This window comes from Engystomops pustulosus, chromosome 8, assembly GCF_040894005.1.
Source record: "Engystomops pustulosus chromosome 8, aEngPut4.maternal, whole genome shotgun sequence".
In the NCBI taxonomy this organism is placed as follows: domain Eukaryota; kingdom Metazoa; phylum Chordata; class Amphibia; order Anura; family Leptodactylidae; genus Engystomops; species Engystomops pustulosus.
The window spans coordinates 45,427,823-45,530,866 of NC_092418.1; the positions used below are offsets into that span (position 1 = coordinate 45,427,823).

The 103,044-nt window shown below is 41.7% G+C and overlaps 4 protein-coding genes across 8 annotated transcripts; 2 read left to right on the plus strand and 2 right to left on the minus strand.

Annotated features, from left to right (window-relative positions):
* The first annotated feature begins 2,491 nt into the window (after positions 1 to 2,491).
* On the plus strand, positions 2,492 to 5,176 carry LOC140076228 (hemoglobin subunit alpha-5-like). The gene is made up of 3 exons (XM_072122743.1): positions 2,492 to 2,626; positions 3,599 to 3,803; positions 5,048 to 5,176. The coding sequence occupies exons 1-3, from the start codon at positions 2,532 to 2,534 to the stop codon at positions 5,174 to 5,176; spliced, it is 429 nt and encodes a 142-aa protein (XP_071978844.1). The 5' UTR covers positions 2,492 to 2,531.
* Positions 5,177 to 12,349: 7,173 nt separating this feature from the next.
* On the minus strand, positions 12,350 to 15,452 carry LOC140075208 (hemoglobin subunit alpha-B-like). Its single transcript, XM_072120802.1, has 3 exons — positions 15,291 to 15,452; positions 13,698 to 13,902; positions 12,350 to 12,569 (listed from the first exon to the last, which is right to left on the minus strand). Exons 1-3 carry the CDS (start codon positions 15,383 to 15,385, stop codon positions 12,441 to 12,443), a joined length of 429 nt encoding a protein of 142 aa, XP_071976903.1. The 5' UTR covers positions 15,386 to 15,452; the 3' UTR covers positions 12,350 to 12,440.
* Positions 15,453 to 18,162: 2,710 nt separating this feature from the next.
* NPRL3 (NPR3 like, GATOR1 complex subunit) lies at positions 18,163 to 64,779 on the plus strand. 4 transcript variants are annotated; one of them, XM_072120804.1, is made up of 15 exons: positions 18,163 to 18,313; positions 19,273 to 19,402; positions 21,876 to 21,945; positions 23,575 to 23,613; positions 26,986 to 27,115; positions 29,378 to 29,452; positions 32,347 to 32,500; positions 33,577 to 33,658; positions 37,411 to 37,548; positions 41,120 to 41,276; positions 41,416 to 41,522; positions 47,428 to 47,557; positions 50,393 to 50,582; positions 51,439 to 51,634; positions 64,535 to 64,779. In XM_072120804.1, the coding sequence occupies exons 2-15, from the start codon at positions 19,285 to 19,287 to the stop codon at positions 64,698 to 64,700; spliced, it is 1,752 nt and encodes a 583-aa protein (XP_071976905.1). In that variant the 5' UTR covers positions 18,163 to 18,313; positions 19,273 to 19,284; the 3' UTR covers positions 64,701 to 64,779. The 4 variants fall into 4 exon arrangements, 3 of the variants coding, with proteins under 3 accessions (XP_071976905.1, XP_071976907.1, XP_071976906.1); XM_072120805.1 differs by lacking the exon at positions 18,163 to 18,313 and adding an exon at positions 18,576 to 18,594; XM_072120806.1 differs by lacking the exon at positions 23,575 to 23,613.
* Positions 64,780 to 69,396: 4,617 nt separating this feature from the next.
* MPG (N-methylpurine DNA glycosylase) lies at positions 69,397 to 74,292 on the minus strand. Of its 2 annotated transcripts, none has more exons than XM_072120808.1 (4): positions 74,209 to 74,292; positions 71,976 to 72,162; positions 70,949 to 71,051; positions 69,397 to 70,172 (listed from the first exon to the last, which is right to left on the minus strand). In XM_072120808.1, exons 1-4 carry the CDS (start codon positions 74,226 to 74,228, stop codon positions 69,805 to 69,807), a joined length of 678 nt encoding a protein of 225 aa, XP_071976909.1. In that variant the 5' UTR covers positions 74,229 to 74,292; the 3' UTR covers positions 69,397 to 69,804. The 2 variants fall into 2 exon arrangements, with proteins under 2 accessions (XP_071976909.1, XP_071976908.1); XM_072120807.1 differs by having other exon boundaries at positions 70,847 to 71,051.
* Positions 74,293 to 103,044: the final 28,752 nt, after the last annotated feature.

Here is a 103,044-nt window from a genome sequence, read left to right on the forward strand (position 1 = left end):
CTGCCTCCCCTTGCCGACACAAGAGCCCTTGTCATTTTATTCTTTCAAGGTTTATTTTATGGCTCTGCTACCATTGATACTCTCTACATCAATTGTATTACACATCCTGGACATTAGGTTGAATAATATATTGTATATATATTGGGTTATTTTACATCGCAGAATATTTTTTATTCTAATAAAACACTTTGCTATTTGAAAATCTGTTTGGGTATTATGCCGTATTATACATATTGCTATACATTAATAGAAAACGCTCCTTTCATATAACACAATACACATGAATAAGATGCCATGGTCCAGTCTATTTAATTACATTTCCCTATCTGATAAAACATAAAATGAAATAATAAAACTAATCCATAGGGAAAACAACATTGTTCATTAAACTAGTCATAAACTACAAATCATGGACCACAATTTTAGACAGGAGCATAAATAACATATCTTTATTGTCTGTAAAGAGTGTTGCACCTTACATGACAGGATCAATCATATGGTTACCACGGGTTAACGGGTTAATCGGGTTAAAGGGGATTTCCAGGTTTCTGATATTGATGACCATGATCATTGCTATCAAAGAGGTTTTATTTGGAATATTCAATGCAATAAATAGTTGTAAGGGCCACTTCCCATCTGCGTTCAGGTTTCCGTTTAAAATGGATAAATGATTTCCCAATGATTTCCATAAACTGTTTTACAGACCTTTTGTTATTTGAGCGGATAGGTGGAATAAAAGAAACGGATGGCTATAAAATAATGAAAAACAGAAACTAACACTTTTAAACACATCTGTTAAAGCTATCCGTTAAACAACCGATACTGACATTGTTATTGTGTCCTTCCGGAAACTACAATCAGCTTTTATTTAAAAAATGTAAACGGCAAAATGGAAGCCAATACACAGACAGGAACTGTGCAGTTTGCCTGTGTACAGGCGGCCCCCTACTTAAGGACACCCGACTTACAGACAACCCATAGTTACAGACGGACCCCTATGCCCACTGTGACTTCTGGTGAAGCTCTCTGGATGCTTTACTATAGTCCCAGACTGCAATGATCAGCTGTAAGATGTCTGTAATGAAGCTTTATTGATAATTCTTGGTCCAATTACACCAAAAATTTTGAAGCTCCAATTGTCACTGGGACAAAAGAAAAAAAATTGTCTAGAACTTCCATTATAAAATATACAGTTTCGACTTACATACAAATTCAACTTAAGAACAAACCTCCAGACCCTATCTTGTATGTAACCCGGGGACTGCCTGTATAGTGCAGATTCAGGATTTCAGGCGTCCATTCTACATAAATCTGACGGCCTTTGCACTGCCCCGACAGAGTGCACCACTTTTTTGGTGCACCTTTAACATGGAATGTGCGACACAATTCTGTCAGACTTTGCATGATAAATGTGGCGCATGGTCCGACTGAGCACCGGAATGTCTCCTTTGGTGCAGAAATTTGTGTCGCAATGTGGTGCAGACACTTCTTTAATACCTGTACAAGCAGTTTAAACCTAAAACTGGCGCATGTCCCTTTATAAATGTGCTCCAATGTGACACATGTATCATTTGATTTCCTTTGCAACTTTTTAAAGTCGGCTGAAGTCGGTATACTTTAGTAGTGCTATGTAGTTTTCTAAATTTGCCATTGTGATACATGTCTGTTCTATTCTTTGTCTCTGATTTGTGGGTTTTTGGTGACTTTTTAGATGCATGTATTGAAGCATGGGGTCAGTTGTACTTCATTTTGCACCTAAAAAAATCACAAAACAAAGAAAACATCTGTCTTGGAAAGATACATTTAGGAACACTGCAACAGACAGAACCACCGGCTCAAGACCCTGGCATAGTCGCCAAAATGCACCTAAAAAATCCCAAATTAAAAAAAACTGCAAAAAGAGGAAAAAACTGATTAAAATAAAGATACATGTTCTCCACAGAGGGATATGTATCTTTACTTTGACTTTGTTTTCTTTTTTCACATTTAAAAAAATTTTTTTGGGAGTATTTGCACATTTTTTGCGCCTATGCTGGTGTGTGTGTCTGTTTGTCTGTTGCAGTCTTACTAATGTATCTTTGCAAAACAGATGTTTTCTTTGATATGCATTTTCTTTACCCCCCTATATTAGAGACTGTATAGGCACAAATCGAAATACAACTTCTATACATGTCTATAAATGCACCTAAAATGTCACCAAAAGACCAAGAAAAACATGTTCTTATGTATATCAGACATAAATACATAAGAATACACAAGATTGCCAACAGGTGACAAGAGACTTTGAAAAGAGGCAGCAGAGATATGATAGATGTGCCCCAATAAATGAATGGTCAATTATTTGGCCAAAACAGCATTTTTTTGAACAAGGTAATCAAAAAAGTGTGTGTGGGTGTATCTCCTAAGTGACCAATAGTTGCGGACAAGCAAACTTTTAGCTGACCATTTTCTATAAAATCCAAGTCAGTGGAGACACAGCACAAACCTCTCATATCCTATCCTGCACCTAACTGCAACTAAACACAAGCAAGATGACTTTCTCTGATGCTGAGAAGGCGGCCATTGTGTCCATCTTGGGCAAAGTCTCCGGAAATGTCAACGCTCTTGGTGCTGAAGCTTTGGAAAGGTAATAATCATTAATTTATCTTTTTTGTAATTATAGTTTTATATTTCTACTGTACAATCAAAGGTTTTGGCTTGCAAGTTTCTATATTGCACTGGTTGTTTATTGAGCTATATATTTCAGTTTTCATTAACATACCAAAGTATATACTTATATACCAAAAGTTCACAGGTTTGGTTTTTGATGTTCAAACCCGGAGTGAAGTGAATAAAAGAGGAGTAAAAGCTTCTCTCAATGATATGTTCTCACCCATTATGATCCACCCATTCTTTTGGCTTAAAAAAACTGAAAAAAAATCGGAAAAACTGAACCTGCGCTCACACGTGCCGTTAATGCATGCGTTTTAAAATGAAACAGCTGAAAAGAGATTTGCCTAATTAAATTTCTGTTAACATTTTCAACCAACATTTGCAACAAAACGCAACTGTTAACGTGTCCATTAACATCGGTCTCAACTGTTGTGTTTTGGAAACGCAAATGTTAACAGGAAATTTATTAGGCAAGGTTGCCCAGATAGTCATAGTATATAGTAGTGGAGGGATGAGGTTTGTAATATAATGATGTGGGAATACAGAGCCCATAAGTGTGGAGAACAGAGGTATATATGGGGATATAGGGAGTGATAGTAGGGGATATAGGGAGTGGACAGAGGTTAATTGGAATTTAGGCAAAAAGGAGTCTATTGTATATCTGTGGTTTATAGTATAAATTGAAACGGCTTCTCCTTTGTTACTACAAACCAAATATCATTTTAATTATTTAGAAACAAGTGAGTTATAATAATTGTTGAACATAAAAGGCCCCTTGATAGAAGTGTCAAAGCTGAGTGCCTAGAACCATGTGAGTTGTTTATAATAGATTTGTATATGGGACACTTGATCCAAATTACCACTTAAATGCAAGAGACAAGCTGAAATGTATACAAAAACATAATAAAAAACATTGTTCTGCTATAATATTTATCTTCATTTTAAGGCTGTTCCTGAGCTTCCCCCAGACCAAGACTTACTTCAAACACTTTGACCTGAAACACGGTTCCAGTGATCTCCAGAATCACGGCGCAAAAGTCCTGGGTGCTATTGTAGAGGCTTCCAAACATCTGGACAACTTGGAGGAATCCCTTTCCAAACTGAGTGACCTGCATGCATACAACCTGAGGGTGGACCCAGGAAACTTCAAGGTAAGAGTTCGAAATATTTTAAAGTAAATAAGTCATTGCATCATTTTTTTTTTTTGTTTAAAGGAAATTAACCATTAAAATCAAGTATGATAAACCAGGGCCACTTACTCATAGACCCAGGCACCGTAACTGTGGTAATCAACTGTTAAAATTATACTAATGAGCCTTAAGTGCTACTGGAGCAGTTTCCAGAGCCTTTCTGATGTTATCTCACTGCAGCAGAGGAAGTTTTACCACACTCCTTGCAAAATGTAACAGTCTTTGAATCTGCAGCATGGAGAGGCTCTGGGAGCCACCCCAGTAGTCTATCACGCTCAGTAGCCTAATTTGTAAAGTTGATTTTAGAAGGAAGGAGGCCATGGATAACAAGTATAAGAATATTACCACAGTCACAATGCCTGGATCTATGAGTAAATGTCTGTGGCTTATCATGTTTAATTTTGACGGTAGATTTACTTTAACCCCTTACCGACATGTGACGTAATAGTACGTCACATGTCGGGTCCTGGTACATGGAGAGGGCTTGCGGGCCGGTAAGCCATCACACAGCTCTGTACATGGAAAAATAAAAAAGTTACAGATTTTTGAATGTGGGGAGTGAAAAATGAAAACGCAAAATCAAAAAAAGGGCCGCGGCGGGAAGGGGTTAAAAGTTTTCTCTGGAGGCAGGACAACTGTTTTTCAACGCCCACACTTCCCATTTGACAAAGAAAAAGAGTTGAATGCAACTTGCCCCTCATTTTTCAAAAAGGAAGAAATATGTAGACAGAATCTTGTGAAATTGTGATTCAACTGCTGTTGGAAATGTCAGGGTTTTTAAGGCTGACCTGTTAAGGAAGGCAGTTCTGTATTGTTGACACAGCATAAATGCATTTTAAATGTTACTCCAAATATAGTAGCCTCACTACTATATTTCCAAAAATGTAGTGACAAGACTTTTGTAAAAATCATGAAAAATTAAGCCCAAAAGAAAAATAAATCTTGCACAAACATATAAAACTTAGAAATGTGCAAAGTAAGAAAAAAGCCAAACATGCCATGTAATCATTGGCATTCATATCATCTTGTCCAACCTACCGGTATTGTATAGGCAATTAACAGTTAATGAAGCTTTGACTGTTTCATGTATTACTTCTACTTTTTTTCATAACCTCATAAATAAATATCATTATGTGAATCTGAACATGAATCTCTGCATCCTATAAGTAAGTGCCTTTAACAGTGATCCTATCTTTCTGTTACAGATGCTGTCTCACTGCATCCTGGTCACCCTGGCATCTCACCTACCTGCTGACTTTGATGCCAGCGCTCAGGCTGCTTTGGACAAGTTCCTTGCAGCAGTATCTCACCATCTCATCTCCAAATACAGATAAATTGATCAATTTAGCTACTTTTATTGCCAATAGGTCAAAATAAATAGTTTTATTCCAATGCTTGTCTTGTATTTTCTATTTACCCGAACATTCTTTACTCAATCGACCATTGTACTGCGTTGTACATTATAGAATCAGACGCAGATTGACTGTTTTAGTAGACTGTTGTAAAGCGTATCACTAACTGCTTTAACAGAGCAGTGGAAACTCACAAAGAAGGCAGTAAAAAAATAGAGAAAAAAACAAAAAATAAAAGAATTATACATCTACACTCACCGGCCACTTTATTAGGTACACCTGTCCAACTGCTCGTTAACACTTAATTTCTAATCAGCCAATCACATGGCGGCAACTCAGTGCATTTAGGCATGTAGACATGGTCAAGACAATCTCCTGCAGTTCAAACCGAGCATCAGTATGGGGAAGAAAGGTGATTTGAGTGCCTTTGAACGTGGCATGGTTGTTGGTGCCAGAAGGGCTGGGCTGAGTATTTCAGAAACTGCTGATCTACTGGGATTTTCACGCACAACCATCTCTAGGGTTTACAGAGAATGGTCCAAAAAAGAAAAAACATCCAGTGAGTGGCAGTTCTGTGGGCGGAAATGCCTTGTTGATGCCAGAGGTCAGAGGAGAATGGGCAGACTGGTTCGAGCTGATAGAAAGGCAACAGTGACTCAAATCGCCACCCGTTACAACCAAGGTAGGCAGAAGAGCATCTCTGAACGCACAGTACGTCGAACTTTGAGGCAGATGGGTTACAGCAGCAGAAGACCACACCGGGTGCCACTCCTTTCAGCTAAGAACAGGAAACTGAGGCTACAATTTGCACAAGCGCATCGAAATTGGACAGTAGAAGATTGGAAAAATGTTGCCTGGTCTGATGAGTCTCGATTTCTGCTGCGACATTCGGATGGTAGGGTCAGAATTTGGTGTCAACAACATGAAAGCATGGATCCATCCTGCCTTGTATCAACGGTTCAGGCTGGTGGTGGTGGTGTCATGGTGTGGGGAATATTTTCTTGGCACTCTTTGGGCCCCTTGGTACCAATTGAGCATCGTTGCAACGCCACAGCCTACCTGAGTATTGTTGCTGACCATGTCCATCCCTTTATGACCACAATGTACCCAACATCTGATGGCTACTTTCAGCAGGATAATGCGCCATGTCATAAAGCTGGAATCATCTCAGACTGGTTTCTTGAACATGACAATGAGTTCACTGTACTCAAATGGCCTCCACAGTCACCAGATCTCAATCCAATAGAGCATCTTTGGGATGTGGTGGAACGGGAGATTCGCATCATGGATGTGCAGCCGACAAATCTGCGGCAACTGTGTGATGCCATCATGTCAATATGGACCAAAATCTCTGAGGAATGCTTCCAGCACCTTGTTGAATCTATGCCACGAAGAATTGAGGCAGTTCTGAAGGCAAAAGGGGGTGCAACCCGTTACTAGCATGGTGTACCTAATAAAGTGGCCGGTGAGTGTATATCCAGTAATCTTAATGGGACAGAATTACTTACCCGATCCATTCACGATCCAGCGGCGTGCTCTCTGCGCTGGATTCGGGTCCGGCCGGGATTTATTAAGGTAGTTCCTCCGACGTCCACCAGGTGGCGCTGCTGCGCTGAAGTTCCCTGGAACACACTGGAATACACCGAGCCGGGCTGAGTGAAGGTAAGTGCAAGCTCCGCAACAGATTTTTTTTTTAAATGCGGCGGTTTTTCCGAATCCGTCGGGTTTTCGTTCGATTTCCGTCGCGTGCATGCCAGCGCCGATGCGCCACAATCCGATCGCGTGCGCCAAAATCCTGGGGCAATCCAGGGAGAATGGGGGAAATCGGAAATATTCGGGTAACACGTCGGGAAAACGCGAATCGGGGCCTTAGTAAATGACCCCCAATGTCTTGAAGCACCAGGATTTACCTTGTAGGTCTTGGTGTGTTTGCAGTTATGTGAAGAGGGTGCAAGGGATGAGCCCTCTTTATATACACCTGCGACCGGTGTTGGTACAGGTGGCAGGTGTTAACCATTTAAATGGTTAGTGTGTACACCACCATCTTGGGCAATGTCATCGGGGCGTGTCAATAAGTTCTGTGATTGCCACAAGTCTATGTGAGACTCCCAGGCCTGTCATTTAGCGCAATCTATAACAGTGTGTTGGTGGCACAATGTTACACAGCTTCCCTATATGTTGCAATACTGTAGCATTGCAGTATATGAAAGAAGCCATCAAAACTCTATGGGGTCTAAAAATATAGTAAAAAAAAAAAGTTAAAAAAAAAATTAATAAAAGCCTTAAATTTTAAATCGCTACCCTTTTCCCAGCAATGTCCTAAAATACCCAATTTATCAGTCAAACCCATAATAGAAAATAGCGCCCAAATGTCTGGACACTTTATAACTTTTGAATTAAAAAAAGTGATCAAAACGTGATACAGTCTCCAAAATGGCAGCATTACACCTTACATGGGTCCGTAGGGAGTAATGACAAAAAACATTTATTTTTTACAAAAGGTTTTCATATTTTAAAACCTAATACAACCCATATAAATTTGGTATCTCAGGAATTTGCTTCCTGCTTCCCAGTACAGGACATGGAACATAAAATACTAACCCAAGGAAGATCTGTACACGGAAAAATAGAAAAGCTATGGATTTTTAAAAACTAGAAGTTTAAAATGGAAATGTAAAAACCGTAAACGGCATGGCCCTTAAGGGGTTTTCCCATCTCAGGTGCTAAATCAGGTTCCCCCACACAAAAACTATTACTATGAGCCACTGAAAGAGGCCGTATGATATTAAGATAGATTTGCTCTAAATTACATGATTTTGAAACAGATTTTTAAAAAGTAGCCTACTTTAGAATGATACATTATTTACAACCTTGCATGTTATATATATATATATATATATATATATATATATATATATATATATATATATATATATATATTTTTTTTTTCCATGTTATAGCATTATTAGTTATCAATTGTATTAAAATTCATGTTTGACACCCCACCATGGACACCGTCAATTGTGTTAACTATTTAAATGTCTAAATAGCTACGGCAGTGTGCGCATACCATGTCCGGGGGGTAACCAAATCCGAACCTTGCAGTTTGGGTTCACTCATCACTAATCATTATTTTCTTAAATCTTTAGGTGGAAAGTGCATTCATTGTCAGCTATTGCAATTGTTCCCACTTCAGCATCAGAAAAGTCATATTTCAGGTGTTTGGTTGGAGAGGAAAACCCAATATGCCTTTGCTGGGAGGATGATTTCACATAATTGGTCATTTCCATGCAATAAATTTACTTTAATAATTATTTATTATTTTATTATAGCGAAACCATTAATTTCAGGGTGCTGTATTATCAATAAGGGGTTCACATACATTATTAACACAAGAACAAATGCAAGTACAAAATTCAGAAACTACAGAGATCTGAAACAAATGGAGGGAGGACCGTGCCTGTGAGGGATCACAATCTATATGGGAGGGTAATCATTCAAGTAAGATTCTTCCAATGGACATTATATTTGAAAACTATTTAAGGACCTATGTAATTGTAGATGGTGTACATAGTGGTCCATTAAGTTACAAAACAGTCTGAACTAGAGGTTTTAGGAAACCAAAACAGCGTCCTTGGTTTTATGAACTTTCCAAACAGCGGTGTATCTTGACATATGCCAAGAATTGGCCCAATTTAGCTCAGCTCTGCTCAAAAACATAAAAACATAGCTCAAAGTAAAAGTCCAAGTCAGCTCTACTTACCACGACAATGCCTTAGAGCATAAAGTAAAAGTAGATCATGACTAAGGCTGAATAGCCGAAACGCGTTGATCGTTTACTTCTTCACTGTAATGTACCCCACGCACTGATGCACCAATAAAGTATATTTTAGACCGTTGGAGACTTTGCGCTGGAAATCTTTCTTAAATGAAACAGGGCTCAGTGCACTTCCTGGTCAGCCACTATTCTGGATAGTATCCTGAAAAACTACATGGACAGGGCCAGGCAAACTACTCCTCACAGCACGATGGGGAGCAACACTACCTTCGCATCACTCTGCTGAACCCAGAGGAGATCATGGATGCAGAATAATTTGAATTATTCACAGGACAGATTGCTTGACCCTGCCAAAGTGGTTGCCACCCATATCAACCAAAATGAAATTCTACTATTAGTTGTTCCTCCCATGTACACTCACCGGCCACTTTATTAGGTACACCTGTCCAACTGCTCGTTAACACTTAATTTCTAATCAGCCAATCACATGGCGGCAACTCAGTGCATTTAGGCATGTCGACATGGTCAAGACAATCTCCTGCAGTTCAAACCGAGCATCAGTATGGGGAAGAAAGGTGATTTGAGTGCCTTTGAACGTGGCATGGTTGTTGGTGCCAGAAGGGCTGGGCTGAGTATTTCAGAAACTGCTGATCTACTGGGATTTTCACGCACAACCATCTCTAGGGTTTACAGAGAATGGTCCGAAAAAGAAAAAACATCCAGTGAGCGGCAGTTCTGTGGGCGGAAATGCCTTGTTGATGCCAGAAGTCAGAGGAGAATGGGCTTACTGGTTCGAGCTGATAGAAAGGCAACAGTGACTCAAATCGGCACCCGTTACAACCAAAGTAGGCAGAAGAGCATCTCTGAACGCACAGTACGTCGAACTTTGAGGCAGATGGACTACAGCAGCAGAAGACCACACCAGGTGTCACTCCTTTCAGCTAAGAACAGGAAACTGAGGTTACAATTTGCACAAGCTCATCGAACAGTAGAACAGTAGAAGATTGGAAAAACGTTGCCTGGTCTGATGAGTCTCGATTTCTGCTGCGACATTCGGATGGTAGGGTCAGAATTTGGCGTCAACAACATGAAAGCATGGATCCATCCTGCCTTGTATCAACGGTTCAGGCTGGTGGTGGTGGTGTCATGGTGTGGGGAATATTTTCTTGGCACTCTTTGGGCCCCTTGGTACCAATTGAGCATCGTTGCAACGCCACAGCCTACCTGAGTATTGTTGCTGACCATGTCCATCCCTTTATGACCACAATGTACCCAACATCTGATGGCTACTTTCAGCAGGATAATGCGCCATGTCATAAAGCTGGAATCATCTCAGACTGGTTTCTTGAACATGACAATGAGTTCACTGTACTCAAATGGCCTCCACAGTCACCAGATCTCAATCCAATAGAGCATCTTTGGGATGTGGTGGAACGGGAGATTCGCATCATGGATGTGCAGCCGACAAATCTGCGGCAACTGTGTGATGCCATCATGTCAATATGGACCAAAATCTCTGAGGAATGCTTCCAGCTCCTTGTTGAATCTATGCCACGAAGAATTGAGGCAGTTCTGAAGGCAAAAGGGGGTCCAACCCGTCACTAGCATGGTGTACCTAATAAAGTGGCCGGTGAGTGTATATCTCTTTAATGTTGCCCTAGTAGTTTACCATGTGATGTAATTGCTGTCAGTCGCCACCAGGGTACACCTGGATTCTGTTTTCCACTTATAACCCCAAACTAATATTCCTGATTTTATCAATCTACTTTAATAAAGATTATATTGTTCATTTTGTAAATTTAGAGGTATATCCGATTTTTTGGGGATTTAATAAGAGTCTCTCTTAGGTTGCCACTTTTTTGACACCGACACAAATCTTTTGTATATCCAGCCTTAGACCATCTTTCAACTGGCATGTTCATGCCCTAAATAGGTATTGCATGATAGTATAATGCCAGAACACCAGATTCTGGGGCAGTGTTTTGTCGGACTGTGTATACCTGTGTGAAGGGGGAGCCTAATATCTGGAGCCTAATACACACATGATAGGAATACTTGGAACATTTAGGGATTCCCTAACCACTATTTAAGTATATGTATTGCATTTTTTACCCAAATTTTGTGATCTTTATCTAATGATTTGTGACAGTGCACTTTTTTTTATTCAATAAGAAAAACATTATAAGCCTTATTATTAAATTTATATATATTTTTTCACCATTGTAAAGATATTAGAATATGAAATGCCCTAAGGAAATTATGGTGAATATTTTAGAGATTGAGTGCCCAAACTACAACCAAACCCTACTTATTTGGAAATTCATGCAGTATCTTATCTCCAAAAAGGAAGAACACTGGGCCCAAAGCTCCAATGATAACCTGAACATACCTCTTTCCTTCTCCTGTAGACCTGGGCAGTACTTTGAAATAGTGCTGAGGGTGACACGTCCTGGGCTGTCTGAGACTGCTGGAGGAGGCCTTGAGTCCTGTCTGGCAAACTCCGTGATGGGGTTACATCATGAGTGCCCACAGAGAGGGCTCGGAGTGCCACTTCTGGCACTCATGCCTGCCATAGGTACACCACCACTGCCCTAGGGGTTGTCCCAAGTGTTTAAGTTTCCCCCTATCCTGTGGGAATGGGATCCCTGTTCTGTGGATAGCTCGTGGTCCTTGTTCTGGTGAGGGTCCAAACATTCTGTGGATAGGGGTTAACTTAAATATTTGGGACAACCCCTTTAAGGTCTGACATCAAGCACCCCACCAATTAACTACATTTTGCACTTAATTATTTAACGATAACTGTAGCGTGAGGGTACAGTCACAATTTCAGTTTTTCAGATGCGGTTTTTGTTGCCCAAACCTGGAATTAAGTAAAAGTAGGAGGAGTGGGAACAGCACTTCTTAATGACAAGTCCTCACCCATTATGATCCACACCTGCTTTTGGCTTCAAAAACGGCATCTGAAAAACTGAACATGTGACCGCACTCTCATACGCAGGAGCCCTGACAGTGACAAGTTAGACCCGGCATGTCACTTGTCTTACAGTGTTTATGTAACTTGCTGCGTTTATTGGAGGCAACAAGTGTGTATCAGTGGTCAATAACTGCTCTGAAGACTGTGATTGTAGACTGTATTATATTTTTAGGACTGCTACACAATATTTCTCAGCTTGTAAAAGTCATGCTTTCAATGGCTTCTACTACTTTTTGAGATTTTTTGTCTCAGGAGATACTTATTTATCTCAATAAGTCTCAAAAGGTATTAGAAGAGCCCAGACAAAGTGGTGATAGTCCCTTCCATGACTGACACTACAAGTTCCCGGTTGGAACCCACAAGCAATTTTAGCATATTTTAATTTAAGAAAACAGCAATAACGTTTAATAGTCATTCAGAATTTATTGTAACATCAGACCCTTTTGATGATTTGCCATCAAGGTTTTATTGATGATTGATATTTATCCTCTTCTTCATCTGTACTTGGAGCACAGAGTGACAGAGACGGAAGCCAGGAACTTATCCCATGCAGAATGGGCAGCTGGGGTGAAGTCTTCTGGGAAGTGAATGGCCAGGACAACCAAGATGTTGTGACACAGAAGCTAAAAGAAAAAAACATAATTTAATATCTGAGTGAAAACAGAAAGCCAATATTTCTGCACCTTAACCCTGGAAATTGATGCAACCCCAAATACTATATATGTTTGTGACAAACATTCAATATATACATGACTTATTGTTGCAATATAGGGTCATAGACCCCAAGTAATCCTGAGATGGCCTTGCAGTGTGTATTGGATCAAAAGGGTTAACAACTATATTGATGCTAATCATTATCATGGGAGCCTGACTATCAGAATGCCTGATGATTAAATGGGCCACAGTGCATTTCATTTACAGCTTACCATTCTTACCCTGCACTGTTAGTAGTGGCTGTGCCTGGTATGGAAACTAAGTGGATCTCAGTTCCATCAGAAAAGTGTTGAGCTGTAATACCAGGCACACTGGGTGGACCTGGTAACACTAAAGGTGACACAATGTCAAAAGTCAAACTTACATAGATGTGATACTAGCATCTGAAAGTTTACCCTACAACTGTGCCTTCAGTCTCTTTTCACTTGATAAAGGAGTCACAGTTGACTCTGAAACGCATTGTATTCCTGAGATATCAAATAAAATGTCTTTTTAAACTAAACCACCTGATCGTATGAGTACCCGTGTGCGGCAATTGTGAAAACCCCTCCTGGCAACCATGTTTCGCCGACCAATGTCCGAAGGCAGCACCTGGAGGCATGTATACCAGCATTAAAACACCAAAAATAGAGTTGTGCCTAATCTAGCACAACTATATCTGGTGAGCCTCACTTCAATCTCCTTCTGAGCACCCATATTGCTTACTGGAATAATACTATGGGCGCTATCTGGTCGCCCCTATAGTTCTAATACTGGCATCCTATCCTAAGGACCATCGAAAAATGATCAAGATGATCAATTTTTAATAAGAAACATTTTAAAATTCTACTGGGTCCAGATAGTATTTCTAGTAGTTATGTTGTTACCAACCTAAAGTGCTCAATGCTTATAGAAACGGAAGACACATAACACTGATGGTGTATTATTGTGCACTAGGATTAGTAGTGGCTTCTTCTCATCAGCACTGAACACATTAGGATAGTATGACTCAACTTTTTACAAAAGTTTCACACTGATAATGTAAAATAAAATCTCACATCAAAGTTTCCGGGATCCACTCTCAGTTTGAAGGCATGAAGTTCACTCAACTGGCTGAAAGCTGAATCCAAGTCATCCAGATGTTTGGTTGCTACGCCGACAGCATTAAGGATCTTGCCCCCCTGACGCTTCAGATCAGCAGATCCAGCCTCCAGGTTGAACTTGCTGAAGTAGGTCTTAGTTGCAGGGCAACTCTTGAAAAGTCTGTAAAATACAATTAACTGTTTGGTCAACTACGTGGCTGCTTGAAGGTTCAGGCACTTTACCTCATGTTTTTTGTAATGTGTGTGTAAGTGTAAGTGGCAGGATATTAGGTAATTTACCAATATACATCTATTAATAATTCTGCTCTGCTTTCTTGATAAGTAAAGTGAAGACTTGTGTCCATTATCTCATCAGCCAGAGATTCCTGTCCATAAAATGTCCACAGATGGGGGTTCATGTGATCTCTATCTGTCCATGAGCAATCATCCTGCCAGGACATTGATATTATATTCATAAATACTATCATAAAGCCCTGGGAGGGTGATTGTTCATGGACAGATAGATATCTCATGACCCTCCATCTGCGGCCATTTTATGGACAGGAAGGTCTGGCTGATAAGGTAACAGACAGGAGGTTTCACTTTACATATCCATAGGGTAAATTATTGGTAAATCACCTAAGATCCTGCCCCCCCACACTTACAAATACATTACAAAACTTTATGTAAAGTGGCCAACCCCTTTAATAAATCATACATATTGTACCAAGACTGATATGGAAAATGGGGCATTGTAAGCACTAATATCCGACTGTTCTAGATACAACAATGGTATAAGCCGTGAGGGGAGTCTTCTGGTCTCCTAGAAATCTCCAGTTTTAGCCACAAATGCCAATGTTTAACATCTTCATTTTTTTTCTATTGGTGCAACAATAATCTCTGTTGTATAACAAGAATAAAACATCATTTTCTCACAAGAACAGTGCAAAACTTTCCTGGCAAGTATATAAAGTAATCTTCACAATGCTGATTGATGCCCTACCCGTAATCTCTCTATATATGAAGAATGTGCATCTTTCATAAAAAAAACAATACAAGAGTGAAGTAATTGGGCGATAACGATTAGAGGCTAAACTTACTCAGCCGCAAAAACGTATTGCCTCATTTATTCACTCTTCTGCTCGCCATGGCTAACAAGGGACAAGTGTACACTAATAAATAACAATGCCATATTTCAGCAACTCTCAGCATAATCAATGTCTGATATTAATGAAGTAGAAATAATGAATGTCTTTGCAATATGTCAAGTAAAAAATATAAGTTTTGGCTGTCAAATGCACATAATTAGGAATTTTTTCATCAATTTTTTTTCACATTATGCCTTGACTAACAAAGTTTTCCAACAAGAATGCTATAAATTTACATGTGCAGGAAGCAAGGATAGGCCACAAATATTTCTGCCACCTTAAATAACGTATAGAAAACAATTTTTGGATATATATACATATATGAATACACTAAAAATCTCTTTGATATATGACTGCTTTCTATGTGTAAACATGCTGTGTATTTTTTATAAAATTTGAAAACCACAAATCAAAAGCCCACCTGTCAAAGACCTCAGCTCCAAGAGCCTCAGCTTGGCCACAAGCCTTTCCCCAGATATGAGCAATATCCTCCCTCTCTTTAGCGTTGAAAGGCATCTTTCCTGGATCCCGTGGGTGCGGTGACTATAAAAATCTGAATGTTACTGATATCCTAATTTCTTGGGGTTTAAATATATATGGGCAGGCCCCTATGTGTTATTATAGGTTAATCAAGGTCACCGCCCAATTTTTGTTAACAGCTGCTTATCAAATGTTCTTAAAAATTACGCGATGTGCTAATGATATGATAAAATTTCATTTCCAATTTAAAATGTATTCTAACTGCTATTATTAATCAGCAAAAATGATGAAGTAAACTCACCATCCTTAAGGCTTATAAAGCTGTATTAATTTCATTCATTTTCTTTTAAATCTTTTTCACTTTTTAATTTACTTCATTCTAATAATTCTTTATTTATAAAGCGCACACAGATTACGCAGCGCTGCACAGTTCACCAAATCGGTCCCTGTCCCCAATGGGGCTCATAATCTAATCAACCTACCAGTATGTTTTGGAATGTGGGAGGAAACCGGAGGACCCGCTGGAAACCCAGGGAAACACGGAGAGAACATACAAACTCTTTGCAGATGTTGACCATGGAACTTAAACCCAGGTCCTCAGCGCTGCAAGGCTGTAATGCTAACCACTAAAGGCAACATGCTGCCCATATATTATTATGTATTATATCAAGGAGGAGATTGTACCTGAAATGTCCCCAAAAAAAGTACTGCAAAGAGCAGCCGCTATAGTAGCAGCAAAGAAAAGACCCAACATACTCAGTTTGGACCTTGAACCTGGTAAAATATTGTCCCTTACATATAAACAGGTCAAAAATGGCTTCATGTTTTCCTCTAGTCCAAGGCTTAATTTACACAAACGTATATCCGCCGGCCCATAGTCAGGTGAACATACGTCCAGCACCATGGAGAGGCGGAGGGGATCCCTACCCTCTTCATAGAAATGCTGTACACGCAGGGAAAGATAGGTACGGGGCCACACATGGGTGCACACTGTGCAGCCATTGCTGTCTATGGGGGATGTATGTAGAGCCGGAAGTTTTGGGCCGTACATACATCCCCCATCCCCTCTGTATCCTCCTTCCCACAGCCTGCACCCCTATATCCTCTCCTTTACACAGCCTCTATTCCCATGTATCTTCCTTCCCACATCCTGCACCCCTATATCCTCTCCTTTACAGTCTCTATTCCCATGTATCCTCCTTCCCACATCCTGAACCCCTATATCTTCTCCTTTACAGTCTCTATTCCCATGTATCTTCCTTCCCACAGCCTGCACCCCTATATCCTCTCCTTTACAGTCTCTATTCCCATGTATCTTCCTTCCCACATCCTGCACCCCTATATCCTCTCCTTTACAGTCTCTATTCCCATGTATCTTCCTTCCCACATCCTGCACCCCTATATCCTCTCCTTTACAGTCTCTATTCCCATGTATCTTCCTTCCCACAGCCTGCACCCCTATATCCTCTCCTTTACAGTCTCTATTCCCATGTATCTTCCTTCCCACATCCTGCACCCCTATATCCTCTCCTTTACAGTCTCTATTCCCATGTATCTTCCTTCCCACATCCTGCACCCCTATATCCTCTCCTTTACAGTCTCTATTCCCATGTATCTTCCTTCCCACATCCTGCACCCCTATATCCTCTCCTTTACAGTCTCTATTCCCATGTATCTTCCTTCCCACAGCCTGCACCCCTATATCCTCTCCTTTACAGTCTCTATTCCCATGTATCTTCCTTCCCACAGCCTGCACCCCTATATCCTCTCCTTTACAGTCTCTATTCCCATGTATCCTCCTTCCCACATCCTGCACCCCTATATCCTCTCCTTTACAGTCTCTATTCCCATGTATCTTCCTTCCCACAGCCTGCACCCCTATATCCTCTCCTTTATTCTTTACACAGCCTCTATTCCCATGTATCCTCCTCCTCACATCCTGCACCCCTATATCCTCTCCTTTACACAGCCTCTATTCCCATGTATCCTCCTCCTCACATCCTGCACCCCTATACACTCTCCTTTACATATCCTCCATTCCCATGTTTCCTCCTTCTCACTGCCTGCACCCCTATATCCTCTCCTTTAGTCTCCATTCCCATGTACCTTCCTTCCCACAGACTGCACCCCTATATATTCTTCTTTACACAGTCTCTATTCCCATGTATCCTCCTCCTCACAGCCTGCACCCTTATATCCTCTCATTTACAGTCTCTATTCCCATGTATCCTCCTTCCCACATCCTGCACCCCTATATCCTCTCCTTTACAGTCTCTATTCCCATGTATCTTCCTTCCCACAGCCTGCACCCCTATATCTTCTCCTTTACAGTCTCTATTCCCATGCATCCTCCTTACCACATCCTGCACCCCTATATCCTCTCCTATACAGTCTCTATTCCCATGTATCCTCCTTCCCACAGCCTGCACCCCTATATCTTCTCCTTTACACACCCTCCATTCCCATGTATCTTCCTTCCCACATCCTGCACCCCTATATCTTCTCCTTTACACAGCCTCTATTCCCATGTATCCTCCTCACATCCTGCACCCCTATCTCTTCTCCTTTACACATCGTCCATTCCCATGTATCTTCCTTTCCACATCCTGCACCCCTATATCCTCTCCTTTAGTCTCTATTCCCATGTATCTTCCTTCCCACAGACTGAACCCCTATATCCTCTCCTTTACACAGCCTCCATTCCTATACCCCCCTCCCCTCTTCCTGTATACGCTACACTTCCCTGTTAACCCTTCGTTCTCCCCCTCCTCTCCCATCCCCCAGTCTCCGCACAGAGTACACACAGCAGCCTCTTCCTGTATACACTGCAAATGCTGCATGCTCGGGCTTTGCCCCTCCCTGCTACAGATTTTGGTCACGTGCTGATGACGTCACGTAAGGTCCTGTAGTCCACTAGGAAATAGCGTCCACCGTCGCCTGGAGGCTCTGAGGAGGAGGCTGCCGGTAATATCGTGTGTACACAGTATATAGGGCGAGGAGACATCTCCGCCTTCCAGCATGTTATGTGTCTCCGTGTACTACTTATCACAATACCGCACTGTGTGTACAGGCACATAACTGCATCCAATCACTGACCTGCACTGTGTGTGTGTGATATACACCCCCCCCCCCCCCGGGTAATAATAAGAAGTGATAAAAAAACACTTTCAAATGGATAATAAAACACAAAGTGTTGGTTCAGACCCGCAGTTACACTCCAACCAGTGGAAACCGTCAGTAAGCTTGTGGGTGACAGACTTGGCTTAGTGTTGCCATCAGTTTCCACTTTTTTTTTTAGTTGCTATGAGCTATTTATACATAAATACTGTGTGTCCTTTTTATTGCTATTTTAGAATATTAAAGCTGTTGTCTGGGATCATGGAGATCACACTGCCATACATAGAACAGTGGCAGTTCTGTGCACTGCACCTCCGGGCCCTGATTTTCTTTTAACCCCTCTGAGCTGGCCTTAGGCCAAGTGACACTGCATGTGATATAACTGGCCTGATTTCAGACAGACATGGACAACCCCTTTAAATGGTTATTCTAGTATTTCTCTTGACTTGGGTTATTGCAGTTTTCATGTGGATTTTCTGTCACTTCAGTCCTCTATAATCTTGCATAATGTCTTGAAGGAACCTCCATCAATACAAAATTTGTTTACAGATTTTCACTTGTACATAGGCTTTCAAGTTAAAAAATCACCCCAAAAAATCCATTTAACTGCGGCAGAAAAGTGACATGCTGATTCATTTATTTTTACAATTTCCTAGTGGAACAAAACTATTTTGGTCGTTATTTGGCAAAACCTAATTACTGAAATGCTTCTGTATTATGTAATAAGAATATTATTGCCATAAGTAAATTTGTGATGAATCATATGCAGTTATCTTATTGTGTACTAATGAAGTCCCTGTTTTTAGGCTTCGGAGAGGATGGGTGAAAACACCAGCCCTATAAGTGTAATCCTGGTGAGTTCGGGAAGTAGAGGGAATAAGCTGCTCTTCCGATACCCCTTCCAGAGAACTCCAGAGACACAATCATTACAGACAAGTAAGTAAATAGAATCCGACACCATCAAAATCAGGCATGATAAACCATCAACACTTACTTGTAGATCCAGGCACTGTGACTGTGATCATTTTCTTATATTTGTTATCCATGGCCTTCTTCCTTCTAAAAGCAACTTTTAGAATTATGCTAATGAGCCAAAAGGTCTCTGAGTGGTGTTTCCAAAGCCCCTCTGTGCTGCAGCTTCATAGGCTGTTACACTGTCCAGAAGCATTGTGTGCTGAAACGTCTTCTGTGAGATTACAGCAGGCAGAGGGAGTGGGGAAGTTCTGAGGGAGCAGAGGGGAAGGGGAGACAGTGTAACAGCATGCTAAACTAAAGCATGGCGGGACATGGGTAATGCAACCCAGAGCTCTTCTTGCTCATTAGCATAATTCTAAAAGATTATTTTAGAAGGAAAAAGGCCATGGGTAACATTACCTTAGTCATGGTGCCTGGATCTATGATTAAGTGCTCCATGCAATACTATAGTAGTGCTGGATTCCATTCACTGTCTATGAGTGCTTGAGATAGCCCACCGCTATGCTCCAGGTCCTCAACTCCAGGTCCTCAAAAAGAATTTAAATGGAGTGGCAGGATGCATAGTCGACCTGCCGCTCCATTCATCAGTGAGGTCAAGACCTCTGTTCGTATCCCTTATTTTATATAGAGGGGAAAACAATATAAAATGTACCCTTGATAGCTCTTGGTTTAACACTTGTTTGGCAGCTATTCCTCCTATACTAGTGTTTTCATTGGAGAGAGAAAAGAAAAATAGAGATGGTGCATGTGACGTACAATAGATAAATACAAAAGCCTGGGAGCAGAGTGGAAGATGCACAAGAGATGCAATTTCTCACCGCAGTCATGAAAGAGAGACAAAGAGACAAAAGGAGTTCTCTCCTAGTGCAATACACAATAAAACTGGTATAAAAGAAATTTTTTTTTTTGTCCAATGGAACTCTCACCCGGTGTGGTGAATATATCAGCATAAATGAATTAGGTCACACGTATCCAGCAGCTTGTCTTAAACAATGCCCCGTCCTCTGTGTTCCAGGGTTACTGGGGGAAGGTGTTTAAACGCCAAACTCCAACTGATGCTCTACGTACCACGTTGGGGTAAGCGCTCACAAGGATACTCTGGACTCCCGATATATATTAATATTATCGGATTTTATTGTTAAAAACTTTGTCGTGACGCTTTTCAGTCTGGTACTCGGACCTCCATCAGGCAATTCATATACCCATATGAATTGCCTGATGAAGGTCCGAGTAATCAATATATATCGGGAGTCCGGAGTACCCCGAGTGGTACGTGGAGCATCAGTTGGTGTTTGACAATAGATAAATGTCACTCCCATACTTTTTAAAGGGTTCAGAGTTGTGCAGCTTGGTGTAAAAGGACAATCGCAACACATCATGCGTTTTCAATAAAATCCACCAAGACACCTAATTGTGTCATAATCGTCATGCGGATAGGGGATAATTATGAAATGTGCGAAAACCCCTTTAAAAGAAATATACCACAAGGATTGTAAGCCAAGCACACTTACGGTACATGCTGGGGGGTGTCCCCTCTGGCAGGATCTACTCTTTCGTAGCTTCTTATGCCCTTGATTTTACAAAAAATATGTAAATGAGCCTGAGGGGCTCCAGGCTCCTTAGCTGTTAATGGAGCCCAGAGCCAAAAAAACCGAAAAAAACAAGGGCATAAGAAGCTAAAATGAGAACGGATACTGCAGAGGGAGCAACCCCAGCATGTAAGTGTACCTGGTTTACAATCCTTCATCCTGGAGGTAGATTTCCTTTAACATAGTGCACTGTTTAATGGTCCTACTGTTAGGACAGCTCCGAGCATTCATAGTATCACATTCAGCTTTGAGGCATCTATACTATTCTCTGCCAGTCAGCTGAAATAGAAGCATGTTTATTATAAGGGCAAGCGTTTTGCATGGCACCTAACATTCTATTTCTTTCTAGTTATTAAATTGGGTGATGCACGCAGTTCAGGGTCCTGGTGTGTAGGATCCAAAAGTCCAATATAGAAAGGAAAAGGCCACAGCATGCAACATGGATGCTTTCTATATCTGTGATAATGTTTAGTGAGCACTGTCAAGGAATAATGCAGCTTTGCTATTTAGAAATATGTGGATGGATATTATCTATTAGCCACATAGTCTTATGGACATTGACGACATCCCTATTTATGACGTATCAGTGCTCTGATAACTTTATTGTATGATGGACCATGTACCACAGTCCTATAGTTCTGCTTAGTCTGCTGACAGGGGTTTATGTAAGGAGTCTGCTGACAGGGGTTTATGTAAGGAGACTATTCTTAATGATTCTTTTAAATAAATGCATATTCCTATTTGCTATTACTAGAGGATAACCTTGACTTTACCTTCAGTAAAATTAGAACAATAATACGGTATTGTATTTTCTAAAGACTAATTTTGGACTTATGTTATTTTAGGTAATCCAAGAAGCCGCTATGCTTTAAATAACACTGGAGACAATGCAGAAGATGCTGATGGAGATTCCAAGTATGATGTCAATGTTAACTTTCGGATATATGTACTGTTCAAGGAAACCTACCATCACGGATGAACCTATAAAGGTAGATCCGGTGGCAGGTTCATCTAATGTATCGTAGGATATCCCTCTATGTAACTAATCCTTAAGACCCCTGTAACGTCTATAATCTTTTATTACCCTAATATGCAAATTTTAAAAGAGGATACTGGGGTGTGGAGTAGCAGTAGCTGCGGCTTAGGAGGCGAGACCGGGCAGCCGCCAGCTCTGCATAGACAGTCTATGCAGAGCACAGATGAGTGCTGAAGATGTCTTGGGAGAAGGATCAAAAGAGGCTGCTGGGGTGTGGAGTAGCTGCGCCGTGTAGCTCCAGCTACTCCACACCCCAGTAGCCTCTTACAGAAATTTCCATATTAGGGTAAAAAAGATTATAAAAGTTACGGGGGTTCAAAGGATTAGCCATAAAAAGGACCATCCTACTATACATTAGATGAACTTGCCACTCGATCTACCTTAATAGATAGATTTGTGACGGTAGGTTTCCTTTAAAGTGCTTTTCCAGGATAATGATATTGATGATCTAGTTTTAGGGTAGGCCATCCATATCTGATCATTTTGGGGTCTCACATATTTGAGAAGTAAATGCTACTTCCACTCTTGACAACTTTCCCATTGTACAGTCCTTTTGAAGGCCATAATCTCAGCCTAGACATGTTTAAATTTGTAGTTCTCACTGTTATGGGAGTTGCCATACGATGGTTTTGTTTCCTCTTTTTGTTAGTGCTGCTCACCCCTGCCCCTCTCCATAGGAATACACAGCGCACGGCGCCATATTCCGTAGAAAGATAGGACATGTCTACTGGCTACGGAACGGTATGGTGCCGCATGTGTGCTGAAGTTCCATTGAAGTGTATGAGGGATGTATGGAACAAGAATAAGTCTTTGAGCGTATGGACGCCCAACACATATCATAAGATTTAAAATACATTTCTCCATAAAGGAAAGGGGACTGAGGATCCAGTGTAGTTCAAAATCTGCATATAAACAGCTATTGCAATTCCCAAGAAAGAGTGATCATGGTGTGTTCCTGTGCATTTATTATTAGGATGTTTGCACTTTCCTAACTCTGACTACTCAATATAAATTATTATTTATATATTATATATATTAGCCCCTATGGAGTGAGTAGTCTTGGACAGAAATCTTTAATAATGCTGATCTCTGAGGGAGTCACTAGGTTCATAGTCCAGGGCAATTTCTTGAATGAATAATAACCATTTTTTTTTAAATTCTGCTTTTTGCATGATAAACTATGTTTTCTGGACGGTGAGACAGGGTCTCATAATACATTTATGTCTATGCCGATGCCTAGGTGGGGAGCTACACACAGTCTTTTGAGACTCTTTTTCATCTTTTTATTTCCACTGAAAAAATGTACAAAGCAGTTCCATGTTTAAAAATAAAACTATAAAAATACTTATTTACTGCTCAGTGTAAGCACATATCATGTAATAGGTCTGTGTGTAGTCCACACCTACAAGTTTTATATAATGTGCTGCAGGTCATGTCATGTATGTAGCTGTGCCTTGTGATGTCATGTTTCCCATTTTGTATGTTGATGGCTCCCGTTCCTATTCCAGAGAGCCTTGTCCTCTAACAGATGAGCAGTTGGTTGCAGGGTAAGACTGGATATTCTGAACAATCTGCTATTGTTTAGAATGTGCCTCTTCCTATTGTCACTGGTGTATGTATCACATTATTAATAACTGAATCTATAATATACATATGTATTAATGGACTTGTAATCGTCTAACACTAACACTCTTGACAAAGATCTCTGCTTTACTCCACTTTCACACAATGCATTTTGGAAGAAATGCGTTCCAGTTATATCCCAATACGCATGTGTTTTACCTGAAGCGTTGCAATGTATTTCTAAACGCAACAAAAACACATCCGAAAGGCGTTGTGGGAACTTGGCTTCAATATCACTTGTAGTATTTGAAAGAGGCTTGCAATATACAGAAGGGTTAGGTCCTCTAAACCATTTGGGCATAGAGGAAGATCAGATTAAACTGGTATTCACATCTGTAAACCACACATATGTTGTGGACCCCCCTGACTCCTGTCACACCTAGTGAAGTAAGTGGTTTTGATATCCGTGCAGGGAGGCAAAATTGTAAAGAATGCAGTGACTGTTCTGCCAGGTAGGGTCGCCTCAGCGGTGAGAGACTGTCACAGTCAGTGTCTGTGATAAAAGTTTGATGAGATTCAGAAGCAAGTGAAAAATTATACATCAGGGAATTGAAATTGTATACGTTTATGTCTTTCATCAGGTGAGAGCAAATGGGCTGCTGGGAAATGAAACTTCCTTGTATAAGGAGAAATATAGACTGGCAGTCTAATGACCGCAAATACCATCTTTTTGGTTTCTTTATTAAATTATAGAAAGAAATAAAACATTTTCTGTGATAAATATAAATTAGTAAATTGGCCTATTTTATATGGGGAGCATATAGTGTAGTAGGTTTTCTGTACATTGGATGAGGGACAAATTGGACAGATTAGCCTTGAGTGTTATTATTTTAATGGGAAAACTAAGTAACCCTCTGGCGGACAACATGCAAATTTTATAGATATAATATATATATATATATATATATATATATATATATATATATAGTGTAAATAATAAGAAATACATGTTTCTACAACATTTTCATATTCACACTGATCAATTGAGAGTAATTTTTAATAGTATATCTGAGTACAGACAGTAGATGTGTCACTTTGTCTGAAGAGATAAGCAGCTAGTACTAGCTACACCCTCGGAGACACTCCCAAATATACGCCTCAGCTTTATCTCACTGAAAGCAGCACATCTCGTGTGCGATTGCTGACATCAGCCTATACTCCCTGTCACATACATATAGGGTTATTCTATATTTATTAAAAAAGGGATATGGGTATAATGGGGACATTATATAGGATAAGAAGATGCAACAAATGCATAGAGAGGAGTTTAAAAACTTAACAATGTGTCACATATCACAATATTTCTGTAATGTTTTCTGTGAATGGTTCAGGGCACTTTGCTAGTCATACACATAGGATAGTGGTCCTCCAGCATTAATGTTCATTTGTTAGGGTAGATAGACCTGATGCTTGCCATACGGCTAGTCTTTTAGTTGAATGGTGGATTATTCATGTTGAGTATATGCCAGATCCCGAACATCTCAGACATCTTTTATGGGGTTACAGTCACATGGTATCTTCACTGATTAATAGCTGGAATATTCCTGTATATGGTGTATATGATTACATGCCGGCTCCGATTACATCCACCCATTGCACACTACACATATGAATTTGCAGCAGTATAACCCAACCTTGGTTTGTGATGTCAGACAGAGAGGGGACAGCCGGGGACAGCCAAGGACAGCAGCACCACTCCATTAATATCCAGCGGAAGAACTGGGCCTCAGCCCAAATATTTACCAAGGAAATGGGCAGCACTTTACCAATGTTAATGTAAAAAGTAATGGGTTGCTTTCTTCACTCAGGGCTTACGGAGGTGAATTTATTAATTCCTCATTTTTTTTATTTTTTTTTTGGGGGGGGGGGGGCTGAGGGGGTGCTGTTCTTGATGATATGACTGAAGAGCCTGCACTCCCTGTCCAACCATGAGTTGTAGCTGATATTGACAAAGCGTTCAAGGATTTAATGGCTGTGAACCTGGCCACTGTGGGCACTTACATAGCATAGCCATCAGTTGATTGTGTGAGGTAGGCTCAGCTCCTGACCTGCTCTATATATCCCCTGTTCCTATTTATAAATCTGTGGTAATTGGGGTAATTCTGGTAAAATCCTGACTGAAGAGATGTAGTCTGGGGACTGAAAACATGGCTGCCCTCTTCCGAAACAGTGCCATGGTCAGGAGAGAAGCTGGTTTTTAGAAGGAAGCACCAATGTTTTTTTTTTAACTCCTCTTTAAGTTGTGCCAACTTTGGAATAATCAATAGTAATAGTATCAATAATAAGTCAAAAAACCTCTCATGATAAAGGACACAGTTATTCCACTTTAGATATTTTTGCCTGATGGGTAAAGTGGGTTGACCCCCATTTTTGTGATATGAGGGGATCTCTGAGGTAAAACCTATGCCTATAGCAGTGATGGCAAACCTTTTAGACACAGAGTGCCCAAACTACAAGCAAAACCCACATATTTATCGCAAAGTGCCAAAATGGCAATTTAAGCAGAAAACTTATTGCTCCCTTCTCTGTTGTAGCTTTCAATTGTATCAGTGTCCTGAGAACACCAATATGGTAGAAAGAAGGAGTGATAAATTTAGGTTTCCCCGAATAGGAAGAATTTTCGGACCTGCAGCCGGTGCTACAGTGATAATCCAGACCTGCCCACACCTTCCCACTCCTCCTGTAGTCTCAGGCTGCACTATCGCTTTAAGATAGCACTTAGCGCAACAAGTCCTGGGCTGTCTGGGAATCCATGAAGATTCCTTGCGTTGTCTTTGGTGTCGGCCTGGGTGCCATAGGTTCACCACCACTGGCCTATATGCATACACTTAATGTTTATCCCTAATATTTATACCACAAGTTACAATACAAGTTAGAAACAGGTATCACTACGACAGTAACCGATAGTAATACAGTTTATTAGGTAGTAGCATTATACCTTCACTATGGTAATCTTTAGCGATATCAATGCAGATGAGTCTGAGTATTACAGAACCCCATGGCCCCCTGTGCGGCTACATCTGCCCTTTAACCCTTTATTCCACACAGATGAGTATAGCTTGTGTATTGTGGTACAGTAATTGGCTTTATGATTAACCATCACTCCTTATCTCTTCAGTCTATGTGAATCCTGGCAGAGCATGGAATTAATTCGCATGACGTCTCTATCTGTCACCTCCACTACTGTTTGATCACACTTAATTGCTTTACATTCACTACAATGATATCTCTTGTACTGAGATGAATTCTGCCAACGATCCTTTGTTTTTTTTTGATCTCTTATTATTCTTTAAAAGATTTTCAGACGTCATACTTGCGACCATATTGGCTACAAAATCTGATATGTGCGGTAAGAAGTTTGAGCTGAAGATTGACAATGTGCGTTTTGTTGGACATCCGACTCTACTTCAACATGCCCTATGCCAGGTAATGCTCTTACTCACCATAGGGAGGAGTGGTACCCACAGTGGTGCCAGGCACAGTAAATCACTATAGCTAAGGCTAAGGCTGCATTCACACAACTGTCATGGGGACATATATTTGGCCGCAAGCTTGCACTCATATATATTTGTCCCCATAAATGGCAATAGGCTCCCGGCGGCAGTAGGGTGCCACACACGTGTGTCACCGCACCGTACACGGGGAAAAGCTAGAACATGTTCTATCTTTCTCCGTGTGCACAGCTGTGCATCCCAATGGAGAGGGGAGGAGTGTGCAACGCTCACCACTCACCCCTCCTCCTATTCAGCGCACGACTCGTCCTGGCTACAGGTGAGCATATGTTTGTGTGAATGCAACCTTAGGCTGTATATCATGTAGAATGTGGCCCCATTCATTTCACTGGGAATACGGCCATCCATTTCAGTGGTCGTATTGTGCACCGGACCATTTTCAAGGCATAAAAAAATATATATCATATCCTATTTTTTCATGTATTTCTGTTCCATATGCCCCATAGAAGTCTATGGGAATGTATAAAATACGGGTTGCATAGGGTTGTACACTGTAATCTGCCATAAATAGGTGCAGTATCCAGGGATCTTGGGATTGAGCAAGCTAGTAACATCATTTGCCAAACCACTGTATTTTGTATGGATACAGTGACCTATGTGCACATCCGGATGAAATACATCACATATATACGGATTCATACAGCATGGAGATACATGATTGGAGAAATCATACATTCATGTGAATGCAGCCTAATGTCTCATTTACATGCATATATGAATACGGCAGCGTGCTGGAGTTTTATATAGAATTAATACAGAAGGTTTTACAGAAACCGTATCAGGTGGATTTATAGAAACATGCCCCCCCCACACACACACACACAAATGATTTGTCCATACATCTGTTATGTATGGGTGGCAGTGCATGCGGTCATGTATGGGTGGTAGTGCATGTGGTCAAATTTGGAAGATAATAAATGGAAATGTATTTCCCTGTATACTGCTTCTCATCAGTAAATACCCTGCTATAGAGGTGCCCTATAATGTGACAACGTCCAGCTCCCTGTATAACACCACACAGCAAAGCATTAGTTTTGTCTATTTGTTCCCTTTATTAAAGGACATCTACTACTAGGATGAAACACCATACAAATGAGTCTGAGGTGCTCCAGGGTCCATTAACACTTCTGGAGCCCCTCAGGCTCATTTGCATACATTTTCATTCTGGTGGTAGATGCCCTTTAAACTTTAATTATTATTAGGTACACAGTATGTGCGGTGCTATTCTTACACAACTGTTATAGTTATCTTTGGTCTTTTGAGGTCGACAATGTATGCAGCAATATATGATTGTCAGTGTATGTTGTCACATAAATTGCCATATATATAAGACCACACAGATTTTCGCACATGGCCATATATATTGCCGACCATAAGTGACCAAATATAACTGTAGACTTGTAGAACAGTTTTGTACGTATAGTACCGCACATACTGTGACGTAATGAGACCTAATATTTAAAGTTCAATAGAGTGAATAAAAAGACAAAACTAATGGTTTGCTGTGTGGTGTTATACAGGGAGCTGGACTTTGTCACACTGTAGGCAGCACTACAGCAGGGTATTTATTCATGAGGAGCAGTATATAGGGCAGTGATGGCAAACCTTTTAGAGACCGAGTGCCCAAAGTTCAACAAAGACCCACTTATTTATCGCAAAGTGCCAACACAGAAATGTAATTAGTGATTTATACTCGCTTCTCTGTCACAGCTTTCATTGATACCAGCACCTGAGGACACCAATAAAGCAGAAAATAGTCCCAGGTACAGCTGTCACTTTAAAATAGCTCTGTGCACAACAAGTCCTGGGCTGTCTGGGACTGCAGGAAGATACCTGGAGTCATCTCTGGTGATGGCCTGAGTGCCCACAGAAAGGGCTCTGAGTGCCACCTCTGGCACCAGTGCCATAGGTTCGCCATCACTGATATAGGGAAATACATGTCCATTTATTATCTTCTGTTCCAGGTCTGTGGATTACTCCCTCTGGTGGTAACAAGGTGCGTTACAGTTATGGCTGGAGTGATGATAAAGCAATACTGTATCCTAGTTTATTCTTTGCTGTCACCTCTACAACATTGTCTTAGCATAATGCAGAGTAGCAAGACCCAGATTCTAAGTTCAATAGTTGTCACTGCTGTTCAGGTGACTTTAAAATCTGTGTTTCTATTTCTTTTAAGGTGTCAAAAACCGATCCTTCACCAAAAAGAGAAACGCCCACAATGATCCTCTTTAATGTTGTGTTTGCCTTGCGGGTAAGAGAGAAGTTCTATACGTGAATTTGTAGTAATAAGAGTAAAGACTTAATTTATCTAAAATTGGCTTTTTTCTACTGTCTATTTAGCACTTCATTTCCCACCTATTTCCTATTTTATGCATAAATATATAAAAGAAGATGGGTAGCCCCAGCAAATGCCCCCTAGCACATATTCCCCGGTAGATTGGTAGCCCCAGCACATGCCCCCAGTAGTAGGGTAGCCCAGCACATGCCCCCAGAAGTAGGGTATGCCAAGCATATCCCCCCCCCCTAGTAGATTGGTAACCCCAGCACAATTCCCCAGTAGATTGGTAACCCCCAGCACATTCCCCATGTGGGTGGGTAGCCCCAACACATGCCCCCCCCCCCCAGTACACTTCCCCCCCAGTAGATGGGGAAACCCCACATGCCCCTCAGTAGATAGGCAGCACATGCCCTTTCTCTGGTAGATGGGTAGCCCTAGACTCCCCCCAGACTAACCCCAGCACATGCCCCCCAGTAGGTGGGTAGCCCCATCACATGCCCCCCAGTAGCGTCCACTCCTTTAAGCAACAATGGGAGAGGCACCTGGGTCGCGCGGTAACATCATTGCCTGCGTCCAGTGATCAGCGATGTGTGTGCCTTAGACACATATATTGTGCTGATCGCTATTTGTTAAAGATTTGTGTGCAAGTCTCATCCAAGCAGAAAAAGAGCCACATCTGGCTCCTGAGCCTTTCATTCCCCTCCACTGTTATATTATAAGATTGACTTGCTGTATCCAGAAAACTGAGTCTAGTGGTTAATGCTGTGTCTATGTCACTTTTTGATAATAAGTGATGGAGTTTGAATCTAGGGTTCAGACTCAAAAAATAGTATGATGGGTTTTTAAATTTGTGTCCACTTTTGGATGACGCTTCCATATGTTATTTGGACCTGTTAGCACATGGTCAGACACAGGATCCGTTTGGCAGCACATCACACTGTGCTTTAGTTTTATGTTTATATTTAGTTTTAATGTTAGCTTTTTCTTCTATTGAAGCCTGGACATACGTACTTATACCTCCAGGTCCCTCTACAGAGTAATGGATCATGGTCAGACACTATGGATACCTATTTTATATACTTATAATATATGTATGTGGATATTACTGTACATACAGATGTTATATTAACAAAACATGTTCTTCTGTAGCAGGGATTATTTCATACACTCGGATGTTTCTTACATTCACATATCTGTCTGGGTGAGTTGTTAAGAAGACATTTAGGTGTGTCATCTTGCTCCTGCAGATTCAGTGAGTTTTTTACAATCTATACTGTTCCTCTGGTAAACACCATTAGTCAGCAGTATAAGAGCTGAGACACCCTATGTTGATAAGGCCAAATTAGGACGGTACATATCTTATCTGTATACCTCCTCCCTGCATCCCTCCAAATCAGCCCCTACAGAATCATGACACATCACAAGTGCCGGCTCCAAGGATTGCCGAGTCATGTGCGGACACCCCCAGCGCCCAAGATGATATGTGACCAGGCAAAGAAGAATGGGAAGAGTAATGTGTTACAAGAGAATCGGATCACATTATAAATTACTTTAGTATCAACTTTCAGAAAAAGCAGAGGTCTTCTTGTACTCTGCATCAAGGATAACTTCTAGATACCTATACGATTCTGGGGGATAGGTTAATAACACCTCCACCAATCCCGAGTCTTGCTGAATCTACATTATCAGATGTTTGCATATATCCCATAGACACTCAAACAAAGTGCTCTGCCAGTAATTTTGACCAGACACTTGTGTTTTCGGGATAAGTGGAGGGAAAGGTCACAACAAAGAACTTGGGTAAAATACATATGAGGGTTTTTTAGTTATGAGATGTGATGTATTATCTATTAGCTATGGTGACTAGTGGATGATCCTTTTTGCTTCGCATTAGGGGAAACGGGTATTTGTCATAGCAAATCTGTCCCATTGTTCCCCTAATGTAACCAGTACAATAGTGATTGGTGTCTGCTTATACATCAAAGAAATAACATGTCTGACAAGTATAGCCACAGACATTACTTATAGTTAAATCATATGAGAAGCCTTGCATTGTAAATAGGATTATGCATTTGCTGGTCTTTAATAATAATAATCTTTATTTATATAGCGCCATCTTTCTCTGTACCACTTTACAAATCATAGGGGACATATACATATAAAATAGTACATTACACAGTACAAACAGTCAGGAGGGAGGGCCCTGCTCACAAGAGCTTACAGTCTGAGCGTGAAGGGGTGACATAAGAGGCATAAGAACTTGTATCTTGGTCCAGCCATTCCATAAAGTGAACAGTAAATCAGGGGCTTAACAAGACAAGAGTGGGCCCCATAGCAAAGTTTTAGCTGGGCCCATGGGCCCCCTCTTTCCAAAAACTACCCGGGCCCCATAGCAGCTGCTACGTCTGCTATGGCGGTAGTTAGGCCGCTGAATTTAATACATAAAAATTTTGCTGCTTGAACCAGCCATCATCTTATATACAAAGTCCAAGTTGTGACTGCAGAGAGGACTGGGACTTGGTGTATATTTGGTGTTTGCTGGACAACAGACGGGAGGAGGACACAAGATGGGTTAGTAAAGAGAGTCAACATTTCATACAGTCGTTATGTCTTTATGAACTTTAGAGGCCAACTAGTTCTTCACTGGCATGACCCTCATGATATTATATCCAAATCTGAGCCCTTCCCTACATACTGTGTAAATGACATAAGCAATGGTTTATATGATGGCATCATATCATCTGCAGTCTCTTTACTAAATCACATTCCCTGTTATTTCTATGTGATTGATCCATATAATATCTGGTGTGTGGTTTGTATTATACATCTTTCCAAGTAATGGTTATCTCTTCCATCTTGATCTCTAGGCCAATGTAGATCCTTCAGTCATAAACTGTTTGCACAATCTGTCTAGAAGAATTGCCATTGTGCTGCAACACGAGGAGCGACGCTGCCAGTATCTAACCAGAGAGGCCAAGCTCATCCTGGCAATACAGGACGAAGTGTCTGCAATGTCTGAAAGTAGGTACAAGGAAGGTCTCTGTGTTTAATCGGGACCCAAGTGAGGCAATTATATTAAATCACATATGTGTGTGTTAGTGTGTGTATATATACACACACACAAACACATCTACAGGCATTCCCCGACTCTAGGACACACAACTACCGTCAACCCCTAGTTATAGATGGACCTCTCTGCTGACTATCTGCTGAAGATCTCTGGATGTTACTTTAGTCCTAGGTTGCAATGATCAGCTGTAAGGTGTCTGTAATATAATGTAATGACGATAATCCTTGTTCCCATGACAGCACAAAATTTTAACCTGGGATCGAGGGAGTGTGGAGCTGCGCTCCTGGTCCCAAACAGAACAGCAGAGAAAAAAAGTGCAGGAGGAGAGAAAAGAGGCGTAGCTATCGTGTAATAACGTCAGGCACAGTGGTGACCGTGAGGGAGTAAATCGGGACTTTCACCTTGGTTCAGATGGTATAGGCATGTAATTGTATAGCAAACAACAGCTGCCACTCCTGGAAGACAACGTTCAACGATGACCAGGATCCCGGAACGATGTGGAGATAATGACAATACCCGAGAGACCGGTTAGGAAGGCGCTTATGCATATAGCTGACGCGGAGATCCAAGTGAATAAAGCAATCTCTTTTATTATTAAAAAATAAACGTATACAGAGTGCGACGCGTTTCAGACCCGGACTGGGGCTTTCATCAGACATGGTGTACAGTAAACCATAGCAGTCTTATATCCTACTATATCATCAAAAACCCGGAAGTACGTAAAACCCCAAAGAAACGAATAATTCAAATGTGGTAGAAAGACTTGAAGGCAAATGTATATTAGGGGTGTCATATAAAGAAATAACAAAATAAAGCTATAAAATACACTTAAATATTAAGCAGGGTAGAACTTGGTCTAATGCTTGGCTTCTAATTACACAAAGACATGGGATGAAAGACAATAATGTATAAGGAACACAACGTAGAAGCCATGGCACAAGAGGCCTCTAGCTATATGATATGTGAACATACCAATGTGTGTATCACTTTGGTGGTCAATATTAATCAGACATTTTTGCCTTTACAGCTGAGGAGGGTCCGCAGTCACCTTTCCACCATATATTACCAAAGTGCAAACTAGCAAGAGACTTAAAGGAAGCTTATGACAGGTATGTCTTCTCTTACATATATATATTTTTATGACCAAGCAATATGCTATTGGTGATGCATATTATTTTATAATATAATAAGTGCATTCACTTCCTTATTTTTGTAGGTAAAAAAAAAAATGTGAGTATTCCTTTACAGCTAAAATGGTGTTTGCCAGTAAGTGGCACCACCTAGTGATCAAGATGGAAAATGACATGCTTATGCAAAATACTAAAGCGTAGATTGACAGATAATGACCCCTAAACGAGTGTAACGTCCCTGATCAGCTGATTGTAATGGTGCCTGTTCAACCATCAGCTTCCAACTGACTTCAGTGCTATCACCTGTGCTACAAGATAATAGGTTGGGAGCGCTAGTTGTCTCTCCTCCATCAATTTCATAATAATGTACTAATCATTGGATCATTAAAGGAACACTCCAGTCACAGGCAATTCATGAATTATACCTTGTGCAGGGCCTGTAGGGAGGAGCAGGACTCCAGGTTCTAGCCAGGGTATAGGAGTACAATGAAAATGAGTCGTGCTCCTCCCTTCATCTCCTGCACCATGTATTAATTCAATTAATTAGCTTTGACTGGAGTGAAGGAGTGTCCAGGGGAGCACAGCTCCTGTAATTCCGTGGAGGGTGCAGTCACATGTTGCAGTTAAAACTGCATCACATACAGCTCTGAGGTGGTGTTTGGTGCAGTTTTGTTAATGTAACAGGTACACAGCATTTGTTGAACAAGTGAATGACATTTGTGGAACAGTTTTCCCCTTCAAAATCACCTATTCAGTTCATGTCTTTCACATGTTAAATTAACAAAACGGCACCTAAAACCACCTCAAAGCTGATTGTGATGCAGTTTTAACTGCAAAGTGTAAACACACCCTCAGGGTCAGAGGGAATGCCGGCTATATCTGGGACTCTCCCAGACAATAAAAAAGAGGATTCAATAAGGTTTTTTTTAGTGGAAGGTCAAGTGGTCAGTCCCCCATCTATTAGATTGTTATACCCTAACCCATGAGCATAGGGGGTAAAACTTTACATATGATATTATTTTCTAGTTAACCTCACCACCTAGTGGTAGATTCTCATAACTAAAAACAAAGTTGCACCATGAAATGTTACTTCCCTATAGACCTGTGATGATGAACCAAACTACAACCTAAGTCAACCTGTATAGTGCAAAGTGCCAACATAGCAATTTAAGTAGTAATTTATTTCTCCTAGCTCTGTCACAGTTTTCAATTGCATTGACGTCCCAAGGACAGTATTACAGTATTAAGGATTATTATTATTGAATCATCCATCCAGGGTCCCCTGAACACGAAGAATAGTGGGGTCTGCTGCAGGAGCTCTAAGGATCACCCAGCTGTGTCCAAACCTCCGAACTCCCCTTGTAAAGGATTTGTTTCTTTTAAATGTATGCCACATCCTGGGACTGCAGGGGGAGGTCTTGAGTTCTGTCTGGCGAACTCTGTGCTGGAGTGGGGACCTGGGGGCCCAGAGTGAGGACTCCAAGTGCCATCACTGCTATAAACCCTATGTAAAATCTTGAAAGTAGCCTGTCATGATGAACCTGCAGCATATGATAGAGCAGGAGGAGCTGAACAATTTGAAGTATTACATTGGAAAAAATAGTGCATACTTTGTAGTTAATTCACATAAGCTAATGCTAGGCTTATCCAGAAGCACTCTAAAGCACCCTAAAGTCTCTGGCCTGGGAAGCATATACATGAACGCATAAGGAGAGTAAGGATGTAAATCAGTAATTGCCATAATGTACAATCTGCTCAGCTCTTTCTGCTCTATAACACATTGCCTGCTCAGGACTTGGGGCAAATTTATGATGGTTCGTACACTACCTCAAAATAAAGTGGGAGTGAAGGAAAGTGCATCTGGTGGCAAAACCTGTATAGATGCAGGCCATGGCGCTGGGCAGGGACAACATCATACGCTTGCCTCTATATACAGTCTGCTCAGCTCCTTCTATTTTATAACATGCCGCCTGCAGATAAGACACATAGGAGGACATTTAACTTAAGTTTGGAAACCTATGTCTAGTTTTGGGGATTTTTGTAAGGTTTTGGCCTTGCCTAATTTATCTCAGTGGTTGATAAATGAGGCAGGTGAGTCCTTTGGTTTTTTGAGACTTTAGTCTGATAAGTCTCAGGGTGATGCCACACATGGTGTTTTGAACCCGTTTTGAATCTGTTTTTGGCCCGTTTTTAAACAAAAAGAAAAATCCGACCAAAAACTGGTTCAAAATGGGTTCAAAACGCCATGTGTGGCATCACCCTCAAACGTTTACACAACCCCTTGTCTACACCTGCAGCAAACTTTGCAAAACACTTGTAGAAGTTGCAAATTTTGGAGCAATTGCGCTAAAGAGAGAAGAAAAAGAATGAAACAAAGTTGCAATCTCCCAATTCCTCCTGCTGTATAACATGTTGCCAGTAGATTACTCTGCAAATTTATGGTGACAGGTGTATGGTAAATACTGGGGCACCATTTTTTTTGCTCATTTTGCCTTTTATGCTTTTAAACAGGAATATCATACCATATTTGCCCATTCTGCATGGTCTAGTAGTGTTTTCAAGTGGAATCCAAGCAATTTATGTGAATGGTATTTTGTTATTCACATGCAAGGCAGCAGGGCTGTGCAGTCGCTAAGCCAAATTCCAACTCAGACTTCTCAGTTTGCTGAACTCAGACTCCAACTCCCCCAAAATAGTCGCTAACTCCACAGACCTGTTTGTCTGATCTCTTTAGCGAGCGGTTCTAAGATAAGTACAAGCATTCCTTCCCATAGCCTTTTCCTCTAATCTGTAGCAGAGGAGCTTTACGACTGAGCATGTACATAAAGTGCAGTCACATTCATTTCAACTGTTGCGGCCAGCACTCTGCTGACAGTGAGTCCAATGAGTGCATCTGACCGCTCCAGGGTCCTTTCCCACTGGTGCTGTCTGTGACTCCTGATTCTGGTTCTATGCCCTGATGCAGGACCCAAAGCAGAGCGTCTCCAGGTGCAGGAGAGGACTTGAGTGGTACTTGTCAGCTGTTCTGTACAGCTCCTGGGTCCTCTACCTATTCTGGTGCAGCCCTGCTCCGGGTCTCAATTCTGGGGCATAGAACCAACAGGGGACACAGAGCAAAGCGGCACATGGAGGAGAGAAGAGACTCCAATATGGGGAAGGGAAGGAGAGGATTTATTTTTTTCTGTCTTCTCTGGAGGTCTCCAGTATTAGTTTTCCTCTGCACCTGGGGGGCTCCGGTATTAGTTTTTGTCTGCTCTTGGGGTTTATTAATCACATGCAATCTTTTGGTATAGATTATCCGCTATATTGACAATTGTAATAGTCAAAGGGTTTCCACAACAATGATATCTAGCAATGGGAGATATGGGTGAAGTAAATGTCAACAAGTTGCTTGCCTTGTGAGATGTGAGCCGAGCTTTTCTGGAAGTCTTTAACCTAATTTCCTAATGTAAATCTCCTTCCTAACACATTTCTTAATTCCTTTCCATCACAATTTTATTGCGCCTTTAAAGTAAACCCAAGAAACTTTCTCAAACCAAACTTAGTACATATTGCTAGTAGATGTCAGCAGTCCAGCGTATAGGAAGAAGGGGATGGTAGATGGGAGCGAGACTATTGAACTATCCCACCATATTATAGACTTATAGCTCCATCTAGTGGCCATTGCTTGTCATTACTACACCCTGTTAGATTAAAATGCATCCTACATTTAGTGTCTTTCTCTCTTTCAGCCTCTGTACTACAGGTGTGGTCCGTCTTCATATAAACAACTGGCTGGAAGTGAGCTTTTGCTTACCTCATAAAATTCATTGTGTCGGAGCAAATTTTATTCCTCCGGAGGCAATAGAAAGAAGTCTAAAGTCTATAAGGTAAGATGAGAACATGTGTTAGCGTGTGATCTAGTGCTATGGTCTGTGCACCTGCCATGGAAAAACCCTGAGGCTTTAGGGTGTATTCAGACAATGCAGTTTATGTCTAACCAACTGGGTTCTGGTGACAGCAGGCAGCGCATGTCTTTAGTCTACAGTAAAGGTCTCTTGTTGCTGTATGGGACAGTGAATGCTCAGTAGCAGAGCAGCCCTTTATCCTACAGTATGTCCTTATGGTAGCCGCGCTGCACTCATCAGACCACTGGCTTTCCATGGGACCCAGCTGGATACCTGGAGATCAATCTACAGTCAGTCCAGGGGACATAAAGACTGCTCAGTAATGGAGTCACACAGATTATTATGTTAACATATAGTAGGACACTAGTACTTTGTACTCCTTATTTTACTATTTCACTCTGACCAAACTTGCTTGTGTACAGTGGTCTTTAGGTGTCTATGGGTCTTAGGTTAGTCTGCCTTCATACCTCGTTCATACCTGACTTATCCTTACAACGGAGGCTGCAGAGTATTCCACTGTATGTGCTTACAGAGGGACACATCTACACATCTTGCGGTTCGGTTCTCTAGCACACCTCACCAAACCCCCCACCCCACCCCACCCCACCCCACCCCAGGAATAAGAGTGAACATCAGTAGCAACTAGTCAGAAACCTCCTCTCACTGGAGGCCGGGATAGATGCTATACATGTGACACCTGCCCCCACTCCCGTGGACTCTAGTGGCCTCCACTGAACTCATACTGCTTCTTCCAGTGTGGAAAATGCAGCTTTCCTTGTGTAGGTACTGAATATGTCCAAAAAGGGGTGTGAAATTAGCCTTAATCTGAAGAAGGTGGTTAGTGACATGTGCCCATGTGATGACCCCATGAGTCTAGGTGCTACTGCATATTGAGTCAATGATTGGATCCTTGTCATTAAATTAAATTCCCAGGTTTTCCTCTTCCTGCGTTTCTTGAAGTGACCTTTTAGTACCTCAATATCTCTCCTACCACAGTAAGATAGATATTATCATACAGGTCCAGGTAATTTATGTTGACATCACATGATGTTTTTTTCAGGCTAACACAGCACTACTATATTTTTTTTTTCCTATTTTATTTCCTACATTTTATTTCATTACACAGTGATGCAACAGCTTAAAAGTAGAAAGGTTTCTCTTTTTTGATTCCACATTTTTAGCAGAAGTATAGACTTTTAAAATCCTCCAGATTCCCATCATTCCTCACATACCAAAGTCATCCAGAGTTTCACTATGGTTACAATATTTAGACACTGGAGGGAATTAGCACTTCCAAAGATAAATCAGTTAACCTCTATCTTGCAGAGGTTCCCTTTTATGACAGAGCAAATGGTCTTTGTCTTCTGGTTGTGGTGATTATTCTTATGATCCATAGACTTGTTTACAGTAGGGACTATAAAGAGGAAGCTGCCGTTTCCTGCTCACAGAGGAAGAAAGAGGGGAGGTCATGTGACAGTGCTCTCGGTGTGTAAGTGAGACTAATAGCAGAGCTGAGTGTGTTGCTCTGTGGATCAAAGGTTTCCTACTCAGAATATTGAGGTACAAGATTAGTTCCTCCATCCCAGTCTGTGATTCTACAGAACTTTTTCTGTCTCTCTCTGCATCTTCTGTATCTTTTACTCACTGCACTTTCTGAACAGTGCAAAGTAGCTATTAGTGCTCACATAACAAAGACTATACACTGTAACTGTTTCACTGCTGGTTTCCACTATTTATTACATGCTGCATGCTCATCTATGTAATGAAAGCTGTGGAGTGGTCACTATACATCCTGTGTATATATTGTGAAATGTCCAGTGTATTTACTTGAAGGAATCTCACTGGATTTGCTTCTAAATTACTGAATGAGAGAACACGAGGCACCATGTGAAGTGAGGGAAACCTAAATTTGAATTAGCTTCAGGGCAGATACAGGAATAGGTCCTAGCCCACTTCACTGCTAGTGAGAAATATTTTTGACAAGTATCTTCAGAAAAGAAAATACCATAACTCTGGAAAGAAAAGGGCAAAGAACATAAAATGGGCATTGTTCTGTTTGTTTTTAAAAGTAATATTATGTAGGCCAATTTGGGAAAAAAAATCATTATAACATCAAAGTTCCGCTTTTAAGCTTAACTCTAAAGTTACTTGTCCAAAAATAGCCTTAGCCCTGTCTAACTATACCTATTTCATGCTGCTAAATTCTTACCAACCTGAAATCCATCCTGATATATTTATCAGCCCTTCTTATAAAATCATCTTTAGCTTATCCTGAAGTAGGTGGGCACTTCCCAGTTGTTATATCAGCTAAGGGCACTGAGGTCAGAGCAGCTTCCCTCACTTACCATGAGGCTGAGCTTTCCTCTATACCAGTGGTGGCGAACCTATGGCACGGGTGCCAGAGGCGGCACTCAGAGCTCTTTCTGTGGGCACCCGGGCCATTGCCCCAGCACACCAGACAGGACTCAAAGAATCTTCCTGCAGTTCCAAGCTACTTAAAAGATGCTGCTTTCACTCATACTTTGATACTTACTTCGCTACTTGGCACTGAGGGAGAGGGAGAAGAGGGAGAATTAGACAGGACCGAATTATCTTTCGAGGACCTTCTGCTGGCCCCACGATTCTCTGTATACAGAGGGACACTGGAAAGAAGCTAAAATGATGAAAATTTTCCATCTTTCTACTGTGTTGCCGTCCTCAGGAGGCCAATATGATTGAACAGAGAGTTGTTGAACAGAGAGCAAAAAGTTACTGCTTTAATTTTTGGTTGGCACCTCGGGTTTTGGGTTGCAGTTTGGGCACTAGGTCACTAAAAGGTTCGCCATCACTACTCTATACCACTAGCAGTTCTAGCACACAAATTATTACACACATACACACCTATGCACTGTTACACAACTGAACCTCTAATCTAATACAGTCTTCAACTAAATTCACAAAAATGTATGCCTGCTGAGCATACGTCCGGCACGCTGAAGAGGGGAAGGGTTACCACTCCCCATCCCATACAGATGCACGGCGTACGGCTGTGCACACGGGGAAAGATAGGACATTTCCAGTTATGTGGCATGTTTGTACGGCCGCAAGCTTGTGGCAGAACATACGGCCCCGATATGTTACAGTAAATTTGAAGTACAGTTTTTTAGGTAGAAAACAAGCCCGCATGCACCTGAAAAAATCAGGTAGAAAATCTTAAAAATAAAGCAATTATGGAATTTTAAAGACAAGGAAAACAAAACAAAAAAAAACAACTAAAATGAGTGTAGCCAGAGCAGACGTGACTGTGCAAAGCCTCACCCCCTCACTCTTCTGTGACCTCTCAATCCATAGACTACATCTCCTGTTCCCTACTCTTTCACTCTACGGATCCTTCTTAGCAACCAGAATGCCAAGCTGAAAGGGAGAGGGCTGAGACAGGATGATAGCAGAGGCTTAGCAGAGAAACAGCTGCAATAAGGTAGTGAATGTATATTTGAAAAATGTTCTCTAGTCTACTCTACTCTAGTCTGTGATCATTTAGTGACAAATAGGGAATTCCCCCTTTGTCTTTTAGGCCATATCATGCTCTTCTGCTGCTAAAGGATGAGAAAAATTTACTGAATGAACTTCCTCTGGACTGCTCTCCGGCTTTAGTAAGAATTATCAAGTCTGCAAGCGCTGTAAAGAACCTACAACAGCTAGCTCAGGACGCCGACCTCGCTTTACTACAGGTACTATTGTTTCTGTACTTTTATTAATGTGTTAATGACTATAATGATTACAGGGCTCCCCAGACGTGTAGTGGGTGCCAAATATCAATGCAATGAAATCAATGTTATCCTATAATATTATTTTGTGCTTGTCTTCCAGGTATTTCAGCTTGCTGCACACTTGGTATACTGGGGCAAAGCCATAATCATATATCCACTGTGTGAAAACAATGTCTACATGTTATCTCCAAATGCAAATGTTAGTCTGTAAGTATAGTCTTTGCTTCTTGGTTGCAAATTTGTGTTTTTCTATAATGTTGTAGCATAAGAATTCTAAAGAACCTAGTACAAGAATAATATTTTATCATTTGTGAAGGAGATGGGCTCCATTCACACGTCCATCTTGAGGACGTATAAAATTGCCACACACATGGCACTGTACTGCTCTGTACACGGGGAAAAGATAGAGCATGCTTTTCTGACTCATTAACATAATGTTAAAAGTTGATTTTAGAAAGAAGGAGGCCATGGATAACAAATATAAGATTACCACAGTCATGGTGTCTGAATCTATGAGTAAGTGTCCCTGATTTTGATGGTAGATTGCCTTTAATAGGTTCCTGTTCATATACTGGGAGACATAAGAGGATTTGCCATCGATCTTTGTCAGGTTTTATTGTCTTATTTTAGGCGCAAGTGCTAGGTGTAAGTGCTAGTTCTTTTCAACATAGAACTGAAAATCAATCCATTAGGCTATATTCACACACGCGTATGGGGGATGTATATACGGCCGGCATATATACGTCCCCTATAACCGGCAATGGGCACACAGCACCGTCCGGGAGCGGTGCGGCACCGTACCGTAGCCGGGAGAAAGATAGGACATTCCCTATATTTCCCCTGAATACGGCGGCGTGCACCATATATCGCTGTGGAGAGGGGCGGGGGTGAGCGGCGCTTACCCCCTCCTCCTCTCACGGGCACCGAAGTGTGCCCGCAGTGCTACGGTACAACGGGTTCACGTCAGTGTGAATTTAGCCTTAAATCTACCCTAGAAATTTACTATGTGAGGCAAGTGTGCAGGGCCCAGCAGTGTCAAGCAACTGTTAATTTGCATAAACAGTTTTATATTAACAGCACCGAGAGGCAGGTGTATGTTCTTATCAAACTAACCCCAACCATTACTATACATGAAATTAGTTTACTACTTGCAAAAATAACCATAAATTAAAGAAGCATCTCAACATTCAAAGACCCTCCTTAAGTTTAAATTAAAAATAAATGCTATTTAGATTTTAATTACTATAGTTGAAACCTTAAAAAAACTTTAAAATAATTACAAATAATATTTGGAACCACAAATTTCTTTGGAACTACTTTACATATCGTAACAATTTTTACATTTTTTATGACATGTGAAACTTTAATTTGATGGAATATTTTTATTTATAACATATTCTGTATAGGATTAGCAGACAATTAACAAAATATTTGGAAAAAATGTTTAATCATTAAATATAAAAATGTTTTAATAAGCGGCAACATTGTTTAAACCCTTAAAGTGATAAATATGTACAGTTCAATTCACCACCATTTTCCACATACAGTGGCAGAGGGCCTACCAAAAAAGGTGAGAGTACACAACAACTAGAATGCAGCTTGATAAAAATCAATACTTTAATTCATTACAATAATACATAGAATTAATAAATATTGTCGCATATCACATGGAGAAAAAGTCAAAAGCATAACATAAGGCAATAACTGACTAAAAAGTAGGTGAGCCACCCTAGTATCCACAGCGTGGATCAATAGCTGACTGGTGACCAAGGCATAAATAAAGGGAGGCAATACCAGTTATAAGTTGTCTCCATGATGAAGCTGCGGGGTGAAACGTACGTCACGGTGATCCTGTCCGCTGCGTTTTTCATTATACTGACAGGGAACGCAAGGAATACATAGGATATTATCTTGATTTCTTATCAGTTCTATTGCATGGTTCTATCCCGGTGTGACCTATTTCTAGGAGGTGGTACATCTTATAGACCTCCTGGTTCTCACTCTAATATCTATTTATAATCACATTAAAGTCTTACAATCCGGGTTATTCTGTGTATTATCCCCTTTTATTGCCTCTGTTATTAATTAGGAAGTTTTAGCTCTACATTGCTTACTTATAGCTTGCTCTATTAGGAGATACATTTTTGGAGACAAGTTATAACTGGTATTAGCCAAGAACAAGAGAAAACGGTAGTGGGGCTCCAGCAGAAGAAAAAATGATGCAGTGTATTCCAGGTGGCTTAAAAAGTATATCAAAAAACATTTATTGGTTCCACGTTAAAAAATTCTTGTGCAAAAGGAATAAGCATGGATACATTCAAGACATGACACAAAAACAGACGACAGAGCTTGCGGTAACGCGTTTCGGACTATCAGATCCTAGTCCTTACTCATACCTGGCTCAAATGGCCTGAGACAGGGTTTTAAGTATAACCAAGTGGTAACCCCGGTCAGGTTTCCGGTGAGGTCATGGGTCCCACCCCCTAAGTCAGCTGGACAAGGATAATTACATACAGAGAAAAAGGCCAAATGGGAAAATACATGCAAAGAAATATACAAGAAAAAATATACAAGAAAAAATAATATAATGAATAGACATGAGTAATCCTAGTAGATTAATAAAAATACAGGTCTAGGAACCTGAGAGAGGCGGTGATTGGAAGAAGGCAATGTTCTCTAGGGAAGCCTTCTGGATACTTAACCTAGAAACACGCTCGCCAAAAGGGTTAAACTTCAAACAGGATCTCATGTATTTTTATTAATCTACTAGGATTACTCATGTCTATTCATTATATTATTTTTTCTTGTATATTTTTTCTTGTATATTTCTTTGCATGTATTTTCCCATTTGGTCTTTTTCTCTGTATGTAATTATCCTTGTCCAGCTGACTTAGGGGGTGGGACCCATGACCTCACCGGAAACCTGACCGGGGTTACCACTTGGTTATACTTAAAACCCTGTCTCAGGCCATTTGAGCCAGGTATGAGTAAGGACTAGGATCTGATAGTCCGAAACGCGTTACCGCAAGCTCTGTCGTCTGTTTTTGTGTCATGTCTTGAATGTATCCATGCTTATTCCTTTTGCACAAGAATTTTTTAACGTGGAACCAATAAATGTTTTTTGATATACTTTTTAAGCCACCTGGAATACACTGCATCATTTTTTTCTTCTGCTGGAGCCCCACTACCGTTTTCTCTTGTTCTTGGATCATAGCCTTTCTTGGCGGGACTGATACCGGATCGGACCCCTGGACTCCGTGCACACTGTCGCCTTGAGGTTCTGCAGGTCTGCTGTGGGGTGAGCTGTTTTTTACCATTTATCCCTTTTGTTTATAACTGGTATTGCCTCCCTTTACGTATGCCTTGGTCACCAGTCAGCTATTGATCCACACTGTGGATGCTTGGGTGCTCACCAACTTTTTAGTCAGTTATTGTCGTATGTTATACTTCTGACTTTCTCTCCGTGTGAAATGCTATAACATTTATTAATTCTATGTATTATTGTAATGAATTAAAGTACAGGCGGTCCCCTACTTAAGGACACCCGACTTACAGACAACCCATAGTTACAGACGGACCCCTCTGCCCAGTGTGACCTCTGGTGAAGCTCTCTGGATGCTTTACTATAGTCCCAGACTGCAATGATCAGCTGTAAGGTGTCTGTAATGAAGCTTTATTGATAATCCTTGGTCCAATTACACCAAAAATTTTGAAACTCCAATTGTCACTGGGGCAAAAGAAAAAAAATTGTCTAGAACTTCCATTATAAAATATACAGTTTCGACTTACATACAAATTCAACTTAAGAACAAACCTCCAGACCCTATCTTGTATGTAACCCGGGGACTGCCTGTATTGTTTTTTATCAAGCTGCCATTGTAGTTGTGTATTCTCGCCTTTTTTGGTAGATATTATTAACCCTGTGGTTGAGCCAGTGGGTACAATGTTTAGGTACCATTTTACCCGTTTACAGTGGCAGAGGGTGCATGTACTTGTTGTGTCTTTTGTAGCTCCTTCTGTATTCTACCTTCAGCTGACAGGCTGGGGGGTGCACTGCAAACCATAGTACCTGCTGAACCTTGACACCTAGAAACACAATTCTGGATCCATTGTTCTTTTAGCTTCTTATACCCCAGCTTTTACAAAAATGGTGTTTAAAATTATGCAAATGAGTCTGAGGTGTTAATGGAGCCGAGAGCCCCTCAGGCACATTTGCATAATGTTTTAAAGCCTTTTTTTCTTAAAAATAAGGGTATAGGAAACTTAAAGAAGAGCAGATCCTACCAGAGGGTGAGCACAGCAGTATGTCAGTGTGCTTAGTTACCAATCCTTCATCCTGGTGGTAGATCTCCTTTAAAGCTGCATTCACACTATCGTATGCATATGTCGGCGCGCTGGAGAGGAGGAGGTACTCACCCCTCCTTTCTCCATAGAAAACAGCGCCCCACGGCTGAATATGCTCTATATTTTCTTAGTCTACTGCTTCCGCACCAGCATAGCTGTCATCGGGGTTATACACTCACCGGCCACTTTATTAGGTACACCATGCTAGTAACGGGTTGGACCCCCTTTTGCCTTCAGAACTGCCTCAATTCTTCGTGGCATAGATTCAACAAGGTGCTGGAGGCATTCCTCAGAGATTTTGGTCCATATGGACATGATGGCATCACACAGTTGCCGCAGATTTGTCGGCTGCACATCCATGATGCGAATCTCCCGTTCCACCACATCCCAAAGATGCTCTATTGGATTGAGATCTGGTGACTGTGGAGGCCATTTGAGTACAGTGAACTCATTGTCATGTTCAAGAAACCAGTCTGAGATGATTCCAGCTTTATGACATGGCGCATTATCCTGCTGAAAGTAGCCATCAGATGTTGGGTACATTGTGGTCATAAAGGGATGGACATGGTCAGCAACAATACTCAGGTAGGCTGTGGCGTTGCAACGATGCTCAATTGGTACCAAGGGGCCCAAAGAGTGCCAAGAAAATATTCCCCACACCATGACACCACCACCACCAGCCTGAACCGTTGATACAAGGCAGGATGGATCCATGCTTTCATGTTGTTGTTGCCAAATTCTGACCCTACCATCCAAATGTCGCAGCAGAAATCGAGACTCATCAGACCTGGCAACGTTTTTCCAATCTTCTACTGTCCAATTTCGATGAGCTTGTGCAAATTTTAGCCTCAGTTTCCTGTTCTTAGCTTAAAGGAGTGGCACCCGGTGTGGTCTTCTGCTGCTGTAGCCCATCTGCCTCAAAGTTCAACGTACTGTGCGTTCAGAGATGCTCTTCTGCCTACCTTGGTTGTAACGGGTGGCGATTTGAGTCACTGTTGCCTTTCTATCAGCTCGAACCAGTCTGCCCATTCTCCTCTGACCTCTGGCATCAACAAGGCATTTCCGCCCACAGAACTGCCGCTCACTGGATGTTTTTTCTTTTTCGGACCATTCTCTGTAAACCCTAGAGATGGTTGTGCGTGAAAATCCCAGTAGATCAGCAGTTTCTGAAATACTCAGACCAGCCCTTCTGGCACCAACAACCATGCCACGTTCAAAGGCACTCAAATCACCTTTCTTCCCCATACTGATGCTCGGTTTGAACTGCAGGAGATTGTCTTGACCATGTCTACATGCCTAAATGCACTGAGTTGCACCATGTGATTGGCTGATTAGAAATTAAGTGTTAACGAGCAGTTGGACAGGTGTACCTAATAAAGTGGCCGGTGAGTGTATATAAGGCGGCAAACTGGTCGTGTGATTGGGGCCTAAGAGTCGTATGGATCTGGTCCCTTTTTGACTGATTCGGGTCTAATTTATAGAGGAACTTGTAAATGTAGACCTACAGTAAAACCTCTTCCAAAGACAATCTCTTACAGAAGGCCGCTGTATGATGATTATATATTTGATTTTTAATATTTCATGTATGTGCACATTTGGTAAGAAATGGAACCACTGTAGAGAAATGATAAATTACTATAGTTAAATTTATAGCTGTGGAATAAAGGCTATCCCTCCCAACTCTCCCATACACACAGTATCCGCTTAACCAAAGGCTTGGATTTAGATGATTTTTGTGTTACCATATGATATTGTTTATGTCTTTCAGTTATTCGTCGCTGGCAGAGCAGTTTTCCCATCAGTTTCCTGCACATGACCTTCCATCAGTTCTATCCAAGTTTTCTCTGCCGGTTTCTTTAGCAGAGTTTAAAAACCCATTATCACCACCGGGGCAAGAGGTAAGTGCATCTATGCAATGCTTTATATTATACTTATGTCACACTAAAACACCCTACACACATGTCTATAGCACATACAGTATTTTGATCTATGTTTATATTTATATACACATAAGGCTTGATAGATCATCTTACTGCCCCTTCAATTATTTGTACATTGTTATTAGTTTGCACCATAAATGTCTTTTTTTCTAAACTGTATAATTCCAAGTTTTATAAGCAGCTTTTGGATCCTAATCCACCCATTCATTTAAAAATCTTAGTTGTCCTCTTTTGCACCCGATATAGTTCTGGTCTGACCAGTGATTGCTATAGTTATATATATTGTATTAATAGATCCCATTCATATCATAAACCTTCTCTTTTTAATATTGTTACCTTATAACAATCAAAGAACATTCCAAGCATGTGAGAGGTGGCTGCTTGGTATTCAGACATCCATTACATTCTGTGGATTCTGCAGGTGACGGGACATAATAAACGCACTTAAATGAAATGTATGTGAATACAAAAGGACATTGATGATATTGTTTGTGGTTGCACATCAAGGATAAACCCACACTGCGGGGTCCTGGCTAGGCTACAGGAGTGGGGTTTTGGGAGGTACAACAGTCTTTAGGATTCTTTTCCTTTTGAGAACACCCCTGCATTTCATGTAAAAGTCTTTCATGAGATAGGGACAAAGTGAAACAGTATTTTCAGTATCATATGTCAAATGCCCTTGTCCTTATCATCAGTAGGTGCTTTTGGAAGGGATCCTACCCTATTAAATGTATGAAGAATTTCCAGGCACACAAAGTTGAAATTGAAAAAATTGTTAAGAAAATTAAAATGTTATTGCGGTAATCCAAATTATACCATTTTGGCTAATATAAGCCTTTGTCAAATGCTCTGAAAAGTCAAAACAGAACAAAATTGCAAGGGAGTCTTAATGATCTGACATAATCAGCTGTCATGACACAATAGTTATGCTATTATTATTATTGATCACTATTGTGTCATGACAGCTGATTATGTCAGATCACTAAGACTCCCTTGCAATTTTGTTCTGTTTTAATTTTTCACAGTATTTGACAAAGGCTTATATTAGCCGAAACGTTATACTTTGGATTACCGCAATAACATTTTGTTCTTTAATTTCAGTTTAAACTTTGTGTGCCTAGAAATTCTTCAAGTATTTTCATTATCAACCACCAGATCAAAGAGGGATATGATCCCACAGAAAGACGATCACGCAAAAAAAACACCTGACCAAGGCTAAGATTTTCCTTCCTGACGGCTCAAATATTTAGCAAACAGCATGTTAAAAAAAATTGCTGTTTTTATCTTTATTTTCTGTATGCTCTCATTTATCCAAGAGCAACTATCACTCGTAGCAGTCACAGACACGCTCACTATATCGCTGGTAGACTTATACAAGAGTATAGACAAGTTTTTCTCCTACTTCTGGTTTTATGAACAAGACTAAGGCTACATTCACACACATGTATGGGGGATACGGGCTACATTCACACTCATGTATATACGGCCGATATACGTCCCCCATACACTTCTATGGGCTCAAGGCCCTATACGTGTGGCACCGTACCGCTCCGTAGCCCGGGAAAAGATAGGACATGTCCTATCTTTTCCAGTGATACGGCGCCGTGCGCTGTATCTTCCTATGGAGAGGGGCGGGGGTGAGCAGCACTCATCCCCTGCTCCTCTCCGCGGCGCCGATGTATGCCTGCCATACTACGGTACGGCGGGCATACATCGTGTGAATGTAGCCTAAGCATCCTGAAGGAACTAAACCTACATTGTATCAGGGAGATAACATTAGACAACATGCAGCCTGCCCTGCCGGAGTGTCCAATGTTATATGAGTTCTTACATCCTCCCCTATTGAATGACCAGGGTTTCCATTAAGGAAAAAACCCGTGGAGAACACGGAAAAAGGCATAAAATAAAAGAAGAATTACTTACCCGTTGAAACATTCGACCTACAGCTTTTTGTTTATTGGGTTGCAGCAAACACATAATGCCGCAGCAAATGACTGGACTCAACAGTATATGTTTGAGGCCAATGACTGTCGGCATGTATTTTCAGAATGATGCGAGTTCTACAGGGGTTGTGAAGTGCTGGATTGGTGGGCATCCTTTGCCCCAGCTTTTGAGTTAACCCCTTAAATTCAAGCACATATCCAGATACGTGATAATGTGTCTGTATTTATATATGCTTCCTTTCACAGGAAAAGTTTTTAAAAGCCAGACTTTATATATATGCAGATGTATCTATAAGCACTAGTGTAAATTTACAGTGGGAAATATGCAAATATGTTTTCTATGCTGGGACAAGGTAAACAGTGCCTCTTTTTGCTACCTTGTAAGGAAGTCCCCTTACCATCAAGCATGGCTTTCAAGAAGCCTAATGACATAATGTGGGATTTAAGCCAAACCAGTATATCAGAAGGAAGAGATTCCCAGCTGTAGACAGCACTGTTTCAAAGTGGTTGCATTATGCTTGATGTTAAGGGGGCTGCCTTTTAAAGTAGCAAAAAGAGACATTGTTTTCCTTATTCCACCCTGGAAAACGTATTTCCATATTTCCTAAAATCCCCTAGTAGAGCATAAATGGCTATAAGTCTCCACACATCTACAAGGCGGCCTTAATCGGCAAGCTCTTACTTCCTGACCTCAGTTTACAGTGGACGATGGCCGAATAATAGGCTGCTCCGCTACAGGCGATTTATTTCTTTTATTAGGTAGAGTGATGGAGGCCTCTGGCAGGACTTTTGGTAAGACTATTAAAACATTTTTAGTGTTCCCTGTAATATTAATGTTTTGATTTTGCAGCCTCACCTCATTCAGATGGTCATTTGGATGCTTCAGCGCCAACTTCTAATCCAGATCCACACGTTTGTTTGCCTCCTTGTTCCACCCAAAGAAGATGCTGCTACATCAAAAGAAGAAGATACGCCTTTTGCTGCCAGAGTTGGTGGAAGAAGTTTAAGTACACCAAATGCACTGAGCTTTGGCTCTCCAAGTAATTTCTGCTGTTATTATTATTCTTGTTATTATTAACCTCTTAATGACTGCTGTATCAGGTTTTTTTTTATGGTGACCGTTAAGGTTACTTCTTCTGATGCAATAGTGTGTTTCAGGCTATGTCATCAGGTATTTAGCCCCTTACACGCCACTGTCAAGCATGACCGCAACGTGTAGGTGTGTTCCTCCTGGATCAGGACACTGGCGTGTGCCCTGTGACTGCTGGCTCCTCTGTACGCTGGGTTCTGCCTCCTGGCAGGACCTGGTTGTAACTAACTGAGCATACATATTTGATATTGTCCAGAAAAAGTTCTTTGTCCCAAAATGGAACCACTGAAAAGAACAACCCTTTCACCAAAAATAAGCCAGGAATTGTCAGGTTGTGTCAGATATAAAAAAAGAAAAAAAACAGCTGTGCCCTCCAGACTATGGTTCACTATTGCGCTTCCTGTTACCTCTGGTCACTGCTTATATAATCAGTGGTAACATCAAATGAACATCTGATCTTTGTGCAGGGAGACAGTGTGTCCTCACCGCCATGTGACTGGGTGCCATAGACCTCTATGGGGGGCCAAGATGTGGCCACAAATTTTGTAACACCCCCTATTACAGTTGTGTGCATAAGGCCTAAATATGTGGTCCTTTTGTTAGAATTACAAAGGTTAAAATACAGGCAGCCTGGCATTAACTGATCTACTAGTGGTTTGCTGAGTGTCAAAAATTAGAGTCATTATACATTATATTCAGTTCTGAACGGTTTTGTTCATAATAACAGTTAGTGGTAGATATTTTTATTTCCTACTTGTACTTTGTATTCTTTGTATTGCTGAGTCCCTGTTTGCTTTCCCTAACAGCCAGCAGCGATGATATGACACTTACCAGTCCCAGCATGGACAACTCCAGTGCTGAGCTGCTCCCTGGAGGAGACTCTCCTGTTAATAATAAAAGAGCAACAGAGACTCTACTTGCAAGTCTGTCTCAGAATGAGAGGGAAGCCATTCTTAACGTTCCCGCAGCTCAGAATCAAGAGGACCTCAAAATGTTTGCAAGGTAAGGAAAATGGAGTAGCATGGCAAATGCCAGATTGACATTATAGTAATGACGTGGCTGCTGCATTGAAAGTCCACTTACCATAATTTACTCCTTTAAAGGGAACCTGTTGGGCATACCTAAATTCCCAAACCAAAAGTCCTACCTTTATTACTGTAGTGATTTGCTCTGCATGATTATATTAATATTAAGAGTCAGTAGGTTCTGTGAATTATAAAATGACAACTCTGCATTGTAATCCTATGAATTGAGTCAGGCTGCAATACCCCCAGGAACACTCGACTGACTCAATGTACTGGATTACAATGTAGAATCTGTGTGTGTGTGTGGTGGGGGGCATTTTATAATTCACAGGAGTCACTGATCAATTTCAATATCATCATGCAGAGTGGCTCGCTACAGTAAATAAGGTAGGACCTACAGTTTGGGGGGGGGGGGGGGGGCTACATGTGCCTGACCGGTTCCCTGTAAGTTGATTCTGGGACATAGGGCAGAGGCTAAGCAGAGCAGGCACCTCCTCACTGTTGGGACAGTTTGTTGAAGAATGATTGCTACCCATTGCAGCGATACAGCAAAAAATGGCTGATGACTCTCATTCTGTGTGTCTTTCCCTGAAACTGCATTCTGGAGTGGAAATCGTCTTTATGGCAAAGTATGCCATGCACAGCTCTGTGGGATATACAGGGAGCAATGATACAAGAACTTTCCCTTTAAGAATTCATGCCAGGTAAAGTAGCATACAGGTCAAACATAATTCTGACATTGGGAAATAAATGTACGCCTGCCTGAGGAGGGGCTATTTTTTTCTCAGTATATTCAAAGGGATCTTCCATGATCTTTTTTACATGTGTGAGCACTGATGAATAGGAGGGGCTGCAGCAGGAGATTATGACTCATCCTGCTCTCTCTCTCTCTGTCAGTGAGAGGACTATGAGAGAGAGAGAGGCACAGTGGGTGACACAATTAGGACAGACTGAAGAAATGAGAAACAGGAAGTTGTGTATATATGAAGAGTGCTGCATGGTGAGAACAAGGAAAGGCTGAGGCTCTCAAAAGAGGCAAAGCTACAGGTACATATACATGCAGAGACATGTCTAATGGAAGAGATGTATTGGTAAGTGACCGACCCAATTAACTACTTAAGGCATTTAGGTTTTCAATCTCTTTACCCACTTTTCTAGATGCCATTAAGCATCTTGCTAGATCCTGTATTTGCAGTGCCTATGAATTTCCCTTCTTAAGTGGAATTCAAAGTGATCTTTAACCCCTTCTCAACATTTGATGTAATGCTTCTGGCAACGGCTCCTGAAGCTGGGGGTGCCAATTGTATGTTATGTGTATGCTACACACTGAGCATCTGTATTTCACTGTGTTAGGTGAATCAGAGAATTGCTTGTTCAAGCCAACCTGTAAAACAAAAGAAAAAAAAAACGTTTTAAAACACTTTTTAATAAAAATAATTAATTAAATACAGTTAAAGTCCCCTAAATACAAACATCCCCTATACACATCTAATATAGTAAAAAAACAAAATCACCAAAGAAACCCCACATATTTGGTATCGCCGCGTCCGTAACAATCTTTACAATAACTCAGAAACATTATTGGACCTGTTCTGTGAGCCCAGTAAAACTCAGTAGAACTTGCCAAAAATGTTAATTTCCCCCTCTCACCACGACAGCACCCAACCAGAGAGAGGGATCCGCCCCCAGGGACAGGAAACCCAGACTTCAAATTCTGCGGTACGTCCCACCTCCTCCAGTGGTTTCCTGTCCCTGACGGGGGATCCAGTGAGTCTCGGTGAGGCTCAGGAGTCGCGGTGAAAGGGGGGAATGGGAGTCCCAGGTACCCCCAGGTGGCTGCACAGGTCCCCCGCCGAGACTTACCGGAGGGTGGTCACTCGGCGGCGGTGGAAAGGTGAATGCTGCGAGGTGCAGCGCAGTCTGTGGGTGCGGGCGGACTCCGGCACGCCTCCGATCCGGAGTTGGAGGCGTGCGTGGAAAGGCAGCTGAGCGCAGGCTTCTTCCTCCCGCGGTGGTCTTCTCCAAAATGGCGCCGACTCCACTTCCGGTGAGGACCGGAAGTGACGCGCCGCCCAGCGTCCACATGGGAGATGACGTCAGAGGCGGGAGTTTTAAAAGGAGATCCCACACAGGAGTCCTGTGTGTTGTTTCTAGCACCCACAGCCAGCCACAGGAGTTGCTCCAGTCGTGGATGAAACGGAGCTGTATCCTCACCACTGAATAAGATGAGTTCTAATGAAGGTGGTAGAGAGTCGGTGGACACCGCTACGGTAAAGTTTGAGTAGGGGGATAGTCCGCTGATTGGTGAGTGTGGCCTTACCATGCCTTTAAACTGGTTCTGATGATGTCTTATGTGATTCTTATTTTAGAGGGAAGAATCTCGTAAGGGGAAAGCCACTGTAAAGTCTAAACATCATGCATGTAGAATCTGTGGAGATAATCTGCCTGACTCTTATTTAAAACCTAACTGTGACCAGTGTATTCAGTGCCTGTTAGCACAAGATCAGTCGGACTTGTTTGAATCCATGCGTATGCTAATCCAGCAGGAGGTGCGTACTTCTGTGCAGGAAATAAGGAGATCCCTCAGGTCAGAGAATTCCCCAGGCACTTCCAGGCAGCTTGAAGATTCTGGCCCTAGTTCGGGAGAATCATCTGAGTCAGAAGAGGAGGACAGGTCAGGCAGACCCCTGTTTCCTATCGAGGATATTGATCATCTGGTGAAATTAGTAAGATCAACTATGGAATTAGAAGATGAAAAGGAAGAACGCTCTGTAACAGACATTATGTTCCAGGGTCTAGGAGAAAGGAAGAGAAAGGTTTTTCCCTTCCATGAGAATATTTCCTCCCTTATCCAGGCAGAATGGCGCAAGGCGTACAAAAAGGTTTTTATCCCTAGAGCTATGAAGAGGAAGTATCCCTTTTCTGAGAAGGAGACAGAGATTTGGGACAAGGCACCGAAGGTAGATGTTGCCGTTTCTAAAGTGTCTAGAAAGAGTGCGCTTCCAGTTGAGGATTCAGGTGTGCTTAAAGATCCTATGGATAAAAAAGCAGATGGCTTCTTAAGGCGCTCCTGGGAGGCAGCAGCGGGCGCATTTAAACCCAACGTCGCGGCTACATGCGTCTCTAGGTCTCTTTTTGTTTGGCTTTCCCAGCTGGAGGAGAAGATTAAGGCTGGTGCATCCAGGTCACATCTTATCTCGGAGGTTACCACTGCACAAAAAGCCTCTGCCTTCTTAGCCGATGCCTCGGTGGACGCCTTAAGGTTATCAGCAAGATCAGTGGCCTTATCTAATTCTGCCAGAAGGGCCTTATGGCTGAAGAACTGGACAGGTGACCTTCCATCTAAAAGTCATCTGTGTAGTATTCCCTGTGAGGGGGAATTCTTGTTTGGGTCTGAACTAGACAACATCTTGGAAAAGGCAGCTGACAGGAAGAGAGGTTTTCCTAGTACAAGGCCTCAAGAGAGGAAGTTTTTTCGCCCCTCAAGGCGATTTAGATCTCCTCAGAGATCCGGAGACAAGAAAGAGGGGTGGCGACCCTCTAGGAGGTCTAAGGGATTCATGTTTTCCCGGCCTCAGGATTCCAGTAAACGTCCCGGTCAGCAATGACACCAGGGGTCCTGTGGGGGGAAGGCTCTCCCTGTTCAAGGAGGAGTGGAGCAAGATTACAGGGAGCAAGTGGATTTTGGGGATCATACAAGATGGCCTAAAATTACCTTTTCTATCCCCTCCCCCACAGCGTTTCAAGATAACCTCAGTGGCCGGAAGAGCAGAAAGACAGGCTCTGGAGACCGAAGTAAGATCCTTACTGGGAAAGGAGGTGCTACGGCGGGTGCCACTGCAGGATCGAGGGACAGGATTTTATTCAACCCTGTTCCTTATAAAGAAACCGGACAGCACATTCCGGACCATTATAAATTTAAGACCACTAAACTGCTACCTACAAGTGGAAAAATTCAAGATGGAATCGATAAAGTCAACCGTAAACCTGCTCTTTCAGGATTGTTTTATGGCTTCCATAGACTTAGCGGATGCATACTACCACGTCCCTATTCATCCGGACAGTCAGAGATTCCTGAGAGTGGCGGTGATGATGGACGGCAAGATAGAGCACCTCCAATTCAGAGCTCTACCCTTTGGAGTGGCGATAGCACCGAGAGTTTTCACAAAACTAATATCAGAAGTGGGAGCCTACATACGAAGATATCAGGGCACCTTTGTGCCATATCTAGACGACTTCCTGCTGATCGCAGGTTCGGCAGAGAAGTTGCAGACCTTGATAAGGGTGGTGATGAAGATCCTACATCGCCTGGGCTGGATGATAAATCTGAAGAAGTCCTCCCTTACTCCGGCCAGATCAAAGATATTTCTCGGCATCACATTAGATTCCACTCAGCAGAAATCTTTCCTTCCTCAGGACAAGGTGGTGAAGATTGTAGCCTCGGTGGAGAAGCTGTACAGACAGCCATCCCCTACCATAAGGGAGATTATGAGGACTCTGGGTCTCTTTACAGCGGCAATTCCAGCGGTGCTCTGGGCGATGTATCACGCAAGGCCCTTACAGCTCTTCATGTTGGAAAACTGGAGGGGGGACCAGTCCTCCTTGGACCAGAGGATTACACTTCCCCAACAGATACTGGATTCCCTGAGTTGGTGGCTAAGAGAAGAGAACCTCCAGGCAGGCAGGCCTTGGAGAGAGGAGAACCCCCTATCCATGATTACGGATGCGAGCTCTACGGGTTGGGGAGCCCAGGTCAGGGGCCTCCTATTCCAGGGGTCATGGAACGAGGAATCCAGGAAGAAGTCCTCAAATCACAGAGAACTAGAAGCCATCCTGCAGGCAATCAGACAAGCTCTGTCGATGATTCGGGGGACAGACCTGAAGATTGCCTCGGACAATGTCACAGCGGTGGCGTTCGTGAATCGCCAGGGAGGTACCCGAAGCGGGTCCTTAATGAGCCTCTCGTATCAGATTCTAGAGCTGGCGGAAGCCAATCTAAGATCAATATCGGCAGTACATATAAGGGGCAAGGACAATCTGCAGGCAGACTTCCTAAGCCGTCATCTCTTACGTCAGGGAGAGTGGTCCCTGAATCGGAGGGTGTTCTCCAAGATAACCAGACTCTGGGGTCAACCAGAGGTAGATTTATTCGCCACAAGAAAGAACAGACAGGTCAGGCTCTTCTGCTCCCTAGACCCGAGAGACCGATCTTTAAGTCTGGATGCCTTCTCAATCAAGTGGAACTTCAGCCTAGCCTACGCATTTCCACCCCTGTCTATTCTCCCAAGGGTTCTGAAGAAGATACGACAAGACCAGGCCAGAGTTATTCTTATAGCCCCCTTCTGGCCCAGGAGGGCATGGTTCTCAGTACTGAGAGAGCTTTCGATATCAGACCCTTGGATCCTTCCAGAGAGTCACGATCTCCTCTCCCAGGGCCCAGTATTCCACCCGCAGATTGCGAACCTCCATCTGACGGCCTGGAATTTGAGAGGCGCATCTTGAGGGAAAAAGGCCTCTCGGACAAGGTAATTACAACCCTGCAGAGGAGCAGAAAGGTAGTTACCTCTAAGATCTATTTTAGGGTCTGGAGAGTATTCTCAGATTTTTGTTCTCCAGATAAAGTAGACTTAGCTCATCCAAATATAGCTAAGATATTAGATTTCCTGCAAGCAGGATTAGATAAGGGCCTAAAACCTGCCACCCTTAAAGTTCAGATTTCTGCCCTTAGCTCCCTGTTTGAGTCCCCTTTAGCCTCTCATCCCTGGATATCTCGGTTCATAAAGGCGGCATCTCGTATGACCCCTTTTAGGAGATGTACGGTGCCCCCCTGGGACCTCACTCTGGTATTAAATTATCTGATAAAAGACCCCTTTGAGCCCCTGGAGTCTTGTTCACTAAAATGGTTGACCATTAAAGTCGTATTTTTGGTAGCAATCACTTCCGCCCGTAGGGTTGGAGAGATATCGTCTCTATCTTGTAGAGCGCCTTTTCTCAAGATCTTGGATGACAGGGTAGTTCTGATGACAGACCCGGCCTTTTTACCAAAGGTAGTCTCTAGATTCCATAGATCCCAGGAGATCCGGCTCCCATCCTTCTGCAGTAACCCTTCTACGGATAGGGAAAGGGAGTTTAACAAATTAGACGTTAAAAGGGCCATTGAGCTCTATTTGGATAGGACTAGAGATTGGAGAAAATCTGATAGTCTTTTTGTTCTTTTTGGTGGCAAGAATAGGGGGCAGAAGGCCTCAGCGGTAGTTATAGCTAGATGGATTAGGCAAGCCATTAGTTCCGCTTATGTAGCAGCCGGTCAGCCGATACCAGAAGGTCTAAAAGCCCATTCCACTAGAGCAGTCTCTTCCTCATGGGCAGAATTTAGAGAGGTGTCGGTTAATCAGATTTGTCAGGCTGCCACCTGGTCTTCTCCACACACTTTCTACAGGCACTATAGGCTAAATGTAGCAGGTGCACAGGAACTTTCCTTTGGGCGAAGAGTTCTTTCTTCGGTTATCCCTCCCTAAAGTTTTCATCTATGTTATTCTCTCTGGTTGGGTGCTGTCGTGGTGAGAGGGGGAAACCGGTAATTACTCACCGGTAATTGTGTTTCCTTGAACCACGACAGCACCCTGGTTATTCCCTCCCTTGTAAATTCTTTTCACACTTGGGTGTTCAGTGTTATGTGTGTGTCACAGAGGTGTGAGATTCTCTCATTGAAAGTGATACTGAATGATACGGTGGTCAGAAATAATCAAGAACATTAAGTCCCATACAGTCTCTGTAATCCACTGAAGGAGGTGGGACGTACCGCAGAATTTGAAGTCTGGGTTTCCTGTCCCTGGGGGCGGATCCCTCTCTCTGGTTGGGTGCTGTCGTGGTTCAAGGAAACACAATTACCGGTGAGTAATTACCGGTTTTTCATAAAATCCTTACACAAAAACATAACATGTAAAAAATAAGCACCAAACCAGCTCTGTCAACTAATAAATATTAAAGTTAAGTCTAAGAAAAGATGGGGATACGACAATAAATGAGATTTTCTCTATATTTGTTTTTCTTCAGTAAAATTGTAAAAATATATTAAAAAAACACAATATAAATGAGGTATGTTATCTAGTTATTTATAGAATTAAGATAATATAGATTTTTTTTTTTTTAGTGTACGGTGTACGGACCCAAAAAATACAAGAAGAAAGGAAACCAAAATTTATTATTTTCTTTTCCTACATACATTTAAGAGTTAATAAAATCTGATCAATAAGCTAATGACCAACTAAAATGTAGTATTTGTAAAGTGCATCTAATGTTGCAGAAAATAAGCCCTTATATGTCCAAATTGCCAAAAACATAACAGTTGTATAGCCAATAAAAATGGACGATGCATAATCTGCTCTGAATGGCGCAGCTCCCCCCTCAATGCCCTGGCGTGTGCCCATACAGCAGGTTTTATCCCCTATAAAACAATTAAAGGGTTAACAAACTTCATGAAAGTTGTTTTACATACTTTAAGGGGTGTAGTTCAAAGTTCAAAGCCCCATAACATCTTACAAAAGTGAGAGTATGCATAAAAAAACATGGAGAGATAAAGAAGACATTCGGTTAATGTTAATTATCAAGTTTTTTTGCTTGTATGACTATGTATGGAAAAAGTAGATCATTTTGAATTTCGAAAACCGAGAATGTTTCCAAATTTTCACCAAATATCCGTTTTTATCATAAATAAACGCAAAACATATCACTAAAATTGTTCAACTAACATGAAGTACAATGTGTCACGAGAAAACAATTTCAAAATCACTTGGATATGTTAAAGCTTTTCAGAGTTATAACCATTTATAGTGACACAGGGCAGATTTGAAAAAAATGGACCGTGTCAGGAAGGTGAGAAGTGGCTTTGGCGTTAAGGGGTTAAAATGATCTTTAAAGCAGAACAGTCATAGTTACATAGTCAAAGCTACATTTCAGATGGAAACTGTCAGGCTGAGGATAAGATCTCTATTATCCACAACCCTGTGTAAGTTCTGGGAAGGCTAGCGGCAGAGATGATCTGTGTAGGATCAGCGTGTGACAGTGCATTGTGCGGCGCTGGGTGTAGTCTGTCTCCCTTAATGGAAAGTAAATGTACTAGCAGCAGGAAAAATATGATAATGAAAACAGGTCTGTCAGATAAAACATACTGTAAAAACTGCCGCGGCTAAGTGCAAAGTATTTTCCATTGCAGCTGGGGGACAGTTTGGGTTATTAATATAGTCAGGAACAGATCTCCGTGGTCCCCTACCACATTATAAGGGAGGATAGCCACACGTAGTATATTCCCTTTAGGCTTGCTACAATTTATATAGAATATATTGCAACCTTTATTTATTGGAACTTTTCCTAGCAGCAACAAGCTGCAGGCCTAGAAGTTCTTCTAAAAGTCTTCCCTTCTGTAATATGATCTGTGGGGTCTATGCCCTCTATTCACACCAGTATTGTACATTTAGGGGAAATTTATCAGAGGTGTCTGAGAGCAAAACTGATCTAGTTGCCCATGGCAACCAATCGGAGTTCAGCTCGAATTTTTCCCACAGCTGTTTATAAAATGAAAGCTGATCTCTGATTGGTTTCCATGAGCAACGGGAGCAATTTTACCTCAGACAATTGTGATAAATCTCCCCCTACATATTGATTCATCTTGGGTGAAGCGTCCAGAACATGCTCTCATATACACTCCATCCTACCCCTCTCCACTAGGGTTGTATAAAAGGTCATAATCATGGCCGGCGCCAGCACCCAGCTTATCCGGGCAAGAGGGGCCCACGGCACACACAGGCAAGATAAGAAAACTCAATGACATTGGGATACTTGTCGCTGATGTAATTGAGAGAAGCGCCTCACTCACAGTGTGGCGCGGGTAACGGGGGCGGTGACGCAGACGGCACTCACAGAACATAATAGCATCGGCGCGGCTGATGTATTTCCGTTGCAGAGCATCTATTACTGTGCAGGACGCTGGCCGACGTGACTTCACAATGCCAGCATCCCTTCTGCTCCACAGTAGACGCTGTTCTCACTCTGAAGATGTAGCAGAGTGAGATGCGTGCACTTTGAGGTAAGTTAGCATTTATTAACCTTGGGGGGAATATTAATTAATGGAGCCTGGTGTGTTTGTGTATATTAATTAATGGAGCTTGGGGGGGGGTATATTAATTAATGGAGCCTGGAGGGGGGTGTATATTAATTAATTGAGCCTGGGGGTGGGGGGGGGGGTGTATATTAATTAATGGAGCCTGGAGGGGGGTGTATATTAATTAATTAAGCCTGGGGGGGGTGTATATTAATTAATTAATGAAGCTGGGGGGGGTATATTAATTAATGGAGCCTGGGGGGAGGTTGTATGTTAATGAATTGAGCCTGGGTGGGGGGTTATATTAATTAATGGAGCCTGGTGTATATTAATTAATGGAACCTGGATGGGGGGGTATATTTATTAATAGAGCCGGGGGGTTGTATATAAATTAATGGAGCCTGGGGGGCTGTATATTAATATTGATATCTTACGGTTTTGCATTTTTAATGCCACCACATGAGTTCACTGCTAAGGGGCCCAGTGAGGCACTGTCGCCCAGGGGCCTACTGAAACCTGGAGCCAGCCCTGGTCATGACCCTTTCCCAAAACCTATTATTTTAGCCAATAAAGAGATAATATGCTCTCCTCGTGCCGTGGCTCTGGCATCCCAGTCAGTTGTTACTTTCTGGCAGGTTACAATGACTTGAGGATTATCATTTACCAGAAGCCTTGTCCTGTCATACAGCTAGTAGTATCACCACAAGCACCGCTTTCCTCACTAATGGGGGGTTTATAGGGGAAATAAACCCAAACTGTCTGGATATTTTTAGCTGCAGGATATAACTGTGTTCTGTCAGTTGTGCTAAACATCTGTTAGATCCTAAGGCAATGGAAAATCCCATAAACTAAAACCCTCAATTTGTTTATTATTCAAACAAGCGTGCTCCCCAGAGGATGAGCGCTGGCAGAGGATCCGAAATGAAAAGCTAAGCAGATATTGCCTTTCCCACAACAATGTTTCCACCCAGCAATTATGGAAGTACAATGGTTTGGCTGCTAGAAGTGCTGTAGTAAGCGCAGGAGGAGTGTTTGCAGCTGCACATGAGAGTCCAGGCGCCTCAGTCACGTTACACAAGGCGGCATTGGATTGGTCACCAGAAGCAGTTTATCAGTCTCTTCTTCACCAATGAGATGACATATAGCTGCACGTAAATGACAAAAGAATATATCCCCATTATCTAAGCTGCTGAGTTCCCCATTTTTGGATGTCATTGTTGATGGATTGTCAGTTGACAGCAGAAACCAACGTATCAATGTGGTTTATATGTAGCAAGGGTTTCTAGGTAGAGTCAAGTGACTCCTTAAAGGGGTTGTCCATCTTCAACATATTGCTGCATTTAAATGAATTTATCTTCACTATCCTGTCAGTTTCCCAAATCTGTTATGCTTATGTTGTGGAACTACGTGCTCTGTGACAGCCGCTTATCCCTGGAGCAATCTTAGGCTTGCCCATGGCAGTCACTTTTGACATTTGTGCTTGGTCTAGTGCAGTGATGGCGAACCTATGGCACGGGTGCCAGCGGTGGCACTCGGAGCCCTCTCTATGGGCACTCTTGCCATCATTCCAGGGCAGAATTTGCCAGACAGGACTCAAGGCCTCTTGCAGTCCCAGGCAACCCAGGACCCTAGAAGGAAGCTACAATGATAATCCAAACTTCTTCTCCTTCTTTCTACTATATTGGTGTCCTCAGCTGTCTATACAATTTAATCCTGTGAAAGAGCAGGTAGTAATAAGTTACTGCTTAAATTGTTGGATTGGCACTTTGCGGAACATATGTGGGTTTTGGTTGTAGTTTGGGCACTCAGTGTCTAAAAGGTTTGCCATCACTGGTCTAGTGGGTAGCCTGCCCACAGACCATGCACCTCCATAACAGACATGCTGGAGAAGGACTTGTCCATCATTGCTGCAAGACAGTGTTGATGCATTCGCATTGAACCTCTCCTTTTTGTAACGGATTTTCCCTTGTAAGAAGGAAGGCATCAAAGCAGAATCCTTAGGCCAAAAGTGTTAAAAAAGTTACTCAAAAACAGAGGAGAGGAACTTATCCCTGTCCACCTGAGCTTCAGTCCTGTACTGTGGGCAGGAAGAAGCACTGACCTTGTCACCATTCCATCCAAACTCATTACCTAAAGAAGGAATTGCTCATGAAACGCATTACAGTAGTTTGGATTCTAAAAGGAAATTACCATCAAAATCAAGCATGATAAACCAGGTACAGCTACTCATAGATCCAGGCACAGTGACTGTTGTAATAGTCTTATATTTGTTATTCATGAAGGAAGGACCTCCTTCCTTCTAAAAGCAACTTTTAGTGCTAAATTGCGAGAAAGGCTCTGGGGAACGTTACCAGAGCCCTGCCGTGCTGCAGCTTTACAGGCTGTTACACTGTGCAGCAGCAGCATGTCTGCCCCCCCCCCCCCCAAACACACACACACACACACACTCTTCCCTGTGCCTGCTGCAATTTTATGACAGCAGAAGTTTTAGCACACGGTAGGAGGGAGGAAATGTTAGCATAATTTAAAAAGTTTATTTTAGAAGGAAGGAGGGCCATGGATAACAAATATGAGATGCACAGTGTCTAGTTCTATGTGTAAGTGTCCCTAATTTATACATACTTGATTTTGATGGTTGTTTTTTTTAATCCCTCTATAGGATCTCTAGGAACATTACTTTACTTTTAGTGAAAAACAAACAAGAATGTTTGAACACATATGTCTAGAATAAGATATAAATATAAAAAAACACCGCCATGGAGGTACACAAGCTTATAAATATACCAACTGTAGCTCAATACAGGATGTACAGCGCAAGCTTTAAAAGCTTCTGTGCCTACATATATAGGCATATCTTATTCTAGACATATGTGTTCAAACATCCTTGTTTTTTTTTTTACTATTACTTTTGTACTGTATCATTCAGCAAAATGTGTACAATAAATGTAATAATTGTTATAATACATTGTGAGCTGTATTTTCCATTAATTATGACATGCGTGTAGAATATGTCATAATGGCGTTAAGGTCTCATTCTCACGAACAGAAGAGGCTGCACCATTTGCCGACGCATATTGGTCCTCATTGACGTCTATGGTGCCTGGTCCCGGCGCACCAAGAGTGTGCACTGTGAAATATAGGACAAGTTCTATATTTCGCTGTGTTACGGTGCCGGTCCTACGCTGCTCTATGGAGAGGAGAGGGGTGAGCAGCGCGCATCTCTCCTCCTCTGCAGCGCACTGATGTGAATGTACCCTAAGGATGTATGAAGAGGGCTCACGGGCCCAAGTTTAATTTGTAAGTGTAATTCCAGATAAAATTATTTATCACCATGATAATTTCATTATTAGAATTATGGGATGTCAAGTGAACGAGTATTAAAACCTTTGATAACTCTTGCAGTTAGTCATTATAGCCTGAGGCTACAGGCCAGTACACGTAGAGCTTCACCAGTGCTCACAGGGTCCAGAGAGGTCCGTCTGTACATTGCCTGTATCTTCAATCAGAACGAAGCCTACAATTATTGTCTCCATTATAGCCAAATAAACTTCTACTATTGATTATGATGGATTCCCTTTTGATCACAATAGGGTCGTAGAAATTGCAGGTGTGACCTGTCTAATGATGTCATGTGATGGATACTTTCAGTATGATGGAGCACACAATGCTGTTCACCAGTCTAGTGATTACTCCTGTACAACTGAAGACAGTAATACATCATGGATCCCGGGCAATGATTTATTCAGTGAGTGACCATATTTCTCCCCTTCATCTTAGGCTTTTGCACTATTTCCGAGGTCAACATCATCTAGAAGAAATCATGTACAATGAAAACATGCGCCGATCTCAGCTATTAATGCTGTTTGATAAATTCCGGAGTGTACTGGTAGTGACCAACCACGAAGATCCGGTTATATCTGTCTTTCAGTCCGTTTTTCCATGACTGATTTGCCAAATGCTGCCAGTGTTTTGCTTTTGTACATATTCTATTTTAATTTATTAAAGCACTGGTGTAAAACATGCTCCTAGTGTCTGCCTTATTACACTGTGACCTGTAGAACTGGAGGTATCGTGTATCAGGGGAACTTGTTGGGGGATGTTTACACTCCCATTTGTCTTCTCCGTAGCTCTGGTCCATGAAAGGATCAAATAAATGGAAACTCTCATCGGCTGGGGACACATGGGTCATTAAAGGGAACCTGCCACCTCCAGAAAGTTGCATTAGCAATAAAAAGTACCTTATACATGGATTACCATGCGTACAAAAGCAGTTTGAATGAATTCTGTATGTGTGAACTTGCCTGAAAAAAAATACTTTTATTCCTTCTATGGTAGAGGAGATATCCAGTCAAGCTATACCCTGGTTTTCCATGACCACCCCTCCACCCCTCCTGCGGCTGAGCTGGATATCTCGTTAGCCAAAGAAGGAATAAAAGTATTTTATTCAGCAATATTCATACGTTTTAAGGCTTATGGAGCTTAATGGATGTGACAGGTTCCCTAGGTTACAAAGGGACTGTGGTCACAATATAAACTCCTAATCACTAAATGGTTGTAACTGCATACAATGTAACTCTACACATTAGTCAAAAGAAACCCTCCAAGCCTGCTGAACTTTTTCTTTCAAATCTCTGGCCAGGTGTCATTGTAATTTTCTTACAACTGCAACCTATTTGTGTCAGATGCTATTTTAGTGTATAATGGGGTTTCATATCCTTCAACCCACACAATTTGTATCTGAACTGCATGAAATGAAATACTTTTACTGGGGACCATTGAGTAACTTGCAACAATGTCTCCCCCCTGCTCCCTCAGCACCCCTCCCCCCTTTCCTCCGCCTGATGTAATCACACAGCAGCAGAAGAAGCTCCAGCTTACAGCGGGAAAGGGAAGTGCTCTTTGCACAGTGTAACAGCCTGTGAATCTGCAGCTCAGAGGGGATCTGGTAACATCTTCCGGAGCCCATCAAACTCATTAACAGAATTGTAAAAGTTGATTTTAGAAGGAAGGGGGCCGTGGATAACAAATATAAGAACATTACCACAGTCACGGTGCCTGGATCTAACAGTAAGTGTCTCTGTTTTATCATGCTGGATGGTAGATTTCCTTTAACATGATGAACTTGCTTAATGTTGTTAAATTTTTTTTTTTTTTTTAAACTTGCCACTGGTTTCTGTTTGTTTAGATGGGACCCATAAGCGGAGACCATCAGGGAACAGGATCAGCAGGGCTTCTTTTAATCCATTATTTAAAATTTTCTTGCCTGGTAAATCCCTTAAAGTGTAACCGTCATTCTGAGGAAAAAAAAACTAAAATACATAATTCTGCTCCAGGTGTCCCTGGGAATTATTCCTTAAAGTAACTTTTGGTCCTCATTTAGTACCTTTTTTGGCCCATAGCAACCAGGGTTTCCAGCTCTCAAAAAAACTACAATCAGCAAGATAGAGGGATGGAGCCTGCCTCCTGTCACCTCATCACAAGCGCCTGCTGCTGACCAATGACACCGTATCCATCCATCTCATATTTATCTATCATCTATATAGCTACAGTAACTATCTATCCATCTATCTATCTATCTATCTGTCTATCTATGTACCTACTATCTAAGTAAAACTTCAGCACAGCACATGATCGCATAGCTTGGAGTTTCTTCTCTCCTGCCATTTCCTTGTGTGGGGGGAGGGGGGCTGCAGTTTGTGTCTGTGTGGATTATTTGCTTATACACAAGTGTAGGGAAAGCTGAGGAAAGATGAGAGTTTAGGTGCTTGGTTACTACATTAGTGAGGGCTTCTTCACATGACTGAGTGCTGGGGCAGTGACACATGAGGTAATCAGTTGACTGGAGGAAGAGAGATGGGGGCGTGTCTCTTCCTCCTGTATAAGACGAATGTCCATAGTAACAGACATATGTGAAATTACTGACATCTAGGGGAAGTCTGCAGAATACAAGAGAAAGGAGCAAGATTCGGGTAACTAATCCAATTGCAAAAGGGCTTAAAATTACCTGCCCTACAACATATCAAAAGTTTTTTGAAATGACGGTTACACTTTAAAGAAGAGCTATCACCAAGCACAAAATGCTAACTTATATACCTCCTTTATGTACCCTGCACCCCTTATCAATTTGACGGTTTTTGTTTTTTTTTTAATTACTGGGCTTGGCGTTATTTATATGAATTAGCTCATACCGTATGTGCCAAAGGGGAGGAAACCCTTAGGCTACATTCACACTGCCGTTGCCCGCCGTACCGTAGCATGGCAGGCAACGGCAGCGCGGGGAGAGGAGGAGGAGGTGAGCGTTGCTCACCCCTGCCCCTCTCCATAGGGATGTACGGCGCACGTCGCCGTAATGCGGGAAAAGATAGGACATGTCCGGGTACGGAGTGGTACGATGCCACACGCGTGCGCCCATTGCCGTCTATGGGGGACGTATATAGGCGGTTGCTGCAGCCTTAATTGTATACAGCACACAGAGACACAAGCTCAGAAAAAAAAGTTACTGCTTACTTGGTTACTAGAAGCTAATTCACACATAAACTTCTGGGGGCTGCCGAAACTAGGGCAACAGTAAACAGGCCCATTGTTTGTGGCCTTTATTATGCCGGCTGTGTGCTGGTCGGATTCCATGGACCGAGCACAGTGTTAGGGACAGGAGTCCATGCATTAGTGAAATCTGATGCAAGGAGTCACTGCCTGCAAGCAGAATTGTTCAGTGTAGAAGGGACTTCTTGCATCATATTTCACTATGATGCAAGGACTCCTGTACCCAGCACTGTGCTAAGTCCATGGAATTCAACCAGAACACGGTCCCATTTCCACAGAACCGGCCTAATACTGACATCATTGGACTGAGTAAGTAACTGCCTGGCTTTCTGACAATGCAGGACTGATCTAAAACATGTCCAAGTGGGTGGTCAGACAAGACTGGATACATCTAATTACCATACACCATGGAAAAACATATGTACATTTTATGTCACTTGTGAAAGAGTCGCTAGACATGTTGGTGGAAAACTTCTGTAACGGGCCAAGCGGAGGAGTGAAATCTTGGAGCAGGCAGTGCCTGAACAATAAGTATACGGTACAAGTAATATGGAATTAATGAATTATGTGAGAGGCATCCAGAAACAGTGAAAAATGAGAGGGCTGGGAAGAATTCCTATAACAGCACTGCATGTTACTGTCGAGTGGTTGAAGATTTTGTAAACTAAAACCTTATGTATTTGTTTGTCAATGTCATGTTGTGAAATATGATATGGATGTTGGCCAACTTCTCGCTACTGTCCACTAGATATATAGTACAATATGTGATTGTATACTCACAAATCATTATATCTTACATCTACCTAGTAACATTTATGGTGAATAAAAGCAACAGCTGCACAGAAAACCCATCATGGTGCCAAAAATGCAACTGTGTCATTTATCCCCCTCCCAGATTCCCTGCCAGTACGTTCATAATATGGGTGTGGAGCCTGTGACATCATAGCAATGAAATCAATAAGAGTACGGGGGGAAATAGCAGTTTTTTCCATCCTTAAAAAAAATCTTCATTTCAGTAGAAGGAATTGTAAAATATTGGTACAAGAATCTTTAACTGCAGGAAATAATTGAGAAAACAAGCTGTCATTCAGTATCACACACCCTTCAGAGCGATCTGCAGACAGGGAGAAAGGGGAGAAGACAAAATTAGGGTGTGGTAAGAGATTATGTCTCACTCAGGCAAAGATTAGAGGTGTGACCCTCCAAGGTACCAGGAGAGTTTAAAGATTTTGAGTAGGAGGTTGTGGAAGACCTTTAGCAATCCTTAATAGTTTAAGGGCGCAGTCACACGGTGCGTTTTGGTTACGGTTTGAAGCACATTACAACAGCTGAGATGAGGTGATTTGCCTAATTACATTACTGTTAACATTTGCGTTTCAAAACTCTGTAAACGAGATATTAACACATGCTTTAACAATGCGTTTATGTTTGCGTTTTGTTACCGCCACGTTTACACTGCGTTTTGTAAATGTTAATAGTAATGTAACTAGGAAAATCACCTCATCTCAGCTGTTCTAATGCGTTTCAAAACGCAATGAAAACGCAACCAAAACGCACCGTGTGACCGCGCCCTCAATGTTTATTTTACTATTCAGACTCAAGGTTGGAACTGAAGAGAAATAGAGAAAATGGCACATAAAAGTAATACAACCAAAGCACTGTCCAACAATCCAATGTATAAGAGCCTGGGAACTATAGGTAGCCCAGGAATAGGCGCCTTCAGAAGAAAATATGTGCATGTTAATAGACATGGTTAGTTACTTGTAAATTGGGTGCTCATAATGCTAAAAATTGCCCAAACTACAACCAAAACCTATTTATTGCAAAGCAATTTAAGTAGTAATTTAATGAGTATGGGGCTTATTTTAGGCCGCGGTCACACGATCCGCTAGGCGTCCGTTCATAACGCGACGCTAGCGCACAGGGTGCGGTCCTCGGGCCGAACGCACATGCGTTAACAGGGAAACGCATGCGATCGGCTTATCAATCGCATGCGTTTCCCTGTTAACGCATGTGCGGTCGGGCCGAGGACCGCCCCCTGTGCGCTAGCGTCGCGTTATGAACGGACGCCTAGCGGATCGTGTGACCGCGGCCTCAGTGTTATTTTATTCTGCCTTTTTCTTTTAATGACCATACCTTTAAAGAAAATTAAAATCCAACATGAAAAATCACAGACACTTACTCATAGATACAGGCTCTGTCACTGTGATAATCTTCTTATATTTATTATCTGTGGCTTCCTTCCTTATAAAAGTTTTACAATTATGCTAATCAGCCTGAAGGGCTCTGGGGTTGTTACCAAAGCCCCTCAGTGCTGTAACTTCATGGGCGGTAATAATGTAGGAGGCCATGGATAACAAATATAGATAGATTACCTGAGTCACAGAGCCTGTATCCTTGCATTAGTGATTTTTCGGGTAGATTTTACCGGTACCTAAATTAATATTTAGCTGCTGCATAATTTTACTATTCCCTATACCCTTTTCTCATCTACCTATACATATTTATGTACTTCCGCTAGTCTCTGCCATTTTGTCCCGTACACTGACAAACATGTTGTTTTTAATATAAAAGCGCAGAGGCTTCCGAGTCCATTCTCCAGCATTACTGATCCCTATCCGTGCACATGATACAATGTCCTCCTCCTGCACCTCAGGCCCGGCTTCTAACCATGTGCTCTGGTCATCTGCAAGGTCTTGTCGGTCAAAAGTCTTTTCAATAGCAAAAGCCTGGCAAAGTTTTGAGGGTCCATTACAAAGTTCTTTATCCTTAAGTGGCTTCTGAATGTTTCTTTTGACATTTCTGAAGTTTCTCATTGCGTCGAGACCTTCAATTGGCTCCAGGGAGCGCAAAAGGACAGCAGCTCCTTCTCCTGCAGACAAATTGTCACAAGATTACAACTTCATTATGATGATTCAGCTTCATGTAATTTACATGACTTTTACTTGAACTCAACAAAATGTGATTACAATACTGGAGTCATATGAGGTATAGAGAAGGAGCTCAAGTGAACTACTAGTGAACTCAGGTCACAATGAATACAGTGTAGCCATGTTATATCAAAGGGGGTTTCCAGGGTGGTGGCCATAGCCTCAGGAGAACAGCAGCTCTGCTTCATGGCCGCTATTATTTTCAACACCGTCTCCTGCAAAGTGCACTTTCATATAGAGGCTTTGGAGACAGATTTTCCATGGGTAAAAACGATGCCAAAATTACTCTTATTGATGTCAATAGGAGCCCAAGTGGTAATTGGGAAAAATGAAGTTCTGGGAGATGATTTTGACACCATACCAAGAAATTCAAGCAGAAATTCCACAAAAACTCACAAGTTCAACAGATGCAAGAGTTGTGATCTATACTCTAGCAGGTGGTGACTTTTATTATACAGACTGTCATTTGCATTGACCATTTAGGAAAATCAGAGATAAATATAATTTGCATAATAATTTGGAACATGGTGTATTAAAGTTTTGGCAAGCAAAAAACTTTCATTTCTTCCATACACCCTTGTTTTACTGTCTTAGAAAGTTAAATGTTCTAACTTACCCTGACTGGAAACGTTCATACAGAAATACATGCCGTAAATCTGATAGACGTAAATGGTCCCAGGCTTCATGTACATTGCTACATTTCTTTCTGTTCTTTTACCTCCTCTGGAATGTGAGGCTTCGTCTTCCCCTCCTAAGTAAGATTCAGTTTCTACAATCCTCCCACGAAGCTCCGTCCCATCTGGGAGCCTACGGACCAAAATCTAAAAGACAAACCACAGTCAGATCGTCTTTACAGATGTGAAACACAAAAAGAGAGAATAATATTGACCACCTAGAAGGGAAGACAACATGTCACACTGTCAGTACTACAAGACACCTCAGACAACACGTAGTATACCAGATGAGAAGTTCCTTATCTTGTATACACTCATTGACAAGTTGTTGGAACAGAATGCAACTTTCCATGTGTCAATGCCTTTATGATACATGCAAGAGACAACAATAACAGAGGGAAAGGATATGTTTGTTAGGGAAAACTGTACAATTGACAGGAGGTTTTAGCATGAAGTGATCAAAACATCCATCTAATTTCTATTGTTCCCTTTCTCACAGCCTGTTATCTGGGTAAAATTTCTTCAAATCTGTCATAGAGGAGTTTATAGAAGTCAATAAGACGCATACTTCATCGGAGAACATTTTTTATTTGCTGGGTTTGCATGCCTTCTTGTGGCAAAATACATTGCAATTTCATCATTTTTATCTTCAAAATGTCTCATAATTCTTGCCTCTGCCAAATGTGTGCCCTTTTTGTGTGACACTTTTTATTTAAGCCAATTTACTCCAGATTTATCAAGTGAATGGAGAAGTGCTAGACACATTTATTAAGTGAGACTTTTCAAAAAGTTGTATACTTGCTCTTCAATCACTTCCTGGCTTATGAAAACGCCCCCCTCCTGGTTGAGACAAATTTGCAATAATTTGACTAAAAAGTTGCAGACTACAACATAAGCATCTCATGAGTCACATTTATCAAGCTTTCTAAGCAACTATGATAAATCTGACATGCAAAATTGCATTACTTTAATTAAAATTGTGTTATTCTTACATATAGTGTATACATTATGTATCATTTATGTAAGTGCATTTATTACCAGGTATGATACAAATAAAATATAACTTATTACCTGTCCTAAAAAAGATTTTGCCAAGTTAATGCAAGGTTTATTGTAGAAGTCAGATAATAGGCGTGTATTCATGCTTGGGAAGTACTTGCTGGAGACGACATCTTTTTCTCTCTGAATTCCAGATACTTTCTTTTTATCAGTCTCTCCTTCACCCGGTACTTGTACTCGTCTTCGTTTGGTAGGCATTCTGAAATGCGAAGGTGTTTTTGATATAAATTCGGTATTAAAGGATCTCACTTCCTCTCTAGCCCAGAAACACATTTTAATGTTTTGGGTTCAGCAATGCGCTAAAACCTAAAATATTTTTATTTCTCTAAGTGCAAGTATCGGTGCACAAAGAAAAATTGTGCATTGTACAGGAAGTAAGAATCTCCTTTTAGTTAGATTGTTTGTTTGTAAAATTCTGGGCTGGGGAGGGATTTAAAAAAAAAAAAGGTAGATCTTTTATTAAAATTGAAAGTAGAAAACATAACAAACACAGCATAACACAAAACCAAACATTGCTAATCCCTCTCCTAATATACAGAATTTACAACTCACCTTCTCGTCCAGCCCCATTCACACCTAGCATACATTAAATAAATAAAAGAATAAATAATAAAACAAACTTGTGCTCATCCCCTCTGTCAGGGACACAGAAGCAGCGCTCGGGTCAGTTTTCAGCCGGCCGAGTCAACCGTCCACGCCCACCTGCCCAACCCAGAGAGCTCTTCCTCCCCGACCCATGTCAGAAGCCTCTCATGTAGCTTAAACCAGTTCCCTACACTGTACTGATGAGATGCAAAGACGTTGTAACAGCGCTGTCAGTTGGGATTCTGTTCCTTGTGGGAAGTCATACTTCCCATTTGGCAAATAAATGCCATTGTTTGAATAATGAAAGGTTTTACAATTCTCCAAATTACTTTCTCTATCAATTCCTCACAGTTTTCTACATCGCTGTCATTCTATAGAAAGCTTCTATGCGTACACCGGTGCATGGCTGGTTAGTATCATAGAGATTAATGTCAGTTATATTACGAGCTGTGCAACTGTGTGACCGTGCCCAGATTTCTGTCCACAGGAAGTAAAAAGGGAAGCTTTCTATAGAATGACAGCAAGCAGAGATCTAGAAAGCTGAGAGGAATTTATACAGAAGGATTGGAAAATTGTATAAAACTTTTCATTATTTATCAATAACGTATATTTGATGAAATGGGAGCTGCCTTACAAAGTAGCCAACAGAGGCATTGATTTCCTTATCCCATCCTGGAAAACGTATTTGCATATTGTGAATTGTACAGCAGCCACTTCATTCCAGATGGATTTTTAGGACTACTACAGGGGTATACATGACCCCACTGATAAGCAGTGAGAGCGTATTTGGGATGTGTGTACATTACAGTGGAAATAGAAAGGACAATCAGGCACAGGAGTATGAAAGTTGTTCTTCAATTGAGGCCACAGTGAAAACTAGTTGATATTTAATGTCTTCTTTTCTTTAACATTTCTTTATTTAACTTCTTTTCTAGTGTGAAAGTGTGAAACTTTCAAGAAGAAATATCTCATTGATTTCCTAGAATTTACATTCCGGCTCTTCCTGGATTTACATCAATTGCTACTTTCTGAACCCTCTTTACATGGAAATTGTCACTCAGCAAATCACTGGACAGGTCACAAGTGAGGACTGTGATTGGCTGAGCAGGCAATTCATGTTCCCTAAGAGAGGTCAGGAAGTAGGGAAACTGTAAAATTTGTAGTATTGCTTCAACAAAAGTCATTGGCAACCTCATGCAACCTGGGGCTTAAAAGACAGCATTAAAGGGAACCTGTCTGTATGTTGTCAACTGTGAGTCTTGAGATGTTAAATAGTTGTATAAGGTCATAGAGGCCCAGGGTTCAGTGATGAAGTCATGGTCACTGTGACTGTGGGCAGGTAACCAGTTCTCCTGTCATGCTTCACTATGTATGAAGCCATAGGACTCGTGCTCCTGCCCTGCTCCGCTATGTGTACACAAGTGTAGTCGGGCAGCACTATTTATAGCTGCACACAGCACGAAATCACTTTTATGTATTACTATATCATGTGATACTGGCTGCAGGTAGAGGCTGCGCTCTCTAACATTAACATGGAGCGTGCAAGCGCCGTTATAAACACGGGTCAGAGCACAGCCCTCACACCCGTATCGGGAGAGAGCCCTTCACCACGCACAGTAGCGCCCCCCATAGGTGGCTGCGCTCAGCAGCGCGCTAGTACCTTGTACACATGGACTGCATCCCGGAAGTAAGCGGCCAGACGCGTCCATTCTCAAGCGGGGATACAAGATGGTCTTTCCTTTTCTCCCTATAATACACAATGGATTCGTCCGCAGCGCGGTAGTGGTCATAGAGAGCAAACGTGTGCTCACTCTATGAAGTTTATTGTAGTAGTTGTACAATTACCCTCTCATATATTGTATGAGGTGGAAACTACACCCACACATCAAGACATAACACCTAACACTGCATTGTGCCAGTGCCTGATATTCTATGGCTCTTACACCGGGTGCAGATATATACATCACTGCGGTGTAATAAGAAAGTGTAATTCTGGACTCGTCCTATAGATGTGTTATTGTCAGTCACAGCACGGCTCAGGGGTCAGCATTATACTAGCACCACAAGGCAGAATAGTCACATAGCACTAGGGCTGAAACTGGACCAAAACCCCATGACTTTCACCTGCTCAAAACCCTGATTTTACATTGGGTTTATGGGTAACAGACCTAATAAACTTGGTCTATCTATCTGTCCCCTCCTCCCAACTTTTGGACTAAAGAAATAGGGTGATGCCACACGTGGCGTTTTTGGTCAGGTTTAGAGCGTGCATTAATCAGTCCGTTTAAAAATGCACCAGATTTTGACCGTTTGTGTTTGGTTGCTTAGAACCTGTTTATTAAGATTATTGGGGAAAACAATCATAAACAGATGTGTTTTTCAACTGACTGAAAACGCATGCTCTAAAATGGACCAAAAATGCCACGTTTGGCATCACAAAGTTCCTCCCACTTTTCCCTGAACCACACCTACTGACCAGTCCGTCGCTTCCCTGACATGCATAGTACAGGCAGTCCCCAGGTTACATAAAAGATAGGGTCTGTAGGTTTGTTCTTAAAGAGAACCCGTCATGCAAAATAACCCCCCTAAACTAAATATATTTTCATAAACTGCCATTAGAGAGCATTGCCTCTATTCCTTCATTGTCCCTCTACATGCCTGTAAACCTAAGCAATAAGGTCCTAAAGCTGTATGCAAATGACCTGTGAAATGTCCAATGAAGCATTAGCATATTCAAGCTGTCCACTCTATTCATGAGTGGGAGGCACAGCCACACCCCCAGTGCATGACTGACAGCCTGTATAATGGAGTGAGGCTGTATAATGATGTGCTTCCTGGTGCTGGTGGCCACGCCCCCTGCAGCCTGTGTGTGCATGTGTGTGTGTATATAGGAGAGATACAACAGCTCCAGGCAGCCATGTTACAGCAGAACATGTCAGATTGATGTGTAGCTGATGTCAACTGTGTATTAGGAGGATGCAGCATGTCAGCAGATGACATACACACACTAGCCATGCTTTACTATACATTACACACAGACATGAGCAGGGGGAGGAGAGGGGAGGGGTAACAGGGGTGACATCACTGCCTCTGACCATGTGACCAGCCTCATTTACATAATAAAGAATAGACGATTTTACAATGAATAATGTATGAAATAACTAGATAAAGGCAGGGATGGGAACCTTGTGAGCTGCTCCAACAGGTAGAGGTGACAGGACAAGTGACACAGACCTGATGACAGGTGTCCTTTAAGTTGAATTTGTATGTAAGTCAGAACTGTATATTTTATCATTGTAATCCCAGCCAGAACTTTTTTGGTCTCTGTAACAATTGGATTTAAAAAATGTTGGGTTGTCATAAGAATCAATATTAACACTAAAGCTTCATTACAGACACATTTGATAACTGGTGAGTGGCAAGGCTGAATATACTACATGCTAGGCTACAAGGTAGCCGCAAGGTGAGCACCACATAACAGTCTTTTATACCACTGTTATTCTAATACTACACCTGAGTCGCGCACTTTGGTTCTCTCCTTCTTTTCTCTGATTCAGTGAATCGGTCCACCCTCTGTCTACATTTGATAACTGTTACAGCTGATCATTGTAGCCTAGGACTAAAGTACAATAAATTACCAATATCCAGAGGTTCGTTTGTAACTAGGGGTCGTATGTAAGTCTAGTGTTCTTAAAGGAAACCTACCACTTGAAGTGGCAGGTATAAGAAGAAAACACCGAGCACCAGCTCAGGGTGAGCTGGTGCCGGAGCTTATTTTTGTTAGTGTTTTAAACCGCTGTATCGCGGTTTAAAACACTTTTTAAACTTTATAGCCGGCGCAGGGAGGTACGCGCTCGGCGCTTACCATGCGCACGGCTCTCCTTCACTTCCTATGTAGCCGCGCTCATGGTAAGTGCCGAGCGCGTACCTCCCTGCGCCGGCTTTAAAGTTTAAAAAGTGTTTTAAACCGCGATACAGCGGTTTAAAACACTAACAAAAATAAGCTCCGGCACCAGCTCACCCTGAGCTAGTGCTCGGTGTTTTCTTCTTAAACCTGCCATTTCAAGTGGTAGGTTTCCTTTAAGTAGGGGACCGCCTGTATGATATCAATGCCCTATCCATCATCCCCCTCATATTGTGGCCTCCTGTCCTCCTTTCCTCTCATATTGTGGCCTCCATCCTCTTCATATTGTGGCCTCCTATTGTCCATCCTCCCTAGTATTGTGGCCTCCTTTCCTCAATTCTCCCTTATATTGTGGCCTCCTGTCCTCCATCCTCCCTCATATTGTGGCCTCCTGTCCTCACATATAGCGTGACTCCTGTCCTCCATTTACCCCTCATATTGTGGTCACCTGTCCTCCATCCTCCTCATATTGTGGCCTCTAGTCCTCCATCCTTCCTTATATTGTCACCTCCCGGCCTCCATCCTCTTCATATTGTGACCTCCATCCTCTTCATAGCCTCCCTCCAGTCATGCCTAAATTGAAATAAAATGGTAGAAAATGCATCTGCAACATTTCTTGTTTTTAAGGCTTTCACTGTATGCTCCAAATGACATCTACTTGATTCTTTGGGCCAGTACGATCGTGATGATACAAAATTTATATAGGTTTTATTCTGTCAAATAGATTTGAAAAAATTAAAACAGTTCGTACAAAAAAAAGGCCCACACTTATTAAAGTGTTTTCAACAGTTTTCTGTCTGACTTTGCACTAGAAAGAAAGTGCAAACTGCTTTCCGTGTATTTATAAAGTGCCCTCGCTAGTTTTGTCCGAAAATACATAAATAATGTGTGCATTGGAGTGTTAGTTGGACTATGCACCACAATGTAATTGTGTACGACGTGCGCCACAATTCTGCAAAATGAACAAAGTGCACCAAATAAACAGTGCAGTCTGTTGGAGTGGTGCAGGGGCCACAGATTCATGAAGAACGTGCAACACAACACATGAATCTGGCGCACGCTTCACAGGTACACCTAGACACCTAGTGCAGTTTGCACTGTTTTTAATAAATGTTTCTCAACATTGCCGCTAATTTCCATTCCACCAGCGGTAATAACTGTTATATGTTGATAGACTTTTGGGACACAGTGTGCACTGTTTTTAGTAAATGAGGGCCAATGTTATGGATCCTGCGGAATTACATCATTTCCCTAAAAAAGAGCTAAAAAAACCCAAACATAACCATAAAAATGTTAGGTATCAATGCATCCCTATGAAAATATAAAAATAATTATTCCCTGTGGTGCACCTCATAATTCTCACACATAAAAATCTGAATAAAAAGTATTTACTGGAGTATAAGCTGAATTTTTCAGCACAAATAATCGGCTTTTACTTGAGTCTATAAAAATTAACACTGTACTCACCTTTCAGACGCCCCGCTCAGATCCTCTTCTTGCTTCCAATGCTTCGGTGCCTCTTTGGGTCCTTCCACTCCTCTTCGGCTCCTCTTCGGGTTGTTCGACTCCTCTTCAGGTCCCCTGGCAGTGTCGGGGGCTCATAAACAATGAGGTTGACAAGCAGCTGAAGTCATTCTGTGTGCTGGCCGTGCACAGGGACCCTAAGAGGAGCGGAAGGACACGAAGAGGCACCGGAGCATTGGAAATAAGAAGAGGACCGGTGGGGGCGTCGGAAAGGTGAGTACAGTGTTAAATTGGCATACTGGGGGGCATGGGCTGGCTATATACTACGAGGGCTGACAGATTTGGAGAAGGTAGTTACATCATTTGCCAGCCTTAGTTATTCTGGATATACCAGATGACACATCCAGGTCAACATCTGCAAAGAGTTTGTATGTTCTCTCCATGTTTGCGTGGGTTTCCTCCAGGTCCTCCGGTTTCCTCCCACATTCCAAAAACATACTGGTAGGTTGAGTAGATTTTGAGCCCCATGGGGACAGGGACCTTTTTGGCAAACTCTGTGCAGCACTGCGCTATCTGTGTGCAATATATAAATAAACAAGGACCTTTTTGAGGATATATGGATCAGTAGCAGAGAGCACACTGATGACATGTAGCCCTACTGTGCAAAGCCACAAAATACTTTAGGAGAGATTCATCAGTGTTTCCACTCCAGTTTCTGTCGTAGAAGCAATGAAACTACAACAGGTCAAACCTAAGGCCCTTGATGCATCTTCAGAGGACACGGGGAGCGGGGGTGTCGGTGGGGGAGGTGGGTGGGATGATGGTAAATCTTAATTGCCTTTCCTGCTGTAAACCATTATGAATTGGTTTTGAAGAAATCCTGTGTAAGAGTAAGTCATATGATGCCATCAGTGCAGTAGATTTAATCAGACTAAAATTAGACCATGTGTGCTATGCACAAGAATACATTGATAACAACACGGAGGATCTTGGGGATATTAATGGTTGAACAGCTGGAAACATTAAAGGATTGAAATAAATCATCTTGAGTATGTTTATAAAGATGAAACTGGTTTCACTTGAGAAAAGGGGCTAGAAGTGGTAGAATATGAGCCATAAATACATGTCACAGGAGCCAAGATTTACATAATTTCACATCCCAAGAATAGAAAACAAAGATGAAGATGCCTTTCTTATTCATTCTGTGTAGTTCACCATTCATGGCCAATTTATAACATATTTATAGCTTTTTTTTACCATAAAAGGGGTTGCCACTTTTCAAGAAATCTTTCATTAGACATGTCTCTGCATGTATATATTAAATGTGTCTTTGCCTCCTTTGAGAGTTTAAGCCTTTCCCTGTTCTCAGCATGCTGCATATATACAACTTCTCTCTCTCACTGCTCTAAGCCATGTTTAAGGCGTCTCCCACTGTACCTTTCTTCTCAAAGTCCATCCTCACTAATAGAGACAGGAAGAGGAGAGGGTTAGGGATGAGCCATAATCTCCTGCTGCAGCTCCTCCTATTCAACAGAGTTCATGCATGTAAACAAAGAATCACAGAGAGTCTGCAGACAAATGTTACAATCGGGCATAACTAGGAGAGGCTGGGCCCCTCTGCATGGGGCCCCCTCCCCTTAAAATAAATATATATATTCAGGCTGCATTCACAATAACGTCATACTGCCTGGCTATAGCCAGGCAGGCACACGTCTGGCATATTGGAGAGGTGATTACCTCTCCCCTCTCCATAGAGAATAGGGCCTCATGGCCGTTCTTACGGCCAAAGATAGAGCACGCTCTATCTCTTTTGCTCAAAACGGTGAGTACTCGTTGTGCTCACCATACCGAGCCCTATGAGGGAAGTATATCCTGCAGTAAATTTGCAGTCAGATATACGTCCCCCGTTCTTGTGAATGTACCCCTATACAGACATGTTTATACAATTACACACATTTATACACTGATATATACACACCTTTATATACTTATATAAACATAAAGTTCTACACTCGTATACTCACACCCTTATACATACAAGTATACACTTTTATGCACTAATATACATTTATACACTAATACAGAGTATATACAAACTCATACAGTGTATACACACATACATTATATACATATATACAATGTTTTATAATAATAAATTGGAAGCAAGCAGCAGGTAACAGCTGCAAGAAGGGGTTACCAGGGAAGCAGATAGGGAGGTGTGTGTGTGTGTGCTGCCTTTTAACTGTGATGGACACAAATCACTTCAGACAGCAAGATACTTTCTTTCTTTTTAGCTATAACTGGTTAGTCAGCAATCACTGTGCAGGGACAGCTGTGAGAGGTCTTGCAATATTTAGTAAAGCAGTTCTGCATTTAATCAATATGTAGCACATCTCAGCTGTGAGAGGTCTTGCAAGATTTCGGCACTCTTCTATCACCATCAGGGGCGTAATGATCACATTCGTATGGGGTGCAACTGAGCTCCAGAAAGGGAAGGGCCCGAGCCACAGCAGTCACATCCATGGCCTGGGCCCTCCTGTAAAAGATATACTGGCCGGCGATAGCTGCCGGGGAAAGGGGGGGGGGCGGTGATAGCTGCGGGGGGCAGTGATAGCCAGTGGGCCAGGGGCACATCATTAGCAAATTATAATTCATCTATCCATCTTCTGATTGCTATCGTTTCGCCCATCCACCCCACATGCAGCCCCGCCACCCCACATGCAGAACGGCCCACCCACCCCACATGCGGCCCGGTAACCTGCCGCCCTTTCCTGTGCTGTCTCCCGCCACCACGTTCTAGACGGGATGTGACGGCCGAGTGACATCGATGAAGGAGGTGAGTATAATAAATATTTATGTAAATGCATTCATATGTGTTTGTGTGTGTATATATATGCTGTATATATTGTACATACTGGATGCATGTGTATATATGCTGTATATCTGTGTGTATGTTGTGTATATATGCTGTGTATGTGTGTGTATTCTGTATATACTGGATGTGTGTATATATGCTGAATATCAGTGTGTAAGTTGTATATACTGGATGTGAGTGTATATATGCTGTATATTGGTGTGTATGTGTTGTATATCCTGGATGCATGTGTGTATATGCTGTATATGTGTGTGTATGTGGTGTATACTGGATGCATGTTTGTATATGTGTGTGTATGCTGTGTATATATGCTGTGTATGTGTGTGTGTATGTTGTATATACTGGATGCATTAGTGTATATGCTGTATATGTGTATGTATACTGTGTATATATGCTGTATATCTGTGTGTATGTCGTATATGTTGTAAATTTGATGTGTATATACTTTATGAGTGTATGAATGTGTAGACACATGTATGAGTGTAAAAATGAACATATGACTGCATTACAGGGTATATTGCTCGATTCTATGGTTCACATATCAATGTTTGCTATCACGCTGAAGAAGCGTGGGCGAAACGCGCGTTGGGGAGTCTGAGAGGCAGCCATAGACGGCGTAAAATGGGTAGGACACTTGTCTGTTACTTGTGAATCTCATAATTTGGGGAACACTTTATGCTTCCCCTTGATATGCATGACTGTGGTAATGATAGCAAACATTGATATGTGAACCATAGAATCGAGCAATATACCCTGTAATGCAGTCATATGTTCTTTGTCTCATTGGACCTTTTGTTGGATTTCCTCTGAAAAAAATACATTAATTATTTGATCATATAACAACTATGTGTTGTCTTGTGTAAACAAATAAAGATTCATAATATTGTTTTTACAAAAGAACGTTGTAACTCCGTTCTTTGTGGTAGCATATAAATATATATATATTCAACCAATGATACCCACATACATTATAATACTGCAATATCACAGCGATATATTGGACTCAGAGCCCTAACAGGTTAATATAATATAAAGCGCCTAATAATTGTTATACAGTAAAAAAATCCCCTGATTAATTGAAGTACAGCACTGGCTCCGACTAATTTAAATGCAGTGCCCGGCACTCCCTCATTAACCCCCTTAACGACCTGGCCCTTTTTTGGTTTTTTCATTTCCATTTTTCACTCCCCACCTTCAAAAATCTATAACTGTTTTATTTTTACATGTAAAAAGCTCTGTGATGGCTTGTTTTCTGTGTAACAAATTGCACGGTATTTAATATTTCATGCCATGTACTGGGAAGCAGGAAAAAAATTCAAATGCTGTCAAAATGGTGAAAAAACACATTTGCATTGTTTTCTTGTGGGCTTGGATTCTACGTCTTTCACTGTGCGGCCCAAATGACATGTCTACTTTATTTTTTGGTTCGGTACGATCAGGGGGATACCAAATTTGTATAGGTTTTATAATGATTTCATACATTTACAAAAATTCAAACCTCCTGTACAAACATTTTTTGGGGGGATTTTTCCATCTTGTGGTGCTAATAACTTTTCACACTTTAATGTACGGACCTGTGGGTGTTGTAATTTTGTGCAACTTTTGATGATATTTTCAGTGCTACCATTTTAAGGACTGTACAACCTTTTGATCACTTTTTATTGATTTTTTTATACTTTTACGGGGTTAGACCCGAGGCTGTCATAGCGACCAAATGCCGCTCCACGATGACATCACGGGGAGGGCCAATCGTCACCAAGATGGTAGTGCTCATGCGGGTGTTACCGGTAAGTATTCGCTGCAATTCGCCCATGGGCTTGGGCTTAAAGATACCGCACTATATTTCAACAATTGTATTTGGCACCATTGGACATTTGTAGGCTGGAAGTAAACTGAGCCATGAGCTGGCCTGATGGATTACCGCACCTTCGTCCTCGTTGTTATTTTGAATATCAACATCTTCCCAATTCACCCACCACCTGTGGGCCAGGAGATTACAAGCTTAGTGTTTGGTCTGGGGGGTTACAACAATCCCCCCAGTCCTTCAACCCTGCATCATAAAGCCTCTAGAGTGTCTATGTTATTCCCTCCACCAAACATATGAGGGGTTCCTGCGTCTGGCCCACGGGTATTACAGTGGTCCTGCTCGCTGCATTAGTAGAAACATTTTTTACTCTTTCCAGGACGCAAGAAAGTTATTTGGATCTTAGCAAATTCCTTTATCTTTTTGGCACGAGGGAGATCAACCAAAAGATCTTATTCAGAATTGTTATTTTTGGATACTGAACTGATCCCAATTCAATTGTTGCCTTTTCTGAGCATTTTTCCTATTTAATTTGGTCTCCTTACTAGTGCAAATTCATGACTTTATTACTTTACTTTAAAACACTTTAAAAACACTTTACCCAGGCCAGGATGCGCAGGCGTGGGAGGTATGCCGTGACGTGCTACTTCCGGTCATGCGCTGTTCCGCATACCTGGCGTTGTCCACGGACGCCGCATTCATTGGGGGGCATATTTAAGGTGAGTGTGTCACGAGTGTGGTTACTTACCCCTCATCTCTACCTGTATGCCAACCCTGTGGGGATACTTTTTTGCACTCTTATTTGTATGCTCTCAGTGAGACCTTTTGGATTGCTGGTGTATAGATATAGATATTTGGTTTACTCAAGCACTAGCACTTTTCCATTTAATTGTATATTGCACATATCATTTACTTTTTATTGTTCTCATTTGATGATTTTATGATCCGACAGGGATTGTGCTCAGGACTGTACAGATTGTTACACTTGACCGATATTTAGATCATTGTTGATCCTGTTACATTTATAGAGTGAGGTTACTAGAGTATATACAGTGTTTGGACAAGGGGTGACACGTGGAGGACCCCTACCTGGGTACCCACCAATGACATTTTTTGTACTTTATATTTTTAGATGGTTTTAAATGTGTGTTTTGTATGTTTGATTTATCCTGGTATATCAATAAACTGATAATGTTGTCCATATATTTGTGCTCTATTTTTGGCCGCTGTCTGTGCATTGCTTGGTTCTTGTAGTAGAAATGGTCAGTGCCACAGTTGGAGACAGAGACAGATAGACACAGTGAAGGAGATAGATACAAAAAAAAATATTTTTTGTTAACCCATTCTGTTTTGTTATAGGTGAGAGCAATTATCTACTATCCCAAGCAACGCCTGGAGCTATAGCTAGTAAATAAATATAAAACCTAAATGTGCAAACCCTTCGGTGGGAAGGGTTTAACTTATGTCTGGCTGCAGTGTTTTAACCCATTCCCTACATTTGACGTAATAGTATTGCATGGCGGGAGGTGTGTTCCCGCATTATGCAGTACTATTAAGTCATGCTTCTTGCACCGGCTCCTGAAAGGAGCGGGCACCAGAAGCTGTATGTTACAGCTGGCACCCATCTCTAGCACCCGCAATGGGAGTTTCCTCCAATCACGGGCTTTAACAAGCCGCGATGTGCAAGGGTCTTCTACATGAGTTCGCACCCCCCTGCAGTGCGTATCCAGGGAAGGGGCGGTCCTCAGGTGGTCTGCCAGTACCCCAGCCAAGGTCTGCCAGTACCCCAGGCCTGCATGGTGTCTTCTGGGAGCCGGGTCATGCCTTCTAGTAGGTCCCGGCTGTAACACACTGAGCATGCTGGGCATGCTTAGTGTGTTACATAACTCTGTGTAATACATCTGTAATACACTGTGTTATAAATATAAGAGCTTGAACATCATTTGTTCAAGCATCACTGGTTCAAGCCAACCTGTAAAAGTAAAAAAAAAAAGTTGAAAACACTTAGTAAAAACTGTTTTTAATAAAAAGAATTAATTAAATAATGTTTAAGTCCCCTTAACACCAAACCCTACATATTTGGTATTGGCCGCATCCGTAACAATCTGTAAATAACTCTATTGGACGTTATTGAAACATTATTGGACCCGCTCGGTGAATGCTGTTAAAACAAAAAACCCCCCCCCAAATTTTTTTTATAAAATCCCTGCACAAAAATGTTCTTAAAAGTGATTTAACATGGTATCACTGAAAACGACAACTCAACATGTAAAAAAATAAAGCCCTAAACAGATAACCAAACAATATTGAAGTTATGTCTCCGAAAAGATGAGAATAGTATAATAAATGAAATGTTCTCTATATTAATTTTTGCCCAATTACTGCCCAATTATGTTCTTGTAATACAAGCTGGAAGATGATTGGAAGAGTACTACCACCTGACCAGGGATATAAACCCCTGAGGCTCAAGCACATGGTCTTGGTCTTAAGTCATGGTCTTCTAAGAGAACCAGACCTCATGGTCCTCGTGTCCTAATACCAGGAACCACAAGTGCCTCTGGCCCCTGCCAAGCACCCAGGGCAAGTCAGAGGCTTAAGCCCAAAGCTGAGAACCACCACCTGGACTCAGCTCCATCTGTACCAGCCCAGCCTGAACCCACTTCCAGGCTGTGTGTAACCTTCTTTCAGCTTCTGGATCTGCTGTTACCTGTTTCTGGCCATTGCCTGCTGTTGAATAAAGAACTGTAAGTATATTCGCACAACATTGCCTCCGTCTGATGCCTGGATACGGCTGCTTACCACCACGGGCTTCCCCATCCATTACCCAGGGACTCATCCTACAGACACCTCAGGGTTTGCCCAAGGGAAAAACCACTGCATCAGCCTCTCCCTCCATATTTCTTGCACACACCACGTGCTGGAGACCTGCCAGGCTGAAGGTCAGTCCTCTGGTCCCCATACCAAGAACCGTGACATCTGCGCGCCCTAGGCAGCAACCGCCAGCCACTCCGGTATTCTGGGCCCCCGCTGCCCCCAGGCCACCAAGAAAAGGCTAGGCTCCGGTGGGAGGATGTTGCACTTGTACTCAGAGTACAGACTCACATATCTGTTTGATTTGGTTTCTAGGTTTTTCAGGCCCTTTGATGCTCCCTCATGCATAAATAACTCCAATAAGTTGTAAATTGCCAGCAATGCATTAATATTTTCCACATCAATATCTAAGGCTGACTGGTTTATAATTGTGCATAAACAAGTACCTATTTGACTGCAACTTCTGCATTTAACTTACCTTAGTAAGTCATAGTATAAATAATGACTTATACAGTAATTTCCCTCCCAGAAAATTAGGATATTTAGTATATTTTCTTACTTCTTCTTTTTACTGGTGCTACTTGCTTAATTCACTTTATTATGCTTGATATATTTCACTTTAACTTTTCCCTTTCAATTCTCCAAAGTCTCCCCCTCACTGATCTGCAGATTCTGGCACACAGAGCAAATATGAATTCATGGCCTTGTGGATGAGCCAATAGAAGGTCACATCTTAAATTAAAATTTTTGTACTTAAAGAAAATCTTCCATTTAACCTTTTAAGGACACAGCTCATTTTCACCTTTAGTACACATGATATTGTGATATGCAGTTATAACTTTCAGATGCTTATTTGCAGACCGTTTTTAAATGACATGTTGTACTTCACGTTAATGGTATATTTTAGTTTAAATATTTGCACTTATTTATATAAACAGAATAAAAATTTGGTGTACATTTTGAAAAATTAGCTAGATTTTCTGATTTCTAAATGTTATGCTCATTATCCAGTTAGTCTATTAATTAATTTTATCGGGCCATCTTCTTAAGGGTTTTCAAAGTTCTTTTTATTAGAAACTCCCCACAGATCTCCCCTTTTTTAAAACTGCACTCATCAAACTATTCAAAACAGCCTTTTGGTAAGCTTGTTTACCATTTAAGGATCGCACAAAAATTAAAACAAAATGAATGTTCTATTTGGAATTTTTACATTTTGACAATAAAATGATTATTTAGTCTTAAAATTTACACATTCTTGCAGGATAAAATGAGAAAACACAACTCAGATTTTGTTGTGCAGATTCTTACGAGTAGAGCAATACCCCACATGTGAATGTAACTACTTTAAGGGTCACAGCAGAACGGAAGGAGCCATTGAACTTTTATTGGGCAAATTTTGATGGCGTTGTTTTCAGGTGAAAAGTTCCTGAGCTACAGTGAGCCCCCGCTATACAGTAAATGATGCTATTTTGGAAACTACACCAATTGATCAAGGTTTATATTAAAGGGGTATTCCGGGAATATGAACGTCTGACACAAAAATCCTTGATGATGTAAATAAATGAATACAACAATACTCAATGTCATTAGTCACAAAACGGAGCTAAAATAATATGATTTTATGATTTACAAAATTTATGGCCTCTCTAAAGTAGGTGGAGTTATCACTAAGATGGCCGCCACTGGAAACTACAAGTTCCATGATCCTTTAGTTCTCAGTAACTCTTCCTACCACTTATGCTCTGCTAACAGTGATGATGTAACAGGTTTTCTTGCTCTGTTACCATAGTAATGATGTGTAACTGCCATCACCACAACACTGACCATACTGGACGCTCTGCAACCAACCGACTACAGCCAAACATAGTGGTGATCACATGACCTGCCCAGACAGGTAAAGGACATGTGATGTGGACATGTGACCAGCGGCCATCTTCTTTTCTGCAACGGACCGCGCGGAGGAAATTAACGGACTGATTAAAGGGCCAGTAGCATTTTAATTCTCCATTACATTGTATGTCACCAGCATTTTCTGCTAAGGGGAGCAAAATTTTAAATAACAACTAATTACACATTAGCTTCTATTTTGAGTGCCCACTTGTATATGAATTATGCTGATTCCTGGAATACCCCTTTAAGCTTTTTTTTGCCACCACAGATGTTTTATAGAAAGTATTTACATTGGCTCGTGTAAGTGAAATTGTTTTTACAAAAAAACCTTGCTCCTGAATTTTTATTTTAAAAAGTGGTTAAAGAAGAAAATGTACTCCATTGTTTGTTACCCAGTTTCTCCAGAATGCATTAACATCCCTCACATTAGGGCTTATTTACTAAGGGTCCGCAGATCGCGCTTTCGTCGGATTTTCAAAATTTTTGGGATTTGCGCTGCTGTGAAAGGTATTTAACTGGGGATTGTGGCGCAATTGTGCTGGCTTTCATGCGACAGAAATGGGGGGGGCGGGCCGTTGGACAGTCAACTGATTTGGATTGATTCTAATTGTGTCGCATCTAATGCACTCTGGCAGTGAACTCTGGCGGACCTGAGCAGGGAAGCGACAGATGCAGGATATTGGCGCACGATCTTTGTGAATCGCGGCACAGTGCATTGATGTCGGACAATGCACTTCAGTAGAACTACGTCGGCCGGGTAAGTAAATGTGCCCCATTGTCTCAAAAGGAGTGTCTATAGGCGGATTTTGCTGGAACAGATTTCAGCTTCTATGTCCCATTTGCTGAACCCCTGCGATAGTAGCGCACAACTCAAGGATTGCAGTGACACTATATTTGGGGAAGCAATACCCCATTGTTTATCCTTTATTAGTTTCTTTTTTGTGGGGTGGGGGGTTGTTATACACCAAATAACATAGATAACATTATACTTATGATCTAAGGGTCAGTACAGTTACAGCGATATCCCATTTATATATCTTTTTTATGTTTGACTTGTTCCACAGAATATTTTGCATTTTTGTCTAGGTGGCGTAAAGTATTATCGATAGCATTTTTGTGGATTGAGTTGTTTTAGGGCTTACTTTGCGGGACTAATTGTACTTTTAATTGGTATCGTGCAGCAGTTAATGTGACTTTTTGATCACTTTTTATGGTGTAATTTCTGTGTGTTTTTTTATAGATAAGGTGTTTTATTTATGGTATGGGTTGTTAAGGGCGTGGCAATTGGGTTGTGTTTGGGAGTTTTGGACTATATGGGGCATTTGGGGGACTTTTATTTTTAATTAAATTTTAGTTTTATTAAACTTTTTTTTTACACTTTTATTTTGTCCTCCTATGGGACTTGAACAAGTGATCATCTAATCACTGATCATGACTTGTTCAAATTAATACACTGCCGTACTGATGTATTAAAACATACATAGGCAGTCAAGTAAGGCAGTTCTGGGGTCTTTACTGGATCCCAGGGCTGCCGTAGAGGGGCGATCGCCGGGAGGAGAGTTGGGTGAGTTGTTTAGGTGCTGCGGTCATGTTCGACTGCGGCTTCTAAAAGGTTAAACAGCTGGGATTGCTACTATCACGATTTCAGCTGCTCGTGCAGAGGCTCGGGTGGCACATACAGAAGCAGAGCCTAGTGTTCCCCATGGCATTGGCAAACGTCATGGTGGTTGAAATACAAGCTCACAATGTGGTTCTCCAACGTTAAGGAGTTAAATTAACCTACCCAGAATAAATACTTCATTAAAAACAGTTTGTAGACTTATAAGCAAATCACCTGACGTGACTCCAATCACAAAAAATGAGCCCTACATGATAAATTGTACTTTCATTGCCCTGCCTCCTTTTTCCTCAATGACAGGTCTTACTGCTAAGACATTTTGCTGTGTGGAAGATTAAGAGAGAGCTCTGTTGCATCATTGGGCACATTGGGGCTTATTTACTAAAGGTCGCAGATCGCACTTTCACCGGTTTGTTCGCTGTTTTCAGGATTTGTGCAGCTTTGACAGGTATTTAACCGGGGTTTGGGTTGGGATTGTGTCACACGCGATCGGATTGTGGCGCAGATGCACTGGCTTTCATGTGACAGAAATCGGGGGGCGGGCCGCCGGGTGATCCGACTGATTCGGACTGAGAGCGGGATTTAAGTTTGAGATTGGGTTGCAGGTCCAAGCACTTACATGCACCAGGAAGAAGAAGGAGAACTCTGTCGGACCTGAGTGGGGAAGCGACACATGCAGGATATCGAGCTCACGATCTTAGTGAATCGTGGCAGACTGCAGGATCGTCGGACATTGCACTTTCTGTGAACTCCTTGGACTGGGTAAGTAAATGTTCCCCATTATATCATGTAACTAGGATGATGCCATCTAAGGTCCTTTCTATAAATTACATTTGCAACATCTACCCCATGTATGTATCTGATGACATGAAATAACAGCATGCCTCCATAGAGGATGGGGAGCAGTAGACATCCATAGAGGCATACTATGATTTTATGAGATCAGATACATACATGGAGTAGATGTTGTGAATGTAACTGGGTTAAAGGACCTTGGATTATATCACCCTGGTCACATGACATTAAGTGTTGAATGCTGAGAAGAGACATGGGGAGGAGTAAATGTTTGGTCCATGAAACATTTTATGAATAAGGGAAGGGACTCTAAAAATAATAATTTATTTGTGAGACAACTGCACTTAAAATGTGATTACCATACAGCCTTGTTGTTGTCACAGCTGCTCCCGCGACCCATGTCTCTAGTTGATTGTTGCTGGCAATTCCCAGAATCTCTTAAAACCCAGCCTCTCCCTGCACATCTTTGTACCTCACAGCCGTAGAGAGAGCTTGTCTGATGCCCTTTGCTTGTATTCCAAATTCCCGTTGTGACCCAGGTTGCCTTATTGACTCTGATCCTGTGCTGCCTGCCCTGACCTTCCACTACGTCCCCGACTCTGATCCTGTGTGCATCGAACATGTTCCGGTTCCACCGAATGGCGGGGATCGTCACAGGGAACTATTGAAAAAGGAGGCTAGATGGATATTAAAAACCAATGCCATGGGCCCCCTAGAATTGAACGATAAAAATGACATCTTATGTTCTGTTTTAAGTTACTGTCAATGGTCTTTTTCACATTGTTCTCTGTGCATGCATAACAATATATCATTCATGAGAAGCAGAGCTGCGCTCACCCTCCTATTTATCCTGTTACATGTCTTTTATATCGTATGTGTCTTTCTGTCCGCTCAGTGCTCTAGTGCATCGCTTGGATTGCTTACTTCCGCTGTGCACTACAGCGTCTAGGTTGCTGGGTTACGGGAGGAGTGGCGTCTCACCGACTGCATTTAGAATCAGGTGAGGACGCCACACTCCACAGGCTAGAGAAAGCGCCGGACGGCGCGAAACGGCTGTCGTCTTGCTTGACCCCCTGCTCCTACCTCTGCCCCACTTTGGCTGAACTATGTCGGACTGATTTTATGTGAAACCACAATAAAGAAACCTTTTAACGGGTGAGTGTCGCATATATTTCTTCTTTGCACCACTTTCTGATCCTGTGTTGCCTGTCTCGACCTCCTGTCTGGTCCTGCTTTATGATTCTGCACTACTCCTTGGCCCCCACCATGGACAAAGTCGGCCCTGTGGAGCAAGCTAATGGTACCACGCCGCAGCAAGTCTAACCTGCTTTGTGGCGGGCTCTGGTGAAAACCGGGCTGCACTTATACCCTGGTCCCAGTGCAGGGACTCTTTGCATCATATACAACTATGGCACTTGAACTCACTTGCTTGGGGCACTCTTCATGCTGTAAAATGCAGACCACACAACACAAGACAAAAAAGCACCTCAATTAACAAAACAATGAAAATGCCAAAAAACAGAATGTTTGAAGAAAGTCAAATTTCTTATTTGTGATTCCAGCCTAAAGAGACCACATGTATTATACCGCATAGTATATGAACTATCATATTGCTTCCTCTAGCTCTTACTCAGGTCATATGGATCAACTAAAATCACATTGTGGTCCTGTTGTTATACTCCAAACCCAAACAAGCACAGTCACGTCTGATCACGACTCCCTTTTATGATGGCCCAGCCTCCCTATTAGAGCAATTTCCCCAGATTGCTGCCTTTGAAGTGCTGATTTGATTTAGGTTTTCTGGATAAACTGCTTGTGTCAGTGTGTGGTCATGTGGGGCTGTGTGTAATGCTAGTTTCCTGTCAGTCCATTTAATTATTTTTTAATTATGTTTTTTTTTTTCACTTTGTTTGCTTTTTACGCTGCACATGGCCACAAGCAGACATGAAATCAGTCTGGTATGCTCTAAAAAAAACTAACAAAGTGTGCCACAATATTCATTTTCATCATGCGCAGGTGATCCCTTACTCATGACATGGATGCTGTTCTTAAGTAGTGAGCAGTTACTACATCCTCCCAACAGTCCCGGATTGGGTGGGACAATCCCGGTTTTTGGGCTCTGTCCCACTGTCACGGGTGGCTGGGCGAATGTTCTGGGTTCCCCCTGTCTCACCCGCATAGTCCCGCCTCCTCCTGGTCACATACATTAGTGCTGCAGAGCAGCCATAGATTTGCAACTAGGAGGAGACGGGATCGGCCCCTGCTATCTCCTCACATGATGTCTGCACAAGTCATGTGAGAGGTAGCCCTGCCCCTCGATTGGCCCTGCCCCCTCTGTGAGTCAGTCGGAGCCCGGGAGAAAAAAAGAGTGCTTGCGGAGCAACGAGAAATGTAAGAAACAGGGTTTTTTGTTTAATACCAGGGGACAGGGGCCACAATAAGAGGAGGCTGGAGACCAGAAGGAGGATAGAGGAAAGGGGGGCTGGAGGTTACAGGAGGATAGTGCTTGAGGAGGCTGGCGCAGGATAGAGGACAGAAGGAGAATAGAGGGCATTGGGACTGGAGGACAGGAGGAGGATAGAGGACACGGGGGCTGGGGGACAGGAGGAGGATACTGGAGGAGGAGGAGTCTGGATGACAAGAGGATGCTGGAGCAGCCTGGGGGACAGGAGGGGGCCGGATGACAGGAGGATGCTGGAGGATGCAGAAGCAGGCTGGGGGACAGGAGGAGGAGGCTGGATGACAGGAGGAGGCTGGAGGATGCAGAAGCAGGCTGGGGGACAGGAGGAGGAGGCTGGATGACAGGAGGAGGCTGGAGGATGCAGAAGCAGGCTGGAGGACAGGAGGAGGAGGCAGCAGGACAGGAGGAGGCTGGGGGAGAATGAGTCTGTGGACCCTTCTGACCACCGCGGGGGATGGTACTAGCCGACACCTGGGACCGGAGTCTTCACTAGAGCCCACCCCAAAGCGGGAAGGTCTTGCTGCGGTGGGGTGCCACCAAGACGTTCCACACGTACGATTAGACCATGGTTGCAGCCAGGGTAGTACAGCAGGATACAGTCCAAGCTTGGGATCACAGCAGGAGAGCAGCGCTGGAAGGAACCCAGGAGCACACAGGAGGAACACTGAAGCAGGCACAGGAATGCTGAAACAGGAACACAGGAATGGGAAACACAGAGGAACACTGGTAGCACAGGAACACTGAGGAACACTGGAAACGCAGGAACACTGGAGGGCTTTCACTTCACAAGAAATGGTTGAAGATCAGGCAGGGAATGATGGGAGCTGGCAGGTTATATAGCTGAGTCAGAATTGACCAGCGACAATCAGGAGGGAGCTGGCCCTTAAATCCTGAAGAGCCGGCGCGCGCCCTAAGGAGCAGGTAATGTTAAGGGTACATTCACACGCGGTATGCTCACCGTGTGGGCATACCACCGTGTGCTGGAGAGGAGGAGGAGGTGACCCCTCCTCCCTCCATAGAGAATAGCGGCGCACGGCCGCACACACGCCGAAAGATAGAGCATGCTCTATCTTTTTGTGGTCTGTGGCCCGGATCGGTGCCACACATGTGTGGCACCGTATCTGCGCCACGCCGCTATTGCCGTCTATGGGGATGTACATGCGGCCACAAATTTGCGGCCGTATGTACGTCCCCGCAGACGGCCATGTGAATGAGCCCTAACATTGTAATGTCCAAAGGCTGCAACCACAGCTGTGGCTCCCATTCTCTTTCAATAAGGGCTACAACTTTAGTGATGGCGCTAGGTCACTACTACTTCTGGCTCCATGTCTGCTGCTTATTGGGTCAAATAGTAGATTGTGTTGTGTATGTATGTCCGCTACCACTTGTCAGCTAGTTAGCTCTGGCAACCTCTTTGAATGCTACTTACACATAAACAGAAAAACTACTTCGAACAAAAAATATGACCATCTGAATGCCATAAGGCTAAAATCATAAAACATGTCTTCAAAGCAAAAAAGGGGAAAAATCATAAAATTCATGTTCAGTGATCTAACTGAGGCCTCTGAACCCTATTCTATCTATGGCTATATATTGGATGTTGTAAGATGGCCATGCACATGAAGGATAAAACATTTACACATTTGTCTCCAAAATGTTACAGATGTCTGACTATTTACTGGTGTTGGACCATTTACTTTGTTCCTTGGCCATTGTTCTTCAATTCCATAGACAGTAACTCTAAACACGGCCGTAAACATGATAATAATTCTATCAATCTGTTAATCAGCTTTTCTTTGGTGATAAAATTGATTGTAGCGATGGGAAAAATGTAGATAAACTGCTGGAAAATTATTCTGATCTTATTATTTCCAGAATCATAGCTAAGACTTTCCCATATAGGGCTGTGCAGGTTCAGTGATGATGATCTTATCTAAACTCCATACAAGTTTATCATAGGAAACAATTATATTCTCATTGTTAAAATAGTAAATGTAATACAGACTGTATTTGATAATGTGATATGCTCATGGTCAGATTGCTGTGTCATTGGTTAATTTTATCATATCAGGAGACATGTCACATCAGTTACAAGTAGAAAGTATTAAGAGGCTTATTATAAGGTCTAATGGACATTGCTGTTTTCACTTTTTACAAACTGTGAGGCTTAGTGCTCATAACATTAATAAAAAATTGACGTGCCACTATACATGTTCTGCACACATGACTGGGCCCAAGACTGGCCATTGACATAAGATGTTGGCCGAATAATTATACGGTCGACAGCTATCTCTCCAGTAGTGGTTTAGAATTTAAGCGGTTCCGGTGGAAGCACAGGGTCAAAGCCTTCTAGGGTGCCCATGGCCACCCAAACCTTCCACCAAATTTTATACTGAGAAGGTCCTTCACCCATGAAATCCTCGTACATTTGTTCCTGCTCTCAATACACATGTACACAAGAGCAATTTCAGGACCTTTGAAGGTCCTCCAAAGGTCCTGAAATCTCAGATTGAAAACAGGCAGAAGGGATGCATCCTCCATTCACCAAGAAGCTTGATTCTAGTACCACATGTAGGAAGTGATTCCAGACTTGTAAGGGCTATAATATTCATACAACCCAGGGCCCATGGCAGTCTAAAACTTCCCCTGTCGTAAGCTGATGTCAGAAATTTCTCTTTGTGGCTTATCTCCACAGGAATAAAAGGATTGAACATATTAAAAATCAACATCAACATGTCTGAAGAAATATGTATGGCGCTTCAAAGCCGATGAGAATTTTCCTGATCTAGAGGAAGATCCAACTGAGAAAAGAAAGAGGATTAGGCCCCTTCCACACTAGCGTTTTTCACGCGCGAGTTCGGCGGGTGCTTTTGACACGCAGAACTTGCATTGCACTCTGTCCCATTGTTTCCAATGAGCCTTTCCTCATTTGCTTTTTTTTTCACGCTTGTGCGTACGTTTGTTTTGACGCGCGTCAAAATCACAGCATGCTCAACTTTTGCGTTTCACGCACGTTTATCCCGCCCCATTCAGGTCTATGGAGACGCATCAAAAACGCATTGCACTCGCAAGCATTGCGAGTGCAATGCTTTTTAAACGGTTGGGTTGCAAGGTGGCATGAATAAGAGTATTTCCCCTGCTCGAGATTGAGCATTTAATTAAAAAAGCACAGTGAAGAACAGTGAAGAATAGAATAAAAACGGTGAACACAGGATCATTTAAGTGAAAAACACATTAAAGAACACAGTGAAGAATAGATTACAGATGTTCGGCACAACTGCTTACTTGTCGGGAGATACGCGCGGAACGGTGCGAACAAAATAGCATACATCTGCAATGTGTTCTTCACACATATATATTGTTCTTCACATACTATTTTGTTCGCACCATTCCGCGCGTATCTCCCGACAAGTAAGCAGATGTGCCGAACATCTGTAATCTATTCTTCACTGTGTTCTTTACTGTGTTTTTCACTTAAATGATCCTGTGTTCACTGTGTTCACTGTTTTTATTCTATTCTTCACTGTTCTTCACATCTGCTAACTTGTTGGGAGATAATATACGCGCGGAACAGTGAAGAATAGATTGCAGATGTTTGCATACATCTGCTAACTTATCAGAAGACATTCTTTTTCAATTAAATAACACATTTTATTCTTGAACCATGGTCCCTTTGAAAAATGCTCGAGTCTCCCATTGACTTAAAAAACACGCGTGAAAAATTCACCGAAAACGTGTGAAAAACGCGAACAACACGCGCGTGAAAAACGCAAAAACTCTAATGACTCCAAGGAAAAATGGAACAAAAAAAGCAGCCAAAAATGTAAGTTTTTCACGTTTTGCACCCTGACATGAAGTGCAACGCTAGTGTGGAAGGGGCCTTAAAATTTAATTCTCCATTCGATATAAGCAAAATCATGTATCGAACTGCATAAAAATCAGCATGCCCAACCCTTGTCTCCTCAGAGTTGGGATGCCCCTATTCAGAAAGATACTCTACCAGATCTGCTGGTTAATATGATGTACATCTCTCTGTATACTTGCGCCATTGCATTGGTTACTAGAACACCATCTACTGCTCAGTGCCAATCCCTTAGTTTAATGTACCATAGAAAATATCCCCCAGAAATGTAAGGAAATTCCTTACATTTCACACACGTGATAAAATATAATGTCAATGGGACGTACTTAGTCGAGTGTTGTACTGTCTGTCAGCTTGTGACATTTGGCAGATCTAATCTGCTATTAACGTGGCCCTTACAAATGTTACTTGGATGAAGTTTAGGAGGATCAGCCTGTAATTCGTCTAGAGGATTACCTACTTGGACTTATTAATAACTGCTAACACTGTAGATTTATACAGTCTCTTCTCATATTCCCCTAATCCTACTACTCACATTAAGGGCCCGTTGACTCAGTATGCTCTATTTGGCCTCACAGATCACAGTAAACAAAGTAGACAGTCAACTTTAATCTTTCCCTAATCATCTTACTTTTAGGTGCACAGAAAATCTCACGCATCTATGGCTGCTTTCCGACTATGCTTGGAATAGATACAGAAGAATTTATTAAGGCTCAACTAAAGCCTCTGTCTGCGCATAACCAAGATGAATGATACACGGTGCACCAATATTTCCTACTTCACTACATTTGCCTGGAATCTGTGTCAAATAAATTTCTATACTAAAACATATTTGATTTAAACTTTACACCAGTTGTTCCCTAATTTTTGATCCTGAAACACATTTGATGTGAACCCTTTATGATGGCAAATGGCAAAGTGTAATGAAGAGCGATGTTGTGAGTTTGTATTGTCCGTGTCCTATTAACATGTGGTTCAGTTTTGCTAAAATTCAGCTTATTTCAAGATATTTTATTATGCGTACACAATGGGGCACATTTACTAAGGGTCCGTCAGACGCATTTCCGTCGGGTTTCCCAAATTTTTCCGTTTTGCGCTGATTTGCCCAGGGTTTTGGGCACACGTGATCAGATTGTGGCGCATCAGCGCCGGCTTTCATGCGACACAAATCGGGGGCGTAGCCGGCGGACAATCCGACTAATTCGGACAAACCGCAAAATTTAAAAATCAAATGGTGTCGCAAGATCAGCACTCACATACACCGGGAAGAAGATGGTGAACTCCGGCGGACCTCAGCAGGGAAGTGACATATTCAAGAAATCAGGTGCAAGATGTAAGTGAATCGCGGCAGCTCCGAATCCTCGTCGGACATTCTGGATCGGCGGCTTCAACGGGACGGGTAAGTAAATGTGCCCCACAATGTTCAGATGAGATCAAAGATTATTTCTCTGTTTTGATACTGTTAGGATAGTACGGATTTTCGATGGTCACATGGGCCAGTTGTTTAATAAGGCAACCATAACAGTAGTCATCAAACTCTGAATGGTTAACGTGAAAATATTCAATCTATGATCTTTGGACTCTCAGAAGCAATATTACAAGCATGCAGGCATAAGTAAGATTAAGGAGGGCATGAGAATTGCAAGATGGAAATGAAAGGACAAGCATGTAGAGTGAACCCTAAATCTAGACCCACCTAACTGTTACTATCTGCTTGCCTACCTACCCTAGACTTGTTGAAGCCACAGAATAATGGTCGTACAAATATGGGCCAAAACCAAGAGGACTTTGCTGTACAAAATCAAGAGACAAAAGGAGGGTCACAAAACAGGCAACAATAATTATTTTATTTATATATAGCTCACACAGATTATGCAGCACTGCACAGAGCTTGCCAGATAAGTCCCTGTCCCCAATGGGGTTCACAGTTTAATCAAGCTACCAATATGTTTTGGTGTGTGGGAGGAAACCAGAGGACCTCCACACAAACACGAAGAGAACATACAAGTTATTTGGAGATGTTGACCTAGATGGGACTTGAACCCAGGATCCCAGCACTGCAAGGCTGTAGTGCTAACCACTGAGCCACTGTGCTCCATAAGGGTCCGTAAATCATTAGCAAGCTGAAAAGCACCGGCAAGTGGGCAGACAATCCTCTTATGAGATATCAGATTCCTTGTCCATTGAGAGATTGGACCAGTCCTCTGACATTCAGGCAAACAAGACTAGCAGGGGAGGAATGTGAATGGAGGAGGCATCTGTCTATCACAGCCAGTTCAACCGCCTACCAGAACAAATCTTGTAGGAAATCAAATAAGCAGGAGGCTTGCATAATTAGCACAGAGAGCACCGGAGTGCGCTGGGTGACAAACAATTTTTTGGCTATTACAAATAAGATCCTGCATCAGTGTACAGAATGCAACAAAAGGTTGCTGGGTTTAAATACATGTTCCCCGAGTGGTAGATCTTGTTAAAGTGCAGGACAGAATGCAAACTAAGAACAAAATCACAGTCAGCGTCTTCTGCTGTACTTTAAGGGAAGGTAGGGTGTTAGAGCTTGAACTGGCACTGATGTAACAGGATGGAGTTACATTCCTGATCCGCTTGTGTTATTTCTTCACTGTAGCTTTGAGCCTGGAAATTCTTCTCCAAAGTTTCTGCGAGGTTTTATTGTTTCTCAAAATCTCTTTTTTGTGTGTTTTTAGACCTATTGTGCAATCAGATTTTTTAAAAAGATCGGTTGAGTGAACTATTTTCATCAAAGGATGACTAGAGATTCATCACTTTTTCCAGTATTTTTAATATAGCCTCCAATATAGCCATTGTTTTAATGCAATACACTGGGTGCTGGTTACCGATTGCTTGTGTTTCCATAGAAACATATATGCGATTGGCAACAGCGCACGGTGTGAATACACCCTTGATGGAGTTTCATTCATTCACCTGGTTCTTTATAACCTTGTATTCTTTTTGTTTTGTATGCATGTTGATATTGTAGATGGAAAATATCTCTAATATTGATTGGCGTGATAATAAATATCAAAAATTACATTTTTGATTAGATAAAAATGTATGAATTGTATTGTTTTCTGTAATTTCTTCCTCATTGAAAGTAACAATGGGTTATCTCTGGCCTCTGAAGAAATTTCATGTTTTCTGAAAGATATCCAAGTATAAGTGTGTCCGCTTTTTACAACATGCCATTGGTCATGGGTAAAGTAAGTGAATACAGTTCCTATGAATTGGAGAGAAAATTAGAGAGAAAACCACAAAAGATTCCACTTCATAATACCATCAAAATGGTTTAGTCTTTCCCATCTTCCCCTGACGATTTCTGGAGATGTGGGGCCCAGCAGGGACAATATTACATTTATTTTGGTCATGCACATTAATACATCCTACTGGCAGATGGTTCAAGAAGTAATTTATTTGGTTACCGTTATTCTTTTTGAACTGAATGACAAATTTTTCCTATTGAATGTCCCCTCTTCAAAGATAGCTAACATATATTGTCTTGTTCAAGCCAACAACCCGGGATTGGAGTTTTTCCGATCCCGGGTGCTAGTGCCGGGTCTGGGCTGTGATATCACAGCCCGACACCGGCACCAGCGAGACCCGGTGTCCCGAAAACTTCTTCTGATGCGCCGCCGTAGAAAGGCGTCGCATCAGAAGAAGTACCCTTAATGACCGCCGTAAAAACCCGATAGGGCGGTCATTAAGGGGTTAATAATAGTTTTTAATGAAGTATTTATTTTGGGTGGGTTCATTTGCATGGCAGGTTATTATCTCCCTTATCTTATTATCTCTCATCATGTCCCTATTTAAGCTAAATATGACTCTATTAACAAAAATTCTAATAGCCCCAAAGTGGTTAAAATCCAAAATAATAAAAAAAAAACATTCAACAAAAGATCCATCCGTAACCTTTTTATTAAGGAGGTCAAGAAGTCATGATCATGATACAACACATCACAAACACCATATTGTACATAATAGAGTCATTCACTTCCTGAATGCAGAGAAGCCCTTGTGATGAATACAACCCCTTCAGCATTTATATTTTTCAACATGAAGGAAGGCTTAAAAGAAGCCAATAACACAAGGAATGTACTTAAACATATTAAACTGGACAAGACAAAAAACACAAAACAAGTACATATTTGGTATCACCGCGTCCGTATTAATCTGTACAATAAATCTAAATCAATATTGAACCCGCTCGGTGAACTACGTAAAAAAAAAAAACTCGAAAAACTTCCCATAATATACAATTTTTCATCAAACACCATCACAAAAAATGTTCTAAAAAGTGATCAAAAAAAGTTACGGTACCTAATATGATACGACTGAAAAGAACAACTGTTTTCGCAAAAAATAAACCCTCAACCAGATCTGACAACAGAAAAATACAGAAGTTATGGCCCTGAAAAGTTGTCAATAGTAAAAACAATGCAATTTTCTCCAATATTGGTTTTGCTCAGGAAAATTGAGCAAAATAAGAAAAACTATATAAATGAGGTATCACCGCAATCGTAGTGAACCAGAGAATAAAGATAAAATATTATTTTTACGTTACGGTGAGCGGGGGGGGGGGGGGGGGGGAATGCTCACAATCCAAAATAAAAATTGATGATTTTGTTTGTGTCCCCCTTGAAATAGTTAATAAAATCTCATGAATAAGCTTTAGACTCCCAAAATAAATTATTTATACATTGTATCTCATCCCATAAAAAATAAGCCCTCATATGATCGCATTACCAAAAAAAATAAAAATGTATAGGTTGTACAATGTGACAATACAAATCTGCTGTGAATGGCGCCTCCATTCATTCTATACTCGGCCGTGCGCCCATACAGCAGTTTACCACCACATATCGGGTATCAGTACACTCGGGAGGAATTGGGCATCAAGCGTTGCAGTGCGTTTCATCATTTAATTTATTCGGAAAATGTCAGTTTTGGCCTAAATGAATGTATTTCCAACAAAATTCCATAGTTTCTAAATCGCAGGTCCATATTTTTTAACCCATGTGAAACACTTAAAGGGTTAATGGACTTAATAGAAGTTGTTTTACATACGTTGAGGGGTGAAGTTTCTATAGTGGGGTAATTTATGGGGTTTTACTATTATTTAGGCCTCTCAAAGTCACTTGGAAGCTGAGTTTTCCCTCAAAATGTGAGTTATGGCAATTTTCATGAAAATAAGAAAAATCGCACCTAAAGTTCTGCACCTCATAACATCCTAGAAAAATGACCGGAAGCATAAAATATCATCCCAACATAAAGCAGATATTCTGTAAATGTTAATTATCAAACTTTTTGGGTAGTTTTACTCCCTGTCTGGAAACCAGAACATTTCAAACTTGGAAAATGAAGAATTTTTACAAACTTTTGCCAAATTTTCACTTTTTTTCAGAACGAAACGCAAAACTTATCACTTAAATTTTATAACTAACATGAAGTACAATGTGTCACGAGAAAACATTCTCAAAATCACCAGGATATGTTAAAGCGTTCCGAAGTTATAACCAATTATCGTGAGACATGTCAGATTTGAAAAATCGAGTCTGGTCATTGAGCTGAAAACTAGTGTCGGTGATAAGGGGTTAAAAAGCATTGCCCACATCCCTAAATGGTTCCTTTCCATGGCTGAGGGTACGGTCACACTTTGCATTTAAAACTGCATTACAATCAGATTTGAGTTGGTTTGTTGAACATGTTTCCTCTTCTAAATCAAATTCACTCATATTAGCCAAAGAAAAAATGGAAAGCGATGATATTGTGCAGCGATTCTTATGTCTTCACTTTATGTATAAGTGTGATATTGATTGTGTTCAAGCCACAACCACTTTACATGGCTTCACAAAATATGGCTTTATTCCATGGGGCAGCCTTGGATAATCCAGAGTAAAACATATATACATATATATATATATATATATATATATATATATATATATATATATAAGCAAAGCGTTCGGTGCTACAGTTTAGTTCTAAAAAATTCCATTTGGGTGCTCCAATTCATGGAAAAAATTACAAACCTTTTACTTATCAAAATGGGTTTTTAAAAAACATACATTAAAACACATAAAAATGTGTATAAAATTATACTTGTTTCGAGACCCGAACCGGGAGGGGCTGGACAAGTCAGACAAGTCTTTTCTACTGCCAGGGAATGTAATATAAAATAGATTTATGCTGTATGTGATGGAAACAATTTTTAGCTAAAAATCAACTACAGGTGGTCCCCTACTTAAGAACACTCGACTTACATACGACCCCTAGTTACAAACGGACCAATGGATATTGGTAATTTATTGTACTCTAGTCCTAGGCTACAATAATCAGCTGTAACAGTTATCAAATGTGTCTGTAATGAAGCTTTATTGTTAATCCTGATTCTTATGACAATCCAACATTTTTAAAATCCAATTGTCACAGAGACCAAAACAGTTCTGTCTGGGATTACAATGATAAAATATACAGTTCCGACTTACATACAAATTCAACTTAAGAACAAACCTACAGACCCTATCTTGTATGTAACCCGGGGACTGCCTGTATTTAATTTTACATTTATTTGTGTTTACAATATTAAGCCTGGGTTTCTGCTCCCCGTGTAGTCCCTCTTTATTTCCCTCTCACTCTGAGTGGATTCTCTGTGACCAAGAGTTCCCACGAGTTTCCATGAAATTTTGATTTTTAGCTAAAAGAAGGGTGTTAGTTAATAGGACTCTATAGAAACTTCACTAGCTGTATTTCTGAAAATTTGGTGACAGGTTCCCTTAAAGTTTAAATAACACATATACTGTCTTGGAAATGGTGATACTTTGCTGTAATTCAGATTAAGCGAGTTCACTGCTAAGAAGTTGTACTGCTCAATGCTTATTTATTTTAGAATAGTCTTACAGAGTTTGTACTCTTCACTAACAGCCTTGTGTCTGGTTCTTTAAGCCTGGGACTTCATTACAAATCTCCTCTTCAAAAGCAGCTGAGACTACTACACATC

Excerpts from the sequence above, each read along its gene's own strand:
- LOC140076228 (XM_072122743.1), top strand. The coding sequence starts at position 2,532 with ATGACTTTCTCTGATGCTGAGAAGGCGGCCATTGTGTCCATCTTGGGC. Across the intron at positions 2,627-3,598 it reads GGTGCTGAAGCTTTGGAAAG|GCTGTTCCTGAGCTTCCCCC; the intron begins GTAATAATCATT and ends CTTCATTTTAAG. Across the intron at positions 3,804-5,047 it reads TGGACCCAGGAAACTTCAAG|ATGCTGTCTCACTGCATCCT; the intron begins GTAAGAGTTCGA and ends TTTCTGTTACAG.
- LOC140075208 (XM_072120802.1), bottom strand. The coding sequence starts at position 15,385 with ATGCCTTTCAACGCTAAAGAGAGGGAGGATATTGCTCATATCTGGGGA. Across the intron at positions 13,903-15,290 it reads GGAGCTGAGGTCTTTGACAG|ACTTTTCAAGAGTTGCCCTG; the intron begins GTGGGCTTTTGA and ends TGTATTTTACAG. Across the intron at positions 12,570-13,697 it reads TGGATCCCGGAAACTTTGAT|CTTCTGTGTCACAACATCTT; the intron begins GTGAGATTTTAT and ends TTTTTCTTTTAG.
- NPRL3 (XM_072120804.1), top strand. The coding sequence starts at position 19,285 with ATGGGTGAAAACACCAGCCCTATAAGTGTAATCCTGGTGAGTTCGGGA. Across the intron at positions 47,558-50,392 it reads TATCACCACCGGGGCAAGAG|CCTCACCTCATTCAGATGGT; the intron begins GTAAGTGCATCT and ends TTGATTTTGCAG. Across the intron at positions 51,635-64,534 it reads GACCTCAAAATGTTTGCAAG|GCTTTTGCACTATTTCCGAG; the intron begins GTAAGGAAAATG and ends CCTTCATCTTAG.
- MPG (XM_072120807.1), bottom strand. The coding sequence starts at position 74,228 with ATGCAGTCCATGTGTACAAG. Across the intron at positions 72,163-74,208 it reads ATGCAGTCCATGTGTACAAG|AATGCCTACCAAACGAAGAC; the intron begins GTACTAGCGCGC and ends TTCGCATTTCAG. Across the intron at positions 70,173-70,846 it reads TATGAACGTTTCCAGTCAGG|GAGAAGGAGCTGCTGTCCTT; the intron begins GTAAGTTAGAAC and ends ATTTGTCTGCAG.